Here is a 143580-nt window from a genome sequence, read left to right on the forward strand (position 1 = left end):
AGGACATTCATTGTCTTTCTAAGCATCTCTACCACTACGGTACCCAAGAAATTTAACTTTAATATAATCATATTACCTAATAGTCAATCCATATCCAAATCTTCCCAATTACATCCTTCTTGCTTGTTTTAAGGAGAGATTGTGATCAAGAACCCTGAATTGTGTTCAGTTGTCATGGTTTTTTCTTCGTCTTTAATCTTAAGTGGCTAGTCTGTTTACTGTCTTCCGTGACTGATATTTTCAAAGAGTCCAGGCCGGCTTTTTGGCTTTTTTCCAATATCCCCGAATTTGGCTCGGATTTGTCTCACTGCCTGCTCAAGGTAGATTTGAGGATAGACATTTTGGAAGGAATGTCACATGGATGATGTGTGGATTAGCACCTCCCATCAGGAGACACACATGACTGGGTCGCCTGGGTGGGTCAGTCAGTTAAGTGTCCAGCTCTTTGTGTCTTGGCTCAGGTCATGATTTCAGAGTCATGGGATCGAGCCCCATGTCAGGCCCTGTACTCAGTGGGGAGTCTGCTTGAGGTTCTCTCCCTCTGCCCCTCCCCCCACTCTCATTCTCTCCCTCTCTCAAATAAGTAAATAAATCTTAAAAAGAGTGAGTGAGAGAGAGAGACATGACAAACATGACTTTCATCCCATTACAGGGGACGGGAAGTTACAATTTTTAAATACACAGTATCCTTTAATCTGTGGAGCTACATTTTGAGTCCATGTGACTATGTTCCACAAAAGCCTTCCACTTAATGATTCTAAACATCAAGGGTGATCTCTGAATAGTTAAGTCTGTGATTTTTCTGATCTACTGTTTCTTCTCTATTTATGAATACATTCTTTCATAAAGAGGATCTGTCCCCTCACCACTTTTTAAACTATTATTTTAGATTTGCAAATACTTTTCTAAAAAATTCACTGTGTTTACAATCAAACTTATTTTAAAACCTCAAATCAGGGGCACCTGGGTGGCTCAGTGGGTTAAAGCCTCTGCCTTCGGCTCAGTCATGATCCTGGAGTCCTGGGATCGAGCCCCACACCAGGCTCTCTGCTCCGTGGTGAGCCTGCTTCCTCCTCTCTCTCTGCCTGCCTCTCTGCCTCCTTGTGATCTCTGTCTGTCAAATAAATGAATAAAATCTTAAAAAAAAAAAAACTCAAATCAACCCAAATTTGTACAGGGGGAGGCCTTTCAAGACAGCTGTTCTTGCATGCCCACATCAGCCTTTGGGGACCTCCCTTCTGACCCTGTAAGAAAGACTTTGTACTTTCCTTGCTGCAAGCCTAGAGTCAGTCAACTTTCCCTTTGGTGGAGAAAGGAGTTTAGAAACCAATTTCTGGGCACTGAGTGTGCTCATTGCAGCTGAGTGTCCTTGTTTCCATATCAGTGGAGAGAGATTCTATATATATATATATATATATATATATTTTCAGTTATGAGTTTGTGTGGGTGATGACTTTACCACCAACCCAACATCAGAGGGTTCTTGCTCACATCCTCACAACTCATATTAGCTTATCTCCTCCCACAGCAAGATTCCTTGTTTCCAACATTTGCACATTGATGCATTTGCCCAATCCCAGAATACACATGAAATAGTGTTTTGTAATTACATCAATATTGCTACTGAAAAAAAACCTGTTATATAAATTTTAAGATTTCTTTGCAGCTCTTTTGTCTTCAAAATATATCCCATGGTGTGTGTAGAGCCAGAGCAAACTTTCCAAAAGTTACTTGAATTGCATTTGTCTGTGTGGTTGTGATATTAATTTGATACATAGTTAGATTCATCTGTTTCTTATAGTCACTGAATTTGGTTCCAATAAGAAAATCCAGGGACAATAAAAGGTCACTTTATATAAAGAATGTATATACCACCATGACAATGAAAAATATTACTCAGGAAATTAAAATATAAACTTTAATTTTAATTAAACAGAAGATAATTCTCAAGAGAAGTGGTGATATGAGGTTGTCCAGACCACAAGAATGTTGGCACTTTGCTTTTCCACCCCGGTTCCTTTGAGCAGCCTTCAGAGAGCTCAGGAGACTTCCTAAATATTCACACATAAATAAGGGCAAAGGTGAATTTTGGAGTGGGAGGATCTGGGAGTGGGAGGATCTGAGAGATGATCAGGGACCAAGGGAAAGACGTTGCTTGTTGCAGAAATGCAAAAGCATCCAGCGATCTGAGCGGATACAAAACCAAAACCAAAAGTGCATTAAAATCCAATATCCATGAGGGAGTCAGACTTGCCATGGTTTTGACTGGTGAGTATGGTAGGAAGAATGGGCAAGACAGAGTCAGAGCCTGGGTGGTCTGGGAGGAAACATCAAAGGTTGTGGTCATTTTGCTCTGAGCCAATTAATTGGTCATTGCACCATCGTTTGATTTGCAGAGTTTTCTGCCCCAAATTTGGCAGCTGGGTTGTTAACTTTCGAACTTTATTTTCCCAAAGTTTAATATATGCTGTTAATTAAAATCTCCAGTCCCCATGGGATTCACAGATTTCATGATTTTTAAACTTTGTGTAATTTCTTACATCATGGTCTGAATGATGCTGACACCTCCAAGCAGTCACTTCATATAAGCCCGAGCTGTCAATAAAATTAAAATGTCAGATGTGAGTGAGATCTATAGTTTTCTGCCCTAATAAACAGCCGAGTCCTTGCATACTGTGGGTTCAGATACATTCCCTTGAGTCTCATCTTAAACTTACCTAGTGGAGGCTCTGAGTCCTCATCCTGGGTTTCCCTGGAAACCATTGATAAGATTTCAAAACACTTCAAAACAACATAACCGCTCTCGAGATGTTTCCTCGGTTGCTGTGGAAACCCATCTCTTATTTGGCTCGGGAGTGGAAGAAGGGGAGATTCCTATGCTGGGAGCAGAGCGGGATCTGAAAATTCCTGAAAGGAGGATCAGTCCTGAGTCCGAGGGCCTTCAGAGGTTTCTACCCCTCTGCCCACAGGATGTGGTCCCCCACCCGCCCATGGCCCCCTCCCCCACCCCCCCAACCCCCGTGCACACCCCAGGCTGGGAATGCTGTGAGACACCTCTGCTCTGAGGGGCCCAGCCCTACTTCCTCAAGTCTCCCTGCACAGCTGGAGAGGCAATCTGTGGGGAAATGTATGGGCTGTGTAGGGCGCAGTACAGTGGTGGGTCCCTCTGTGGGTTTCTTGCTCTGCTCCAGATCCGTCATAGAAACCAAGCATGCAAAACCAGGTCCCACCCTCTCCTGCTGCTCCAGGCCACCTTTTTGGGGGTGGGGAAGAGCCTGGGGTGGGAGGCAGGGAATAAATGGAAGCTGGCCTGGAGAGAGGAAAAATCAATTAGAGCCTTTCCTATCCCCTCTAGTCAGGGTTCATTCCTGTGCCCAGGTCCCTGGGGAGCAGAAGGGAGCACAGTGCTGGGGACAGACTCTGCCCCTGGTCTGGGCCTGTGGGGCAGGTGGGCGCTGGGGCTGGGAGGCACCTATCACCTATCACCGGGAGGGGTGGGCAAGGGGGAAGCATAGGGAATGGGGGGGATGCCCATCTGGATCCAGGCATGGGCATGATTGGGCCTTGGGCCAGGGCAGGGTGAGGCCTGAAGTAGGGGAGTCTAGCCCCATAGACAGGAGGCTCCTTGGAGGAGGAGGCAGGAGAGGGAGCTGAGGAGGGCGTTTCAAGGATAAGCCCTGGAAGAATGTTCCAGAAGGAGTTGGAGGTATCTGTTTCCAGCTTCGGGTTCAGAACTGCTTCACAAACAGAGAAGTCCATTTTTTAAAGAACAAAGATTTTCAGGAAAGTAAAACCATGGGTCACTCAGGTTCAGTTTTGACTGATGACTTTGTCTCAGGGGTAGGCCTGATTCCCAGCTCCCCCAGCCTCTCTCTGAAGGGGGAGCATCAGGACCCCTGCTTCTGGGGAGGGGTGAAGAAGGCCTTGGGAGTCTGGCTGCTGGCCAGGACACAGGGCCATGGGCAGCAGGGGAGAGGCCGGACAGGATGGGGCTGGGGTGGGGCAGGGGAGGCTGGGGATGCTTCCTGTAGGAGGCAGCTTTTGAACTAAGCCTAAAATGCTGTGGACTGTTTCTTATAAGTGAGAAGGAAGGAAGAGCCTTGGGAGCAGTGTGGAGGAGAAAGTGGAATGCCTAGCTGTCAGGAGCTCAGGATTTGTGAATGGGGAGGCAGCAGGTGGGTCTGAACAGGTACAGGGAGCGTGGGGGTGCTCTGTGCACCAATCGGGGAGCCCACAAACCAGGCAGTGGCTTAATGGCTGCTGAGTGTGCTCCCCTCAGGAATGCGACCCATCTTCCTTCTCCCAAGAGGATGATGTGGACAAAGGCAGGACTTGGAGGAAAAGCAGGCAGGTGGAGAGGGGTAGTTTGGATCTGTGGCTTTCAGATCCATGCAAATGAGAAAACACCTCCTGGGAGAACAGTCAGCTTGTAAGCTGAGCTGTGTGGGCACAAGGGAAAAGTCTCAGTTACTCCTTCGGCTGGCGCCAATGCCCTGCCTGGTGGGGAGGGGGATCCGACAGAACCATTCGGGAGAAGAATTTGTTCCCAAGAGAGATACCTACCTGATACCAAGTCACATTCCCTCTTGCCTCCTCAAGGACATTGGTCCTGAAACCTCCCTCTCTCCAGCATCATCGTTTTCCCAGTTGCTTGATTATTCCCGTTAGCCCACAGACTAAAAACAGACACACGCAGCACCACCTTGTGAACTTGTCCACTCCCCTGGCGACCATCCTTGTTTTATTCCCCCCTCCAGGGCTCAGCCTCTGGAACAAGTTGTCTCGACCTCCTCTCCAGCCTTTCCTCCTGCCGTATTCATGCTCCCTCTTTGCCCCGTTGGGCCTCATGCATGTAGGACTGGATAAAGCCCCATCTTTGCTCCCAGACACACACTCAGCCTTGGCCCGTGAGTGATTCCCCCCTCCCACCCCCATTTACTTGCCTATTTAGGTATTTGTAAGGACCTGAGAGTTCACCACCCTGTTGCCCCAACAACAGCTGGGGCACTAGCAGTGACCTACACCTAGCCTGTGGTTTTGCCGCCTTCACATCCTGCTGCCTTCGTCCACCAGAGGCTGATCACCCGAACCTTGCTTTTGCTTTCTGCATAGTTTTGCCACAATGCTATGGACGAATAGAGTTCACCTGTCTGCTCTTCCCCCAGCTGGCCTGGTGTTGTTTCCATGGCTTTGCTAAGGCTCCCAGGGCTGCAGTGAGTGTTCTAGTCCAGGTTTCCTGTGGTATGTGAGCACTGTGTCCCAGGTTTGTTTCTCTTCTTTTAAAATTGTTCTTGGAACTCTTTTCAACGCATACATGGCTGGTTTGCTCAGGAACTGCACGGTGCGACGTCGCACCATAGACTCTGCTGTCCCCACACCATCATTTTAAGCGGTTGCAAACTCCATCGCGTGGACGAAGCCATTTCCCTGACTCTAAGCAACTCTATCCATACTCAGGGAGGATGGTGATAAATCCACCAGGAGCGTCCTGGTGGCATAACTTCCCTCGTATTTAGATTCACTTCTCTTCTGTATCATCTCAGATCATCAAAAATGAGGGTTAGTGAAGCCAATGGCCACGCATGGACCTCCCGTCCCCCATCAACCACCCGTGCCCCTGTGGGCTCGCTCTTTGGCACATTTCTATGGATTTGTAAAAGATGTACTATTTATTGTTAAACAATTGAACGATGCTCCTTTGGCTTTTCTAGAAGGGACTGGAAGAGTTCAGGATTTCTGCAGGCACAATGGATGCTAGCTGGAAGAGAGAGAAGGCACGGGAAGAGAAGGTAAAAGGAAGGACTGTCCCCACATGTATGGAGACCAAGGAGCAGAGACGTCCAGCACGGTTCTCGTTACTGGGCTCCGTTGAACAAAACTCCCTAAACGTCGAGGTGGAAAACAACAGCCATTTCTCGTGTTCGTGGATTCTGGGAGTCATGAATGCGTGCAGGGAGGGCACAGGCAGGATGTTTTGTCTCTGTTCCACAATGCAAAAAGCTTGAGTGTCTGGAAACTTCTGGAGTGTTGTTTACTCACCTGTTTGGTGCCTGGGCTGGGGCGACCCAAAGGCTGGGCTGAGCAGGGACTGTTGACCAGAGCACTTCCGCATGGCCTCATTGTGATGTGGGCCTGCCCAGAACACGGGGGCTCAGAATAATAGGACTTTTTATGTAGCAGTCAGGACTTCAGGAGTGAATGTTCCAGAAACCATGTGCACTCTTGTTCTGGTTTCAGCCGTCACACAGCCTCCCTTTGCCATATTCTATTGACTGAAGCAGTCGCTGTCCTTCCAGCGCCAGTGCGCAGGTGCCAAGAGTACATGTCTGCATGGAAGCAATGGCAAAGGGGCACTTGGCAAACTGCAGAGAGCAAGGAAGGGGAGGAAGCCGAATCTGGGAGAAGAGATCTCAGCCATTCTGGAAGTTCCAGCAGAGAGCAGCAGTGGGATGGAGATGGGGTGTGGTAGCCTGACATGGGGAGCCTGAGGACTTGGCACCTGTGGTCACGTTTTCCTAGGTGACAAGAGGTGGGATGCTGCATAGCACCCCAGTCCAGTCACATACGGTGAAGGGCTGACTGTCCAGACACAAAGTTGCTCAGTGGTCCAAGACTCATACTCTTCGGGTGTCCTCGCCAACTGTCGTGTGGACTCGGCAGCTCTTCCCTGAATGAGACAAAATGAGCTGAAATTCAACTGCAATAAATTCATTCAAATGAAGACGAGGAGACTCTTTGCCAAGTACGGTAAAATAGCATTTGGGTTCCCCTGGCTTTTTAGCTGCAGAAAGGGAGCAGCCCGGGATGCTGGCCATGGGTAAATCAGACTGAGGAAGGAGGTGTCCGGTGGTCTTGATAAAGCTATGGGGCCAGGAACACAGTGGGAACTGATGGTCTCTTTGTTGCTAAGATGGAAAGGGATGTCTCTACTATTCCAAAGATAAAATAAAGTGTTACAAGAATGACTAGTAGGAGAGCCCCATGTTCTTCCCTAGATGGGTTTCCAAGGTGTGAATATTTCCCCCTTGGTGCGGGGTGGCTGGAATCAGGGCCTGGCATCCTATACCTTTCTGAGAGAAGTGTCTGTGACCCAAGGCTGGGCTGAGGACAAAATTCTGACTTAAGGATGGGCTGATCTCACCACTCGCCCCCTGGGGTGCTCTGTGAATGCTGAAATGTTGCTGCGACCATGGTCATGGCAGTGAGTGAACTTGGGTCCATCCCGGCACCCCCACCATTCCAACAGTGGCTCTGCATTAGAATCCCCCCAAGGCAGTGGATGACACAAACTGGTCAAAAATACACCAAACTTGAAGCATGTCTTTGATCAGGACCTGATGCTTGAAGGAGTTTCCCGTGGGGAGGGTGTCCTGCAGGGTCCCACAGGGTAGCACTCCTTGAGTCTTGCAGCCTTCCTACGGAGATTCATAGGAATTCCTTGGGGGGAGGGGTTTCAACATTTTTCACAAGGTTGCCTGGATTACTACCAAAAATATTTTTTACATTGTTTTCCTTAAAAAAAAAAACCCAAAAACAAAAACAAAAGCAAAGCAAAACAAATAAACAAAAACCTTTTAGAAAAGCATTCTTTTGGCAGCACACTGCATCTCTCTATGGTTAGTGACCTCATTGCTTCCTGTTATTTTGTCGGCAGAGGCAGGACTCCCACAAGCCAGCCAGCCTGACCTGTGCTCATCTTAGGATTGTGCTAGATCTTGGCATGTCTCTGTGGCCCATGTATATGGCCTCTGGAGTGAGCCCACCAAGTATACATTTGGAAATAATGCATCATAAGATGAAGGAGAGTAGAAGAGCACAAGGTGGCCCAAAGCCAAAGACCCAGCTGGGGAAGGGAGGCCCATTCTGATTCAGGAGAGTGTTTGTCCCACAAACTGGGTCTAAGACCCAACCTGTGCAGACTCATTCCTGTATCTAAGGAAGAGGATCTGAAAATTAAAAAGTGGCTAGGAATGAACAGACTTACTGCTTCATTAAACTTCTCCCACTCTGCAGTATTAACTGTGATGGGGAAAGGGTGTGCGGTTGGTGGCTTGGCAGCCTGCCCATGGACGTTTCATGGTGACCTCACTGGGTCTCTTAAAGCACCATTGGCTTCAAAGACATTACTGACTCCTACTTGCACAGCTGGAATCAGGGCTTGGTATCTCATACCTACCTGTGGCCTGGAACATGGAGACAATTCCTAGGAGCTGAGCATGGAATGATTTCAGCATCAAGCAGTCCAAAGGGCCTGATGAGATGGACAAAATGAAGAGTGGCCAGGAGAAGATGAAGACCCAGTGAGGAGGCCTGGCAAGGGGGTGGGGAGCTGAATCAAGGAGGAGTTCTCTGAGTAAAAAAACAATGAATCAACATTGGCCCATTAAAACAAGTCCAATACCTCAGCTTTCAAATTGTCAAAGATATTTTGAAATTATAATTCCAAGGGAGATCTAAAACCAGAGTCGATGGGGAACTTTATAATGAATTTGGATCAGGCCAGCAACAGCTGATTCCTCTCGGCTATCTTAATGTCACCAGAGGAAGGACAGCCAGACAACCTGTGCCTCCTGAAGCTGAGCAATGAGGAGTTTGCAGCATTACCTGTGAAGTATTATTATAATTGAACTTGAACCTAATCAAGCCTCTAGATCTATCCATTCACAGAAAAAATGAGGTTTAGAATAAATTTAAATGATGCCTCAGTGATTCAGCCAGCCAAATCAGAAAGTGAGACATTCTGTCAGGCAAATGACCTGGAAAATGATTAGCTTGTTTCCAACAAATAACTGGCATGGAAAAACCAGAGGAGGAGACAAAACCATTAAGATTACAAGAGAATTAAGAGACACATCAGCTTAAAGCAATAAATAGGGCAAATGAACCATAAAGGCCAATTCCAATTTCCTACAACAATCAGTAAAGTTGATGAGAGATTAGTTATTAAGTAACATGGACAAATTGCTGGTAATCTTTTCAGTGGGATAATGGTATTGTGTGTACATTTAAGCTTTGATCACTTGTTACACATAAATATTGGAGTATTTATGAGTGAAATGATATGATATCTAGTATTTATTTTGATTGTTCCAGAAAAAAAGAAGTTTTAGGAAGACAGATAAACACAAAGAACAGAGTGTGAGTGATTGTCAAAATAGGTGGTGGGTACCAAAGTTCACTGTATTCTATTTTTGTGTGTTTGAAATGTTTTCATAATAAAAGCCAAAAAAAAATTGTTCCCCTGGATTAGCAAAGGTGTAGAGAATTTTGTATTTCTGGCATTATATTATCCAGCTTAACAGTTTCCTATGGTTCTATGTTCTATTTCTCTCCTCATTATGTTCTTCCTTTCCTTAAAATGTTGGGGTATATTTATAATAACTCTTTTAAAGCCCTTCTCTGCTAAGTCCATCATCTCCCCATATCTGTAGCATTTCTGGGTCTATCTCTATGACTGATTTTATCCAGACCATGTATCACATTTTCTCACACCTTTGTGTGTCTAGGAACTTTTGATTGGGTATTGGACATTGTGGACATTTACATTATTGAGTGCCCAGATTTTGTTGTCTTCCTTTAAATAGTATTGCAGTGTTTTTTGTTTGTTTCTTTGTTTATTTTTTGGCAAGAAGTTAAATTATTTTTCCATTAAATTGATCTTCTAGAGTCTTGTTTTTAATTTTTCTGTGTGTGACAGGGTTAGAGTTATCTTTACTCTGTGGCTAGTTTTGTCTGTGACTAATGTATGGCTTTCTGCATTCTTTTCTGAACTCCCTGTATCTTCAACGAGGCCTCTTCACTGGACTGGTTGGAACTATGTGAGCTCTGGAAATTATTTGGCTTACAAGTCTCCAGAATTGCTCTTAAAAAAAAAAAAAAAAAGTTGTTTTTTTTTTTTTTTAAATGTAGTTCTACTGGAGACATAGCTGCTAGATATCACTTTGCTAGTGATCTTTCTAGAGAGAAGCAAATCGGAGACTGAGGGCAGAAATTAAGGATGGGGCCTGGGTGGGACTCTGTAGTTGTTCTTTCCCTGAAAGTCCAACTTTCAGCTTGGAGAGGGGAGGTCTTCATGTACAGTCATGTACATGTACCAAAGGAGACCTTCCAAAGAGCAATTTTTCTGTGTAGCTTATTCCAGTCCTCTGCTCCATAGATCCTGAACTCCCTGAACTCTAGTCCCTGCCCTTAACTCAGTGGGTTCTTTGTTATTCACTTGAATTTCTTCTCCTTGTGCTGTGCTCTGGAGAGTGCCTCCAGCAGAAATCTGGGTCAATGGTGGCATTCACCTTATTTGCTTTTCTTCCCTGAAAATCCTGCACTGACTTTGGTCCAATATCTGAACACTGTTGTCTTCTACATTTTGTCCAGTTTTATGTTGTTTAGTTTATGGTAGATGCACAGGTTCTGGGAAGCAAGAGTCCAACTGTGTCATTTCTTTAAAAAAAAAATGCTTAAGCAGTCTAGAAACTGCTTCTTCTAAATGAACCAAGGCAGAGATGTGATCTAGACAAAAATATATTTTTATAACATATTTTAGTGTTTATACATATGGTATAAAACATACAGTGTTTTATGGCCAGTATACACCTAAGGGAAGAAGTGACCATGACTCATTATATTGTCTTATTCTTAAATTCATATGTTATCTTTGCAGGAAGAAGAAAAAAAAAGGACAAATAGAAAAACAAAACAACCATAAACCAGAACAGAAGAGGGAACCAGTTCCTATGGGTCTCAAAGACTTTTAAAGGAAATACGATCATTAGAGTAAATAATGAACATGCTAACCTGCAAAACCCCAGAAGTCTCCCTCCTCCCCCATTGGACACATGCACTACCCACATATAATAGTGTTTGTATCCAGCACTATATAAACATGCACTGGTCTCAGTGGCATGCAGAAAGCTTTGAATGTCCAATAACAGTGGACAGATATGGGTACAAACCACTTTTATTATGAGTTTGAATTCATTTGAGTTTGAATTCAAAACAAATGAACCTATTCAAGAACAAGGATAGAGAGGAGGGGCAGTAGAATCCCTATACACTTTCTCTTCACAACTGCCCATCCTGCTCTCTCAGGCCCTTAGATCCAGCATGGTGCAGGCTTCTCTATGTGCTGGTGGAGTGGTTGGCCTGGTCGAGGTCACATCTGACCACTCTGGGTGGAAGGGTTGTCCTACAACGCAGGGCAGACAGGCAGAATGCCAGCCAGTAATAGCCACTCACGTTCACGGATGTAGCTGTATCTCCAGCATTCTGAGCTGGCCTCCTCACTGGTTTCCACTGGCAACACAGAGGATCCTATTTCCCTTGAAGTGTGGTTTTAGGTTGACTTTGCAGAGGTTAGACCTCATTGTGTCTTTCTTCATTTAACTCTGGATAATGTATGGATAACTCAGGAAGCAAAAACAGCAGTGGAATTTTTTTTTTTTCCAAAGCCAAGAGTGCTTAAGTGCAGCTAAAGCCCATAAGTTTTCCCAGACGACTAAAAGGAACTTCTGCTGAGTTCCTGTTTATGGATGGCAGCCCTTCATTTTGACAAAGTTGAGCTATAAAACCACAGGTAATGATATTAGAACTAGACGCCTATAGGCAGTTTTCAGGAGCCTACCATACATTCAGATCTCTGGTATGAAATGGTTTTATAAAATATGATGGCCGTTTTGTTCCTTTAAGCAATTCTAAGTACAATAGAGGATGCAGCTTAAAAGTGAATGAACAGCAAGGAGGGGGGCTGAGTTCTTCAGATGAAGGAGATTCTCACTGTTTGTGTGTGGATAGAATCAAAGGAACCAGCAAATCAAGTACTATGCTCAGCTTCAGTTTCAGGCTCTGTAGAGTTGTCAGACCATCCCTGTGAGAATTTGAGTGACTCAGCAGTGGGACCCTCTTGTCCCTTCCCCTTCCCTTCTTACCACAAGTGTCTACTGTGCTGCTCAACGCTGGCCACCAGGGGCACAACAGGCAACAGAACTAGACCAGGCACCTGCCCAGAGTCCTGTAGGAGAGGCTTACGTCAGGGAAGTAGTTACATTAAAGACATCTATTTTTTTTTTTAAGATTTTATTTATTTATTTGACAGAGATCACAAGTAGGCAGAGAGGCAGGCAGAGAAAGGAGGAAGCAGGCTCCCCGCTGAGCAGAGAGCCCTATGTGGGGCTCTATCCCAGTTCCCTGGGATCATGACCCGAGCAAAGGCAGAGGCTTTAACCCACTGAGCTACCCAGGTGCCCCACGTTAAGAGACATTTAAATGACAAAGTAGGGTAAGTTCTTGGGGGGAAAGGATCACGGATCTACCAGTAGTTCATGAAGAAACCTGGCCAAGCCTGGGGATTGTAGGGGAACCCTAGAGAGGTGCTAGAGAAGGAGCTTCCCAGGGAAGTGCCAGGGGGTGCAAGGGAGAAAGCCATCTCCAAAGAAGGGACCCTGGGTGTGTCTGGGAGGAGTCAGAGAACTGAGAGCAGGTCTCACACGCAACCCTCCTGTTCCTCCTGTTCCTGTCGTCCTCGGGAGGTCTCTGCTGAAGTTTACTGTTCTCTGGGTTGACCAGATGTCATTTTGGTCTTCCCACATCTATCCAGAGAGGAGAGTTCTGGCTGCCTCTTCTCAGAGCAAGCAGAGCACGTGAGGACAGGCTGTGCAGACCCCCCAGTAAACAATTGTGGGCAGCCCCAGCAAGAGCACTTACAGCTCCTACATTTTTTATTGCCTAGCTCTTTAATTTTTATGCAGCTCCCATAGGGACATTTTAAAGACTCACAAGCATCAGAGAATGTTTCAAAATACCCTAAAGAATCAGACCACATGAAATCTACCTCTTTAACATACCGTAACTGCAATAAGCAACTAATATTTATGTTAGAGAAACACAGATTTAAATTCATCTTCAGAAACTAAAACTAGGGGCGCCTGGGTGGCTCAGTGGGTTAAAGCCTCTGCCTTCGGCTCAGGTCATGATCCCAGGGTCCTGGGATCGAGTCCCACATCGGGCTCTCTGCTCAGCAGGGAGCCTGCTTCCTCCTCTCTCTCTGCCTGCCTCTCTGCCTACTTGTGATCTCTGTCTGTCAAATAAATAAATTTTTTAAAAAAGTAAAAAATGTTAAATTATAAAAAAAAGAAACTAAAACTAAATGAAAGAACTGATATTTCCCCAAATGTTAGTCTCCGTGTAGAAAACATAAATCAAAGATGCTTTGTATGAGTTTAAAAATAGTGTCATGGGTAACCATGAAAGAGGAGCTCTGTCAGAACTCATTCTCCAATCATTTCTCCAGAGGGCGGGGCAAGTACCATGCAATTGAGAGTGTATTTTTTCTTTTGGAAAATAAAATTTCACTCTTTTGCCTAAACTGTGGGTATTTCAGCAAGGATAGACCCAAACAATTTTTCCTCCTGTATTAAATCTGGATCCTGATAAACCCTTCATGTTCAGGACAAATATTACGTTGTCATGGACAGGAGGGAAAACCTGAAGGTGGCTTTCCAGTCGCATCACTTTAAAATACAAGATTTTCCAAATTAAAGCTTCAGAGTGATATTAAAGAAAATGGAAGATTTCCAAAGGGGAGGAGGGCTCTAGGTTTATATTCATACTTAGTTTCTGTTGAGACGTTACTGTTCCTCGGTGGGTTGCAGACATTTCTTAGCAAAACATCCCCAAAAGCCAGCTCAGCTGAGAAGTTCTCTGGCTGTTTGATGCTGCAGCTTGGACTGTAGGCAGCTGGGGTCGGGAGAGAGACAGGGGTGGGAGGTGTGATCCCAGGAGGCTGGCTGCCAGTCCACAAGGAGGACACTTCTGGTTAGAACTCAAGACTATGTCACAGTGATGATAAGTCAGTACCACTTCATTGGACTCCAATCCTGTGTCAGGGGGGATCTATTGCTTCTGTGGGTAGTCGCTGTCTCTAACTTTAAAGACCTGTTCGGCCATTTGGTTCAAGACTACATCACATCACTTCCGGCTCCCACTTTCTCTAGTCAAAACACCTCACTGTTCACAGGCTCATTCCCTGCTGAGGCCCCAACCCCAGGCCTCCTGCCCTCAGTTAGGAGGAGCTTTGGTATCTGGTCATATCTAGGAAAAGAGCTCAGACAAAAGGCATCCTTGCTTTTTTTACAGTGAGGAATGAGAGCAGAATCTGCAGGCGGGCCAGGCTCCTAGAGTGTTTGGCTGATAACAGGTGCACTCAGTTTATTCCGAATTGGAGCTCTGGTTGTGACTCCAAGCGAACCAAACCCTGTTGACTGTTTCACGGTATGCTGGTTTTATTAAAATGCATTTGGCTTTAAACTTAAAAACCTGACTCATTTAACTCATAAGCCTTACATGTGTATGGTGCTGTGTCAATTACATCTCCATTAGAACTTAAAAAAGGAAAAAGCGTTTCACTTTTATCAGGAATCCTTTATGGCATCCCTGCTGTGTGAGTCCCTGTTACAGAAATTACAGTGATGAGTTTAAAGTCATGTAATTGTATTCATCTTTGATGCCAATGGCACTGAGAAATGCAGGTCTGTAAGTTAGAACCCCTGGATGCACGTTCCCAATGAGGCTCTTAGGCCTGTTTTTAGGGCCAACTGACCAATTCATCCATGCTTGCCAGCTCACGGCAGGAAAATCGGGCCATCTATGCACGCTCTGCACACACGTGGGAACTCCATTTGGGATCTCCACTGGAGTCTGTGCCTCTTCCTTACAGGATTTCTTGTTGGTCTATGGTTATTGCAACCAACTAGCGGATCACTCCCAGCCTCTCTCCTCCAGAGCCAGCTGTGTGACAGTGTGCTGGCTAGCGAAACACGAGGGATTTTTATTGAGTGTTATTGCTGGGAAAGTTCTCGTTTCCCTTGTAAAAGGAGACATGCTTAGCTGGATGACCCCATGCTCTTTGCCCTCTCCCCTTATGACTGCCTGGAGAAAGGACCTGGCACCTCGAAATTCAAGAGCTCTCTTGAGCAGGGGACAAAGCCACGTGAAGGATGGCTGTGCGGGGATAGAAGGAGGCTGGCTCCCTTAGCAGGAGCATGAGCTGCTGAGCACTCACCCATCCTGGTTAACTTGTCAGTAAGAAAAATGAACCCCTCCCCTTGCCCATAGTCTCTCTTAGTTTCTGTGGCATGCAGCCAAGTGCAGTCCCAGCAGACGGACAGAATGACACACGTTGTATGTAGGGCATGCATGGGGTGTGGTTGTTGAGAGCCTGTAGGTGGGCTGTGCCCTGGGTGCCGGCTGGCAGGCTGCACGGGACCATGACCAGTGTGCTGGGCTCTCCTCCCTTTCCCCACTTAGCATCACGCTGCTGGGTCCTTCTGGGATACTCATTAAAACTCTGGATTAGTATATAGTCTTTTACACGGACATCATCTTTTTATGGCTTCTAGGCTAGTGGTTGTCACAGTTTTGTGAATTACCAACCTATTAAAAACTCCAGACATCCTCCAAAGGGGATGCACAGAGCAAAATGAACAAAAAATCAGCACACTATCTGAGGGTTTCCTAGACGCCCCCCGGAAACCCATCCAGGTACCCTGGCTGAAAACATCCAGTTCTGGGCATATAAATCAATTTTGATTTTCTGCCTATCTTTACCCACTTTACTGATGAGCAATATGCAAATTAGGCACTTGTGCGATTTTTTAATTTTGCAAATTGAGGGATTCATTCTCTCCCCAGAGCCAATTCTAAATTACTCTCATTTCATACGTTATTATCTGCAGCAAAAAATATTTGGAAGTATGAAAATATCAGCATTATAGTGTAAGAAATCAAAAGGCACAGAAAAGATATGCAACAGAAAGTTCTTCCCCCAAATGCAGATCTCCAGGCCCCAGCGACCTCCCTGCCCCACTAACCATAATTCTAATAGCGTCATAATGTCATTCTAAGAGTTCTTCGTGTATGGCCCTGTTTTTTACTTTTAACATAAATGAAAAAGTTTTGTTTTACTTACTGTATCTTGGAGACACTTTCGCACCAAGAATTACAGATCTGCCTGTTCCATTTGAATGGAATGGTTGAAACAGTATTGGTTGAACAGTAGTCCCCTATATAAATGTACCGCAATTCATCTAACTGTCCCATTACCGATGGACATTCGTATCGCAGCAGATTTTAAAGTCACTCTTCCCTTAGCCGTCCTCTGTGCTGACTTCTTGGCCGCCCCTGATGTATGTGGACAGAATGGGAACGAATTACATCTGCTTGACCAAAGGAAATTAAAAATGAAAGGCCTGTTGCAAACCCTCTCTACCTTTTATCATCTCCACGTAAAACATTCTGAAGTCAGAAATACAATTTTTGGCTATTTGCCACTTGCAATGATGCACGGGACAGTTTCGATCTCTTGCTAGGGATTTTGGCTCACAGGAAAACATCACCTGGGTGTGGCAGGGAAGGGGGACAACAAGGGCCTTGGAGCCAAGCTGCCTGGTCCTTGGATCTCAGCTCCACGCTTCAGAGCTGCGTGACATTGGGGAAGTTACTTAACCTCTCTGCGCCTTACTTTCTCATCTGTAAATCGTAGCTAATTGTACCTATCTTACAGGGATGTTGCAAGGATCAAATGAGTTAAAATCTTCAAAGTTCTGGGGCAGCTGGGTGGCTCAGTTGTTAAGCATCTGCCTTCAGCTCAGGTCATGGTGCCGGGGCCCTGGGATCGAGCCCTGCATTGGGCTCCCTGCTCAACAGGAAGCCTGCTTCTCCCTCTTCCACTCCCCCTGCTTGTGTTCCCTCTCTCGCTGTGTCTCTCTGTCAAATAAATAAAATCTTAAAAAGGACATCTCTAAAGTTCTTAAGACTACGACAGGCACAAAGCAGGGGCTAAGTGTCGGCTGTTATTAGTCTCGGTGGCCTTGGTGTAAAGGCCAGACGTCACGCCAGGTAAGCGATGCTGGGGTGCCTGCCTCAGAATCCTTCTGGATGTCTGTGCAGGTACAACACACAGGTGCACACATATAAGAATGCCCTACACCTCCCGGGTACATGGGAGTCATTGAGCCCGCACTGGCCAGCAGGAGGGGCTTCTCCAGAGTCCTTGCCTCAGCACCAATGTTAACCAAATAAGAGGACTGGCTTCTGCCCACACAGGGTCCCCCGAGGAGGTAGGAGGCAGCTGGAAATCCCCACCCCCGGCTGTGAATGTTAGCCCCTGAATTCAGAACACTGGGTGAGGCCCAAACCTCAGGCCGGGGCTGCGGAGCTTGGTCTCCAGCAGGGCCCAGCAGTCCCTGTCTGCCAAACAGGAAGCCCGAGGAGGAGCAGGGCAGGGAGGGAGGCCCAGGGCAGGGAGCCCGCACTCCCCTAAGCACCAGCTGGTGGCCCCTTTGTGCCCCCCGGGGCAGGGACAGCTCTACGGGTGCCTGTGACACGGTTCGTATCAGGGAAGCCTCCGTGAAAACAGTTGCCTGGATTTTAATTAAAGTTCAGCAGGAGGTGGAAGAAAGTGGGACAGCGTGTGGAGGCTCAGGAGTCTGGGGTTGTGGCCCCAGAAGTACGGGGACATCGCGACACAGAAGCCACGCCCGTCCACTCCTCTCCAGAAACAGAAATCACTTCCCTTTCTTTTCTGCCTAGGGTTTGGCGTACACTTAAAAACTGAGCCTGCCCTCACAGTTTAGCCCACCTCAGACTCAGATGGAAAGCCTGGGGAAATGCAGATTCCTGGGCCCTCACAAGCATCAGATTCTAAAAGTCCAGGAAGGCCTTGGAATCTGCATTTTTAATATGCTTCTTCCCGTGCGCCCCCAACCCATGAGTCTCCTTCAGGTGGTCCATGGACTTCACTTAGAAAAAAAAAATTAGGTGAATGGTCACGGCAATTACGGTCTAAAAAATGATCTTATACAGCTGAATTCTTTCTCAAGATAGCTAGGATGGTACTCTCTTCACTTCCTTCCAGAGTTTTGGGTGAAAGAAGACATCTAGGATTCCAAACTACTAATGATATTTTAACCAGACATCTGTTGTAATCTGACTGACTGCAAAAAACCTACATAAGAGTATCAAAACGTTCGAATAGCACAAAGTAAAGTATTACGTTTTGAAGACATTTTGAAAGTAACGATGCTAGTCGCCTGCCTTGTTGGAAGGGGAGTGTGAGTGTGGGGCAAAGCTCTTTCACTCAGAGAGAAATGCTGCCGGACGGCACCAGAGATCTCCAGTAACATTTTAAGCATCATTTTGGAATATATATTACATGTCACAAAGAGAAAATGGAGTTGCTTTTACTTGGGTATGAATTTCTGAATGCAAAGTGGATTTATTTTTGTTTGGATAGCTCTGGATATCCTGCATATGGCGTCGTGACACTGGCCATTGGTACCTGTCTATGTATTTCGCACAAACTTAATATTTGAAAAATGAGAGCTCTCTCCCAGGGTCTGGGAAAAAGACATAAATCTCCAAAGTCTGTATAAATTATTTCTAACTAGGTCAAGAGCCTACGTCCCTCACCTATATCTATTACTTTTTCTGTCTTTAATTTCTCGACTCATCTCTCACCCGGAAAATGTGATAATTAGGTATACATAAAGGTGTTTTTTTGCAAGATGACCTAGAGAACTGGAATCTGATTTTCCAAAGATATATATACTTTAACACATCAGTCTATCCTTATGAGTTTACCAGCTGCACAAAGAATATACCTGCGTCCAGCGTTTCTATCCACACATAGGATTGCATTTGTAAATTTCAGTGTGTCCAGGCATGAAGCTGACTCGTCAGCCTGGATTCTACTAAAGTCTTCATTCTGTAGACGTTGATTCTAACCAGGCTCTGAGTCAAAAATGAAAGTGAGTCACTTCTCCATATCCCTTCTCTTCTGGAGAAGGAGGGCCCCAGGAGTGGTGGGGTTGCCAGGCAACCGTGCCGCCTGCCCGCCGCCTGTCCCCTGCTTGCTCAGGTGTCGGGGGACCTGACTTGATCTCCCCCAGGGGCCGCAGATGCTCACCAAGTGTCTCCATGTCTGCTATCCTCAGCTAGGTGTGACCATCCACACCTTGGGTGTGAAATGACTTTGCGTTTGGAATGTAGAAAAAGGCACGGATGTGCGAACCATAACGCAAACACTTGTTATTCCAAGTGTGAGTTTCGGCTGAGCTGAACACACGTGATGTCACAGTGGGAAGACTGGTGAACTAAAACGAGTAGAGATAAAACTTCCAGAAAAATATCCAGAATAGACTTGCCTGTAAAACTTATATTTGTTTGATAAGAAGAGATCCTTACAATAACACACAAAGCTATTCAGGCCCTAGTGTGTAGCCTCCCTCCAGCTGGATGCTCCACCATGGTCCCTGGGGAGTTCTTCATTCAGCCAGCCACGCACCCGAGAATTTACTGGGTGTGAGTTGGGCACCATGGTATCTTCCTCGCTTTGTTTATGGTCTGTGGGACACAAGGTGCAAATGCACGGAAAGATTCGGATTATATTTGTGGTAAGGACAGAGGGCTGCAGGAAAACAGGTGGGGTTTTGCTTGGTGCATCCGAGAAGACTTCCCAGGGGACTCTGATGATCAGAGCAGAACCCCGAAGGAATAAAACTTGTCAGAAGCCCAGATGCATGTTTGCAAGCAACAGAAATCGGCCCTGGCTGATGCTTCCGGAAAGGGGATTATTCAAAGATAGTTAGGTCATTCACCAGAGGGCTGGGAGAGGAGCCACGCTCCCTGCTGACGTCCAGAACTGGCCTGATGAGGAAAGCACCACCTATGTCAGGGAGGGTCAAGGACCCGGGACCACGGCTGCCCCGAACGTCTCACCACCCCCTCGGCTCCCTCTGCAAGTTGCTGGTCTGAGTCAGAGATCCACTCGTCACATGCCTGCATTTAGCTGCAAGAGAAGCTGCAAGTTTGTGTTTTCTGGGTTCCAAATATAGGGAAAGCGTTCTCAAGACGCCAAGCACCTAGAGAACGTGAGAAAGCCATTGTTACCACAGTGAGGAGGGTGGTCTGGGAGAAACAGCCACAAGGGCAGAGGGCCACGGAAACAGACAGTCTCATGTTGTTTCTCCCTTATTTGTCCAAAAATTCAAGTCTTAAAAAAAATGCTTGGATGTTTGTCATCAGCCAACATTTTACTTTGCCAAGAACCACTACTACAATTTACTCTCCTTATCAGTTACTAAAATAAAGGACATTTTAACACCAAAAAGGAACGGAGGGCTTAATCTCAGGACCAGGAACAATGATTTGATTTGCATAAATTTGTCTGAATGGAAATCCTCAGTCCACTGTGCTTATTTCTCTCATTTTGAGTGGGCAGGTGGAGGCTTCGTCAGGGCCAACAGCGACCCATGCGTGCATGGGGGAGCCCCTGTTCATCTCCTTTAAACACGGGGGCCACTGAAGGTGGGTGTGAAACAGAGGGGGCATGGGTTTGTTTTAGAAGGACTGTCCTGGGGTCATGTGTAGAATGACTTGAAGGGGGTGCGAGTCTGGGGGAGACACGGCGGTGGCCAGGATCGAAGGAGAAACCCCGAGAGAAATGGAAGGGATCGAATCAGAAGCCTTCATTAATAATCGATATAATGGGAGTGGGTGTGTGTGGGGGAGGAGGGGAAGCACTGTGGCTTCTCGAATTTTCTCTTGGTCTGCTTCGATAGTAACGCAGCCGTCTCCCTTCAATTTCAAAGATCTGCATCTTCCTTCCTGGAATACAGATACTAGAGGGCCAGGAGCTGACTCCTCTCTCCCTTGATGCTCTGTGTGCCCAAGACTGGCTTCCAGGACAAGCACTGGGTGAGCAGCCCTCCCGCCAAGCTGCCCACATCTCACGAGGCTTATGCCGCATGCGTACTCCTGTTTTGGCTGTCCCTTGTTGAGCCCCGGAGTGAAGATTACAAAGAGAGTTGTGCTGCATACGTAGGACCTGACTAGACAGATATTCTTCTAAAATGCAAAGCAACTGAATTGGGAAATTAAGGAAAATGACTTCAGATATTTAAAAAGTCACGGACACGACCAGTTTATTCCTTCGATTCCCTTCTGCCTTGTTAGGTAGAGTAACAGATCAGAGGAGCAAAGCTTTAAAAATACTATTCTGGCTGAGCTGGGGCGGAAAACATCCTGCAAACCATTCGAAGCAACTGACAGAGCATATCTGATGTCAGTTTCCTTGCCATGAGCTCCCTGGTTTTTTAAATAAGGAAAAAAAAATACATCTTCATTTTCATAAACCTGTAACTGAACATTAGCAGCTCCTCTGGGCATGCGCGGAGGCAAGGGACCTCTAGCAGGAATCCCTGTGATTTTGTCAATGATTTCTCCAGCTCAGATACTTGCAATGCTCATTATTCTGTAAGTTTATGGTGGATGAGACCTGCTACTACGTTGTTATTTGGTGCCTAAAATAGCATATATATCCCCGTGACAATTAAAAAAACCTTTTGCTAACTGTGTGTAAATGCAATTGCTTTCATTTGTAAGCCCCAGGTTTGCTTATTTTATGCGTTTACCTACTTGCGAGGACTTCACAGCTTTATCCAACTGCCAAAGGGGTCCACGGGAGGGTTTAAAGTCCTGCACTGTACCCGCTCCAATCTGCTCCCTGATTTCCATAACCAAATGCTGGGCTTGTGGGCAACCGGGACTCTTCTTCACTTAAAAAAAAAAAAAAATTGCGGCAAAAAACACATAGCGAAAGTCTATCGTCGTCACCCTTTCAAGTGATTCAATACAGTTCTGTAGTGACGCCCATTTATAGTACTGTGCAACCCAACCTAGGACGAGCTCTTTGATGGAAATGCCTGGGTCTTCAAAGTGGAAGATGTTTGTTTCTATTTCAAGTACACTTCAATAAAGCTGAAATTTTTTAAAAAGCAAAAATTTGGGCTAAGTGCAAATATTTTAAATACTTGAGGTTTTAGGGAAATGGACATGAAATTGTAAGATTGTAAAATTGTTTAACTACTGCGCACACACGTTCCAGCAGAGGCCTGCGAGGGGTGGAGGGACAACCCTGCCGGTTGGTCCCCCAGCCCCCTGGAACCCAGCGGTCGGTGGCACTGCCCTCTCGCTCCCGGGCACCTGCTTCTCAGACAATGGCCTGTGTGCTGTTGGGTTTCTCTCTGCTGATGCGGCAGGAGGGCACAGCTGGGGGTGGACGGAGCTTGCACTGGCCACTGCACCAGCTGGGCCTGTTTGCCGCTCCCCCCACTTCCGGCTGCTTCCCTCCTCTTTGAAACCAAGGTCATCATGAAGATGAATTGGAGCAAACCTTTCATAGACCGCAGGTGTGATGCAAAGCCTGGGCACTTGGCGACACTCTCTTTTCCCCTGAATTCAGGTTACCGTTTCAGATGATGCCATTTCAATCTATTTTACATAAAATTGAATTTTATTATAGCATAAATCATGGACCAAACTGACAGCGTTTCCCTCATGGCCAGAAATGAGCTATTAGGGAAATTAATTGCTTTTGATGTACACTTGAGTTCCATCCCGGCCATGTTCTCCCCTTCGAACACTTCCCAAACTGCTGGGTCTGATGCCCTCATCGCTGGCCAAATAGGTCTTACACTGGTTGTAAACCCAGTCTGAAGCCTCTCCTAGGCCCCCTGATAGCCAAGCTATCCACGCTGAGGGACCATTTCTATCAGTCACAGTCAATTCCCTCCCACAATACATTCGCGGCACCAGGCTCTGGGGGTTCAGTAACTCGTTCAGATGCTCGATGACCTCAAGGAGCTCAGTGTGGCTGATGGAGAAGAAAGGAGAGGTGCTCTAGCATGGGGAACAGCTCAAAGGCAAGGAGGGAGGACTGTAGGACTGTGGGAGATGGTCCAGGGAGCAGCTCTGCTGCTGAACGCTTTCGGGGGGCACAGCCAAGCGTGAGAGTGAGCAGGAAGCAGGAGCGGAGTGGCCAGGTGGCGGGAAGGGTGTTGAGTAGTGAGTAGTAAGGAGAGCAAAGGGAGAGAAGGCAAAGACTGAGGTCCCGTTGTGGCAGGAGAAATGCACGGGAGACTACAGGGTGCTGGGATCTGGTGACCACTCGTGGGGAAGGCTGTCCCAGGACCAAGTCTGGGCTTGGCTGCCAGACCAGGTGACAAAGGGCATGGGGAGCTTGGTGATCACAAGCGATTTGGCTCCTGCCCCATGTGACATGACTCTATGACGGTTAAGTGAGGACCAAGCCAGGAATTTATTATGGACAAAATTGTTTTCTTCTCAGGAAAAAAAATTTTTTTTAACCAAATCCTTTTCCTGAATATTTGGTCTTCAAAAACACCTGCCAACACCATAATTTTACACGCAAATGTGACTATTACTTTGAATATCAGAATTAACATTAATAAAGAACTGGAGATTTTTTTTTCTTTTTAATTTTAAGTAGGGTCCATGCCCAGCAGGGAGCCCAACACCGGGCCTGAATTCATGACTGTGAGATAGATCTAGACCTGAGCTAAAGTCAAGAGTTGGATGCTTAACTGACTGAGTCGCCCAGGTGTCTGGAGAACTAGAGATTTTTTTTTTTTTAAAGATATTATTTATTTATTTGTCAGAGAGAGAGGGGGAGAGAGAGCGAGTGAGCGAGCGAGCACAGGCAAAGGCAGAGGGAGAAGCAGGCTCCCTGCCGAGCAAGGAGCCCGATGCGGGACCCGATCCCAGGACGCTACGATCATGACCTGAGCCGAAGGCAGCCGCTCAACCAACTGAGCCACCCAGGCATCCCAGAACTAGAGATTTTAACCAAGCTTCTTAGACCAGACTACAGAATATTCGGTAAAAATACAAAAGTCATCTGCTGAACCAACGGTCATACCGTCCTCGAGGGACGGTTCTTTGGGAAGGGAGCGGTTATGCACAGATGCTTTCACTAGGTTTTATTGTTTTATTTAAAGTTTGGTTGTGTACAGAAAAACACACACACACACTTAATAGGTTAAAATATCCAAATAAAATTTACTGCAACTTTTGTAGAATTTAATTTGTGCTACAAGACATGTTGCATAGGAAACTATTTAAAGCCCCTGAGGAAAAATATCCACGGTTTAAGGTGCGACTGGTTTTGCTTCTTCTTTGGGGAGAAGGCGAGAGATAACCTCTGAAAGAATGATGGTGGAAGAGAGAAGTGGAATTTACGGTGACTTCGTGGGATGATTGGGGAATTGCGTGTCCTGGTTCTTGCAGCATAAAAAAACATAGTGTTTTTCTGTGTGTTCCTAGCCAGCTGATCTTCAGGATCTGAATCAGCAGATACCTAAGAATGTTTCAGCCCAATAGGGATCACCCACTGATCATACTAGGTAATTAACATAACACATCTCAAGACAGCAGATTTAGAGAATGAGGTCCAGGAATCCCAAGTGGCCCACCATCACGCCACACAAGCAGGCTGTGTGTCCTAGCACATACCCAGAATCATCCCTCTCGATCTGCCAGGTAGTTCCTCAGTCCTGTCCCGTACCCCCCCCCCCCCCCCCCGCCAAGCTGCCACCACCACAGCGCGATGGCGGAGCCCAGCACCGTGTGCCCACGCACAGCCACACTGATCAGCAACTGTTAAGGGCATCAGTGCAACGCTCTGAGTCCCTGACTTTCGGTGGGAAACAGTTTCCTTTCTGGAAAACGTTCATCCTGCTTGGAGCCTATTAATCTTTCTCTTGGACAGAAAAAATGTTATTTCCTAGGCCACAGGGGTGTGCCAGGAAGGAACAGGGGCTGAATTTATAATGAATGAAGTGGAGCTGGCTAGTGGCAGCCGGCCCCTCTGTGCACACGCTGGTGCAGGGCTCCCCTCCCCCGCCCCCAGGGAGAAACAGGACAGCGGTGGCTGATGGCTGCGGGGCCCAACGGCTGCGGGAATCACCGCATGGCAAATGGCACCATTCTCAAGAATGACTGACTGCACGCAGGTGGGGGCCAGAACGAACGCCAGCTCCCAGCTGTCTTCTTATCTCATGGGCACCTGCTGGCTCGGGTCCCACTAAAGCTCGAAGAAGGTCTACTGATCATTTACTGTAACACGAGGCAAAGGGACAGAAGAGAATCAAGTCGAGAGGGGGCAGCAGGACCTAGGACACTCTCGGAAAGGATGGGCAAGCGCCGGACTCATCTACTGAAAATCACATTCCTATTTGATTTACCCTTTTTTACAAGTAGAGAGCAAAAGGTGTCCAACACTTGAACAAGCGTCTCTCCGCGTGCTAAGTGTTGAAACACAAAGTGTGGCTGGGAATCACAAATGCCCCCGGTAACCTTTAAATACATATATACATCTGTGACATAATTTAAAAAGGTCTTTATAGAACATAAAAACCTCAACAGCATCCTCTCCTATTAAGGTGTGTGTTTTTTTTTTTTTTTAAACCTTTATGGTCCATTAAAAAAATGAGATACCACCTTTCTCATCTGCCTCCCCCTAAACTTTAAAAAAAGGACTCTTCAATTTAAATTTACACCTAACAAGTAGAAAGCTATGTGATTGGCAATGACCTGCAGTAGAAATTCCCTTCAGGTCCCCCCATCTGGCCCCCACTAGCGATGGAGGAGGGCGGTGGAGCATTGCTGTGTGCTTGGTCCTTGGGTGTGGGCCCAGCCCTAGAGGGACCCCAGATATGTCTGAGCAGCTGGCCCTTCCTCCCTCCCCAGCTGCACGTGACGGCGTGGGCATCCAGGACAGACTGACGGTGCAGGGCCCAGAGCAGCGGTGGGTGTGAGGGAACCCACTCAAATCACGAAGTCATCGTGGTCCACGGGACTGAAGGCAGCTGCTCTCAGAATGTCCAGGGAGTTCACCAGGATCAGAGTCCCAGTGAGGTGTTTCCAGCGCTTGGTGATGGGGTTTTTCATCTTGTCCAGACCTATGTGGAGCTCCTGGATGACGTCCCGGTAGCTGTCCCCGATCTGGTGGCTCCAGGTTAATAAAAAGTCATAGGCGGGTTTCCACATGGCCTGGATGGTGGAGTCGTCCAAGATAAAAGAAGGGAGGAGGGGGAGAAGATGAGTGGACAGCAAGAGATTTGACCTATTCTTCGATCCTATTATTATTCGATCCTATTATGCAGTTCCTTTGCCCATTATTTATGCTTCCCCTGGAAAGAGAGACAAACCCAGAGAACTAGGAGGAACAGACCCTGTCCAGAGCCAGCACATTTCCGAGGAAAGGTGTTTTGTGCAAGAGCAGGTACGTAGCAAAGGGCATCTGAGCAAGCAGGAAGGACTCTCTCCTTAAATCCCTGCAGCACTTTCCAGGTGGGCCATTTCTTTAGAAATTCACTGCGTGAATAAAGGACACCCTTGTTCTGGGATTTCCTCCTTCCTACGTCTCCTGGCCTGAACCCACTTTCCAGAAGCTTAAAGCAACCTCCGCCACCGAGTGAGACTACAAAGAACCTCTGAGCAGGAACCCAAGTTTCACAACACACCAGGTGTTTAGCCAACACAAACCTGGCCAGAGACCGGGCAGAAGTGGCCACAAAGGGCTCTGTTCATGCGCTGCTCCGCCTGACGGAAGGTCCCTGAAGATCGGGACGCGCAGCCAAGTCCTGGGAAGGAGGACACTTACCCCGCTCAGGGAGAGCCTACCCCTTCTCATGTCCACTCACTCATCCCCATCCACATGCTGTCCAGCAGACAGAGCTATGAGTGCATCTCCTCGCCCAGGCTCACCTCGCTATCCACGACCCCGTTCCTGTCCCGGTGCGGAGACTCGTACGCGTCCATCTGCTGCTTGGACACCTTGGCGAGCTTCTCGGCCAACTCCCTCCAGCGCTGCGCCACCTCGACCGCCGTGGTCAGGAGCACGAAGTCCTGGATGAGTCTGACCACCAGGCCCTGGCAGTCCATTTTCAGTAAGGCCTGCGGAGGAAGGAACAGGGCACAGGGCAGGTCAGAGGGCAGGCTCCGGTTTCAAGCAGGGGCAATGGGCTCTTTCCCTCGAAGGTTCTAGGACCTAGAAAGTGCCCCCTGAACTCCGGCATGGCCGACACCCACAGGATGGAAGGAAAGCATTGAGTTTTGCAGGGTGGAGAGGGTTTGCCAGCACTCTCCCCACCAAGTCACGTCCACCTGGAAACTCAGACTGTGTTCGGAAACAGTCTTTGTAGATGCCACTCGTTAACACCAGTTTACAGTGGATTAGGGCAGCCCTCGTCCAATGATTGGTTGTCTTTATAAGGAGAGAGACAGAGACATGTAAGGCCAGAGGACTGTCGGAGCAATTGGGAACCAGAAGCGAGGCCTGGACCAGACGGTCCCTCGGGGCTCCAGGAGGAAGCAGGCCTGCCAACACCCCGAGCCCAGGGAGAGAATATGCCTCTGTTGTCCTGGGCCACCCTGTCTGTGACGTGTTGTCTCGGCAGCCCCAGGATGCTGACCTATGGGGTGAGGGCGGATGGGGGCTGCTGGCCCTGTTTCCGCTCCCTCAGAGCAGCTGGACACAGTGATGCTTCACTGAGATGGACCGGACACCTGGGGCTCAGGGGACCGGACCAGGAGCTAGGCTGGGGGAATGTGCTGCGGGCACCAGCTGGACACAGACATCTGGGCTGTCAGGTTTTAGGGCAAAGTAAAACCCCAGGTGGAAGGGTGGAAGGAGGGTGAGGAGAACGGAGAGGCCCGAGGCTGAACCCAAGGGACCACCATCAGAACACTTTCTGCAATCAACAGGATTGCTCCCTTTGTCAAAGTTGAAAGAACTTTCTAGTGTGTCTTCAGGACAGGAGTCACCAACTGTGGAGAGAATCGGGAGGGAAACAAATGCCCGCCACCCTGGGAAGGAAGGAGGCAAGGGGACGGAGCCTGGCCCAAATCCCCACCTGGCCCCAAGCTTCCTCCCAGGAAAGGGGCCAGATCATGCAAGCTTCCAATGCAGAGCTCAACAGTCCAATGTCTTCTGCGAGACCCCGGGTCGGGGTCTTAAATAACAAAACCAAATCAGCCAGCACAAGCCAGCAGGCCCCCAGGTCCGCCCACCGTGAGGTGCAAAAGGGCCTCAAAGGCCCCCTGGAGACAGTTTCCCGGGCCCTCGGACAGGTGAGCCTCAGCCTGGAGAGGCTAGAAGCAGAACAAGTCACCTGGTGTTCTTTCTGTCCTTCTGGGCTCTGTCTGGGTACCTGCTGCTGTCGCTCCAAGACTCCAAGAGCACATGCTGGAACAACCAGCCCAGCAGCCCCTTCCTGACTGAGCCGGACACGCAGCTCCTGTGAGAACTTTGTCCACTGTTCTGCGAAGATGGCGGGCGGCACTGACTGAACGCAGCTACCGTCTGCTGGGTCCCTGACGGAGACGGGGTGTCCCCATCTACGTTTCATGTTGACCCTGGGGGAGCTTAGCAAGATGGAGGAACGGTGACTTTTCTGGCAATGCATTCTGGCCGAACGCCTGAGCTGCACGCCCCAGCCCTGTAACCTCTGCAGTTTGCAGCAGGGGTGATGGGTCCCTCTGGTGGCGGCTAGCTGGAACTGCGGCGGGCCGGAAGGGGGCGTGAGGGTCCCGTGGTCCTGTTTGGGTTGGTTTTGTTGTGCTCTGGAATAAGCCAAGAGGACTGATCTCCTAGGGTGAGCCGGGCAGGGGCTCATCCACTCCTCAGAACCCCTGTGAGGCAGGCGCCAGGCTTACCCCAGTTTGCAGACAAAGCTGAGAGAGCGACGGAGAGGCCCGACACCTGCAGGTGGCCTGTCCAGGGTCCCTGAGGGGACAGAGGTGGAGGCAGGCCTTTGCCCAAATTCTGCGGGCACTCACTCACTCCTCGACGTCAGGGACGGAACCAAAGAAAACACGGGTCTGGACTATGTGACTTTTCAACTCTATATATTTCAGAAAAGGGTCCCTTTTTTTCTGAATTTTGAGGCATTCAAGTGATGTTGTTTAAAAAAAAAATCAGTAGATTTACTACTGATCTACTAAAAAATTAGTAGATCCGTGCTTCAGAGGATCTAAACACACGCATGTCCCTGTGTGTGGCAGGGGGACGTGTGATACCCTGGTCGGACTCTGGATTTAAATTGTTGCAGTGTGGTGAGGCTGGAGCCCCAAAGGTGCTGAGGCAAGCGGGTCCCCTCCCCGACAGAGCAGACGGTCAGTCCCTCCGCGTCTGCACTCAGCTTTTGCCCGTGGCATCCCAGCTCTGGAGGCGGCCTCCTTTTCTAGGAAACAATGCACCAGAGTCACGCTTCCTACTGGGGTCGTCCCTGGCGGGAGTGATGACAATGGCTCTGTCCCCTGGGCCACAGGCGAGGACCAGGGCTCCACTGTGAGGAGCAGGATGAACTCAAGGACGGAGGCACCTTCATTTACTAATTTCAGCTCTGCTCACACTTGGATGAGCCAGTGCGGGTTTCAATGGCCCCAGAGCAGCCACACCACCACCCATGGGGCATTTAGGCTTTTTTTTAAGGGCATACTGTGGGTGCTACCGGGTCCTAGCAGTGGAAAGCTTCCAGCAGGAGGCTCGGGCTCCTTTCCCCGTAGCTTCCTCTTTAATTTTCACACACACGCAAATGCCCGCAGGTAATCCCAGAAAATCCCATTTGAAACGAGGCTGACCCTGGCAGCAATCTGACAGAGCGAACGGGAATTTGAGCCAGGTGGCCAAACCTGTTAGACCCAGCGCTAGACAGGGCAGAGGTTTCAGCTCTGCGGGCCCTGCAGTCTCTGTCACAAGCCCCTGCATCGGCGGGTGTGGGGTTAAAGCAGCACAGACGGTGTGGGAAGCAGCAGGCATGGCTCAGTCCGGTGTGACCTCACTTACGAAAGCAGGTGGCCAGGAGCCAGTCTGCCAGGCCCCGTTTTAGGAATTACTCTTATGAAAAGAGTAATGAGGTATCCTTTCGGTTTTGCTGTATGGTCCTCCCACCCATGCTTCTGTTCCCAAGACATGCAAACATGAGAAGATCCCCAGGAACCCCCACAGGCGCAGTGGCTAGCTAACTGCCCTCTTTCTGGGGGGATCAGGGGCTTTTCGCCTGACTCTCGGAGAATCACCCCACACCGTCCTCTCTAGCCCCACCCCAGCCCCCGAATCTCCCAGTTCACCCCTCATTTCCATCAGCTTGGGCTTTATTCCGCTCCTGGAAACAGCTGCCCTTCCCTTGATGTGTGTCCTAGAGGAACCTTCTCTTTCTCAGAGAACCTTCTCCAAAGAGTCCGCCCCTGGACTCAGATGCCCAGCGGCTCCAGCCCAGCCCTGAGCGCCCAACACCGTCCCCTCCCCTCGGCAGGCCTGCCCACGCCCATGACTGCTCCCTCCTTGCCCTCGCTCCCTCCCCACCCTCGCCAACTGCCCATCCCTCCCCAGCCAGCCCTTTCCTTCAGTGCCGTCATAGTTCCCGGTACAAACACACACAAGCACGTGTTTGGCACCAGACGCAGCAGAAGACGCGGTGAAGAATTTCACCGTCCCAAGAGCAAGGAACAGGCTCTGCTTCCTCCCCTTCGTGAAGAAAACAAAGGTCCCAACGGGGAGCCCAAGGTTGGCAAATGGGAGGAGGGGTCTCGGGACAGTCCATCGCCACAGTAACAGCACCTGCCACCCACTTCCTGTCACTCCCAGCTGTGTACTCCCCAGCGACAAAACCATTTTCCATTGAAGACCAAACAAAACCTGGGATGAGCCAAGACAGCTGTGCAAACACAGGCCCCTGAAGCTCTTAAGGTCCACACCACTGGGCCCGCGGCAAGAAAACACCGCTTCTCACCCATGATGCCGTGAAAGAGTGGCCATGGGCCCCGCGGCCGACCAGCACGGGAGCGGGGAAAGCACACTGCAGCCAGAAACGGAAGGCCTGATTGCAAGAGGCGCCCCTCTGATGGCTTCGAAGCGTGAGAAGCGGACTGGAGGCTGAGCGGCCCAGGCAATCTCCGCACCAACCTGGAAGGGCGGCCCCGCCCGGCAGTCCTCGGATCTGGCTGCACCTCTCACCTCTGATAAAAAGGAGCTGCCCATTCGTCTCCCCTAATACACGTAGATCTAGAAACGAGTATCTAGAAAATGGGGTCCTCCGCCCGCAGGCGCTCTCCTGATGTTCTGCGGGAATGATACTTGGAGCGGGGTTCCCGGCGGGACGGGCAGCTGCTTTCGAGGGGCTCACGGGCTGTGGGGTGTGGCAAGGCGCAGGGATGCGCCTGGATCCAGCTTGGCTCCCCTTCTCTTCTCCTAAACACTGTACCCCTCTCTGTACCTACAGAGCAAAGCTCGAGTGTGATCCGGTGCGGGTGGCCCCACACCCCACGTACCAACCTTCCTGGATCACTGTGTGGTCTCTGTCTGCCCCCATCTCTGCTCTCCGGGACCCTGGTCCTGCTCACGCTGTGCCTTCAACCTGGCAGCCCCCCACCTCGGCGAGTGGGCTTCTGCACCAGTACAAGCCCCCACCCTCGGGCCTGCTCACCTTTCCCTGGTCTACACAGGGGGCTCCCGGCAAGCGTGTCCTGCACTCATGCACATCACTCCATGCCTCGCTCACATCAAGGACCCGTGCCCTTGGGAAGCCCAGGAGCCAGCGTCACCCCTGCACACACAGGCAGCTCGGAAACACTTGCACTGCTGTCTGTGGCGGCTCCTCTTTGCTCTGTGTTAAGAAGCTTCCATCCCGTACCTTCCACTCAGTGATCCTTGAGGACCCCTTCCTGACCTCTCCCCAACACGCCGCCACAAGTCCTACCGGCAGAGGTCTCCCGGGGCTCCGTCCACCCTGGCTATTTGCCTCACTCAGTGCCAATCTTGCCCACTCCCTGCAGTAGCCCCGCATTGCCCCTCCCCTCCCCGCCGCATTCAGTCCGGCCTGGGGGGCACAGTCGGCGGGGTGGCCGTCCTCTGGCACCAATGGTCGCGGCTTCCACCACAAGGCAAGGGGACGGGGCGGGGCGGGGGGGCGGCATTCCCTGGCGGTGGTTGCATAGTCTGGGTGGGAAAGGGTAGGCAGGGGCACACCAGGAAGTCCACGGGCTTGTGCAAGATGCCCCTCAAAGCCATGCAATGATGGCAGGAGGGAAGGCACCCGGAGAACAAGAGCAGAAGCACGGTCTGACCACAGGATGCGGCTCAGGTTCTTGGGGCCCGACGGGCGGGCGTTCATGCTTTCTTTAATTCCTCTAACGTCTGAGTCTTTCCCGTGCCTGTCTCTTGCGGCGTTTATATCTGATGAGGTCAAGAGCAAGAACACGAACTCGAGGCAGCAAGGCCATCTGGGTCTGGGGAAAGCACAGCGCAGACAGTGATCTGGGCCGATGAAGCAGGGCACGGAAAAGGTCTGAGGGCACGACCTGTGGGCTGGCACTGGGGGATGTGAAGAGCCTCTGTCTGGAGTCCGCGGGGCAGAGTTCCAGGCTGAGGGAGCAGCGTGGGCACAGGCCTGACCCCCCTCAGATGGCGGGAGGACAGAACGATGTTCTCCCTTCCCATCTCCCTGCAAACCTACAATCCCAAACCTTCACCCCTTCCCGTGGGTTCACTGTTTCCAGACCAGGGAGTCCCATCTGAACGGAAAACCGTGCCACCACGTGAAGGGCCGTGACGGCCGCAGGGTAGGCAGACCCCCCGAGGCTGCGGGAAGCCACCGCTCAGAGACTCAAGCATGGCGAGAAATGGAACCTGGCTTCCAGCGACCCCTGAAACACACGGGGACAAATCAGCCTGTGATTTCCAGACGTTCAGCCGACATTCTAATCTAGCCGCTCTCAGACTGGCAACGGATTTAGTCCAGGAGACGAATGAGGGAGAACACTGCAAACCTCTGAGCAGACCCGGCTAGGGCAGGGAGAGACCCCCATGCCTCAGGACGGGAGCCCAGGGACGGCCCCCAAAACATGTGCTGTCAGAGAAGGCCCCCACATGGAAGAGGAAGAGCCACCACTTAAGTCTGGAAAGACCTGAAAGGAGATGGCGGAATGTGGATAAGCAAAGGGCCTCCCTTGTCATCACTCCTCCCCAGCTGGGAAGGGCTGCTCCCACTGTTCCCTTCCCCACCTCCGGCCACTGGAGGTGAGGGCGTCTTAGGCTGTAATGAAGGAGCCATCAGTGTTGTTTACGTTCATGAAAGCACCCGATTTTATAACCTATAGCGAATCGTAGTTCGAGGGCCCAGAGAGGGATGTGCACTCCTGCCCACTGCGCCCGGTCCATCCAAGGGGACACCGGCCTTGCTGGGTTTGCCACAGCTCAGGGGCAAGGGGAGGGGCCTCCTGCAGGGAGCGGGTGGGGATGCAGCCCCGCCTCTCCCCAGCCAGCAGTGGACTGTATCCCTTCTGGCTCCTGGCTCCCAGGACAGCCGAGAGCTCCATGTGCCACGGATGGACCTCAGTGGCATGCCGACGTCAACACGGGCATGCTCAGACACACGCATACCCGGCTCATCCATTCCCACAGCTGCTCTCGCCGCATGGCGGTTGGGAGAGCACAGGTGGCAGAAATTTTGAGGCACTGAGACTCACCTCTTACAAAAGTCAGGAGGCAAAAAGAGTGTGTGGAGCCTGGGGGAGCAAGGAAGGAACGCTAATGACCAAATCACAAGAGTTTCCACAGGAAGAAGCCCAGGGACAGGTCCCCATTGGGAAGATGGGGAAGGAGACAGAGGATGCTTCTGCCACGGAGAGAACGTCCACCAGATGCAAGGCGGGATGCCAAGAGGGTACTGTCAAGCTTCTGCAGGTCAGTGCTCTATGACAGGCCACGAGAAGCACATAGTTGGGAGAGGGGGGCAGAGCCCAGGCTGTGAGAGGCTGTGGGGGAGTTGAGCGAATGCTTTCCCAGGTGGCTAGAGGCCTGGGCGTGTCACATGGTATGACACCAACCTCGCCCTCTCCTAGTCTCAGAATTGCAATTCCCAGCCGTGCCAGAGAAACAGAGGCCGTCCTCAATCCCTACTCACACACACACAAAAAGGAGGCAGAGAAAGAAATGTGGAAACCTCGAGGATAGGGAATCTACTATCAAAGTAAAGATAAAATTTGGGGCGGCAGTTCTGAAAGTCACAGTCCTAGATCCTGGTGGGAATCTGATGAAATGCGGATCTTCTCCCAAGACATCAAAACAGAGGCAAACTGGAGCGAGAGTCTCCCTGTGCCCCCCACTCCTACCGGGCCCTGAGGGGTCCATCAGAGACCTCAAGAAGCTCGAGAATCCAGCAGGAAGCCACCTGAACGGTGCTCTCCGTGGTGGCTCTTGAGTCGTCTGGGGCTTCCCAAAGCTCCCCTCAAACGCCCTCCAGGTGCACGTGCACACTTAATCCCTGCGTGTTCTGGAGAGCGAAGACGCGCCCGGACGTTGGCCCAGTGATTCATCAAACCCACACCCCAGTGTGCAGGGAGAGGCGCTGAGCGCGGACTGGGCCCCGGGCTCCCCGCTGAGCACTCACCATCATGAGCTCCTTCTGGAAGGATTTGCGGTCTTTGTTCTCCGTGTTGTTACAGTCCTCCTTCAGCTTCTCCAGAACCGAAGCCACACGCTCGGGCTCACTGTCCAGCTCCGCGCGGCAGAAGAAGGTGAGCGGCAGGTTCCCGTAGCCCAGGGCGTCGGCGAAGGAGCGCCAGCTGCTGATGTTCTCCATGAGCAGGGTCCTGACGGAGGCGTAGATGTAGGTGAGGAACTTACACGGCCGCAGGATCTGCTCCAGCAGCACCGACGTGCTCAGCTCGGGCCCCGAGAGGAGGCTCGGCCTGGCCCTGCCCACCACCAGCACGTTCTTGGCGTGCACCAGGCCGACTTTGCCCTGGTGATAGCCGATGTACCACTCCTTGGTCCACAGCTGCCCCTTCAGCCGGATCTTCTCCTCGCTGAGCAGGGCGATGGCGTCGCCCTTCTTGTACTCCAGCAGGTAGTGGTTCTTGCTCTGCCGCACCACCGTCTTGAGCAGTTTGCCGAACTTGAGGCTGGACACCGGGCGGTCCTGAAACGTTGGGTACTTGGTGGTGGCGGCGAACGGGGACAAGATGATTTTCCCGACCTCGTTCTTCTTGAGGAACCGCCTCTGCCCGGACGGCTTGATGGCACTTTTAGGGGGAGGCTGGGGGGTCTGGACGCAAAACTGGGTCAGGATGGCCTCCTGGTCGCCTTTCACCTGGACCCGCAGGGTGAAGTCGGACAGCTCGCTGGCATTCTGGCAGGTGACGGGGAAGATGAGGCGGCTCACCTTGCCCAGCTTCATCTGGAATCCCCTGACCACTCTGGCCTGCTCACTGCCCTTGACCTCGTAATTGGTCATGTTGGAAAACATGCAGACGTGCAGGTCCTGGGGCCTGGACAGGACAAACTGGTGTTTACCCCAGAGCTGCAGGGCCACGGGGGCAGGGCAGGGGGCCTGGCGGGTGACCTCACTGACCATCAGCGTCTTTGGGGCACAGTCATGCCCGAAAAGGGTCACCACGGTCTTGAAGGATGGGTGAATGTGTTTGGGGCCATAGAGCCCCACGGTGATCTTTTTATTGATGAAGTCCCACACCGTGGAAGGGTAGAGAATGTTTGGGCCATGGGCAACGATGGCCAGGTACATGCAGGGCTCCAGGTTGTCCAGCTGGACCTGGACCGTGTCCCCGTAGCTGTAGGTGAGAGGGATGGGGACATAGGGCCCTTCCTTCAAGTCACTCCGCAGGCACTGGAGGCCCACCGTGCTTTTGCTGAAAATGTCGTTTTTCACCTCGGCCGACACTTTCATCTCCAGGATGATGTGGGTTCTCACCTCCAGGGTGCTCAGCTTCACCTCCAGCACCGGGCTGACGCTGCTGCACCGGTCACTGTTGAGCTCCAGCGGGGGGTCCAGCAGCGCTTTCATGGCGATCTGTTGCGTCTCACCAGGGGCCACGTGGCCTTCAGGCACGTGGATGCTAATGTTGGTGTCAGGCAGCTGCACGGCACCCCCCGAGCTGTCCAGCTTGCACGCGATGCTCGTCTCCAGCGCCTGGGTCTGGCCCCAGCCTGGGCTCTGGCCCAGCAAGTCCAGATCGTGGCAGGAGCGGGCCAGCTTCCGGTGGCTCAGCCAGGCGGCTCGGAAGTCCTCCCGGCTCTGGAACTGCTCTGGGGCCGGGGACTTCAGGCCCGTGAAGAACCCTGCTGAGTCGGGGGCGTCTGACTTTGCCTGCAGGACCGACAGCTCTGACAGGCTGTAGGAGCGCTTGCTCCGGAAGAACGGGTTGTCCCGCTTGCCGGGCGCCTCTGCCTGGACGCGGTTCGCGGCCGGCAGCTCGTCGAAGATGTTCCCGGTGCTGTTGGTAGTGGCGGAGCTGGACTCCGTGAACGAGGACACGCCTGGATCAAAAAGCAGCAGATCCACGGTGCTTCTGGGGGTCAGCCCGTCCACACTGGGCGTCGCCGGCACATTCCCGTTCAGAAACGGGTTTGTCTGGACCCCGTTCCAGAAAGGGTTATTACTGTAGGTTTTGCTGGACCCCTTGTCATCCGTCCACCCCCCGAGCAGGTCTAGCTCCTTGGCCACCTCGTCTGGGCTGTCCGGAAGATTGTCGATCACCCCGCTGTCGCTCAGAGTGGAGTTCCGGTAGTTTAGGGGCTGCACGTAGGAGGAGGGGATGTAGCCCATCTCCGTGGTGTTGTGAGCATACCACCACTCCCCGCCGGATGTGTCCAGGACGTAGAGGTGGTCCCCCTTGGAGAACTTCAGCGTGGTGAAGTTGGTGGGGCAGTAGTCCTTGATTGCGATGACTTCCTTTGCGTTTCCAAAAGGTGTGGGATTGTCTACTAGCAAGGCACTGGGAGAAGGCACTGCGTAAAACACAAAGAGACAGGTGGTGAGGGCGAGGCCCACAGGCGTGCAGGGCACTGAGCAGAGTGACCCACTGCCTGTGGCTGGGGACGGGCAATGAAGAGCTTCCAAAGCAGCTCTCAGTGTTTGTGAGCGGGTGACACCCTCTGCCTTCAACACAGAACATGTGAGCGGGGTGGGGGAAGGTTCCTTGACGAGCTGAACCCATCTCCACCAAACTAAGCCTTTTGAGGCCAGCCTCCTTCAGCCTCCTTTAAATAATCACTCAGAATGACAACTTGGAAACCGCCTCTCCCGTATACCTGGAAAAACAATGGTTTTATGTCTCGTGGCAGTCACGTTATTTCTGAGCCAATGCTCAGAAAAACCCCGACGCTTTGAACAGTGACTCGAGCTAATTTCTGGTTCGCACCATTCAACTACACAGGTTATGGAGGTCAACAGCGGTCGGAGTGGCCAAAGTCAGTCATCTCAACCAGGCGTGTGTGTCTTTGAACAGTAAGGGATAATCAAATACCGAAGTATTTTCTCTCCCTCTCATACACAACAGACTATGTCCAGAGGCTGCAGAAAGTTCCTTCGGAGAGGACTAAGTTCCCACCCCAAGTGTGCCTTGTGTCACAGAGATTATTGATATTCTGGGGTCCTGTAACTAACAACTGGAAGACAGGCCCGTGTGTTTAGTGGAACTACCCCCACATCGTCTCTAATACATGATTAAGTCAACACACGCTCTGGTCTATCAAACAGGCCCTCCAGAACACCTGCCAGTTTCCTTTTCCTCTGAAAACAAATAATGAAAACTGAATTGAATTTCCTTAGGCAAGTCTTGGAAAATAAAGCAGGAAGTTCCTATTTCCATGAACCAGGTTAGAGGGATATCACCTGGGCGGTGAACGCTGTCCCTTGCCACCCTCCGTGTGGGGTGCTGGCGGGGAATCTGGCCCTGGGCTCACTGCGCCTCGGCTGTAATCCAGGTCCTGAGAAGCCGTGTGGCCTCAGAAGCTGAGCTTCTTCCCTCCGCGGGCTCTGCTGAAGATTAGGTTTTCTGATAGCGTCCTTAGCATAAAGATGCTTAGCCCCAGGTAAGGACCCACAAAGGGTTATTATGTTCAAGTGGACCTATCTACCACCTCCTAATTTTATTTTCTCCATGGCACTTCTCATTAACCGATACATCACATACATACATTTTTTCTGTGGGCAGAGCTATGTTGCCCCACTAACGTGGAAGCTCCCTTAGGGTCTGTTTTGCTCACAGTGGTAATCCTGGAAGACAGCCTGTCACATAGCAGGTGTTCAACAAATATTCTTGGGATGAATGTTCATCTCACAGGCACGTGACAGAGAGCCTTTATCCACGTTATGGGGCCAAGGTGTTCTCCCTGGGTGTGCCCCAAACAGAAATCGCTTACAGTGAAGGGAGGGGAGTGAATAAAACACCAAGAAAAAGAGAATGCCTTTGAGGGAGAGATGGTGGGACAGGGGATGGGTCAGGCTAGGGTCAGGGGACAAAAGGATCTTTCCCCGTTTGTTTTCCAGGCACCGTCTCCAGTAATATAAACCACTTTTTGTTTCTTTGACACGTCTAATGAAAATGTCACATAAAAATTAAAACCAAATGAAAATCAGAGAGCTTGCCAGCTATTAAAATCTTGTTAGAATCCCTCAGAAGTTATATCCCTATTATGTTCCCCGCAACAATTCCCTTAGAGTAATATTTTTAAAATTAAAACCCAAAAGCTATTAAGCAGGCTTTGTATATAAGCCTAAGAAAATGTATCAGTGCAAATTATCACTTTAGTTTCACCAGACTGAAGAATAAAAATGGGCTCACTTAAAATTCCAAGCACTCTCCTTAGCAAAGAAGCAGTAACACATTTCACTCAAGGATCGGGCTCACCCAGTGGGAAATGGTGCTCCTCCCTGCTGGGCCGCTCCGTGGAGGAGGACTCTGGTGTGAGCTCCTTCCAGATGGGTCCCTCCATCAGTCACCTGTCACAGGGCACCCGGGGACACCAGGTGGGCATCCACCCAATCAAATGCAGAAGAATCCTTATCAAATCCCATCTTAATGAATTCTGAGGAGCACTGCCCAGATTCACAGCTATCCTTGATTTTAATACAAAAAAAAAAAAAATCCGTGTGTCACAAAGCACTGAGTCCTACAGTTTTTACCCCGTTGCCTCAGTTTTGGTGCAGGTGAAATGCTAACGGGGGGTGGAAGTCTTCACAGCGGGCAGTTTGGTTGGAACAAATCCCCATCTTGAAGCCTGTTGTCCATCGGGCAGAGCTGCCTTGCGAAGTGGGTCCAGTGGCTCTGTGGGCATCACGCCCTCGGCTAACCAGCCAAGCTGGCGTCCCGAGCTGTTTCGTTTGTCTTTCCCCATAATCGTGGTGTTCTGTTAGGTCCCTAACACCTCTCAGGTCATCGTCATTATTTAAAAAATTCAGCTCTCTCATTTCAAGACCCCAGCCCAAATCCCACAAACGATGCTCCCCGTTTCCAGCTTTAAGCACGATTACCTGGGCTATCAAGTAAGAAGACGATGCCCTTTACCAGCCTGTGAAAAACGAAGGGTCCCATTATTTATGGCAATTCCTGATAACAGTGCCGCTCTTATTAGTAAAAATCTCCTGACCGCCTTTGCCAGTCCGTTCGTGTGAAGAACATTAAACGCAATGCCCAGGGCTCCAAGCATAAAGCACAAACCAGAAGAGGAAGGAGTTGAGAATACAGTGAAGGGAGAAGCGATTAGGAAGAGACAAATGGGGAACATATGGTTTTTAGGACAACAGGGAAGAGGGCCACAATGTTAGCAGGGAGACAGCAGTTTGGTTCAAGGACTATTCATTAAGCACTAGGGGCTAAAGCTATGAAGGCCAAGAGCAGCTCCCACTGCTCAGCTTGTACTCTGGATGGCCAACATGCTGCGGTGAATGCTTAGGGAAGCTGCTGGATGGAAGCACCTACTAAGGTCAGAGGGGACTTCTGGGAAGAAAACGACCCACGAGTACCCATCACCCGCCTCACCGACCCAGCTGTACGTGGCTGTTAGAGAAAACCGGAGGCTCAGGGTGATTCACCCCTGGGGCCACCTCTACAGCAAGGATTGGCAAACAACGGCCCCTTTGCTGTTTTTGTCAATAAAGTTTTATTGCAACACAGCCGTGTCCACTGCTTACTGTCTTCTCTGACGGCTCTCGAGCTGCAACAGCAGAGGAATAGCTGTGATGGCACCCTTGGGGCCTGCAAGGACTACAGTATGCCGTGGGTGACCCTCACAGGGGTAGCTTGCTGACCCCAGTCCCAGAGCACCTTTTCCTTTGTAGCGGTTCTGAATGTTTCCTTGGCTGGCCACACTCTGTCCTTCCCCCGAGTATCCTGAGCACCCAGCTCCCTACCTTAATGTCACCAAAACTCTCAACAAGAGAAAACACAAACACATTCTGTACAAAGAAGTTGCATTACCAAGGGCAACATTCAAAACTTCCCTACACACCAAAAAAAACCCAAGACAAGTGGTTATTGTTCTAGGGCTGGATTTATGGTCGGTGAAGTTTAGAGAGCTGAAGTTTAACTGGGAACTTGGCAGCCTTTAAGGCAGAGAAGTCCTTGGGTCTCTGAGCACCTGCAAATCCCAATCTGCTTCCCCCAGCCACAGTTTTGTCCCCACGAGATCACCTTTTTTTTTTTTTTTTGAAGATTTTTATTTATTTACTTGACAGACAGAGATCACAAGTAGGCAGAGGCAGGCAGAGAGAGAGAGGAGGAAGCAGGCTCCCCGCTTGAGCAGAGAGCCCAATGCGGGGCTCGATCCCAGGACCCTGAGATCATGACCTGAGCCGAAGGCAGAGGCTTTAACCCACTGAGCCCCCCAGGGTGCCCTGTGAGCTCACCTTTGACATCATTAAAGCTCGCTTCTGAAAACCCTTCGCTCAGGTCAATCAGGGTCCCCTCGGACTTGCACCGAGGGAGACCGCTGGAGTTGGCAGCTCGGATCCGCTGAGCTGCCATCTCGAACTGTCTTCCCGGGGGTGGGACGGCTAAGGTTTCATCGCTCTTCCTCCAGGTACCCCCAGCACCTGCCGAAGCTCTTCTCAGGCAACCATGCCTCGGGATGGGGTCAACTTGGCAATGAGCTTCTTCCTGAAGGCGGGGGAGGAAAACACAAGAACGTCCCTTGAGCAAGTGAAACACGGGTTGAACAGTAATTTTATAGGAAATGGGAATCCTCTTTCTTCCAGAGGCTGTTCTTATAAAGACACTCGTCCCGGCCCAGGAGAGCAGAGTAGGGCTCCCTCCCTGGATTCTCTGGGCACCTTACGTCCATCTCATCGGTCCTGTCGGCACACGGAGCCAGCCCGCGTTTCCTGGCCTGCTGTCTGCACCCTGGGGCACAACGGGGTTTGGGACATTTATTCTAGCCCCTGGCCAGACTGCTCATCACAGTGAAAGAGGAAGACAAACAGGATCTGCACAGTCCACACAGCCAGTTTCAGGGTTTGGGAAAGAAGAAATCAATCCATCTGTCCTGACAGCGGCTGGTCCCATTCTTGGCACGGTTCCTGCTGTGGCTCCCACACCCGGGAGAGGAGCTCCCGGCACGGTGCCTCTTGTGGCCCCACCATGGCGGGGTCGGGGGGGATTGCTCCCTGCTCACACTCCCCTGAAATCCTCCCTGGATCCCTAACAAACAACAATCCCAAATAAAACACACACACAGCCATCTCTGCCTCGAAGTCACCCCTGGGTACCGTGCGCAGGTGAAGCCATGGTACACAGACTCAGCCAGCTGCCGGAGAAGTGTCTGTGCATGGAGCACACGAATCATGGCTCTAAGGCCTGTTTCTTTCTGGAAGGGGCACAAAGGAGGATTCTGGAGATTGCGACGTGACTGGCCATGGGCACACCCTCACCAGCCCACGGGCAGGAGCCAATTTCAAAGCAGCAAATTCCCCACGCCCTCCAAGGGAAACGGGAAAAGAGCAACTTGAGGGCAGGCGAATTTCACGCAATGGTAACAGGGCTCTCGGAACCTGGCTGCTCCTTGCCTGCGCTATCCAGAGACGGCTGGGAAGGTGGCCTCTGGCCCAGGTGCATCGCCTTCACTCGTCGGAGGGACCTGGAGGGCCCGGGGATCATCCATGGCCGCCCTTCCCCCACGCTCCGCACACAGCAGGCCAGGCTGAGCGCCCACCGTGCAGGGGGCACACCCAGCCTTGCCGCCCCACACCCCCCTTCGTGGGGACAGCCTGTGTTTAATGTTTAACTCCACCAAGGCTGTTTTTGTACTTGTCGTGTGGGACGACGTCCTGACTGATTTGTGCAAAGAATAAATATGATCCCTGTAAGGTGCATGGAACGAGGAGCAGGGCTCAATGACAGTCCACGCCCTCGCCTCCAGGTCCTCGGCAGTCCCGGGCCTGGCTCAGAATGACCCGCAGGACCGTGGCTCTGGGTTCTTTCCTTTTCTCCCACAGAATAGTGCCTTCCTCTGCAGAATGCTCTTGGAGGGAAGGTGGCACCGAGCTGGACGCAGAGACCGGCCCCCAGGCCAGAGACAGCCGGCACTGTAAGGCAAGCAAAGCCTACCTTGGGGCAGCGCAGCTCCAGAGAGAATGTCGTGAACATAAATCACTGAGACGAGAGAATGTGAAAATCCTTCTGACCTGAAAGACGAGTCTCACTTGCTGGAAATGGAACTCATATGTGGGGAGCGGGGCTCGGGAAGGACAGGTAGAAACAGCAGACAGACAGACACAGCCAAAGAAACTGTGGGTGGGGTCGGGGGAAAGCCCGTTAGCTGGGCTCCCCACCTGGTGCAGAGTTGCTCCGAGGACTGGGTGAGCGGGAGGGCAAGTGCTCTGGACCATACTTGAGCCAAAGGATGCTCTCCCCCTGCACATCCTCCCCCCCGACCCCACCCACGCACCCCTCGTTATGGAGTTCCTGTTCAGGACACACGGGCCCCAGCACAGGTCTGTTTGAGGAAAGGGGGCCCAGGCATCTCCCAGAAGAGTCCATTCTGACCAAGCTTCCAGACAGACCCAGAATAAGAAGGAGGAAGCACACCTGCCATCCCATCTCTTTTTCAATGTATATTAGTTGATTTTCCACTTGCGGCCACAAGAAATTATTTCATGGAGGGTTTAAAAGAAAAGCCGAAACGGGCACCGTCGTGAGACATTACTGCAAAGCAGTGCCTTCACTCCCATGCTGGTGCGGCCCCGAGGACTCCGAGGCTAACTGGGGGAGTCCCGGAGAGGTGGGTGGGATGCAGGTGCCCGTGGTGATGGGCTGGGAGCCCCTGGATGAGCCCCACCTCCCTCGGAGTCCTATAGGGGACATCGGTGGGGTCTGATTTAATCCAGGGTGGGGACAGTGGGAGCCAGTAGCTCACCGGAGGCTCAGCGCGCTCACTCACGCGGCTGCTACCGTGGGCGGGGGCATTGGTCCCATGGGGCTCAGGGCCCTGTGTGAGGCCCAGAATTGCCATTTTTCCTTCAGGGGTGTGGGGCTCCATCCTCGGACAAGGCCCGACCCTCGCCCCTGCCCTCGCCCCTTTACTTCACAACAAAGCGGGCAGCCCCCCCCCCCCCCCCCGCCGTGGGCAAGCCTGGCAGACTCTCCTCCTGGAACCTTCTCTGACCAGACACCATCAGGGTGAGAGCTCGCAGAGCAGCTCGTCACCTCCACCCTCGCCAGGGCCCAGCGTGCAGAGATGCCTGGGGGAACCCACCCAGGAGGCGGTAGCCAGCAAACCGCTCCATGCTCTACCCACTTGCTAACAGCCACTTCTTTCCAAACCCAGAGCGCACCGGGCCTTCACTGCCAGCGGCCGTGGAACCCGATTTCACCCGCTGCCCCTTCCATCGGGGGCCCTTGGCTCCCAAAGCTGTCCTTCCAGGTCACGTCACTGTCCCGTTCAAAACTGTGCAGGACAGCTCCCTGCTTTTAAATCAGCAAAGTTAGACGTCCCTGCCCCTTCAGAGCCCTCCACCACTCGGTTCCCACCTGCCCTTCCAGGCTTGTCACTGAACTCCACACCCAGGTGAGTCTGTGGCCACGCGTGGCCTGCTGCCTCTCCAGGGTGCCCCGTGCTGTTCAGTGCCTGCTCCCGGAACACATGCCCCTCACCTCTGCCTCCGGGAAACCGGTCCTCTCCCTCCACCCTCCTGCCCACAGGCCCGCAGGCTTCTCCGCTGACTCATGCGCCGGGCGCCGACCTGCAGTCCGTGTCCCCGAGCTCCAAGTTCAAGTCGCTGGGGCTCGCGGAGCAGGCCTCCTGAGTCAGTCCCTGCTGTATCAGAAAAGTCATGTCGGGGGAAATGACACAAGGCCTGATCAGATCTGTTTAATAAGGAGTTTGTGAAGATGCGGGACTTTATTTTACGGCACAGAATACGACTGCTAGCGATTACTGTATTTACATTTTACTACCTACCCAATGTAGTACCCACTAGTCCCCATTTTATTATTTTTGAATTACTTACTACTTTATTTTTGTTATTTTTCTATTTACATACGTGTTTTAAAATGCCTGCAATCAAACCAAAAAGCCCTAGGAAAGCAGTATTAGGGAACATTCATCACCCGCCTTCCCAGACACGGGTCAGGAACGTGTGCACACATTCCCCTCTGACTGGGAAAAGCTCAAAGGAGCCACAGGGTCAAATGCCCAAGCAGCTGAGCCCCCTCACAGGCCACGGAGACACGGCCAGGTTCTTGCTCAGCAAACATGTGACCCCTGGATCCCAGACCCAGCTCACTGAGGGTCTCCTTAAGACTGAGGGGCGTCCGTCCTGAACCTCCCAGGTCCAAACCCAGCTCGGGGGCTGCCCCAAGCCCCCTGCAGTCTTCACCACCTCAGTCACGGCTGAATGGCATGTTTACCCAGCCAAAAAAGCCCGGTCTCCCTCCCCGGCAGCCCAGTGAGAACATGACCTCCATTTGACCTCAACACCTCCACAATTACAGTAATCGGCTCCTTTCCACCAAGTCCACTGAGCCTGCCCCTCAGTGAGCAGTCAGAATGTTTTTACAAGTCAGGACTCTGCTCACAACCCTCCGAAAGTTTCTGAGCCCTGAGTGTGCTTACGGTGCCCTCAAGGCCTCCTATTATGGGTCCTCGCTTCTCCTGAAGTGCTTCCTCAGGGCCTTTGCACCTGTTATTTCCTCACCTGGGAGGCCCATGCCTAGGTATTCACCAGACCTGATCCCTCACTTCATTCAGGCCCTGCTTAAATGTCACCTAATGAACAGGGACAGGCATCTGCTACAGCAGCAACACCCCTAATTCCACCCTCTTTCCCTATTTTCCTTATCAACACCACCAATCCTGTGCTTTCCTGTGACCAGGCCAATTTCTCCAAGAGAATGTAAGCAAGCTCCGGGAGGCCACAGGACTTGCTCTGCTTCTGTCCCCGCTTCTGCTGTGAGACCTGCACTGACCACCAGTGATGAATTCTATTTTAATGAAGACAAAGGGGGTGCCCAGGTAGCACAGTCAGTTAAGCATCGGACTCTTGATTTCGGCTTGGGTCGCGATGTCAGAGTCATGGGATTGAGCCCCGCATTGGGGTCTATGCTCAGCGTGGAGTCTGCCCAGGGTTCTCTCTCCCACTCCCCCTGCTCCTTCTCTCTCTCTAAATAAATAAATAAAATATTAAAAAAAATTTTAAGACAAATGCTTCAGAGATATTTTGACAAGTACCCCTGGGATAATCTCTCTTGTCTTTTAAAGAGTCAAAATCCCCAGTGAATGTCTAGTGTCCCCTGATGGCCTTGTGACTCGATTATACAATGCAGGGTGAAATTTAGGAATTCTAGTCTGTTTTGGAAATCTAAACTACGCACTCCTAATCACTCATGGGCTCCCTGGGTGGCACTTCAGACGTGCCCGGATGGCCTGGCCTCCAAGTCCTGCCAACCTCTCCCAGGGCAGGTCACTTCTCCAGGACACCCTGCAGTTGCATGCACCCGTGCTCAGGGTGGCTGGCCCAGGACCTCTGGAGCTCTCTGAAGGGTGGGGGGATCCACTCCACCCCCCCTCATGCCCCCATCCTCCCCATGCCACGCCTGCACCCGGGAAGCCACTCTCTACCCCCTTGATAGAAGTCAGGTCTGGGAAGACAGGAGCGGCATAAAGCTTACTTGTGTCTGACTCACAACTAATGAGTTTTTCTTTGCTTGAGTATAAAGGCTGATTCATGAGGGGAGAAAAGAGCCTGGTCCTGGCTCCTCCCCAGGAACGAGGAGGCTGGCCTGCGAAGACAACAGTGTCGTACTCGCACAGAATTATTTTCAGACTCGGGAACCTACAAACAAGCCTTCAGCTGCCCGTGCCGACCCGCCCTTGCCTCGGCTTCCAGAATCACAGAACGGTCGTGTGGAGGCTAATCCGCCAGCGAGCCGCCCGAGAACGCTGGCAAACACAAGGCCACCAGGAGTAACCCACGAGCCTGAGCATCTGCGGGGTCCCTTACTCAGGGCCCCGGGGCGCAGTGACCCCCCCCCCAGGGTCCCCTGACCCAAAGGTGCAGGAGCAACAGGACGTGCTGCCTGCTCTGGGGTCCTCCCTGGCGAATTCAGTTCGCGCCTCCCCAGCGATGACTCATCCCCACATTTGATTTTTATTTCTGGAGTAAGAGTAGCGTGTTGATTGCATCAGATTTCCTCCGGGTTAAAAAGAAAGCATGAGTTTCAACCCGCTCTGGGTGATTTCAGTCACCAGACCTTCGACAGAAACTCCATTCCGTCTGCTCACCCTGTTCACTCTCCAAACGACAGTGAGCTCTGGAGAGTCGCAGTAATTCAGAGACACCATCCCCGGCTGACCCTGTCTCCCTGTCGGCGGCTGCCTGGAGCCCCAACACACTGGGGCTCTGATCCCCTGGGGCTGGCTGCAGAGAAGCCCACAGGCATGCCCATGAGCCCGTGGGGCCTGAGCTCTCTCATAGTCACTCTGAGGACACCATGAGGCGGGGCTGGCAGTGACCCGGCAAGGCCAGGCAGAGCCTCTGTCCGTCTGTCCACAAACATCCCCACCACCTCTAGCCCTCCGAGGCCAACAGCCCTGGAAGCCGATTGCTCAGTCTGCAAACCGGCTCCCTGGTTTTCTGCATCTTGACCCCTGACCCAACCGGTCTGGGCAAGAACCCAAGTGGAAGGCCAGCACGTGACCAGTGTCCCCTTTCCAGGTCTCTCTAGTGGGTAGGGACAGCCGGGGCTCTGGTTACGAGAGCCCAGCCCAGCGAAACCCAACCTCCTGCACCACAGTGGTGGAGGCTTCCGACGTCGGGAGTGTCATTTCTAGAACCCAGCCTGTGGGTACCCTCAGCACAAGACAATAACCCTCAGAAGAAGGCTGCCCCCTGCTGGGGGTGCAAGGAGCAGGCTCCACTGGAGAGGGCCCCAGGGAATTAGCATCACTTACCAGCACCCGGAGTGGGCTTCACTTCAAGTTCAACAACCAAGTGCAGTTGAGGGCAGTGGCCTGCTGCCATTCGGCCGCAGGCCAGCTGTGAGGATCACGCACCCCAGTCCTGAGTCCACCCAAGAACATGGGCATCTCCTAGGCAGCGGCCCTGTGGTCTCTGTGAAGACCCACAAGAACAGGGCTGGGTGCTCGGCAGGTGTGGTTGGGGAAGCCGGGCCTGAGACGACACTGAGAGCCTGAAGCTTGGAGAGTGAAGGATCCGGGCGCCGGACAATGGGTTGGGGACATGGCACACTCAAGCTCTTATCGGATCTTCCAAAGCTCAGGAACCATCACCCAGGGCGCCATGGGCAGTGTATGTGTGTGTGTGTGGGGGGGGGGGTGGTGCCAGTGCACATCTGCACTTCTAACTTGCTGTTTCTATCATCCCAGGAGGGAGGGCCGGGAAAGCCAGCAACACGGCGTGGTGTTTCACCGGCCAGTGACAGAGGGGACACTCTGGGTCTGGAGAGTCACTGGGCAGGCCTCCTCCCGCCAATGACCTGCCGCCCAGCTGGGGGACAGCTCCTTCTGGGGTTCAGATCCATCCCACTCCTTCCTTGGGTAAAAACTAGTCTCAGGCTCCTCTCTCCAGTCTGGGTAAGACAACCCAAACCCCCGGCTCATCCTGCCAGCCCTGTACACACTCACCCACCTGCTGACCACAGCTGCATCACACCTCCTTTTATCTTTCTAGCACTCTTGCCAAACCCAGCCGCTGTGCCTTCATCTGGCTCCAAAACCCTTCCCAGCCAGCTCCTGGGCTCTGCCGGCTCCCCTCCTCTGCACCCCTATTCCTGAAGACCCTACAGGGCTCCTACTGTCTCTCCCCATTAAAACCTGCCCATTTGAGAGGGACCCCCGTCCAACAGCGCCTTTGCCCATGGAATCCCATCTCTGTTCCGAGCTCGGCTCAGTGCTTGGCTCACGCTGTGTCTGATGCCACCTGCTGAACGGACCAATGTCCCGGCCAACTCATTCCCGAGCACCAGTGTGCACTGGGGCCCACCAACGGCGCAGTAGATGGAGGGCCCGGTCCCTGCCCTCCTGATCACGCAGCTGTTGGGCACATACAGGACACCGACAGCACGAGGAGAACGAGGGGGGTTCCACCACGTCTTCCTGGCAAGCACGAGACCCGAAGCCCACGGACCTCTTGGTCTGCCCATCACACCAGGGACGCTCTGATGGCGGCCCTTCATCCATCCCGTGACCCTGCTGTTGTTGACGGTTCAAAGAGTAACCCACGTGTGGCCCGCTGACTGCTCACCCAGGATGGGGTTCAAGAGGTCTGGTGGTTTGCGGTCTGCCCCCCGGAGTCACATGGGAAGGCCAGCCCACCGTGTGATGCAGCTGGTGGCAGACAGGCTGCGAGGGGGGTCTTGTGACCAGCCCAGATGAGAAATACTTACCAACCCCAGTCGCCAGCTGGTGACCAGGAGGAACGAGCGGTAATTATCTCTGAACTGTTCTAATCGCGAGAAGAGAAGCCCACTCACTGGGCTGGGGCTGCTGGTCAGGGGACAGGACTCCTGTACAACACACTCATCAAAACACCAGCACTCGAAGGGGCTGTGGTTTGTAAATGTTAGTCACGGATTCATTGTCTTCTTAAAAAATAAAATAAAAACCAAATGGGTACTTCTCTTTAGAGCAACACACTTTTTATAACTGAAGTTTATTTAAGAAAGTTATTTTAAAGAAGGCAGCTTTCTATTGCTTTAAAAAGGAAGCCAGTCTATCCTTTAAAAAGATCTCCCTTAGAGACACTGATATCTTTTCTAGTACACGTTACCTTAAAAAGCTTTGTGAAAGTTCATGTTAGGGGTGCCTGGGTGGCTCAGTCTGTTAAGCCTCTGCCTTCAGCTCAGGTCATGATCTGGGGATCCTGGGACTGAGCCTTGCATTGGGCTCTCTGCACAGCAGGGAGTCTGCTTTTCCCTCTCCCTCTCCCCTCCTCTGCTCGTGCTCTCTCTCAAATAGATAAACCTTAAAAAAACAAAACAAAAAAAAAGTTCATCTCAGATACGCCTCTGGGATGCGAAAACCTAGTCAGTGCTGCTCATTTTACAGATGAGTAAACTGAGGCTTATTTGGTTTTAGTGAGAGGGCTGTCCCCCTGAGGCTTGTTTCTGAGACTTGGATTAAAATGCCAGCTTCAGGGGCACCTGGGTGGCTCAGTGGGTTAAAGCCTCTCCCTTCGGCTCAGGTCATGATCCCAGGGTCCTGGGATCGAGCCCCCACATCGGGCTCTCTGCTCAGCGGGGAGCCTGCTTCTCCCTCTCTCTCTGTCTGCCTCTCTGCCTACTTGTGATCTCTGTTAAATAAATAAATAAAATCTTTAAAAAAAAAATGCCAGCTTCAGCCAAGGAGAGACGGGACGCGGCTTCCAGTCGTGCAGGGCCGGTCCGACTGACCATGCTCGCTGATGACACACAGACGCCGTGTCTGAGGCTCGAGTTCAAGGCAGGACTTTCCTATCCTGAAGACATGGCAGCAGGCATGGGCGCCAAAAGGGTCCCGTGGGGATGAGTACGCTGTTTGCACGACTCCACGGTGGCAGAACGGGGCCAAGCCCACCAAAGAGCCCACCTGGAAAACAGCCCCCAGTGCACGCGGACGCCGGACAGACCGGTGCAGGACATTCCTGCCACTAACCGACAAACACGGGCTGCCTGATGGGAAGGGGCGTGAGAAGGGAACGTCAACACAGACGGTTTCATGAATGGGGCAACTCCGAACGGGCCAGCAGCCGGAGGACAGCCTGATCCCTGCTCCTCCCAGCAGGAGCCAGATTCTTGCGGCTGTGGGTGACCCGGTGGTAGGACCATCTTCATAACTCATCTTCCTCAGCGCTTCGGATTACGCTCTTAGCACGACTTTCCAGCAGAGGGTGAAGCACTGCCAAACGCTTTCCTGGGAAGTTGCAGCAATTCGGGCTCTGGGCAGCGGTGAGTGTTCATCAACCCCCCCGCCCCCCACCCTCGAGCAGTTCATGGAAAGCCTAGCTAAACAGGACAAGCGGCGAACAGAATACCGAAGTTCAAATTCATATTCCTGGGACCGTGACAGTCAGAAAAATCTTGAACCTACTACTTCTTACTTCCTGCTTTAGGACTACTATTTTGTATCCTTTGCTCAACGAGAGTCTAACATTTCATCCTCTCTGTTGCCACTGTCTTCCCCATTGTCGCTCGCACACACTCAGATCCACTTCCCAACTGGTGGCCAAGTCTCAATTCGGCAGCCATATCCACCTTCCCTTTGTGATTTTGCCTTGAAACACAGAGAGGTCTGCCTCCATGAAAAATCTGATAAACATTCCCATCTATTCTCCTTAACTTAAAAAAAGTGGTCTGTCTACTGACACTAATGGACAAAATTTATTTTGCTGCCCGGTGAGGAACTTTATGAAATTCATTACCAAACGGCTAAGCGATCGCTCCTGTCGCGTCCCGAATAATTCATTCCCTCCCGACTGATGTGATGTCATCATCTCTGTGCATTCTGAATGTGTGCAGACGCTGGGGTCTGAAGCTGGTCTATTCTGTGCCACTAGTCTGCATATTTTTAGAACCACATCAGCCTTTTGTACTATGGTAGTCTGATCACGCGTGGTTACCTGGAAGGACTCGCACTTTGATATTTCGAAGTCTCCCATCAGCTATTTTTACCTATTTTTTCCCTTTAAATGAACTTTAAAATAATTTAATAAGATGTCTTCCCACCTCGTCATTCCCCCACAAAGAGAACCCCACTGGGATTCTGTTGGCATGGCACTGGTAAGAAGTGACACCTTTATGTATTTTATTCTTTCCTTCCAGACACATGGTCGGGCTCATTTATTTAAAAATGAGTCCCAGGGCAGCGTAAATCAAAGAGAGGCAAACTCTTTCTGTAAAGGAACAGAGAATAAATTAAACTTTGGGGACCACACATTCTCTGTCACAAAGACTCAACTCTGCCCTCAAATCCAGGCAATTCTGCCACTAATGTGAGTTGATCTGACCCCTTCTCTCTATTATCTGCTTCTATCTGAGCACTTTCTCTCTGCCCTGACTCACTGCAGCAGTCTCCCACCTGGTCTCCCAAATCCCATTCCCTTCACCCCCGAGCCCTCAGCCCCAAACACACATAGCTAAGCGACCTTCCTTAGAACAGCTGGGGGCCTCTTCACAAATTAAGTCTCTCCAGCGGCATCTCCCTGCACTTAGAATAAATCTGTCCGACCTACTGGGACTCCATGAAATTTAGTCTCCTTACCAGGACTGGATGATCTGGCCCCGCCCAGCCCTCCATGACCTTGTTTCCTTCTTGGTACATTCATTTTCCAAGTGTACCTCCTTTCTGCCCCAGGACCCTTGCACTCAGTTCCCTCTGGCAGACAAGCTCTGTCCCTGCAAACTTCACTTTGCTGACTGCTTTTTCCACTCGGGTCTTGCTCACTGCTTCAGAAAGGCCCAGCTAACCACTCACCACTGCAGCTACACTCACCCTAACCTCTGTATGCCCGACTGTCCGCTCCCACAAGAGGAAGGGACAACAGTATTGAGGGTTCACACAACAGACGATGCCCACACACAGTGCAAAGGGCCTGGGGCACAGTCAATGGTCCACAGAGGTAAGAAGTGATGCTGTCGTCATGACCCAGTACCCACACAAGCCTTGTACTTTCCATCAGCAAGTGCTCTGAATTTGTGTGGAACACATCTTTTTTTTTTTTTTTTAATATGGCCTTGCTGCTTCCTAACTGCACCATCATGGTCCAGAACGCTGCGATTTTGCCGCGGCAAAGACTGCACCTAGCTGGGTTCACATGTGCTTTATCAAATGAGCCAGTGTAATTTCTCTGTAAGCCACTGATCGCTTCGGGAACTTTATCTCCATTGCATAACCGCAGGTTCCATGGAATGAAGGTTTGATGGTACTCGCTGCACCGTATTTCCACGGTTAGAGTGACTTCAGGCCCAACCGTGGGTCTGGGTTCTAGGATAACACAGCAAGTCATGCATAGGAACAAATGTCTTCTAGTGAAAACCTAAATGCCACCAGGCCAAGGAGGAGTGATGCTGTGGAGCCTTCTGTGTTCCCATTTTTCTAATACTCTCTGTAAGGAGCCTGAACCACGGAACCACCCCTGTGAGGCATGGCTCCCCTCTGTGCCTACAAATGTGACCTTATTTGGAAATAGGATCTTTGTGGATGATCAAGTTCAGATGAAGTGATTAGGGTGGGCCCCCTGTCCATTGCGACTGGGGTCCTTACAAAAAGGGGAAATTTGGGCACAGAGGGGAGACCATGTGAGGACACAGGGAGAAAGCAGCCGTCCACATACCAAGGAGAGAGGCCTTGAACCACAGCCTCAGAGGGAACCAGCCCTAAGGACACCAAGATCCCGGACATCTGGCCTCTAGAACCGTGAGAGTGAATTTCTGTTGTTTTCAGCCACCCAGTTTGTGGTACTTTGCTTTGGTGTCCCCAGGAAGATAAACACCTCCAGCCTCTCTCTCCTTGTGTCTCTCTATCTCTGTCACACCTAATACAACTGAACGCCAAGAAACAAACATAAGGCCCCAAACGAGAGAGTTACGGACCCTACTGAAAAATGTGACCTTGCCTCCACACTTCCAGAACATTCCAGGATCCCAAACTACCAGGCCATCGCTGATGACCGCTCACTGCACACTCCTGAAGAAGTCTGATGTCGGCAGGCAACGGGTAACTAAACTTCTACATCCTAAATATTATTGTAAAATTCCTGCCAAGTGACCCCAGGGCCCTTGCAAAGGCATTTCTTAGCAGCGACCAAGTTAACTGGGGCTTTGGAACAAGCTGCTCACATCGAGACACTGGAGGTGTCTGGGCATCACGGTTAACCAAGAACACGCTTGGACCACTGGAAAACAGGAGGCGAGGGAAGAAATAGCAGGGTGGAGTGGAATGATGGCCCCTCGGCCACGGGAAAGGTCAGGGGAGACTGCCCCCCTGCCCCGGATGCCACCCACAGAGCTGGCGGCCAGTGTCAAGTGCCTTCTGGGGGCCCGGCCAGTCTGGAGCAGTGCACGCGCCAACTGAGACAACATTCAGGAGAACAAGTCAACTCCCCAGGGAGTCACAGTGCTGAAACCAAACAGGAAGGCAAAAGCCCGGACAGAAATTTTCAGCAGCTGCTAGGAGCCCAGCAGAACAGCAGCTGAGGGCGAGAGATAAGGCAGCAGAAGCCACGGGCGCTCCCCCCAGAGATACGGAGCTGGACGAGGCAGGGGAGCCCAGCTGACCCTGGACGGTGGCAAAGATGCTCCGGGGCCTAGAGGTCCACGGTGCCTGGCGGGCCACGCGGCCCCAGCAGCTCGGCACTCAGGGTTTGCATGTCTTCTGGCCCAGACTTGATCTCACCATTACTGATGCATCCAAAGAAAGTAATTTGGAAAAAGACCAGGGAAAGGCTGTTCTGGTGAGCTAATCTGCCCTTGCCTTTTCCCTGGAGGCCTCCCTCACTGCAGCCTGGGAGATAAGCAGGTCCCTTCCTGCCCTCTCTCAGAGCAAGACTGCAGTGTGCACGCTGCCCCCCAGCCTCCACACGCAAGCCCTGCTGAGTCCTGGCTTGGTCTTCTGCCACGGGCCGTGGTCTCCTCACCTGGTGCTGGGGAAACTATGAAGTGATCACCCCGTCTTCCTCCTCCTTGGCCTCGGACCACAGTTGGGGACTGAACTGCAGAAACGGCCTAGCACAAAGGAAGAAACACAGGGCCCTAGGGTCGATCTGGGCATATACGCCAGGTCTAGCTGTGTGCTCTTGGCCAAGTTACCTAGCCTCTCTGAGTCTCTGTCACCTGCAGGAGCAAACCTACCCTGCGAGATGAGCACACAGCAGGTACTCAAAGACTATCGTTCCTCACGGTCTCCCCCGGAGAATGAAGACAAGTGGGCACAGCACTGGTGTCCCCAGACAGCTCTGAACCAGGGACTCCAATTCCTGGTCTCCTACAAACCACAAATTCTCTGCACTTGCACTTGGTGACGTCAGCATTTATTCAAAACCGAAGTCACCATATTCTCACCTTGGATGACCTCCCCTTTAATCCCTGGTGTCCCTGAGCCTGAAACTGCTCAGTCTGGGCAAGTCACTCAGCTTCCCGGTGCCTCCAGCTCCTCTCTATAAAAGGGGGACAATACTACCCACCGCCTCCGGGTGAGTGGATAAAACCTGCTCCTACGTGCCCAGTGCCAGCCCCCCCCCCCCACCGAGCTCGGGGTCCCAAGTCTAGGTACATTAACTCTCGGATGGGATCGCGCTCTGTCCCGCGCACGGTAGGACGCTCACCAGCACCCCTGGTATCTCCCCACCAGAAGCCAGGGTTGTCACGTGCGCCCACATGCCTGTGCCCCAAAGGGCTCCCGCAGCAGCATGTCCCAGTCCAGAGACGTGTCCACACTCTCATGTGACCCTGACGTGCAGACAGGACGGGTACTGCCACACGGCCTGCACCTGGGCACCCACCCACCCAAGAATCGCCAGCAGTCCCCCCACGTGGACCCCAGACCCCATTCCCCTAGCCTCAACTGCCAACAGTGGGTCCCCCGCCTGGCCTCCTCCAGGCCCAAGCAAACTCTACCTGTAAGAACCCGATCCTTCTCCAACACCCTCTGAACCCTCAGCTACATGCGTCATTACTGGGAAAAAATCTGCCCTATTTCAACCCCCGAGATACCACCTTCATCCCCACCATCCCCCACCCGGCCTCTCAACTGTGACAGTCCTCATGTCTGCCACTGTCTGCCTCGGTCTAACCTCTGACACTGTCTGCCTCGGTCTAACCTCTGACACTCAGCAGGTGTGCTGTTTCCCTTGCCTGAAAAGTTGTCTCCCTGCCTCTGCTAGCCAAACCCTTCAATCAATGGTCCGTAAACCGCTCTGCCGTCACTGACCCCCCTCCCCAGTCCTCGTCACGAAGGCCCCCGGAAGCAGCAGCACTTTCTGGGTGTTGCACACCAGCCTTGCACACCCACAACACTAAACTCTTAGAGGTGAAGTTCTTCCCAGCCTTGCACACCCACAACACTAAACTCTTAGAGGTGAAGTTCTTCCATAGCCATGCACAAGATACACACAGGACTCCTGAAATGACGGCTCCCCCACAGGATGCAGACCTGAATGCCCAGGCGAGGGGAGCTCTGCTAATCAGTGGGCAGCTCCATCTTAACACTTGGACCCTGAAAAGATCAACGTGTGTCCTAAGAGGTAAGTGACCCAGTGGGCCCCAGCAGGGCAGACTGTGCAGCCTCAGGAATCCAGGGACCCTGTCCTGCTGCGGTTATGGCCATGTGCAGACGCCTTGTCATCTGCGGGCAGGAGAGAACGAGGCAAGCGTCCCCGGGTATGAGTGTGAACTGAACCAGACTGTCTGAAAAGAGTCGACAGCTGGGAGAACTGTATCAGGATGACCCCGCAGCACACCTCGATTCATCGTTAGAAGCAGGACACACTCTTCAGGTCTCTGCGGAAACCCCAGGCAACAGTGAGGTCAACTCGAGGCAGGTCTGTAACCCAGGCAGAGGCTCACCTGGCCAGCACGGCTCGCACCGTGTGCACACTCCCAACCCCACCCGGCCCACTGCCCGGGCCCCACAGCCCACGCTGTCCCGTGCCTCCTGGTGGTGCCCTGGGCTCAGCGAGGCTGGAACACGGCGGGTGAGGCTAGAACAAATCACCACATTACAGAGGCCTTTAAAGATCCCAGTTCTAGAGGCTGGCGGTCTTTTGTAAGCAAGGTGTCAGGAGGCCACGTGCTCTCACACGCTCTGGAGAAGACTCTGTTCCAGGCCTCCCTCCTGGCACAAGGGGTCACGGGAAAGCCCTGCCTCTCCTCGGCTTACGGGTGCTTCAATCTCCGCTTCGGCAACCCGGCAGCCTTCTTCCCCATCTGCACATGGCTGACGTCTAAGGACACCACTCCTGGGATCGGCACCCAACTCCCGCACGACCTCCTCCGAACTGAACAGGTCACCTCTACAAGGACCGTTATTTCCAACAAGTTCACATTTCGAGGTTCCTGATGGACATGCCATTGGAGGGACACTTGTGGGCCCTGTACATCAAGGAACATGGTTAGAGATGGGCCCTTGGGCTGGCTCCTGTTCCAGCAGTGCATGGGCACCCGGGTCCAGCAGGCTGGGAAGGTGACAGAGGAAATCTGTGTGTAGCTTGGGATCAGGCCAGGCTTCATGCTCTCAGGTTCGCTGCGAGTGAGAGCAGGAGCCCATTTTCCTAGTGAAGGAAATTCACATGCCCCACTCAGATGTGAGGCATAAACCCATCTTGGAGCTTTCTTTATGTAAGATACACATGTTTGAGAACACAATAGAAGGTGACACTTGAGAGGTTAACTTTGGCTTCTGCCTCGGCTCCCATGAAAGGAACTTTACGGAGCCCACTCCCAACCGGCAAACACAGCCCATTCTGACGACCACCTGTCTGGCAAACTGGGTCATCCAGCCCGGTCCTTGGTCCCTGGGCTGTGCTGTGATCCAGGGGGTACCGCGGGACCCGTCTGCAGAGGCCAAGGAACATTCCCACTGTCCTTGTGTCTCCTGCAGCCAGCTATCCCTGGGGGTCCCATGTGAGACCATGCTAGGGCCCCCGGGAAGCTGCCAGGGGATGTCCAAGCTCCTTAAACCAGTAAGCGTCAGAGTCGATGCCACATCTGCAGTCACCAGCCCTGGCGCCCCGGGGCTCCCCTACAATAGGATCTAAACACTTGCCTGTGGCTATACTTAATTGTGTGCCTCTCCAGCCAGGCTGTCCTTCTGGGGCAGCAAGGACAGTGCCCTTCCGTGGCCACTGCAGTGCTCTGCACACAGTAACCATCACTCAGCGAATATCTGAACCAGTGAAGGGCATGTGGGCGGTCCCAGCCTCACCGTTCAGGAATGTGGCTGCTTCTCCAAAGCAAGACTTCTTACGTTCACAGCCTTCCCAACGTCTGTCTAATGCAGAATGCTGTTCTGAAAACAATAAAGTTATGAGGGGACGGGGAGGGGCATTATCTTCCTTAAGTCAACCAAGTAGGTACAGGGCATCTGCTCCATTTCAGGGTAGCTGCTCCAAGAACACAGCACAAAGAAGATGTTTCCTGCTCGGAGCTGGCTCCCAGAAATGCTGAGGACAAGGACGTGAGCCACAACAGAAGTCTTACTACAGGTAATACGTATAACCACGCCCACATGGCCAGCTAAACAGTCTGTCCTCCAAGAGACACATTAAATCCTGACTCCTGGCATCCTTGAATTTGACAATGGGAAACAGGGTCTTTGCAGATGTGATCAAGTTAAAGTTTATTCTGGATGACGGCGGGCCCTAGATCCAACCACAGGTGTCCCTATGAGAGAAAGGAAATCTGGACCTAAGAGACCCAGACACACACAGAGGCCAGGTGGCCACGTGAAGACAAAAGACAGATCAGAGACACAGCTGCCAGCCAAGGATCAGCAAGACTGTGGGGAAACTGCCAGACACGAGAACGGGCAAGGATGGGTTCTTCCCGAGGAAACGTGGCTCTGTGGCCTCCAGGCTAAATGAATGAATTTCTGTTGTTTTAAGCCCTGCAGTTTGTGGTCATGGCCCCAAGGCCCTGGGAAACCAGCACACACATCTGCTGGACACTATGTGTGCATCAGGCACGCTCTCGGTGCTCTCCATGTACTCGTTTCCTGAGACTGACAATTACTGCCTCCATCGTGCAGTCGAGAAACTGAGGTTCAGAGAAACCAAGCAACTGGGCCAAGGTCTCTAGCTCCGGGGAGGCAGGGCCCACAGAGCGAGCCTGTGCGGAGCCCGGCATGAGCCAAGCACAAGGACTGGAGGGGTCAGCTCACTTCTAGACAATTCCAAGAACATGAGCTGTCTTTCCACCTGCCCCACTGGGCAGACAGCAGCCCAGCGGCTGGAGACCAGAGCAGGATCCCCAACGTCCTGCTGTTGTGGTTCAGCAAATAGGATGGTCAGATGGTTGCTCCCATTTTTTCTTTATTTCTTTTTAAAAAATTTCTTTCCTTTTTCTTTTTAATCAAAGCATACATTAGCAAACCTCTCGTGAATTATTCTCTGTCTCTCCATGCAGCCTGTGCTACAAGTCTGCACCAGGCACAGATAAAATGAGACTTCAACTGACCTGACAGTTTCTTAGGGGAGAGAATTCACCAGAGGCTCTGGAAGCCAGGTCCACACCCCTCTAGTCATTCACGGCTTGTTTTCTCAGCTGTTCTGATGGAGACACAAGGAGAGGCGCTTGGCCAGGGAGCAGGTGACCTGGAGCCAAGGGGAGCTGGGAGAAGCTTTTCTTCTGCCTCCAACTAAACATAAAAGATACCAGAGGACGATTGTTGCATACAGAGGCTACAAAAGAGGATCGGGAGAAGAAAGAAACCACTCCAGAGTAGAAAGGGCACCGCCAAGAAGGTCTCTGTGCTAAGTCGGCTTTGTTTGTCATGGTTCATGCCCAGACGCCGGGCTGATGCTTGGCAGCCTCTTCTCCCCGGCCCCCCCGCTGTCTTCGGCTGGGAGGCTGTGCCGTCCACTATCCTAGAACACTGTGCGGCGCCGTCTCCTTCCTGCAGGATCGCGGGCCCTGGACAGGGCTCCACGCTGGCTGGTGCTGGCGGACAGAGCTGCAAACGGGCCTCGGTCCTTTCACTGGAAACCCTCATGCAGCCCCCACCTGCCCTGGAGTCCCCGCGGTGGCCCTCCGTGTACCACCCCTGGAAGTCCCTCCCTCCTACAAGCTCAGACACTGTTCCCACTGGGGTTGGCAGTGAAGCCACATGGAGACCCAGGTCCTAACGGTGCTTTCCTGTGTGTGTGTGTCTCATCGGGCAGCTTTTTAACTACTGACCGCTTGGTGGCCTCCCACATACGAGACTACCTTCTCCTTTCTCTCTGGGCTGGCCTTTGAGGGTGTCAGGGGTCTCCTGAGGCCCCCATGAAGGCCCACCTGCCTTCACAGATACTTCCTCCTCCGCCTGCCCAGAGTGCCAGTGTCCCCACTGCCCGTCTCTGTCCTTCTGCTCTTGTCTCTTGGGGCAGTCTGCTTAAGGAGGCCAGCCAGAGCTAGACCACTCCAAGCAATGGGGTGCCCAAACTCATGTCTCCCACACAGCTGCCTCCCACGGCCACTCAGGAAGGCAACACGCTGGCCTCCTCTCCCTGCACCCAGGTGGGCCTGCCCCGCACCCCTGCATCCCCATCCTGGCAAAGGGCACCGCCCAGAAATCACCCACGCTAGATTCCCCCTCCCCCGCAACCAGGCGGTTCTCTAGGTGGAACAGAAGACTGTCTCTGGAAAGCACTGATTCTCAACCTTGGGTTCCTGCCACCTGGGGCCCTGGGCAGGTTTTGCTGTGGGGATGTTCTATGCCTTGTGCAACGGCTGGCAGCCTCCCAGCCTCTACCCGCTAGACGCCAGCAGCAGCCCCAACCCCAGCTATGAACCCCGGTAATGTGTCCAGACACTGTCGCGTGTCCCCAATCCAGCATTGCTGTAAAGGGACAGACCTTCCGGCCTTTGTGGGCCTGTCTACAGCCACCTGTCAGCTCCGTCGCGCGCCCCCCCTCCCCCCGCCAACACAGCGCAGACACCGAACAGGTGGGCACATGTGGGTTCCAATAAAACCTTCCTTACAAAAACAGGGTGCACGCAGGGTTTGGTCTCCCCATTCCAGGGCCACACTTTGTTGGTTACTGCTCTAGACTTGACCGGCTCCCCGGCCAGCTCCCTCTCCTTCCCCTGCTGCTGGCCTGCCTTCAGTCACTCCCCACATCTCACCTGGAACTCCTCAACCCCAACTGCCTGCAGTCTGGCCCCCCACTTGATTTCTTGGGTATGGGTTCACTTTGGCCCCAGAAAAGCAGAGATCACGTCAATTCTCACCAGGAAGCTTGTATCACTAGGCAGGCCCCGTGAAAAAAGCCTTAATAACAAATTTAAATCTCTAAAGCAGGTTCGATGAGTAGAGATGATGGAACTGATTTGGAGAACCAACTCATCCCAGGACACACAGACTTTGCATGGTACCCCAAACCTTCACCTTCAGCCGTGATGGCACGCACGCCATTTGTTGCTGTCACTGCCCCTGCCCAGAGCCCTCCCCCACTGCCTCTCTGTCTCTGCCCTTCTCTGGCCCCCAGGGCACAGTCACAGGATGGAGGGGTGATCCTGGAAGCCTCAGGGAGCAGAAATCCAGATTTATGGCCCTCAGGGGCCAAGCAGAGTGAGGTGAGCCCGGAGGGCAGAGACTGCTGGTCCTGAGCCTCCTATAGGACTGGCTGCCTTCACCCCACACTTTCCTTTCTGGAATGTTTTAGTATCACACTTAAAACCCATCAAAAATAAAAGGGAATATGCATTATTTCCCATAAAAATGCTACTCTGCAGATTTCTGAATGACCTATTCTTTACCAAAACCTGAGGATGTTAGACAGGATATGGCCCAAAGCAGCAAGTAGCCCTTCTGAGGTTTCCTTGGACACAGCCATCTCCAAAGAAAAAAAGAAAAGGAAAGGAAAGGGGAGGAAAAAGGAAGAGGAGGACAAAAACGTTTGGGCATGAAGCGGGAAGAGACAAAGGAGGGGAAGTCCAAGGCCACAGGGCGCACCTGCTGTCCTGCTTCCTTCTGCACCTGCACCCTGGGTGGGAAGAGCTGGTGCCCAGTGCGCTCCCCGTACAGAGAGGACAGCAGCATCCTCTTGTCTCCTCCATCTGGCCAGGCCAGGACGGGCTTAGTGCCTGGTGCCAGGGGAGACCTGGACAGCTGCAGGGGCTCTGCCTGCTCCCTGCCCCCCAGGAGTCACACCTCCACTGCCAAGGACATGGCGATACAACCTTGGGAGGCCCGGTGTAGCCGCATAATGGAAGCTAAGTGCTTGGACACGTGGGGACCCTGTGGCGGTGCATCGTTCCGAAAGCCAACAGGTTCTGGCTCCCCCTACTCCCTTCCCGCCCTCACCACGTTTGGCCAGTAAGATGTGTGTTCAACCTGCAGAATCTGGTTGTCAGGAGGGCTCGGCAAACACCTGTGGCTTCTGAGGGGTCCTCCAAAAGGCGGAGATAGGTTAAATGTAACCCAAGGCGGCTGGCTACAGCAGGGACCCCCCATCAAGCAGGGTCTGTGAAACCAGGTTCCTGGGCCCTGCCCTCGTGTTTCACGGGTGGGGACAGAATGAGCTGTCACTCTAGAGTCCTGCCAGGAAGGGGACGGTGTGTTCAGATCAGAATCATTTGAGGGGACTGTCATCAAGAGGCAATTAGGTCAAGTCCTGGGTCTTGGAGGTTTAGTAAATACTCGGGACTGGCATGGGAGCTGGGTGCGGGGCTGGAATCCAAAGCCAAGGGTCTCTCCAAGAGCCGGGAGACCAGGGAAGACAGCTCTTAGTATTTTAGTTAGAACATCAAAACAGAATGAGTCTTAGCGCTACAGGCAATCACCAAAAGGCAACAATGGTCCAGTGCCCATGAACGGAGAAACAGACCAATAAAACATGTCTAGCCATACACACAATGGAGTCTTCCTCTCAATAAAAAGGAGGACACTCTGACCCATGCCACACCGTGGACGGCCCCCAAAAACATCATGGAAAATGCAAAAGATGGTCACAAAAAGTCACATTACCGTATGGTTCCAGAACAGACACATCAAAAGAGACTGACAGCAGGTTAGTGGCTGCCGGCAGCCGGAGGCAGGGACGATGTCGAGTGATGGCAAAGAGGTCTCTTATTGGGTCAAATGTTTTGGAACCAGACAGACGGGGTAGCTGCACAGCTTTGTGATTCTACTGAATACCGTGGAATCGGGACACTTTAAAACATGCCCATCAGAAAACCGCTTGGGGCTAAAATGTGTGCACAAAACACCTGGAAAACAAAACTTCAGCAAAACTCTGGTATACACAGAGACATACCTTAGTTATAATCTGCAACAACCCACTAAAGGACAAAAGGAACGAACATGCGGTTAGGAAAGGAAAGGAAGCATCAGAGGAAAAGCGGGCGAAGCAGCAGCCGCGGACAGGAGGCAGGCGCCAATGAAGAGCCTGGAGCACGTGTCCCGCCGTAGCAGTGACCCCGCACGGGGACCGGCTGGGACCACCTTGGGTGCTTTTTAGGACTCTAAAGACCCAGCTCCAACTCGCTAAGCAAAAACAGGAACAGACTCCCACAAGCAAGCTGAGCGAGGCCAGGGGTGTGCGTGCACTCAATGCCTCCCCGCTGGCAGCTGAGCCCCATCCCTGCGGGTCCAGCTCCACCCACAGACGCGCTTCTGCACAACGTGGGAGCCAGAGCCCGCAGCCAGAGCCAGGAAGGCATCACATGCCGGCAACTGCAGCTCCCGTTCCCATCTTACAGATAGGCAAACCGAGGCACAACAGAGGGTCGCTTAGGGCAGCTGCATCGCTGTTAGCCACACAAACAGACGTCTCCAGAGTCCAGGCCACACCCCTCCAGAGCCCCACTGGTCAAGTGGGAGCAAAAGGGTCCCCCTGAGAGGGCCCCATTCTGCACAGCCAGGGTGCGCTCACCAAGGCATTTGCTTTTTTCACGTGAGATCAATGAACCGGATGCCTGGCCTCTGAGGCTTGCGTCTGCAGAACCGAAGCCTATCTCCGAGTCTAGTGTTTGGGGGCCAGACCCTGGCCAGAAGAGACTGTCTGGATCACCCTGGCTCAGTCTCACTGGAGGACGGCAAAGTGGGGGTGCTGCCCATCCATAGGGCCCCTTGCTATGCACCCCCGCAGGCCCATCCAGGGTCACTCTGACGCCCACTCACACGTGGTACCCTGAAACACTTCCATGGCGACTTGGCATCCCCAGGTGGGCAACTAATTTCTTGTGGCTTATACCCAAACCTGCCACCCGACAAATATTTAGGACCTGGCAGACAGAGGCCTGATTCTGAAGTTACATGAAATCCCTCCAAAATCAAGTGATCCAAACCCGATGGGAATCCCGTAAGCAACGCTCCTGTCAAGCCCATCCAGGTGCCTCTGGCCTCTGCTACAGTTGGGCGACTTCTGCTGATGGACAATTCTAGAACCCGGCTTAGCTTTCCACCAGCTGACTGCAGATCTCCCGCTATGGGGCCCTGTGTGCCAAGTCAAAAGCTTCCGTCTGGCCACGATTCTAATCACTGTCCAGCTTCTCAGAGGCACGAAGCTCCCTTACCTGTATGATGAAATTAGTTAATTAATATCTGGCTTACCCTGCCGTCCCCTGAGCAGATCACGAACAAATCTGGAGAGAGCTTTGCAAACTGTAAAGTGCTGTGCAAAATTTACGTGAAACGAAGCTACAGAGGAGCTCTTCAAACACCGCACAGTTAACATTTCTCCCCCTGGTTTCCTCTTTGCCTGATCTGACTTGGGCCCCAGGACCTTGTGCACTACTCATTAAAAAACCAGCATCCTTTGAAAGCCAATTCATTAACTCCTCTTTAAGACCTCAACACCGGGGGCGCCTGGGTGGCTCAGTGGGTTAAAGCCTCTGCCTTCGGCTCAAGTCATGATCCCAGGGTCCTGGGATCGAGCCCCACATCGGGCTCTCTTCTCCATGGAGAGCCTGCTTTCTCCTCTCTCTGCCTGTCTCTCTGCCTACTTGTGAACTCTGTCTGTCAAATAAATAAATAAAATCTTTAAAAAAAAAAAAAAAAGACCTCAACACCGCATGGTCTCAATGACTTGGGAGGCTCCGTGAACGGCCTGGTCGTAATGTGGACGCTGCCCTTAACCTGGACGCTAGGTTCCCATTAACCACCAGCAGAGAGCCTTCGGTGATCAGGGGTTGTTCTGAGTAAGACTGAGTTCAACCACAATCCAAAGAATTTCCGTAAGCCAAGTCTTCCTCAATCTGTAAATCAACAAATTTAATATCTAGATCTAACAAAAAGCAAAAGAATTAACAAACAGATGAAGGAAAGAAGAGATTTAACTGGTTTCTGTCCAGTTCGACGTTGGTTTCATCTGACGACTCCAGCCCCGTGGAGACACTCGGCGCCCCTGTTGGACCCTAGCCCTGCTCCTCTTACCTCCCACTTATCCCCAAGCCTGTCTTCGGTCTTCTTCCAAGTCAGGAGCTGTTGCCTTTTTCAAGGGTGCAGATACTTTCAGAAATGCAGTAAGGTTGAAAGGTTTTCTCTGCAGAAAACCACCTGTGCCCCTGAAGTTCTGTGGCAGGCCCTCTAGAAGGACCATGCTAGGAGGCCACCGACCCCGGGTAAACACCCGCTTGTTTCTTTTTTTTTTTTTTTTTTTTTTAAGATTTTATTTATTTATTTGAAAGAGATCACAAGTAGGCAGAGAGGCAGGCAGGGGGGAGGGGGGAGGAGGCTCCCTGCTGAGCAGAGAGCCCCATGTGGGGCTCGATCCCAGGACCCTGAGATCATGACCTAAGCCAAAGGCAGAGGCTTAACCCACTGAGCCACCAGGCACCCTGACCTGCTTGTCATAAAAATGATGTTCAACAGAACAAGGCCCAAAACAGAGAGTGGGCGCGACTGGAGGACGCCGCAGGCCGACGAAGCACTCATCGGTGATCATTAATTTTGCCAACAGCTGAAGGCAGAGAGGGGGCTGCACACTCCAGCTCCCACAGGAACAGCGAGGATAAACAGGATTTAGGTGATGACAAGGAAGAAAGGAAAAAGGATCAAGTTGTGTTTACTGAGCAGAGTCCAGGGCAGCCCAGGGGTGGATGGGAGTGGGGACCGGGATCCCCATTCACATGCAAACCAGGGCGACCGCACACAGCTCAGGTGCTGAGCACAGCAGACCCTCACCAGAGGCGGAGGGCAGAGAGGGTGTACCCTGCCTGCTGGGACAGCGGAGGGCCAGGTTGTAAAGGGAAGACACTGTGATCTCAGGAAGACACTGAGCTAGGACAGACATGGGCTTTTTTTTTTTTTTTTTTTTTTTTAAATCTCTGCTTCCTCTTCTGCCAAATGCAAAGCTTTCCCCACTGTGGGCAGAGCGGAAAGGAGGTTCCAGGAGCATCACAAGTGGAACTCTCGACCTGCATCTATCTGCCTGATGGTGATGGGAGCCTACAAAACAGGACCAGAGCATGCCAGGAAGACCCAGATGGGCCCTCCGCTCGGCCCTCCCGAAGGCCTGCTGCTCACCTCTTAGAAGGAGGGGCCCCACATCATTCACTCTGGCCAATGGGTCATATTAATCTCTTTTCTGACCTCTGGGAGCACCACGATGGCGAGAGGTGAGAAAGGCAAGGTTCTGGACTTGCCCAAAGTGACAGGTGGTGCCAAATCCCAAAGGAAGGAGGTGGGGAGGAGAGGGCAGGAAGTAAGAAGGGAAGGAGGGAAAGGAAACTGCATATAAGCCCAGGTGAGAAGAGCACGGGTCATCTCCTCGCGGGCCCAGGAGGACGAGCAGTGGTCACTGCCAGGCCCAGGGACGCCCCCACGGCCCTGCACGCTCCCCCTGAGGAATCACCAATGGACGCCCCTACAGGGGAGCCAATCCACAGCCCGCCTGCTGACCCAACCACTGAGGACTGGCTCAAAGGCTGAGCTGGCTGAAGCCACTTCTGAGTGCTGGCAGCTGGGAAATGCAAAAGCGGCCCAGAGGCAGGTCTCGCCGTAGACAGCTGTGCACTGGCAGGCGGCCATCCCTGGGCCCGGTGCACGCTGGTGAGCAGCACGGGCCAGGTGAGGGGGCAGGCGCACAGGTGTGGAGAGAAATGAGGGGAGCGCACACGGGACATGCAATTCCTGAAAAGCAGCTTCATGCCTCAAATCCTGCTTCCCGGGTCCCCCGTGGCCCGCAGTGCTTGGTCTGGACCCTTCCAGTCACCCTCCTGTTCCGCTTGAGCAAGTCTGAGAGCGTATTTAATTCCTTTTCATCTTTAAGAACTTTCTAGACACTGGTTCCATTTTTACAAACAAGGAAACCAAAGAAATTAATTTATGCAAAATGCTCACGGACTCCTCACTGAAATCCTAACTGAAATCCATCTACACTTAGAAAAGAGGAACGTGCTCACAGAGACACTTTTATGACCCCAGAATAAAATGCATTCATTCTGCCCTTCCCAAAGCCCCCTGGGCTTTAAGTAATGAATAAAGGAGAAAACTCAAGCCAGAGAGATAGGGAAATGAGGGGTTTTCTGATTAGACTGGGGAGTTCTTTGTAATCTGAGTGAGTTTCAGCGAGAGATTGGGAGGCTCTTGAAATAAACAATGGTGGAGTCGTCACTCACACCTTTATCTCCAAACCAAGTATGTTAAACATTTCTCATCTGTCCTCAAGACTTCCCCGCGAAGGAGGCTGAAGAGGGCGGGCTAACACACAAGGCTTTTAAGAACGCAGCAGCTGCCGTTCTGAGTGTCACTCAGCGCCTGGAGGGAGGCTCGGCTTTCTCATCTGTCCACATTCCCCGGGTTCCACGGAGCCGGCTCATGACCTCACTTGGAATCAACCGCTCTCTTTACTGAGCGAGGCAGCACTGAGGGGAGACATCGGCAGGCAGAGGTTTTGAAAGAAGCAGAGCCGTATCTCAGGTTCAAGGCCTGGCTGGGGGGCAGCCCTCTGGGACAATGTGAGGTCAGACCTTGCCCCTGGGGGTGTCTTGCAGGCCTCAGCACGTGCAGGATCGCAGTACCCTGGGGGCATCTGGCCAGGGACAATCCCAGCAGGCCTGGGCGTCCATGCCAGACTGAGCTGAGCCGCTCCGTCTTGACAGCAGGATCTCCCACCACACGGACTGGAGCCTAGTTCCATCCTCAAAAGTCACAGCTTAGTAGCTGCCAGGGGATGGGGGCAGGGTGATGGGAATAATTACTTCACGGGTACAGGGGATTCTTCTGGGGCGTGGCTAAGCACCGCCGTGAGCGGAAGGCACACCATTCCAGGAAACAGCACACTTTAAAATGGTTCCCTGGATATTATGTGAACTTCACCTTGAAACGAAACAAAACCCCCAAAACCCCAGCCCATCAGAAACGTCTGGAGATCCCTGGACTGAAAAGTAGCCCCTGAGAAGAAGACCCCTTTGGTGCTTCTCCACATAGTCCAGGCCGAGGGTGCCTGGCCAGAGTGGGCCCTACCCAGAGAGAGAAGAGGGGTCCAGGTAGCTAAAGGGTAACTTACTTTAAGATTGACTCATTCTTAAATTGTATCCTTGACTTTCAGGCAAATGGACAGTTCTAGGAGAAAAAGTTGGTTTCACCTCTAAAAATTAGCAAGATGGCTCACATTCATGGCTTGTCATTTGTTTTTATTGGGCCAGCACGGGACTGGGGACCCCTACCTGCATGAGGCACGTGTCTTCCCAGGACCAGATAAGGCGGGGTGGGCCAGGAAGGGGTGGCTTAGGGAATGAGCCTCACCTCTTATCTGTAAAATGGGCAGGACAGGGGCCTCCTCCAGGGCTCGAGCAAACAAAACAGGGAAGGGCGGCTGGCTGAAGCCTTCCTAGGCACTGGCAGAAGCGTGGGAACGAGCTGCAGCCTCCCCTGGAGGAGGAACCGGGCTCTGTCCTTGGCTGGCACGCTCCCTGAGGAGCTGAGGCCAAGCTCTGGTATCTGCCGGTCACAGTCATTCACACAGGTCTTAAAGTGAAGAGAAAGGCAGGGCTCATCTCTGCTCCCTCACTTGGTCCACCATCTGGAGACGCAGCCTCGGAGCAGGTGTTTTAATGAACGATTTCTGATGGAAGTAACAAGGGAATCACTAACAGGCTGAGACTTGCTGGAAGGACACGGAAAATCGCACAATCAGGCAGCAGAACTCCGGACGTACACCCTGAAACCCCGGGAAGCCCCACCTCACAGTGAGCCTGAGGTAAATCGGATCTCAAGTATTACAGAGGCACAGAGAAAACTGCGTTTATGTTCGCGGGGGGGGGGGGGGGGACGCACAAAAATTGGCTGCATGTATCACGATGCCTTTTTTTGACCACGGCCAGTCGATGAGTTCTCTAAATGCTGTAGGACACAGGACACACGTCCACTCTCCTAAAATCTCAGCCCGATGGCACACCTGCCACCCCCCCCCAGAACAGACAAAAGTGAGCCTCCCAGGCTCCCAGGAGCCCTTTATGCCAAGATGGAGACAAGAGGCACCACTAAGGGGCACCTCCAGGTAGAGGGCCCCATCCAACCAACCTGCTTCGTCTTCCCAGACATCTTGCTGCCCCTAAGGACCCTGGTTCAGTGCCAGAGAAAGCAAGCCACATAAATACAGCTCAGGTTACTGCTGGAGCAGGTGAGGGGTCCTGGGCAGAGGCCCCAGGAACCTCCACCGGCCTTATCTGGGGCGGGGAGGGGGTGGGCCTGCACTCGCCAAGCTGCACCCTAAATCGAAACCCAGAGGGGAGACCACGTGGGGGGTCAGATAGCGAGTATGTTGTACAACCCACTGGTGTCGGTCAAGTTTATCTAGAGAAAAGAGCCGAGCCACGTATCTGCTGGCTGATTTCAGAAATCCTGGCATTCCGGCTGGTGCCAGGCCAAAAGAATGCGAGGAATCTGGATGCCTTACACTGGGTTTCCCCGCAACCCAAACAGACCACAGCCTCCAGGGCAAGGGGCTGTACTTATAAGGCAAGGGCAGAAGTATTTTAAGTCCTGAGACCTCAGTGTGGAGAAGCCTGACCCTGGGACCACAGAGCTCCCGAATTCCTCACATCACTACTGAAAAGGCCCCAGGCGTGTAACGTGCAGGCATCCCCAACATTCTTTCTGTCCAAAAGCAGATACTGGAAAACAATGAGACCTGATAGAAAAGGTGGGGAGAGAAGAGCTTTGGAACAAAATCCAGTCATCCATCCCAAGTCGAACAAAGGATGCGGAAGACGTAAGGAAAAACCTGGAATGATCCAGGTGGCTCCCCATTTTACTTGGAAGGATTTTTGTTATTCCAGCGTGATAGGGAAGGAGGCAGCCTCTGAGCGGCTCCCCGTGAACTGCCTCTTCCACCCAGTGTACACAGAGGATCCATTGAATTCTACCCGATCCTTTCGCCTGGTAAGGGCACAGAAGGCTCTTCATCCCCAGAAGGCTGTGTAGAGGCCCCCACTGCGGTGACTGTTCTATCACTGCCCAAGGGAGAAAGAATCCAGAGCCGCTAACATCCCACCTCTGGGTGAAATGAGACGGGGACCATAGTGATCCTGGGATCAGTGAGCCCTGGACAGACTTGTCCCATCACCACACTGTACACCTGAAACTAACATAATGTTGCATGTCAACTGCGCTTTAATAATAACAGTTAAGAAGAAGAAGAAGAAGAAAAGATCAGCCAAGAAAATACTCAAGGACGTTCTTTGAGGACACCACTCACTCTTTCCCGGCTGCAGCAGCATGCCCGGTCTGCCATTGTTTCCAGGCCCGACGCCCGCCCCAAGTCCCGGCGTAGGCGAGCCATAACCACGGCCACACGGAACTCTCTCAACTTGCACGTCGTCATTGGTGGCCACTGTTTGGGAGCTCATAACCTCTTCTGTTGTAAGACTAACTCCTCTGTGCAAACAGGAAAGGGACGGCCAACTCCGGATCTGCCCCATGGCTGTCAGGGCAGAGAACAAGCTGTCCGTCTGGCTTCTGGTAGAGCCAGATGTTCCCTGGGTGGCACCAGAAAGGGAAGTCCCTGGTGCCATCTGACCTTCCCAGGTTGGGGAAACTGAGAGCTGACAAGGATGTGAAGACAGAGTCGTGAGGGAGACGTCTGCAGAGCTGTAAAAGGCCAAGAAGCTTCTGGAAGTGACTCCTCCCTCAGGAACTGCCGTGCAGGCATACGGGGCCCATCTCCCCACAGGGGTCCCTGCACCCTGGCCACGACACAGTGGCCTCCACACAGCAGGTGGGGACAGCTGCTCCTCCAACACCCAGGCTGCACAGCTTACCTCCGACAGGCCACCCGCTTCCTGACGTCAGAGTGCAAGTCCCAGGACCTGGCCTCCCGTCCACAGGAGGCAGATGCTGCAAGACAGAAGAGGAATGTGGGATTCAGAGCCTCGGTCAGCGACACCTCGCGACGGCACTTCCCCTCTTCCACGTCTAGGGTGAACTATGCCCTCAGCCATGTTCACACGGTAAGGTGGGGACAGTGGTGGGTGCTGCAATGTGGCCCCGGGTGCACCTTCCATCCCTGCTGCAGGAGCAAGGCCAGCAGAAGGAGGGGCCAGGCCTGGAACGGGCCCCTGGAGACCCTCCCACCCTCTCCCTTCCTCCCCTCCCCTCCCTTCCCAGACAGTGCGCAGGGGTGAGAAGCTGCCCCCTCCGGGCTCCCTGCTGCTGAGAACAGGAGGCAGGGCCTCCTGTGGGGCCTCAGAGGCCGGCCCTGGCCTTTCAGGGATGCAGACCCCAAGCATGCGCCCCCAGAGAACCTCTCACACAGACCTGTATCGCAGCCTGCGACAAGGCTATTTTTATTTGCCATTTTTTAAATCTGTTACTTGCTATTTTTTAAAATTTTTTTATTTACTATTTTTATCGGCTCTTTTGCTATCTTCCCCCAGGGCTATGTCCCCCCTCACCTGCGGTCACTTCTGCTGCAGAACCTGGCCATTCGACAGAATCATCTCATGGCTGAACCCCAGAGACGCACCCCAGTCTTCCCGCCAGCAGCAGGGCTTCCTCCTCACACGACACACGGTCACTCAGGAGCAGCTTCCAGTCCCACTCAACCAATGGGACACCACACAGCCCATATCTGCGAAGGATCCCTTACACCAGGATGGCACGACGGAGGGGTGAGACTGACAGTCACCATGGGGGACTCCCCCTGAGCCACGGCCTCCTGGGCCCAGTCACATGGTGAAATGTGAGGCTGAAATTGCATCCTGGACGCCCTCCCCAAATCAGGGGCACTGCGCCTGCGACATTCCGGCCCCCTTCCCTGAGAACCGACGGCAGGTACAGACCCTCTTCCGAACGGGTATCTCCCGTGCGACGGCAAGAGCACTGGGGCAGCTGGCTGGTTTTCAGAACGCTGGTCCCCCGACCCCCCCCCCCGGGGCTTCAACAGTAAAATGGACTCCAGATGTAGAGCAAGGTGTGCACATAGGAAAAGAAATCAACCGAAGCCAAGAGAAAAATGCATCATGGACACAGTTAATCTCTAGACAGACAGAACTTGGCACAAGCGACATCCAAAATCGCAAAGGCAAAGGGAAGAGCTCCATCAAAGTCAACCAACGCTACGCAAAAGGCAACGATGTGAGAACGTTTATTCAAACACGACAAAAAATTTAGATCCCAAAGGAGACAGAAAAATGCGGGCTGAGGACGGGATGTTCAAGACGTGGGGAACAAGATACTGCCGTCCAGCCGGCGTGCTGACTGTGGACATGTCTGCCTCGCTACCCGCGGGTCCGAGGAAGACTCGTGGAACTCTCAAATGTTCGTCCGGACACTCGCGGCACTCGGAAGATGGATGCCACTTGAGAGCTCTCCTCGTGTTAAAAAGGGGGAAACGTGCTGAAAAGGGACAGGAGGCGGTGACAGTATTAGCAGACGTGGCTTCTCAGCAGGGGGTTGGGGGGGCTTCTGTGTCCTGTCTCTTCTCTTGCTGATCTGTTCCACAGTGAGTAGAACATGACGTAGAGCACTTCTTTTTTTCTGATTGTTAGAAGTCATCCCTCCCGTCACAACACCAGCCTATATAAAACTGGGGTGCCTCCTTTCCTATCCCCACCCCTCCCCCAAATCTTGGCTGGGGTCATGGGAATCTCTCGCCGCGTTCTGTCCGGGTGCCAGCTCTGCTGGGCCTTGCTCCCCTGCTCTGTTCTGTGTGTGGGGGCCCCCCACACCAGGCCAGGTGGTCGGGAAGCTGGAAAGCCCCAAGTTCCCTGGAGGAGCACCCCCACCCCCGTCCTGTGCTCCCTGCCTCAGCCTCCTGCACCCCAGGCTGCCCAAAGCCTCTCTTGCAGCCACAAAATACACGTTTGCTGAGAAACTGCAGACCGCTACGTCATCGGAACCACAAAAAGTTGCCAGATTTTTTCTTTACGAAGAGCTAACCACAACACTCGTATTCCCTGTTGCTTTAAGGGCTGAGTCACTTAGCATTTTGAGGGAAGGGCCTTGCAAGCTCTCTGGGGCTTGCCATTTGCTTCTTCCAAAGGATCAGTTAGGTAGAGAGTTTAATTTCATCCCGTGAGTCTCTGGCAGGTTCCCCAGGCTAGGGGTGACTGGGTCAACTCTTACCTCATACCTAATATTGGAGGACCCAATGTTGCCCAACAAGCTGACTCAGAGACGGTCATGCTGGACTTTGGGCAGGTACGGGAGTGCGGGGGCATGGGCACACAAGTGTACACACACACACACACACACGGAACCCTTTGGCAACTTGGTGCTGGGAGCTCAGGGAGGGAAGGGGATCTGGCTGTGAATGGTCCCACCAGTGAGGTCCGGGGGAATGGATTACGTGGACAGGACCCGCTGGTCCCTCTCCAACCTCCTAGCTCCGTGGTCGACCTCCGAACGCCCTACGTTTCTGCACAAAGACCAGCGCTCCTGAGAGGCAAGCGGGCAAGATCTCTGGACCAAGCACTGCTGTCCCCAGGGAGTGGCCATACACCTGTGTGGGCTCCCCAGTCCCCAAGGCCCCCAGAAGAAACCACAGGACTTCATGTGGTTTTATCAAGTTGGCATCAAGTCCCAAGTCTAGAAGATGCCCAACTCCCTGATTTTGTGTCATGAAACATCAGTGCTGTCATAGACAAAGTGGACAAGAACCACCAAACTGTCAAAAAGCAATGCGGAGAACACAAAACTCTGTTGTCTTTGGGAGTCTCTGAACACACCGTGTCTTCACCCACAGCCCAATGTCCTGTCTGTCTGCCAGTAGCTGTTTTACCAGCTTCCAGTTTCAGCTGAAGACACAGACATGGAGGGTTTACCCTACCTGAGGAGGTCTGGAAATCTGGGGGCATAAACAGTAAGAGGCTCATGACATTTTGACGGGAAACTATATTCATACAAAGACAGAGGTGACAGCTTTGTCCTATGTTATCACTGCAGGACAGTCACCAACAAGACACTCAACCAGGCTTTCCACATTCCCCGTTAATACATGGAACTATGCTCCCCCAAATTCCTATGTTGGAGTCCTGCCCTAACCCCCAGGACCTCAGAATGTGACCATATTTGGAAATAGGGTCTTTACTGAGGTAACGGAATTAAAATGAGGTCCTCAGGGTGGGTCCTGCTCCTACGGGATAGGTGTCTTTAAAAAGGGGGAAATTTGGAGGTGCACATGCGCGCACACACACACAGAGGTACACCACGTGAGAACAAAGAGATCGGAGTGAACATCACAAAAAGCCAGCAAATCACCAAAAGTAGGAGAGACTCACAGAGAAGATGCTCCCTCATAGCCTCAGAAAAGAACCAGCCTTGCCAACGCTCGATCTTAGACTTCAGCCTCCACACCACGAGACAACACATTCCTGGTGCTCACGCCGCCCAGCGCGTCCTTCGCTAAGGCAGCCCTAGGAAACCATTACGCTGTATCTGCAAAGTGGGAAAAGGAATTCTCACAATCCCGACCATCTCAGGGGCTGCTGTGGGGATGACAGGGTTTTTTTAAGGTTTCCAAGCCACCATGATGGACATGTATGGCTCCATCAGCCAAAGGATCGCTCGTACCCCATGTCAGCCAATCTCTGGCGTCTCTCCATGGCAGGAACGGGTTCTCCCTCATCCCTAAAACTTATGCCGCAAGGCACCAAAGTAGTAGACCAAGAGCAGAAGGCAGAACCAGACAAATTCTTGTCCTCCACCGGAGGCAAACTTCGGCCCCAGGGCCAAATCTAGGGCATCATCTGTCTTTGCACCGCCCAGGAACAAAGAATGTTTTTGTATTTTTAAAAATAGTGGGGGTGGAAGATGAAAATAAGAGTATTCTGGGACATGAATATTATATGAAATTCCAATTACAGTGTCCGTAAGTCAGGTTGCGGTGAAGAGAGCCATGCCCATCGCGTATACAGAGCTGGAAACATTCCGTCCCACCTTCTACCGGGAGAGTCTGCTGACCATTTCTGTATGAGCCTTACTTATACAATGGGGCAAAAAGGGCCAGGCCATGGTCGGCTCAGGGTGAAAGGAAGTGGACATGTACCCACAGGTGCCTGCTTAAATGCCAGCCACGCTGAGAGGAGGCAGGGAGGAGGGAAAGAAGAGAACGGGCATCGTGGCTCGAAACAGACAGATAATGGCCCCAAAGACAAATTCGGTCAGCTCACACGGCTATCTAGAGCTGCTATCCCTGACCTCAGCCAGGGAGGCAAGCCCCCGCCCCTAAAAGCAGCTGAGCACCATGAGCCTCAGAACAAAGTGGGTGACAAAAATTGGGCATTCATCCTTTCTGATGGTCACGTAATAGTCCACTGCACATATGGGCCATCTGAGGGGGAGATGAAGCATGAGAGAGAGACTGTGCACAAACAAACTGAGGGTTTTAGAGGGGAGGTGGTTGGGGGGGCTAAGTGAGCCCGATGGTGGGTATTAAGGAGGGCACGTATTGCATGGAGCACTGGGTGTGGTGCATGAACAATGAACCTTGGAACACTGAAAAAATACAATAAAATATAATTAAAAAAAAAAAAAAAAGGAAGAACAAAGTGGGATCTCCTGGCCTGACTTTGGCCCATGTTCTTCATTGTTATGAGAGGAAATCAGTCCCCTTTAAGAGCGCCAATTAATAAAACTAAAATACATAAATATGTAAGTAACACTCCGGTAGACTGGCAATGGCCTTTACGTCCCACGTGATCAAAATCCACACATACAACGCCGTGAACGGGAAGCCTGTTCAGGCAAGTGGGGGATGAATACCACCAAGGGAAAGTGTCTGAAATCTCACCTAACTTAGGTGGTGACATTTTCTTACCCAGAACGCAGAGCTGGTCCCCTGATGCGTCCCCTAAATGCACAGCACTTGGAATTTTACAGAATATGTGATTCACAGAATATGGGCTCTTTTCTCCACTCCTGCAGGAGAGTATTAAGCACAAAGGAAAAGGGGGGATTGAGACAAACAACCAGACACCGCACTGATTTATGTACATGTCTCTCCATTCACACTCCCGGCCTGTGGGCTCCTACGGGGCCACCGACGCAGGAGCGAGCCGGTGGTCATCAGGACTGAGTGTGGCCAGCTGGCCTTCCTCCCTGCGTGGAGGCTCTTGTGTCTGTGCGTGTGACAGAAGGACTCGGTGCTACCCGTCCCCTTTCTGTCTCAGACACATGGGCTCCCACACCTGTGGCCAGACGGGGCTTCTCCTCCTCCTCTGGGTCTCTACCCCATCTGGCCACAGCCGGTGAGCCCTGTTCTGGAAAACTCTATGTATTTAATCATCACAGAAACAAACGGCCACGCGTGACACAGGTGTGGCTTTCACAGCAACCCAGCAGACCACTTCGCAGACTCGACTGAGGCGAATCGCTTAAGAACGGGCTGCCAAAGGCTTTCCAAACCTTCAAGGAAAAATTAACAAGCTGGACACAGACGCCTTCACCAGGGTCTTTGTGTTGTTCGTCGACTTCAAGGAGGAAATCAGGGGGCTGCGCTGTCAGACTCACACTCAGAAGAGACCTCCACCCGACAGAAGATTCTCGGACATGGCTTTTGGCATTTAAAAAAAGCAAAGTTTTCGGGCGCCTGGGGGGCTCAGTGGGTTGGGCCTCTGACTCTTGACTTCCGCTCAGGTCCCGATCTCAAGGTTGTGGGATGGAGCCCCGGGTCGGGCTCAGCGGGGAGTCTGCTTGTCCCTCTCCCTCTGCTCCTCCCACCCCAAATGAATAAATAAATAAAATCTTAAAAAAAAAAAAAAAGGAACGTTATTCTTCTTCCAGGATTTGAGTAACTTTTCCAACTAGCTGGGCGGTCACTTAACGACGTTCGCAATCTGACCCAGATCTCGAGCCTGGGCTTCCCCAGCGAGATAGGAAGTTTAAGTCCAGTGTCCGGACAATGAAGGAGGGCTGTCCAAGGGCGGCATCCTGGCTTTTGATTCTTTTTGATTCTAACTTTGCCCATGGATAAATAGGTGATGGCTCCAGGCAGGGACCTGCGTCTGCGAGTGGGCCGTGCGGCAGGATGCAGCCAGGTGAACGGAGGAATTCTGTGCGTTTGCATTTCAGCTCTGCCCTTCATGAGCTCAGGGGCCTTGGTTAAAAGGCCTAACTTAAGTCTGGGCCTTGGTGTCCTCAATGTAAAACCAGGCTCTCCACACCATGCAACAGTCTATCCAATTAGACTTTTCTTTTTCTGCTTTGGAACGTGAAAGACCAAATACTTAATGCCAACTGCGTAGAAGCCCCACAAAATGCCTGGGGAAGAAACACAAGGTTGAGAACCTCCTAACTGCCAACACTGGCGACAGGTGGTGGTTATCCCCGCATGGGCCGGACTCATGGAGGCCTCAAAGTCACAGCTGGCTGGGATCCACGCCTCCCCGCCCCCGCACCGCCCCGAGGCCAGCCTGAGAGCCTGCTCTTGCTCCCGGGCGATGGCAATGCTCCTGGTCCCTGGGCCACACTTTTATGAGAACCACTGGTACAACGTATGATGGTTGATACTGTACTTTCCCACCTGGCCTCTTGGCTGTTTCCCACAGTGACACTGGGAGGTGGGCAAGCAGGTATCGCTGTGACCATTTCTGAGACGAGACAACAGAGACTGGACACTTTCGACCACGATCTGAGATCAGGAAGTGGACAGCCGGAGTCACCAGGCAGGGAGCTGGGCCAGCACCCGTAACTGATACACAGAGTAACACTCAAACGTGAAGTAAACAGAGAAGACAAAGCAGGTTGCCCTAAGACCGATGTCTCTGAGTGAGAACATAAGATATCAGACTGGGCCCCAATGTCACCCTTCCTTCCTTTACTCCTTCTTCCGAGACATAAATTATAAAACCTCCCAAGGCTTTTGAAGGAGGAGGAAATTAAACATCCTGCCTGCACCAGGCAAAGGGAGTTCAGGTGTGAGTCTTGGGAGACGGTGCAAAGTCAAGAGCTCTCCCCCACACCCCTGCCACCCCCGCCAACAAATGCTGAGAAGGCTGAAAATATTTCAGATGACTTGGTGGGTAGAAGACTCAGACCCTGTTAGGACGGGGACTGGAGTCCTGGCTCTATCTGAACGCTGTGCTGAATGCTCTACTCAGTGGCGGGCAGGGTGGGGAGTCACCCCGCCTGGGCACGAGTACTGGTTGCTTTCGTCCAGAGCCCCACGGCCACCTCCTCCCTCGGAGTGCCCTCCTTTCCCCCACTCTGTTGGCTCCACCTCAGCCAGGGCCACCAGCCATGTGACCTCTCAGATGCTCCTTCCTGGGGTCAAATTTTCACCCTGGCAACCTGTCACCTGGGCAACAGTTCAAGAGGCAAGAGAGGGAGACCCACAGCTGGAGCCTCCAGGGTCAGCTTTTCCAACTGATTCCAGTTCCCTTTCACGCCTGACTCATCCCCAACTAAGGCCTTGGGAAGCCCCCCGCTCCCCCACTGAGCTTTGTTAAAGGGCTGTTCGGTGGAGGGAAGGCCCCCCTCCACCCCGGCAGCCTCACTGCTGGACAGTGTGGTAATATTCCCTGTTTAGAAAACCCAGCCAGAGCGGCAGTGCAAAGGGCAGAATGCTTACTTTCTAAGAGCATGAAATGATTCATTATTCATTCATCTGGCTCTGTATCACAGACCACTCCCCTCCCCCCGCCTCAGAGAACAAGCCATACCTGCAAAGCATATACAGAAACTGGGTCAGAGACAGAGTCGCTGGGACACACACTTTCTGAAGCCCGAGACCTGAATAAAGTAATAAGGGGGCCATTCTGTATTTTTAAATATTTATCCAAAATGAATCTGCAGTTCCTAAATCTCTTTGGTGAGATAAGCACAATGTTATCCAGAAATGCAAAGCAGTCCCCAACCTCAGGGAATATCCTACTTTTTTAACCAAGACGTTTTAAAAATTGCAATCTTCAAAAAAAAAAGTTATGAAAACCTTGCAAACTCAAAACGCCACTGGAGTGGTGTGCACCTCGGGAAACATTTCCAAGGACAGCCGCAGGGCTGGGGGACGCCCCCTCCTCCTGGGTCCCCTCAGCTCCCAGCTACATGGACGCATGGAATCGGGTCCTGGGCAGAACGCAGCAGGCCAGGTGGTTATTATGGACCCTGAAAGGTGGGTTCTGTCTGCCATCTCTCACTACCCAACAAAGCCATCTGCCCCGAACCGTCTCTCCGAATGATGAATGACGGCTCTGGATGTTTACTTAGGCTTGCCTTCATCCTAAGCAACCAAAAATGAAGCACGGAAGGTGAATGACTAAATACACAGCCCGAGCTTCCGTGGCCACTGCCCATTCGAGTCGGGGGACAGGAGGTTAGAGTGTCCACGGGCCACTCTGTTGTCATCTCACAAACCCCCACTGGGCCTCTGCTGCTCATAAAGCACAGAGAGGACAGCAAGGGAAGTCAGAAACTCAGGTCCTGCCTTCTGGAACTGGAAGGGAGAGTAAAGCAGGGTGGGAACTCATGCCTGGAAACGGAAGACAATAAGGGACAGAACGCTAGTCTGAGCGCAGAATGGGGTGCAAGGGCTCTAGGTCAGGAAGGCACCGGCCAGCAGGTGCCCAGGGAGGACACCAGGTGCATGGGGGACGCCGAGTCCCCCATGGGTGGGCGGCCCGTTGTCTTCACGCACCTTCATGGCCACGCAGGTCTGAACTTTCTCCGACCATCCTCAGAACACCGTCTGCCACACCGATGGTGGGCAGTCATTACGTCAGACCTTGCTGGCCGTCTCAGCCCTTGCTGGATGGGGCTGAAATTGCGGCCTTTCTCATTCCCCAGGAACAGTCGCCACACACTCCCCAGGCCAGCCCTGGGGTCAGTGCCCCAGCCTCCTACCCTCCGGAGGGACAGATCTACAGCATATTCACACGGCTCCTCAGGACAGTCCCTGGCACAAGGGAGCCCCAGCGTGACGGTGATCCTGAGCTCAGAAACTCACCCTGCGCCTGCTTTCCCCACCCTTGGCTCCTGGCTCCCCACTCCTCCTTCCAGGGACCAGTTCCCTGCCCACACCAGAACCCAAGTCCTTACATCAGGCTCTGCATTCAGAGGGCAAAGCAGTACAAATGGATTCACAAATGTGAAACTGGCCGCTGAGCACTGGGCCTTTTGGCCAAGGCACAGACACAGCTGGGTGATAGGAATGAGCAGGTGCCGTCGGCTCCGGTCCAAGCCAGTGGGCTATTCTAAGTGTCAGAAATTCTTAGTTTAGAAAGCCAAATAAATATTTTGTTCCATTAATTAGATACATTGGCGCCTGAGTGGCATCTGACTCTTGATTTCGTCTCCAGTCATAATTCCGGGGTTGTGGGATAGAGTCCCGTGGCGGGCTCTGTGCTAAGCATGGAGCCTGCTTGAGAGTCTCCCTCCCTCTCTAGCTCCCTGCTTGCTCACAGGAGCTCTCTCTCCAAAATAATAATAATAATGAGATACATTCACACTCTCCTAAACTGGAGAAAAGCAAAGGGTATTCACACTCCAACTGACATTTTATATTCAAAATAAACACGTCTGCCGTGGCTCACGCCCAGGCTGAAGGCCAAGGCCATCCGAGCTCAGGATGCCCAAGGAGTTCCTGACCCTAGGCTGGGCCTGGACCCGGTTCAGGCCCCGGGGTCACAGGCCACTTGTCAGCAAGAAAGCCCGCCACAGCCTTCTGAAGGTGCCAGGAGCTATGGCCTTCGGTCCCCCTGCATTCGGGGTTCTGCTCAATGTCTCCTCAACCCCTCGCACGAACCTGGTGGCCCGAGACACCAGCTCATTCTCTTGCAGTCCAGAGGCCAGAAATCTGAAACCAACTTAAAAGTCAAGGCCCTGGCAGGTCTGGTTCCTTCTGGAGGCTCTAAGGAGAGAATCCCCTTCCCCACCTTTTTTAGCTTCTTGTGGCCACCTGTGCTCCTGGCTTGTGGGCCCTCCCTTATCCTCGAAGCCCACCACCCCGATCCCTGTCTCCCTCCTCACAAGGCCCTCCCTGAGGTCAGATCCCTTTGCCTCGCTCTTAAAGTGATACCTGTCATTACATCGTATTTAGGATAATCCAGGGTCATCTCTCCTGAAATGACTCATACCTGCAAAGTCCCTTTTCCATATAAAGTAACATTCACAGCCTAGGACTAAGATGGGAATATCTCGGGGGTGGGGGGGATTATTCAGCCTCCCATATCCCATCCAAACCAGCACACTTTCAGCCCCTAATCCTGCAGCCAACTTCACTTCTCACTCCTGACATTCTGTTGATGGTTTTATTTCCTTTCTCTTCTACTATAAGAAATTGCTCCATGAAGGCCGGGATTTCATCCCATGTAGCTGGGATGCCCGGACACAGGAGGCGCTCGCTCGGATGGCCCTACGGAAGCCCCCGGAGGGATCAGCGTCTGTGTCAAGAACAAACTAACCCGCTCCGTCTGTGGGGGCAGAAACCCGCCTGTCTCTCTCACCACTGTGTCCCAGCCCCAAGACTGCACCTAGCACTTGGTAAGACGTTCCGTTATTAGCACCTGTCACCTGAAGGTTCCTGCCACTTGCAGTCTGATTCTGGAGCAACTCATCAGCTCCCAGGGGATCCCAGCTGCCCTTTTCTTCCACCAAACCTACCCTCCCACCCGCTGCTTCACCTGCTCTTCCCCTGCTCACCCGCCCTGGGGCCTGGGGCCTGGCTTCCCTGAGCCATTTCAAGGCTCTCCCCCATTTGGCCCTAGTCCACCTCCAGCCCCCTAGTACCCACTGCCAACTCCCTTCACCGAGCAGGTCAGCCGCACGAGCCCAAAACTCCAAAACTCCCCAAAACACACATCCTGCCTCCTGCTGCAGGGAATGCCTCCTCAGCCCCCTCCCTGCCCAAGGCCCAGCTCCTACCCACCTCTCCCCCAAAGCCTGTGACTTCAGCTCCTGGCAACACACCCCCATTAGAGGAAGGCACTTCCAGGCCGGCCAGCGTGGGTGAGCTCCTTCCCTCGGTGCGGTGCCGACAGAAGCCAGCCCCGTGCTGGCACTGGGAACTGTCCGCGAACCACAGGGCACAAAACTGGGGAAGAAGCCACAGGTGTGTCCCCAAGTGCCACAAGCCAGCCCGCCCAGAGCAGGCGAGGCCCCTCCTCCCCTGAGAGAGGTCTGGGCACCACGCAAGACCCAGCACAAGGACCGCAAAGAACAGCTGGGGCCGAGGTGGGCATTGGGTCTCCAGAGAAAATACAGGACACCCAGTTAATTTGAATTTGAAACGCAGGACAAATAATTGTATTAGCGTAAGTATGTCTCAGACAGCCAAATATACCTAGGTGTCGTGCGTTTCTATTTGCTAAACCTAGCGGGGCTGTACAAGGGAGGCGCCTCACCTCTGGGGAGGGGTGGGGGGCGGCCTCCCAGGGAGGAGGAGGGGCAATCAGCCACCAAGCCTGCTGTGGTCCACTCCTCCTGGACTTCACTAACGAAGATGGTAACTTCCCACTAAAGGATTAAAAAAAAATGATGAAACATTCTTGTTGGCTAGAGGAAAGGGTTGTTTCAATAATATTTTTCCATTCCCGCATAATCTGCAAGAACTCACAACAAAGCAGCCACTCTCCAACAACAAAGATCGCCATGGAAACCGATCACCTCCATCCCGAAAATCATGACTTCACCTCACATTCCACCAGAAACCAACTACAGACGGTTACCAGAAAAATCCTTGTGCAAACAAACAGAAGCCGACCGCCACTGAATGGCAGGAAATGGAGACGCTTTTTCTAATTTTAACTTTCTCTAGGAATGCACTTGCTCTAAACATGCGGGCACAGTCTCCCCAGACCCGCATTCCGTCAGCAATCACCTCCAGAGCGCAGAGCCAAATGCAGACTGAGAGCGGCTGGCGGGCGCGTCCCCGAGCCCCAGGCCCAGTGCTGACTCACGGATTTCTCCGAACTGAGAGGTGGATGCCAGCTCCTCCAGCAGAAAGTACTCCCAGGCCAGGGGGCGGCCCACAGGAGACCCAGCGGCCAGACTCGCCCCAGGGAGGCAGCGTCCAATAATTACGGTAAACAGGAGCCTCATTTCACAGGGACAGCCAGCGCCACCCAAAGACTGGACCTCAACTGGCCAGAACTGGAACCCTCGAAAGTAATTCTGCAATGGGCCCCCAGCGACAGGATTCAGCATGTGACTTACGGGCACTGTGAAAGTCTGCATGGTCAAGCGGCCAGCGGGGAGACCTGCAGTACTCCAAGCAAGAAAGGCTCGTTTTCCAGAAAATTCAAAGAAATCCTCCAATTCAATAAGGAGAAGGAGTTAAAAACCAGGAAAGAACCTTCACCTTGGAAGCCCCGGGGAGAGCAGATAAACATTAGGTTAGAGCTATCCGTCCAGAAGAAAGCATAAATTAGAACAAATCAGACAGCCTCTCCCTTCCATCAGACCTCCCTCTTCCCAAAACGAAAAGTCCAACCACAGGGAGCAGGGGTGGGGGTGCAGAGCCACCCGTGACAGGCTCCCTGAGGCAGCCACCAACAGCAAGGGCTGTGAACAAGCTCCGGCCCTCGAGGGCGGAGGGAGGAAGTGAACGGAGGTGCGAGCGTACAGGGGAAACTACACTGTAGTAAAAGTCAATGAACTAGAGCGACACCCCGTCCACACAGGTGAACCTCAGGAACACAGTGTGCGGCCAGAAAGGAACTCTCGGAAGATCACGCACTGGGCACCCCGTGCTGCGGAACAAGTAACCACACGTGACATGCCTATTTCACGGTTTCTGTGGGTCGGGGATCCAGATGGGCTTGGCTGGGTCCTCTACTTCAGGCTACAGTCAAGGCCTGAGCCATCCGAAGGCTCGCGTACTTACTGGCAGCTTTCAGGCCCTTGCTGGCTATGGGACCACAGGCCTCAGGTCCTTGCCAAGTGGGACTCTGGGTATGGCATCATGCTTGATCAAAGCAAGCAAGAGACAGAGACTGTCGTCAAGAAGGAAGCTATAATCCTATGTAACCCAACCATGAAGGGACGTCCATCCGTGGGTGAACCCTATCAGAAGTGGGATACCAGGCAGGGGGAGGGATTACGCAAGGGTGTGAACATCAGGTGGGGACCCGTGGGGCCGTATCAGGGTGGGCCACCCACAGACCAGAAAGCCCCGGCTTCCATGTACATGCATGCCACAAGCATGAAAAACGATGGACAATGCTTAAGGACCCAAAATTTACTGGCTATGTGAGGAAACTGTAAAGAGCAGGGGGAAAAAAATCACCAAGTTCAAGTTAGGGGCTACTTAAATGCTTATGCTAGACTGGGTAAAATACACCGGGGGTACGGTAAGAGGACACGGGCACTGGGGGTGGGGGAGGCAGGAATTCAAAGCTGAAGTTCCACTTCTCGGTCTGGGTAGTGGCTATACAAATCTCCCAGGCGTTCGTTGCTTTTGTGATTTTTCTGTTCATTCGCAGAGTGTTCTTCGTAGCGACTCAAGATTTAGGGGACCCCATGGCTAGCCTGCCGGCGCCTCGGGGAAGCGTGAGGAAAGGCGCCCTGCATGCTGCAGCTGCTTCCCATTCACCCTGCCCCACAAACAAAACAGACCAGCTCCCATGGAGAAGCAGGGCCCACTTGGAAATCCTTCTCCCCACTCCTAGCAAACCAAGTTCCAAGGCCTCCAAGCTTTACCTGGAAGCCTTCTCCTCAGGGGCTGGATGATGACTCAGAATTCACCCCACTTCTTCCCCGACTCCCTTCCCTGCAGTTAAAGGTGGGGTCAGAGGGCATGCAGAGTTCAGGCCCCCCATCAGGCCGGGAGCTCTCCTCCAGGGCCCCGAAGTGCCCTGTGCCTGGTGGTAGCGGTGGTGGCAGTGGTGGGTGTTACCTCTTAAGACAACTGAAAACAAGAACCACCCCCGGCTGTGAGCCCCATGGGAGTCACCCAGCCCACATCCTGTTTGGCCACGGCATTGATTCAAGCATGCCAATATTGACGAACAAAGGAACTTTCTACGCAGGCTTGCAGAAGAGAGACATGACGTCTGCGGCAGGGAACCAGCCCAGCCAGAGCTCCCGCTCTGGTCAGCGGGCACAAACGGCCTGAGGGCACGCCAGCGAGGCCTCCGAGGTTTCGGCGGGGGGGGGGGGGCACAAGCAGAGAGCATCTGGTCCCTGAGCCTACGGGCTGAGGGGGAGGGGGGCCTGGTACCCTGCATTGTGCCCGACGCTGCACACCCTCGTCGTAGCAGGCTCCCAAATAGTGGCTGAGTGAACGAAACCCTCTCCAGACGGCCTGAGGAAACACACACTATGAAGGGATCCTCGGAGGGGGGCCAAACAGCCGGCAACAGAGCAACCCCCCCCCGACCCCGCCAAACCATGAGGCCCGTGGCGGTGGCAGCCACCCCGCTCTCCCTCCGGATCCCTGTCCCATGGCCAGGCAACATTCTGAAAGGGAGGAAGGCACACAAAGGAATAAGGACTCTGGAAGTCCAGCCCCCTAAAACCCAGGCCTTCCCTGGGAAACTCCTCCACAAACCGCAGAGCTGCTCCTCCTGGGAAGGGACCAGAAAATGCGTTCTCTCTAATGTATGGTAGGCATGTAGGAATCTGCGCCAGCTTCCTCCATGACCGTACCGGGAATGTTGTAGTTTTTAACTGAAATGTGCCATGAGTTTCAGTTGGGGACGGAGACACATGGACCCAGGTTTGAGAGGCAAAGGGAGGCCAGGGGAAGGACCTTCTGGAGAGCCTGGCCAGCCACAAGGGGGTCCCCGGTGTGGTCAGGATCCTATAAAAGGGGTCCCCCTGGCTCTGGGTCACCTCACGTGAGTCCTCGGGGCACAGGAGAAGGGTGGACCCCAGAGGCCCACAGGTGGCTGGCGCTCCCCTAGCACAGGGCCCATAAGCTCTGGTTCAATGCACGTGAATGTGAACCCACTGGCCGGGAACGCCACCTGCTCCCCCCAACCCCTCCGGGCTGAGGTGCAGACTTGGGACTGTCCAGGCTTCAGGACTGGGTTCCCACCCCCCCCACTGCCTGCAGGGCCCTGAGGAAGCAGGAAAACCTTCCTCTCTGAAAAGGGGCAAAAGCAGTGTTCCACCTGGCAGGGCTGCTGTGGGGAGTGACTCAAAGGTGTGAAGTGCTTAGAACAATGCCAGGTCCACGGTCAGAGCCACCTCAGTGCTCACAGGACAGAATCCCATGTGCGCACACGCGCGTGCACACACGGTCCACTTTGTCCACTCCCTGCTTTCCTGCTCCCACCTGTCACCTCCTCGTCTCTTTCTAGCACTTTCTAGCACAATCTTCTCCCTTTACTCAGGCTCAGGCTTAACTCCCAATTCATCCTTCTAACAAAATTTCTGACAAGTTGTGAACCAGGAGCCCTCTCTTCCCAGGGGGAACCACTACCACCAACCCAGACAGAAACCCTGCGGGATCACGGAGGCCCCTCTCCCGCCCCCCAGGCCTCTGGGGCCAAAATCTGCATTTCAGGAAGATCCTGGGCTGATTTCTGAGACGCTCCGGGCTGGGACATGGCAGGTGCAGCCCAAGACCAGTGTTGGTCTACATGCTCTCAAGTCGGGTCCTGTAAGAAAGGGTTCTTGCCTGAGATTCTGAGCCCGTGTGTGTGCATGTGTGTCGCTGGTGGCTTTCCCGGTGTTGGGCGTGTGACACTGTTCGATCCCTGTGCCACCACTCAGTGCATAAACTGGAAACATCAAGGGAACAGAGGCCTCCAAGCAGCCGAGTGCATTCTGTACATACTTTAATCGGCCGTCTCCAGAGGAGACAATCTCATCCTGTTGTCTATGCATCAGCCTCCTGTTGCTAAAAGGATTAGCGGGGCCGCCACCCCAACACCTGCCACCCTGCTCTGAAGCCTGACGCTCTGGACTCTGAATGTCAGAGCAGCTTATAAATGGGCCCATTGTCTCGGTGGCCCTGCCCCCTTTCTCAAGTTCACCTGGCAAAAAGACGATCTGTGTCTGTGTTTGGAAGCCTCCCTCATTGGCCAGGAGAGCGGCTCACCTCTAAATGTCTGGCCGGGGAGAGAACAAAGAATGTGCTGAAGGAAAGAGTCCAGCCACGGCCTGACCCAGAGTGGACCGGGCCCATTGCACTTGGCTTTGTAGAGAAGGGCTGTTTCTGGCCAGGGCGTCTCCTGGCAGGGGGCGCCTGGTAGCACTGGCCAGGGTTGGCAGGCCACCCGAACCCCAAAACCAGCTGTGGTGGGGCCTCATAATGCAGATGTGCCCGCAGAGGGCCAGCCCGGCAAAGAGGCATGCCGAGGAGCCTTCACTACCCACTTGCTTCCCTGACACTCTTCTGTCTCTTCTTAAATGTAAACTTTATTTTAGAATAGATGCAAATTTATAGAAAAGATGTAAAGATAACGCAGGGAGTTGCCATATACCTCCCGACACGCAGTTTCCCTATTACTAACCTCTCACACTGGGATGACACATTTGTCCAGAGGATGAACAGACACAGACACATTATCATTAACTGAAGTCCATTCTTTATCCAGATTTCTTTGGTTCCCCCCGCCTCAGTGTCCTTCTTCAGTTCCAGGATCCCATCCAAGACACCACGTGACATTTGGTCTGGTCTCCTGAGGCTCCTCGTGGCTGTGACAGTTCAATTTCTGCCCCACACACCCAGCCTTCACCTGTCCAGGCCCCAAACCCTGAAAAGCGCAAGGCAGCTGCTGGCTGGGCCCCGCTCGGCCTGCTCCCAGAGGCAAGGCCAAGATGTGTGCCAGACGCATGTCACACACGCCTGTAATCAGGGTAAGTTTTATGATTATCCCCATTACGAATTGCCACGCGTCCCAGCCGGGCAGGCCTGCTGTGGTATGAACCATATCCCCCTCTGGGGTGGGCGCAACCGACTGGCTCGGAGCCACCTAATTCCCTCCCTCCTCCCACTCTTCGGCCAAACAGCACCCCAACACCACCCAGTGAACACAGGGGGCGCCACGGGGAGGGAGGAAGCAGCAAGGAGTCCGAGAAACTGTGCCCAGAAATGAATCCCTTGTTAATTTCTGAGCTAGGAAAGCCTGTCCATGCCAGCAAGGGCGGAAGCAAGGGCGGGAGCCCCTGGTGTCCCTGAGCACCGAAAGGGCAAGTCCCTCAAAGTCAGGACTGCAGATCACTGTTAGCCCAGAGCCCCGTGTCCACAGGGTGAGGCACCCCACCCACTCTGCCCAGAGCAGTATCTCACCGGGAGAGCACGTGGGGTCAGGTTCCCCGTGCTCACGGATCTCTGAACCAGTTTCCCCATGGCTGGTGAGGAGCTGACCCACAATAAAGGAAAACATTCCTTCTCGGAGGTTCAGGCAAAGTTTCCCAGCCACACCTGTCAAGCTGGACCCAGAAAAGCACTTCGCCAAGGGGCTCCCATTCCATGTGGGTGGTACTACCCATAGGCCCCCCAAATCCAGGCTTTGGAAAGGGGAGCAGGGCGGAGGGAAGTGAGAGAAAGCATTCACTGTCCATTTCAGAGGGCCCGAAACGTGTATTTCTTCCCCCGAAGTGGGAATGGCCTCTAGGTTGGTGCTGCCCCATGAGAGGTGGTGGGTAACGCTTGGCTGGCTTGAATTCAGAACAGAGGGAGCACTGCACTGTTCCTGCCGAGCGAGGGTGTCGATGTCGTGGGGGACGCTTGCCGAAGTCTTGCCCGCAAGACTGGCTGGAGCAGGCAGGGGTGAGTGAGCTCGCAACGTGGGGGTGTGAAGAGGTTCTGCCAACGATGCCCCCGGGAAGACAGCATGCCACCTCACGCCTGGACTCTGATGTCGCCCAGTGCGTGCAGGGGACGTCAGTGGGGCCAGCCAGCCCATCCCCACCACTGCTGAGTGAAAAAGCAAGTCTGCAGGACTGAGTGTGAATGACCCCATTTCTGAAATAATGTCCAAGTGATATTTACCTAGCAGTGATGGAGCTATAGGCTGTCAGGTGACTTTTTTTTTTTTTTTTAATTTGATAGAAACAGCGAGAGAAGGAACACAAGCAGGAGGAGTGGGAGAGGGGGAAGCAGGTTCCCTGCTGAGCAGGGAACCCCAATGCGGGGCCTGATCCTAGAACCCTGGAATCATGACCTGAGCCAAAGGCAGATGCTTAATGACTGAGCCACCCAGATGCCCCTGCCCTTGTCAGGTGACTTTTAATTTCTTCTGCAGGCTGCATTTTCTGAGTCTACGGTAAGCACAGACCGCTCGTGCACAAACAGACCTGACAATGACCAGGCGGCTTTCACAGGCCCTGGGCAGCTTCGAGTCTCAGATTCCAGGTCCCCAGGGTGATGTGGGTGTTTCACATGTTCTTCCTCACAGTGGACTTCTGTTATATGGGTTCTGTAAACAATCCGCAAGGGGAGGGAGGTGGCTTTCTGGGAGTAACGCCGGGGGAAGGCATGTTCCCTCTTTTCAAGAAGAAACTCCTCCTTCTGACTGGGCTTTTCAGAAATAAGCTCCCCCAGGACTATGCAATGGGAAAGAAGCCTGGACATCTAGGACAAGTCACTAGTGTCTTCGTTTTTACCCCAAGCCGTGTTGGTACCTATAGAGTAAAGAAAAAGGGTTACTGAAAACCCTTTATGGGAAATCTAAGTAAGTAAATGCCATTTAGAAGGAGCAGATGAGCCAACAAGCGCGGAAAGACACTCACCGTCAATACTCACTGATGCAAATCAAAACCACAAGAAGGTATCACTGCACCTGCCTTCGGGGGGGCTCTTACCAAACCGACAGAACCCAGCAGTTGTTGGGGACCCCGCGGAGCTGGAACCCTCATGCCCTGTAGCTGGGAATGTAAAAAGGTGCAAGCTTTGTGCAGACGGCGTGGCAGTGCCTCGAGAAATTAACAATGGAACCCCCAACGTGACCCAGCGAGCCTACCTCTCGGTACGTACATCCAAAATCATCATCGAAGCAGGGTCTCAAAAGATATCTGCACACTCCCATTCACAGCAGTGCCATTCGCAAGAGCCAAGTAGCGCAACCCGCGTGTGCGTAGACAATGCATCAAGAACACGGGGTCTATCCTCACAATGGGATATTATCCTGCCATGAAAGGAAGGGGATCCTGTCACTTGCTCTTGCACGAATGCACCTTGAGGACATTATGCTGGGTGAAAGAAGCCAGTCCCAAGAGGACAAACACTGCACGATTCCTCCCACAGAAGGGAGCTAAAACAGTCACCTTCATCACAGAGTCGGAAAGCAGAAAGGTGATTACCAGGGGCTGAGGGGGAGGGAGGAATGAGGAGAGGTGGTTTGATGGGTAAGTTTCGGTTTTGCAAGACAAAAAAGTTGTGGGATGTTGCACAATAATGTGCATACACTTCACACTATGGAACGGCGCACTTAAAAATCATCGAGATGGCAAATTTCATATTATGTGTTTTTTTTACAATTAAAAATAAATAAGATTTTTTTTATTTTTTATTTTTTAAAGATTTTGTTTATTTATTTGACAGAGAGAGAGACAGTGAGAGAGGGAATACGAGCAGGGGAGTAGGAGAGGGAGAAGCAGGCTTCCTGCCGAGCAGGGAGCCCGATGTGGGGCTCCATCCCAGAGTCCTGGGATCATGACCTGAGCCGAAGGCAGATGCTCAACAACTGAGCCACCCACGCGCCCCAAAAATAAGTAAGATTTTTTTAAAAAGACGGAGGCCACAGGGCGCCTGGGTGGCTCCATCACTGAAGCGTCTGCCCTGGGCTCTGGTCACAATCTCGGGGTCCAGGGATCGAACCCCCGTGTTAGGCTCCCAGCTCAGTGGGGAGTCTGCTTGTCCTCCTCCCGCTGACCCTCCCCCATCTCATGCTCTCTCTCAAATAAATAAATAAAATCTTTAAAGGGAGAGAGTGAGCGAAAGAGCGGGGGGAGCTCATGTATACAGTAGCCTACTTTGTCTCAGGATGCTTCTGAGTAAATGTCTATCTGGAAACACCCTGCAGTAAAACAGACACAGTCTTTTTGATTCCCACCTGGTACCCGCAAGACAGGTCTGAAGCAGTCACAAAAACACCCCTCCGCTCCAATCGTTTGATGTGGCAAAAAGTGACCTTGCTCCCCCAAAGCTGATAAACAAAAAACACAACTCTACCTACACGCCACTTGGGAACACACAGACACAGAAACCCGAGCGGTATAGGTCAGCAGAATCCACCGCAGCCCAATGGAATCGGCCCTAGAAGTCAAGGTCAGTGAAGGTCACAAGCGAAGTCTAGACCCTGGGACTAAAGAGACTCATGTTTCACCTTCTACGTGTCTGTAACACTTGGAATTGTTACAAAAGCACTTGTTATTCTTATAATGTGGATTTAGGTATACCAAAAGCTTAGAAATATCATGTCCGGGATGATAACTGAGACGCATATTCCAGTGGGGGGGGGGTCACTCTAACCTGGTGCCTTGTCATCTCAGCTGGGCAGTCACTTTAAGATTCTTTTAAATTTAAAGAGGCAGAGGTCCCAGCTGCAGACCAAGTGACTCTCTAGAGGAGGGACCTTTGCGATAGTTTTAACCCTGACAGGTCATAGTCTAAACCTGCTGACGTTCAGAGATATGCCAAGACCTCCCTTATGGTCACAAAAAAAGTAAGGATGCTGCCTGTGCCGGGTCTCAGCACTGATGCCGGTGACCACGGAGTTCTGCCCGGAGCAGCCAGAACTGAGACACCAGGACGCCAAGGCTCACTGTGTGTGTGTGTGTGAGACAGATGCAGCAGGGAAGGGGGGGATATTTAGCCTTAAGGCCTTGTTGAAGAGAAGTCCACCAAGCAGGAGCCCACAAAAGCAAGGGATTGGAGGTCCAAATGCGCATCACTTCGGGGACCACGATGGAACCTTAGGGATCAACCTGGAGATGCAGGGAAGAGCAGGCTGGAACTAAAACTACTCAAAGGCCAAACAGCCAGTCCCCCAGGCAGGCCACGCCACACCGAAAAGTCTGGACTTACTCCACAAACGCCAGGAAGGCCTCAGAAGTCTGTAGGCCACATCGTATTTTCAGTTCTTGGGAAAGAGCAGAGGCCCCCCGCGGAACTGTGTCCACTGCGCATGAAGGAATCAGTGAATGAACAGCGGGGGTGAGGGGAGGCCAGGGTTACAGAGTCACACCACTCACAGCTGATGTCAGCATACACAAGGCGTGACACAGGACATGACACAGAAACCCACCGCGACCCATATCATGCAGTGTCCCCAATACAGAGAAGAGGGGGCTTTGAGTCCTGGGGCGGGGACTGGGGCCCAGACCCTCACCGTACTCCACAGTCATCCCCAGATGAAAGCATTAAACATACACAATGAAAACCATATGCACACAAGACTGCAAAACCCACTCATGGGATAACCCCACGCAACAAAATCTGGGTAACAACAGACGCAAAAACACACACGTCAAACGTCTCCGTGAAAACCGGGCCGTGGGGAAGAGGAGGGCTGAAGGGTGGGAGCCTGGCCAAGAGTCTCCTGTGGCCCCAGGAGCGGAGTCCATGAGAACCGGCCCCGCACACACTCCTGACACGCCCCAGGTGACTCCAGCAGGCGTGCCCTCCGTTACTGACCCCAAACCAAGGAGAAAGGGCTCCCTAAGAGGGCCGAGAAGCAAACGCTTCAGATCGGGTGGCAACAGAACCAGCAGCAGCACCATCACACCGAAGACCAACGGTCCAGAAACGGGGCTTTCAGCCAGTGGAAAGAATCGCTTACGCACAGCATGGAATCCACCCGAAACCAGACGACCCACAGAGAACGGCAGCTGAGTGTCAGAAACCAGGACCTGAAACGCTGAACACACGCTAAAGAGGATTTTTACGCTGACCAAACTGTGAAGTGACAAAAAGATCTGATTATCATGTTGAAGACACGGTCAGCGGTAATCCGGAGAGAAGGACGGTCCCCGCAGTCGTGTGGGGCAACGTGAGCCCAGCTCCCGAAATCCGAGTGTCCCACAGCCGGCACATATGGCACCCACCGCAAAGCGCAACATCATCAATGAGCTGAATTTAATCGACCCACAGCCAACTTCCTGTCCTGGAGAAAATACAACTGCCGTGAGAGTATCCAAGGAATACTGGAAAACACGGGAGGCATTCCTGCAGCCTGTACGGAGCCCCAGTGCTTCCATAAAGGGGACTAAAGAGGGAAAAACAGAAAAGGAAAAACATTAAGTACTTGAAAAAACTGACTCCTGGGTTGAAGAGGATATTAAAATAGGAGCTAAAGACTCCTCAGAAAAAGCAGGGTCCTGCTGGCTCTAGGCAGACATCACGTGACAATTCCTGGCCGGGGGTGGGGGTGGGGGTGGGGGTGGCAGACCATGAAAACACAATTGTAACCACGGGTCCCCACCAGGGTTCTATGGATGCTGCCCCTTCCGTTTATTCCCTCTGGGTTCAAATATTCTGGAACTTTCCATCCATCATCACTTTTACCACAAAGCTAACCCGAGTTCCAGACCTTCTGGGTGACTGAAGCCTGCCATTCATTCCATCTGCCATGGCCCGGTTATGAAGGACCGGGGGAACCCTCCACCAGGTCCCCCTCACCTGGTGGAGGGAAGGGCCTGTCGGGCTCCTCCAGGGGTGGCAGGAAAAGCAGAAGCACCTTCACCCCTTTGGCGGAAGGGCTAATCATACTGTACTAATTCTTAGTTCAATACATAGGGGCTAACCAGAAAGGCACCACAAAATGGGAGCTATCTGAAGGCAAACTTCTTATGAAGACTTATCTCTGAACATTTACCACTCAGGGTCATGAGGATCCGTGACTCCAGATGATCTTAAACAAGAGCGCGGTACGCTTTTGACAAACGACAACTTAGATGGAAATGAGGGGGACGTGGCCCCATGGACATTCATGACACAGGAACGCTCATGAGCTGCCCACCCTCTCGGCACTGGGGTCCCCTCCACCACAATCCCCATCCTCAAGCTTGACTCCTGCTGGGGGACTGGAATCATCCAGGCCACCCACGTGGCCATCACCTGCCCATTCCCATCTCACCTGAGACCTCACCCTGCCTGCTTGCTCACAGCAGCCCCCCACCACGCTCCCTGGTCTGGTTCTGGTTAGCACCTTGCTTGCCCCGGGATTTCCCTGCCCTGGGGGAGACCAGGCGCCCAGTGTGGGGCAGAGCAGGGTAGCGGTTGATAGTCTGGACCCAAACATGGCTTCTGCACACACAGCTCAGGCAAGTCCGCTACCCTCCTGGTGCCTCAGCTTCCCCCTGTTCCACAAGGATGGTAAGAGTCCCTCCCCACACCAGTTGTAAGGACAAGGCCATGGGATGGCACACAGCAAATATCAGTGACGACTTAACTCCCACTATTAGCTATGAGTACTATTACAAGCATCACTTCTCTACGTTACGCAAAAATGCCCAGGAACAACCCGAAGAAGAGAGGGACTATAGAAACACAATTTGTTAGTGAAGCGGCATTCCACAGCTTCACAGTTTTTTAATATTTCTATTATCAAGTATAATGTTCGCTTAATTAAAGAGGGTGTTTACACTTCCTCGGCTAGGCAGGAGATGTTCACACTAATTTGACACCAGGACTACTTGCTGTCTATGAAAAGGACTTCATTTCTGAAGTTTCTGAGGATCCTCACAGGTCAGAGCAATACACGGGGGTCAAGGACGCAAACGCCCCCCAGTGTGGGAAGCACGATGGAAAACGAGGTACCTGTCAAACCGAGTCAACCCCACAGTGGTGCTGACCCCAGCCGCGCTTGGCGGGACACGTCCTGGGCGGAGTCATTCTCGGTGATCTTAGTCCTTCCGCGCCACGGTCCACGCATCCACACCCACAGCGGCACGTGTAGGCCCCTGTGTCCGTGGTCACGTGTTTCAGTAAACAGCCCTGTCACTTAACACACAGGCTTCAGTGCCGCATAAAATTAAACTTTACTCCCCGCGATTCCAGATTCTCGCTGGGTCCGTGGGCCCATTCATGAGCCCCTTGGCTTTGGTGTCCATGGAGGGAGCTGGGGGTGGATAGGGGGTGACCACCCCAATCCTCGCCCACCAATTTTCATATCCAAACCACTATGATTTCTGTGCACTCCCTTTCAGGCCTGTCTGCGGGCTCCAGAGAACTGCCTACCTGCAAATCCCAGCAGTAAAACCTGAAGGCAGAGGACAGCTACAAACAACCTGACATATTCAAAGTCACACTCGCTCAAGTTCTTCCCGTAGTGCCTAATTTACAGTCCTCCGCGAAACCATAAATCGGCATTTTGTCCTGCACGCCTCATTCACCTGTTACTCCGGGCCTCCAACACCGCACTCCCCTCGGGGATCACTGCCATTCTCTCCACGTTCTTGCTCATCAAAATAACCCGGCTTCTTCCCAGAAAAATCATCAGGCTCCCAATTTAGCAAGCAGCCAATTTCTCGACAATTCCACTAATGACAAAAAGCAGTGTGTATGACCTCATGCTCCAGCTCTTAGATATGTTCTTTTCACCTTGAAAAAGTCATGGTTTTACTCCAAACACGTTGAGGACAGCTGGTGGTCCTCCCGGGGCAGAAGATGGCATGGAAGGTACTCCCCAAGTAGAACCGGGATTTGCCAGGTCAATGTGGGTTAAACACAGAAATCCGCTGGATGGCCAGCAAAGCCGCCAGCTCCCAGAGGCTCAGGCCCCTGCGGCCTGAGAAGGCGGCTATTGGGAGGGGAAGGATGGCCCAGCCTGGTGGGTTTCAGAACCTGACAAGGAGAGCCAGGGATCGCCTTGACTGCCACTCTGCGTGCCACGGCCTGGGGCACAGGTCAGAGACAGCTGACCCCGGAGAGGTGCTCTGATCTGCCTCTCAGGGTCCCTCCAGTGTTGCTTTCACTGGAAAATCTCCCCTTCTTTCTCAATACCTTTTCCTTTCTGGACTATGAAAATGCTGGGGCTCTCTTAATCAGACGGCTAGCTTAGTTTCTGGTGTCATTTTATTAACAAAGGTAACTCTTAACACAGTGCAGAGTGTCATTCAATCAGATGATTTCGTGAGACCTTCCTAGGAAGTCGGGAGGGAGAGGTAGCCATGTGGGTCACAGGGTGGGGTCCCGGGAGCCCCCAGATGAAGGGTGTGGAGAGATGTCCAGGATGAGGGGCGGGGTCTTGGGGCACCTCCCTGGTCCCTTTCAAGCCAGGCCTACCCTAATCAAGTTTTTCCAGTGCCTTAAGGTTCAAAACTGGACCAAGCCCAGAAGGACTGTTCCATCCAGCCACCTGCCCCTCTCATCCCCTGACAGGTGCTTCCAGAAAGCTGTCACCTACCTCGCTGGGTTTCTCGCACTAACTCAGCCACCCACTACCCCCCAAACCCTCCGCAGGTGCCTGCCCAATTCTTTCAACCCTCACTCAGTGGGGCTCCTGCAGGAAGCATGTCCTGACCCCCCAGTACACCTCGGAACCCCGACCTCTCCTCCTGGGTACTGGCAGCCACTTGCCTGGACAGAGGCCTTCCCCAGTGGTTTCCCCATCCACCGCCTGGAACAGAGCAGGCTCAGGGCGATCCACCAACAGATCATCAGAAGGGCAAGAGGGCCAGGGACAGCGTCCAGACAGTTACAAAAGGCTCAGCTCTCAGACCCAATCTAGGGGCTCCCGCCCCCCGAAACAAACCACCAGTGTGAATGAGCAGTCCTCCGGCCTTCCCGGCAGCGCCCAAAGTGCTGCCTCATGTCACCATAGGTGAGCGGTGACTCACGGACACGGTGGTGCCAAGACCGGAGGCGGCAGCCAGGGCCCTCTGCAAAGCCATGCTCAGGAGGCGGGCCAAAATACATTCCACCCATAATTTAGTTTTCCTCTCTTGCCAGACTGGAGAAGCCCTGTGACACCAGACTGCAGTTAGAAATCAAATGATGGTCTCCCTGTCCGGGGAAGGGATAAAAGCACCTTCTCCTCCTAATGAATCTGAAAGTTGTAAACCAAGTCTGGGGCGCTGCCCTGCATCAGATCCAACTGCAGCCCTCCTTGACAGAGCGAACCCAGACGCCTCCCCACGTAGCACCTGACACCCGGAAGGCCGTGACCCCGGGGGCATGGATAGTGACTATCTTTCCTGAAGCTGACCGCAGGGAAATCATCAGCCCTTCACTTCGAGGAGGGAGGGGGCCCTGAGGACCTTCGGACAGAAACACCTCCCATGTTCTGAGACATATACCTTCTAAGAACATACCATGTTCTAAGACACAACCTTCCCCCATAGGTTGATGTTTCTGAAACTGGTGAGTAGGTAGGGACACCTGGGTGGCTCAGTTGGCTAAGCATCTGCCTTCGGTGCAGGTCATGATTTCAGGGTCCCAGGATCGAGTCCTGCATTGGGCTCCCTGCTCAGTGGGGAGCCTGCTTCTCCCTCTCCCTCTTCCCTCTCCCTGCCTGTTCTATTTCTCCCTCTATGTGTCAAATAAATAATACCTTTAAAAAAAGAAAAGAAACTGGCGTGGAAGTGTACATCCTCAAATTGAGCTGTGCTTTCCCAACCTCACCCCAAAAGCTCACAATGCATAGCCCGAGCATTTGGACAGTCAGGAATCAATCCCCACAAATGGAGTACAGGCATTTCTAAACCTGGTCTTAAAGTTCACCCAGTTGAACACAACAGTCATGGAAACTTTTCCCAAGATCACTGCCTTTGGATACTTTTCTGAGTAGTGACTACACATTCATCCAACTATTAATATAATCAGAAATTCTTTGTAGAAGTGAGCACAATAGTGTTAAAAAAATGATTCCAAGGAAAAATTTCCACGTTTTGAAGGACATATGTATCAAGATGTTCACTGCAGTGCTCTTTTTAATTTCCAAGTGACTGGGCTGTCTATGAATAAGGATTTGTTAAACAGGGTGCCTTCTGGAACCATCCGACAGTCATTTGAGGATCTGAATCTGTGTTTATTGATGTGAAAATAGGTCAACCATAATTTTAGATAAAAAGCAGTTTTTAGGGCACCTGGGTGGCTCAGTGGGTTGGGCCGCTGCCTTTGGCTCAGGTCATGATCTCAGGGTCCTGGGATCGAGTCCCGCATCGGGCTCTCTGCTCGGCAGGGAGCCTGCTTCTCTCTCTCTCTCTCTCTCTCTCTCTCTCTCTGCTTACTTGTGATCTCTCTCTGTCAAATAAATAAAATATTAAAAAAAAAAAAAGCAGTTTTTAAAAAGTGTAGCATTCATTCGAAAGATCCGTATGAAAAGAATTGCTATGCACAGAACAAGTCCCCACTCTTTGATCCTGCTTTGTTTGGAAGCTTCTAGACTTCCATGTGACAACACTGGAAACTCAGACAAAAAATGTCCAGTTCACACCAGACTGGTTCTCATAGGTGGCAGAGTTCCAGCGATGTGAACTTTTTTCTCCTTTTGCATTTTCTAAGATTTTTAAGATGAACGCATAATTACCTGGGTAATTAGGGGAAAAACTCAAGTGGAAAGGTTTTCCTTTTTTTTTTTTTTAAAGAAAAGGAGGAAAACCACAAGAAAATATTCCCTAAACAGTCTGCTTACCCAGAAAGTACCTGTATCAAACACAACGTGCTTCTCATCCCCTGCTCATGGTCAGGCCTTGGAACACCCAGACTCAGGGGCCTCCATCGACCAGCTGCTGGTTGCCACACACTACCAGCCAGGGCACCACCTGCTGACTCTATCCCGTGCATTTCCTCCTGCTCCCAGAAACCTGAGCAACGGGGCAAGGACTGGGAGAGCAAATCCTTACTGAGATATTGACCGATACATCACGCAACTCGTCTGTGCCCGTACATATTTCAGACGAGATCAGGCGCGTTCAGGGTGGTATGGCCGTAGACTGTGCCCGTACATATTTCAAAGGTCGGACCAAACACCTAAAAATATCAAAGCCCTGCACCCCTATTTAACGCAGATGGTGAAACATTGCAGAAAATCTCTACTTACTCAGTATTTAAGAAAAAATCCGCGGTGTACACAGGACTCACAAAAGAACACCCCAGGATAGGTATGGGGCCCAAAGCCCAACAAGAGGGGACGAGGCAGTGAAATCCACATCTCCACGTTGACATTTCCCAGCCCCCGGAAGTTAAGTATCTACAGCCACCATGTTACCGAGGAGAAAGCCGGGTCTCAAGTACAAAAAGTCATCATGTGTCAAAACCCAAAGGAAACAGAAGAGCAAGACTGGAACACAGACAGGTGTGTGGGACTAAGAGAGAGAGAGAGAACAAGTAGCCAGAGCAGCAGGCAGAGAAGGAGAAGCTTACCACCCCACCTCCCCCGCACAACTAACTACAGGCTGAGCAGGGAGCCCCATGGCTGGGCTGGATCCCATGACCCTGAGATCATGACCTGAGCTGAAAGCAGATGCTTAACCCACTGAGCCACTCTGACGTCCCTAGCCACTTAATTCTTAATAAGGATTTTCCTTGAAGCACATATGACTTTTGGATGTGCGAATCCGACTATTTCCTCACGGATTAATTGAAAAGAAAGAGCCATCTACAGGAGACTCCGGCACAGGGCCTGACACCAAGGAAAAGCCCAATAAATGGGTAAAACCACAGAAAAATCCCTATGTGAAGAGGCGGATAGGAGTATTTCAAGTGTGTGTGCGCGCGCACGTCCTCAAATAGTAACTACGATTCTGAGAAATTAGCATCTAAATGTCAAATTACCTGAAACTGAATTTCTCAAACTCTTAAAATGTTTATAAACAGAAGACAAAGTGAAGGAACCCATGAAGCTCCTGCCCAGAGGAAAGGAACAACTTGGCCCCTCCCCCCTTCCCCCCCCCAGGACTGGCTGGGCCCCATCAGCCGCAGCGGGGGTTACGGAGCACAGAAGGTTCCCTGGGCATCTCTCTCTGAGACCAACACACGCTCTTCCCCATGTGAACAGCCCCGAAATCACAGGTGGTTCTAACAAAATACAAGCCAAGTACGTGTACTACGTAAACCCCAAGAACTCATTTCTGATGTGCGCCACCCGGAGTCCACACTCTCTGACAAGGGCCTGAAAGGTGAGTGAAATGGGAAATCTGGGTTTCCTGGTCCAGCACTACAAATGGCAGACATCCATCCAACAGCTGCCGACCAGCACAGAGCCAGGACCCTGAAGGACAGGGCTCTCCTCTTGTGAACGTCTTGAACACTGATTTCTGAGACCACAAAGGGAAAAAAAAAATCCCAACTTCTAAGAGGGGTAATGGGATAGGGGTCACGGGGAGGACCGGGGGACCAGACCAGGGCCGATGGATGACCCGGTTTACCACACCCACCGTCCTCACGACCATCGACTGAGCGATTCTGGTCTTCAGTCCTGGGCCCAGCACTTCTCGTGAATTATTTATATGGATTGCATCGGCTCCAGTAATTATTTCCAGTGAAATTCCAACCCAGTGCTTTTATTTCCCATTCACACAAAGGACACATGCAAATATTTGACTCCCCTTCTCAAAGGGACAATTCTCAGGGTAATAAAAAAAATACTGGAATGCATCTGCACTTTTTTTTTTAGGATATTCCACTTACTTCTTTGTATCTAAAACCTATTAAAAATTCAAATCCTTTCAAAGCGGGCAGCGGAGTAAAATGGGTAAACAGAGGCGGGGTGAGGCTCTCTGAATGAAACGTTAAATGTCAGAGTGAGGGGGTGCCACTTGACAGAATTTATGAGTAAGCTGATTACTATTCACAGGCCAGAATTCTTAAAAGCCAGAAATTACTTCTGTCACATATTGTGCACTTGGAACTGCTAAGACGTCTAAGAAGAGAATATTAATGGAGCTTCCGAATGGTTATACGGTAAGTCACCCCCTGCAGTGTTCACCTTGGTCAGCCCATCTCCACCTGTCAATTCCCACATACGTGGGACGTGCTGTCTGGCACTGCGGATGTGGCTGTCAGTAAAATGTCACTGGTGACCAGTGGTGCCCAGCCTAGCAGGACAGTGTTCGTGAGGGAAGCAGCAGTCACCTCCCGACCTCGGGAGTCAAGGAAAGGTTTCTTGAAGGAGCCTGAACTAGGTCTTAGGGGCCAAGGACTCCCCTGGCCATAACAGTCTGAAAAGGCATTTGGCGAAGTCTTTTAACCTGTTCTTCCTGAAGACAACCACCCACGTCCATCTCCTTCCCTCGCAGGGCGTGAGGCCACTCACTGCCCTGCACTGCTGTGGGCTGGCCCCCGGCATCCCAGGTCCTCTGTGCGACCCAACCCTGGGTCCCTCCTGTCTCAACACCATCAAATGACCGTCCTAATTCTTTTATGTGAACATTTTCCCATGTTCTCTATTTTTCCTAGTATCTTCCAACTACCGTAACTGCACAGTTCTAACAAGCCAAACCCAGTGGCCCCCTGTCTCCTCGTTGTTGCTTCTCTGATCAACCCCACAACTGTCCTGTTTGCGCTGGGCTCCCAACCCCCTTCCTCTACACCCCCACCATCTCCAGCCTGGCTGCAAGGACACACCCCCTGCCTGTTCTCCCTCCTCCAGCTGCTTCTCTGCTCCCTCTTCATGAGGTGAGCCGGAACTGCGCTCCCAGACCCCCCCAGCTCATGCTCAAGTCTCCAGAGAGCTCTTCCACACTCGTGGGCTCAACCCCAAGGAAATGAGGCCTGAGCTGGCCCTCTCAAAGGGTTCTCGGTCAGTGAGGGAGACCCTGCAGGTGAACAACCCCAGGGACCCCTCCTTCAATTCTACACCCCAGGGGCCTGGCTTCCCTCTTGCTAGTGTCAGACCTGCTAACAAGCCTGGCTCAGATGTTTAAGGACACTCCCCCCTTCCCACGTGGCTTGCTGCCTCCCAAGGAGCTATCACATTTTACAACAATTTTACTGCTAATTGTGACAGAAAAAATAATCCGAGTTATATATGCAACCAAGCGCAGACAGACAAAACCCTTAACCAGGGAGCTTCTCCTGTCTTCACTTGGGTGGTCCCAGGAAGCTCCTCTGCTTTAACATTAGAGATCTGCTCATCAAACCAACCAAGTAGAGGTCTCTCCAAGGATAGAGCTCCTGGGTTCATCCTGACCCCCTTTTTCCATGAAGACCCTTTCTGTTCTAGACCAGCTAGAGCGACCAAGGAGGAACAAGTATGTGGATCACGACCCATGGCAGGGAAAGTGTCCATGGAGTAACATCTCCAATCGGCAACTGGAAAGATCTGGGCCTCTGCCTGCCTCACCTGGCCCTGAAAACCTTCCCTGGCTCCACAAGGGGAAAGCGGTAACTCCCTCCTGACCTCCGACACAGAGTCTGCCCTGTGTCCCAAAACACACTTCCGGTTTCCTTTCAACAGCCAGCCTCCCTCAGCGTAGAGCAACCTGGATACATAGGAGAATGGGGATTCTGATGGGGAGGTTTTGGGAACTGTCCAGGTCTGGGCCCCGCCCTCAGAGATCTGCTTTCCCCTGGGGATCAGGGGGCAAAGGTGGACTTAAAAAAACAAACAAACAAAAACAAAGCAAAACCCACCTCCCAGGTGATTTCAACAGAGTCTGCTCTGAAGCTGGCCAAAGCACGCCACCCAATGACATCCGAATCTTCTCCCTGCCCAGCTACTGGGCAGACATGGTCCCTGCAGAAGCCAAGCAACCATGTGGCCGCCTTTGTTAAGGGGGGCCAGCTGGTGGGTTCAGGGCAGTGAAGGGCGAGCTTTAGTCGGCTCTCACTGGCTCACACGGGTGGTTCAACCCGGTAGCTGCCCAGGGGCCACAGCGGGGCTGTTTAGACCACTCCACTGAAACCAGCAGGTCCAACAGTCAAAGCTCTTTGTTACCCTCCTCTGAGCTGGTTTATCAGCAGACCACACGCACAAGGGCTCCGACACTGGGAAGCCAGGGAAGGTCACCTGTATTCCCTTCAGGCCCCAAGAGACTAGAGCAAGCTTCCTGGTTCCTAAAAATGGGGCAGGTTTCCCTGAGTCCCACAGCCTGGGGGAAGGGGAAGGAGGGAGAGAGGAGAAGATGAATCACAAGAGTCTGGAACCACAAAAATCCTTCCACAGGAAGTATTCTTTTCAATTTGTTCAGAAGCGTTGGGCTAACAGGAACCAGCAGAGAGTTTCTCCAGAGACTGAGCTTTTAATGAGCAGATAAGAATAATCTCCTGAGTGTGTCATTTATTTCATCGCGAAGTGGAAGGTGGAATCCTTATCTTACACCTACTAGAGAGACTGCCCGTAATCTTTATCTTACTCTCATGACCTCGGTCTGCCCGGAATACCCTCGCTTCAGGGCACAAGGACAGACTTCCCGGGGGCTCCTGTCCCAACGGCAACACCTCAGTCTTCCAAAGGAACCAACCTGGACCCTGCAGAAGACAGGGAGAGGGCGCAGATCCCCGGGAATAAAGGTACAACTGGCTGCCTTCCACTCAGGCTGCAAACATTTTGCAGGTTTTAAGGATTTCATCACCTTCAGAGTGCAAGTTCTGTAACTGTGTAAGGAGGCTTCACACACCTGTCTTCATGCCCGAGCGCTTTTGATGTCAGCACCTTGGGAGATGTGAATAAAAGTGCTGGGCTCGGGCAGATGCAGGTTCGATTCCCGGCTCCAGCACTCTGGGACCCTTGTGCTGGGGGACTACGTAAATCCTCACAGCTTCTCTGTATGAGGGAACCCTTCATGATTTTGGTGAGGGTCTTAACGTGCGCTTGCCAGGCCCGGTGCTTCGTAAGCCTTCAGCAAATGATACCTCTTTCTAGCCCTAAAATATCCCAAATCTCAACTTAAATTAGGCGAACTCCTTCCTGAGATCCTATTGGCTTGCTGATGGGCCGGTCTGAGCAAGCGCTAGTCCACCTTGGGTGGGGGTGGCTGATGCACTCTGTGGGATCAACCCTTCCCCCTAGAAACACACTGCTCACCCCTTGATTTCTAAAATACCTTCTGAGAGCCCTGGCCTTCAGAAGGCTGAGTATTGACATCCTTTCCCTTAAGACACTGGGCCAGATGGCATCAGGTGCTGTTATGTAACTCACGGATGCCCCCGGGGGCCCACTGAAAAGCAGGCTCAGGCTTCCTGAGAGATCCTCAGTAAGTAGCAGGATTGTTCCCTGGGTGTTTGGGGACTCGGTGAATTATTCTTCTGTCACTCCTCCAGAGGGTGATGGCGGAATGCGGGGCTTCTATTGTGCCAATCCCTAAGAAGGTGGGCAGCCCAGCTCGGGCCCCCACATGGGATGGCCCCAGGCTCCCCTCCTGTCCAGGAGCAAAGCCAGCCAGAGCACTCTGAGTGAAGTCTCCATAGCTGTTCGGTGACCCCGGTTCCGGCTTGTCAGGCAGCGACCTTGGGACAAAGAAGTCCGAATGCCCAGCTCCAGGGCCTTCGGAAATATCCCAGGGGCCTGGCTCGAATTCTCAGGAGAGAAATCACACCGCCGTCCAGTACAGGTGCGGGATTTGAAAATAACAAAGCTAAGGAAAACCCACGTGGCTGGCCCAGGGCCCACTTGCTAAAACAGCAGCTGCTAATCAGTCAAAACAAGGCTCATACCCGAAACAGTGAGCCAGAGAGGTCTGCCCGGAGTCAGGGAGGACAGCAAGCGTCGAACTCCGTGGCTCTTAACCTTGCTCGGGCCAAGGGTTCCACTAAGAAACGGAGGGAGGCCAAGTGGCCTCCTCCCACAAGTAACTGGCTGGGATCTGAAGATTTAAATGCGGGAGGAGCCTCCCAAGACCCAAGGGCGTAAACCCCATTCGCATTAGCATACCTTATCAACAGACCAGAAACCATTAGAATAAGAAAAAGTCTGTTCCTGCAGCCACAGGAAAGCACTTCCAGGCTGCTGGGTAACGAGAAATCAAGTTAGCAAACAACAGCAAAGGAGAAAATCCAGGAAGACTCCCTCTTCCTCCCTCCACCGAGAAAATTAAGAGCATAATACTAACTGGCAGACAGCCCAGTTAAGGACACTTAGCAGCAACTTGTCCAGCCCCATTTCTGGGTCCTTCTGGAAATCCCCCTGTGTCTGGACTGGGATCAGCCACCAGACCTCGGGCAGATCAAAGTGCCGGTGGGATCAAACAATAAAAAAATGAAAACTATCAAATGACAGACTGAAGCCCCGCAGACCAGCTACGGGAGGCTCTTCCAAGCAAGGCTCGGTTTCACCGCCGGGGGAACAAAAGGCAACCTGTGTGCGCCTCTCCCCACTGGGGCTTTGCATACCTGAAATTAACAAATGGTGTGAGTCCCTATCCACTGTTGGAAAGGGCCACGGAGTGTGGTGCCTGAGTCCTGGAACAACAGGAAAAAATTAAAGCTCACAGAAGCTTCTCAGGCACCACAGATCTGAGCTGCTCATTGTTCATTTGGTAAACAAGTGAGCCATAAGACAAATCCCTAGGAAGCCAGGTTTGTTCACTTTCCGAGTCCTCCCAGAACTAACTGTTCCCTCCCAGATCAGCATGGCCTTGGCATTCCACAGATGGACAAGCACCGGGCCTGGGCAACGGGGGACCTGTCCCTTACCCTCTCCAAGTCCACCCATATGCAGAAAGCAAGGAGGGAGGAGGCCGACTGGGGAGTGCGCTCTCCTTCTAAGCATCCCCCCCACCCTCCTTGGACAGAATGCATAGAGCCCAGAACCAGGAACGTTCTCCAGGCTTCACTGGACATTCCTGGAGTCTGTTTCCTGGTCAGGACGGCCAGGTGGAAGGCAGACTGTTTCGCTGGATGACGACAGCAACGTGGAACAGCAAAATGCTCCCTAGCCCCTTAAAGTACAGTCGCTGTCCATCCAAGGATGTCAAAACGCTTCACAAACCACCCATTAATTTTTATGGTGGCCTGAGAAGCAGATTGAGAATCATTACCTTCATTTTTACAAGGCAAGGAACCCAAACCACAGGGGAAGGCAGAGAACAACCAGGCCAATGCAGTCTCACCCAACGTTCTAGGCTGATGCTCCCTTCTCTCTCCACCGCCCGCCCACAGAAGGGGAGCCAGCTCAGAAGGGAGCCAGGCCACTAAAGATAAACTTAGGTGTTCAGAGACCACTACCCTTGGAAGGCTGTGGAGAGGAGAGCTGTGTAAAGGGATTATTTTGATTTAGGCAAGAGAAGCCCCAATTGCAACTTACTCATTAAATCGGCAAGCCTGTGACCCCAAGAATGTAAATATTAAAGGTGGGTAGGAACAGTGGGATCACGGATGTCTTCTGTCTTACTGTTCATATTTATTTTTGTTACCACGTTTTCTACCCAAAGCATACACTGCTTCTGTGATCAAAACAAAAGTTATACGAACTTATTACTGATAAAGGACACAGTACAAATCTGCTGCACTAACTCGCCGAGAATGAGCACGAATAAAATCCAGCCCGGCGTCCTCTCTCGAAATCTCACTGCTGGGGAGGATCCGCAAGCCGGTCAGCACGTAGAGGGCCCGCGGCTCCCGCGCCGCCCAGCACCCCGGGGAAGGGCCAGCGCCGGCCTGGTCCCCCGGCTGCAGGAGCGGCCGCTGGCCAGGAGCCGCCCGCACTCTCGGGCACCACCAATCCGCAGCGCGGAGCGGGCTTCCCGGGAAACATCACTTAGAGAACAACGTGCCTCTCCTCCAGCCGTCCCCACCCGCCGGCAGCCCGCGCTGTCAGCTCGCGGCTGCTCGCTCCCCGGACGGCCCAGCCACAACCCGGGATTTGTACTTCCATCCTAGAACCAGGCATCTCCGAAGTTGAAATATGCATTGTCACCAACAAGTTTAACCCGGGACCGCGTGCCCCCCTCTCCTCCCCAGAACCGCGCGAGGGGGCGCCCCGGGGACGCGTGCGGTCGCCGCGCCGGGCCACCCCGCAGGGCCTGCCCAGGAGGCGCCAGGGTCGGGGGAGGGGGCTCCGCGGGCGCACGCGGGGGCTCCGACAGCGGTTCGGCGCCGGGAACCCCGGCCCGCCCGTCTGCGACCGCGTAACCCAGGCGCCGGGGCGGCAGCAAGGGAAGAGAGGCTTCCCGAAGCCGCCCGGCGCCAGCCGTGCCGGGGCACCCGGACCCCGAACTCAGGCGGCGGGGGAAGGATCGGCGCCCACGAGGGGTCCGAGCCCGCCGAGCCCCGGCAGGCGCTGTGGGAGCGAGGCCGGGCACTGGGCGGGAGCGGCCCGCAGGGGACCGCCGGACCGCCGCCTGCCTACCTGGCTCGCATTGCGTCCCCGCCGGCTCCTGCGGCTCTCCTCACGGTCTGGGAGCTCGGCCCGGCCGGGGGCGCGCGCGGCTCCGCGGGAATCTCCGCGCGAATCTCCGCGCGGCGGCGGCGAGCGGCCGGGACCGCCGAGAGTGCCCCGAGCGCTCGGCCCGCGCCTCCGCGGGCGGAGGGTGGTCCCCGCGCCGGGGCGGGGCTGCGGGGGCGGGGGCGCGGCGCGCGAGGCGGGGCGGGAGAGAGGGGGGGCCGGGGGGGCCGGGGGGGCCGGGGGGGCCAGGGCGGGAGGGCAGGGGTGGTCTCCGCGGGGGGTGGAGCCTGGGGGCAGGGCGGAGCCTGGGCCGAGGCGCCTAGCGAGACAGGGGACGGGGAGAAAGGGAGACGAGGAGGGGGACACAAGCGCAGGCCTCCTGAGGCGGATTGGGCGGGGGCGGGGCAAACGCGGAGGGGGCGTGGCCGATCTGGGGCGGCCCAGAGGCAGGGGCGGGGTGTGGACAAGTTGGGGGGATCTGGGGGTGGGGGGGGGGGGGAAGGCCGAGGCCGAAGGGGCGGAGTTTAGCCAAGGAGGCGGCTAGGCTGGGGCGGGGTAGGAATAATTAGGGGCAGGGCTAAGGAGGGACTGGGCTTAGCTGAGGCCGCCGAAAGGCCGGGAGGGGGAAATGTGGATAATTAGGGGGCGGACCGAGCCCTTGTTGCCCGGAGGCCGGGGGCGGGGGAGAGCGCGAAGGGGGCGGAGTCGGGCCGGGGCCACCGGGAGGCCGGGGCGGGGTGTGCTTTGCCGGGGCTGGGCGAGCGCGCAGGGGCGAGGCGGAGCCGGGGCCGCGGGGAGGCCGGCCCGGGAGCGAGCTCGCTGGCAGGGGGTGGCGCCGCGTCTCCCGGAGCCCCAGCTGGGACCCCGCCTCGGTGCCTCCTAGTCTTCCTCCTCCGGGCGCCAGCCGGGGAATGGGGTCCACGGCTCGGTTCTCGGAGGGCCCCACGCGGGGACCCCTGGGTGAGGTACGGCTCCGCGGGCGTGGGCCGGGACTCGGAGGGTGGTCCCTAATGCTGAGAATCCTGCTTCTCACACACGGTGGGAGGAAGGCAGTGCAGGGCGGTGGGGGGCACGAGCGAAGTTGTAAAGTAAGTCGACAAGAAAGACAGTCACATGGAACCTTACAAAGAAAGAGAACTTCCGGCTGAGCAGAGTACGGGAGGAATACATAGTGTCATAACCATTTATACTTGGTCCAGCTAGTGTCCCCATGTCTGGCACCTGAGAAGCACTCAATAAATTGAACCACCACCTACTGTGTGGCAAGCACTTTCCATGGAATGACACAGCTAATCCCCCCAAAATCCCGTACTTGGCTACTCTTTTTAGTCCATCTCACGCGTGAGTGGACTGAAGCTCTGAGGGTTGATTTGACAGTGAGAAAGTAGTACAACCAGAATTTGACCTGAGGTCACTTCGGAGGTTAGGCGCTAACCACTTGGGGGACTGCCAGCTGCCTTCCTGCAGGACTGGAGTCCCCTGCAAGACTGGAGTCCCCCTACAATGCAGAAAGGAGGAAGCACAGGTCTTCCCCTGGACAAAAGCTCTCATACCCTGATCCAGGTCCAGACCTAGACATCTCAGGAGGCGTTTCTCACCATTACCTAGCAAGGCAGATATTCTTACTCTCATTTTATAGGTGACTTTAGACCTTTATGTTTATCATGATCTCATGGGGCACATGAACCTAAATTCAAACCCTGGAATTTCTGGATCCCAAGTCTTTGCTGCTCCCTCTGTCTTGAAGATCTCCCATTACCTAAGGAATCTGTTTTTCTTGATCTGCGGTCCATGTTGCATTTTCAGAAGGATTCACAGGAGGACAGAGACGTGGTTCAAGAAGGTTGGAGATCGGGGGCTCTGATTTGGGTGTGGGCAACTGAATTCCTGAAAATGGATACAGTTAGCCCTACAATGTATGCTGCAGGCTTTGAAAGGAGCCTCAGAGAGGAAGAGGATGTCCAGGGGGCATGGCAGGAGCCCAGGAAGTTCTCAAGGGTATGGGGACATGCAGGGAGCACTGACCCAGGACCCAGCCTACTCGGCTCCAATCTCTGGCAAGTTATTTACCTCTCTCAGTTTCCTAAATGAGTATGAAAATTCAATGCGACCTGTGGTGTTTAGCAGATTAGCACAGATTAGCATTCAATGACTGGCACTGGTCGGCATTCAATAAATTTCAGCTGCTATTCTGAATGACATCCTTGCTGTGTAAAAATGTCTGTGATGCATAAGAAAAGACAAACCAGTAGAAAATTAGGAAATAAACAAAAGGTATGAAAAGACAATGCCCAGAGGCCCCACAAATGGTCCAACAGCCACGCTGATAGAGGGAGGAAAAGCAACACATAAGGATAAATCAAATAAGAAAGCCAGAGTCCCATCTGGGAGAAGCTGAGCTCATTGAGCGGTAAGGAAGAGACAATAAAATCACAAAGAACAAAGTACTGTGGACATGCAGGATACCACGCGAAAAAATAAAACGCTCGCTCATTTTGCCTGGGGGCACGCAGAGAGCCTGCCTGATGGTGTCCGTAGTTGTACCAAGGGGACTTGGCTTTCACGATACCATCAGCATCTTTACATCCCGGGAGAGGTATTCCCAGAGGTCAGAATGTCTAAAGACAGTGGCGGAAAAAACGAGAGCATACTGTGTATACTTTTACCACCATAGCTTGAATTGCACTTGAGCCTGGTAGGAGCTGAGTGACAACGTTACACGATTAGGTGGAGGTTCGTGTGTGGACCATTTCGCCTTTCATGGCTCTGGAAGCCAAGGAGATCTCAAGATACTGCTTCCAGTTGAGTATATGCTTACTCATTCCACCAGCTTTTCTTACTTGCCCTTCCAAAGACAAAAGGAAAAAAAAAGGTAAGATATTCCTAATGTTCAGTTACTCGGTAAGCATTTCTAGTGGGAACACATACAGCAAAATCAATAACTTGGTGTTTTAGGTGTGGAACTAATGCACGTTTGTTTCAAAGGATACAAACGATCAGAGATGGGTGTGGTATAACAAGTGGGCATCGATCCCCAATTTCATACCCTCTCCCAAGAGTCCACGGTCGTGTGTGAATGAGTGTACACACCTCGTATCTGTAGACACATGCTCAAAGACATTGAGAATGGGGCAGTGCTTGCTAGCAAGGACTGAGTGAGATAATGTGTGCAGATAGACCATCTATGAACATATGCTACCGTCATTATTACTAACACACACACACTTGCAACTTGTGCTTTGAGTTACTTAAAACCCGAGAGAACGATACTAGTTTTGCATCAGCTGTACATAGAAATATCTTTTTTCAAGCCTCCTTGATAAGTAGTTACCAAGGGGGCAACCACGTTGCTCTGAGGCGGAAGGGTTGATGAGATGGTCCGAGAACGTGAACTTCAGGCTTCAGCCTTGCCAGGTTTCCCCCTGAATATGGGCTCCTTAAAAAGGGAGTGCAGGGAAAATGCCTAGGAGATCTCTTGTGGGTTAGAAAGTAAAATACACCTGTGGGTTACAGGAAAGGCATTGGGTGGGTTTGGAACATGCACGTCTTTTATTTCTTTTTTTTTTTTTTAAGATTTTTTATTTACTTATTTGACAGACAGATCACAAGTAGGCAGAGAGGCAGGCAGAGAGAGAGGAGGAAGCAGGCTCCCCACTGAGCAGAGAGCCCGATGGGCTCGATCCCAGGACACTGGGATCATGACCCGAGCCGAAAGCAGAGGCTTAAACCACTGAGCCACCCAGGCGCCCCCATCACATCTTTTATTTCGATGAGCAATAGGTTAAACTTAATCCACCCCAACTGCCACCACCAAAGATTCATGCTAGGGGCTTCGCAAAATAGATACCTACTCGTGCCAGGCCCTGAGAATCAGAGGCCGAGAGAGCCAGAATCAACTCCACTCTCTCGGTGCCGAGAGCCCAGTGGTGATTTGAGACTGGAGAGGGGCCAGCCTGCTGGTGGCACATGCTCTCAAGGCAAGCGCCGGGGGCTGAGAAAGGAGACACCTGCCTTAGGGATGACAGCCAGACAGGGCCCTCTCAGGAGAGATGACATCAGACCCAAAGTGAAAGAAGCCAGGGAGGGGCAGGCCAGGCAGAGGGAACAGCATATGCGAAGACTTCGAGGCCAGAAAAAGCTCTTCACGTTTAGGAAACTGAAATGCTGTGTGGCTGGGGTGAAAAAGTGAGCTGAAGAATGGGGACAGGTGAGGACGGACAGATGGCGGGGGCTGGACCCCCCAAAGCACATTGCCTGTGTATGGGTGTGGGGTGCTCAGATGCTGCTCTTTCCTCTGCCCCTCCTGGGACAGCTCAGAGAAAGTTGCTTTGCCAAGAATTTGAGCAGGCACTGGCTTTTTAAGAGAGTGTCTGTTGTCAAAAAATGTTGGGTGACCCGCTTGCCATTCTGGGAAGCCTCCACCCTTGCAGCCCCGAGAGGCTGTAACACTGAGCCCTCCATCTTGCCGTTGTCCTTAATTACTCCAAACACACAGGGGCATAACTAGGGCAGCGAGGGAGCAAGCGATTCTCTCGCACAGAATCCAGAAGGGATGCAGACAAAACAGTCTGCTGAGGGGAGTTCTGTGACTTTCTTCGGGAAACTTCTAGAAATACTTCTTAATGAATATTCATTTTCTCACTCATTTTATTCAGTTACTCATTTAACAGTTATGTCTAGAATGCTTACTGTACATCAGGTGGTGTGCTAGACTCTGGGGATAAGAAGATGAGTACGTTCTAGATCCTTCTATCTAAGAAGCGCACAGCTAGGGGAACAAGCAATTAGGCTATAGAGTGGTTCGAGGGCAAATGCGTGCCAGGATAGCCACCTGACCCAGCCTAGATGCAGGTGGGGGTGGGCATCCTCATGGCCGGGGTGGCAAAGGTTGAGTTTGTAATAGTTACAGGGGAGAAATGGGAGGGGGACAGTGTCCAGGCAGGGTCTGCCAGTGCCAAGCTTGGAGGCTGGAGGGGCTGTGGGCAGGGAGGGAGCCGCGTGTGGCATGGGGCAGGAAGTGTGTGTGGACACACAGGCTAGCTCCAAGGCCGGGGAGTCCTCCGGGGTCCAGGACCCCAACTGCACAAGGCCAGGCCTCCCCACGGGGAGTATTTCAATGTCAAACTGTGAGAACTTAATAAAAGTGCTCAGTCAGTTTGGGAATAGAAGAGAGACGTGACAGTTTTGCAACCCGTGGCCAATTTTGTGAGTAGAAAATAGCATGAATAGCAGAAAAGTCTGCCCGGAGGTCTGAGATTTACCCGGATTTCTTTGGTGGTGTGCACATGGCTTTTCCACATGGTCCTTTCCTCCTCTTTTTTTTTTTTATTTAAGAATTTATTTATTTATTTGTCAGAGAGAGAGAGCACAAGCAGGTAGAGTGGCAGAGGGAGAAGCAGGCTCCCCACGGAGCAGGGAGCCTGATGCAGGCCTCTATCCCAAGACCCCACGATCATGACCTGAGCCAAAGTCTGACGCTTAACTGACTGAGCCACCCTGGCATCCTGCTTCCTTCCTCTCTTACTGTTGTGTGTGATGATAAGCTTTCTTGGTCTTTTTGTCATCTTAGTCACATTTTTGTCTTCACTGCCCTTACCTGAGCCTTGAGATTACATTTCAATAGCATACTTCTCACTGGGCCAAGATAAAGTTCTGGTCAGCATGTGGTCTTTAACCCCCCCAAAAGTTAACAATAAGCATTTGAATTATCGGCTTCCAACATGTGTTTGGATTATCTCGTCCGCCGTCTGAACCCCCTCATTCCTTGACGTGATCCAGTTTTCCTCTGGGGAGTCATGACCCCATCCCCAACTTCAGGCCCTGCCAATCAGAACCTCCAAACCTTAGGGATGGGCACGTGACTCAAGTCAGGACTTAAACTTCAGGATTTTTCTGAAAGTGTCATGGGTGGGAAGCCACGTGGAGACATGGTGGCCTTTTGCTATTGCCAGGAGAGGGTCCAGCTGAGCCCATCGAAGGGAGGGAAGAATTTGGGCTAGAGAGGGACACGTTCTGGCAGCATCACTAGAAGCCCTGGAATATAGAAATTTCCGGGTGACAATGATGATAATCGTCACCATGATATATAGTCCCTGGCAGGGACCCTGCACCTCGTACCATCTCTGGGCAACTGTACTCAGGCCCCAAAGCCACTCACTGAGGTGGGCCTAACCCTCATCACCCCACTTCAGAGTTAGGGGAACTATTTCAAGAGTCCCCAGGACTTGTTTCCACCAGACATGGAAAGACGCACAGCCATGAAGTGACTGTCATGAAGGAAGAAGTGTCTCCCTAGAGACAGGAGGGCTGGTGTGCGGGGCTGCATGGGGCCACACCAGGGTGAGCTGGGAGGCAGAGGCAGTGGGGAGGTAAATCTCAGCAACGGGAAAGAAGGGGCGAGGCAGGGCAAGCCGGCTTGGGATTCACCATTTTTGAGTAATTGCAGCAGGCTCTCGGGTAGGCGGCTGTCACTAGTTGTCCGGTACCTGGCCTTGGGATCATTCTGGCCACCAGACAGTGGCTCAAAGTGGAAGGCCCAGTCAGGGATGGGGATGGGGATGAGCTCTGGGTTGATTGAAAAACATACTTGTAGGCCAGTGGTTCACTATCTGGAGGATGTAAATATCCAAGTATCAGAGTCCAGAAAATAAAAAACGTGGTTAATACAGAAACCAAGGCTCAGAGAATTTGAATGGCTCCGATGAGACCACAGCTACAGCACAGGTAGAAGCCAGCTATAGGTCGGCCTCATTCCAGGATCTGAACTGCTGGACACTGCTCAGTGCCTGGAGACCCGTGTCTCTTGTCCACTTGGCATCAAGGGAGGTGTGACTCTAAGACAGTCTTGGTCTTTACCTCGTGATTCATTCTTCCCTGGCTGCCAGCAAACCTCACTGCTTATCTGAAAGCAGACAGCTCCATCCCAGAGATGAATCCAGAAGCTGTCAGACTGACCTTCTGCTCTGGTCTGGAGCACACCAAGCATCGGCTGGAGCATGACAGAGGAGGAGGGGATGGTATTGGGAGGTGGCCTGCTCTGGGCTTGGCCTTGGGGTCATTCCTCTCCAGGGGCCTCCCTTTAAGCTGGTCATTCAGTGTATCAGCCAGAGGGTCTCCAGCTGCTCTCCTGGGACAAGGTCACAGTAGGGTTCAGGAAGGTCAGAGGATAGGGGACCATTGGCCCTCAGACTTATCCTTGCTCCCTCTACCTCCCTAAGGGTACACTTGGTACACTTGGCGAGAGGGTCCATGGGGCCACCTTATTTTCCTCTCTGAGCTTTGGAATCCGAACTCACGTTGACTAAGGAAAGGGGGGCCTTCTGTTTCTGGAGTCTAATATGTGAGGGTTTCTTTGAGACAGCCATGAAAGCACTTGTTCTCAAAGTATGAAGCATATTAAAAACATACAGCACTATACTGTGCTGTAAGCCACAGCCACCCAGCTCTCATATCTGATATCGAGTTCCCGTTCCTCCTCATGGAGGGGCCGTGTGCGGACGTCAGCGCCAGGATGCTTCCTGGTCCCTTGTAGTCCTGATCTATGTCATCTGCACGAGCACCCCCAACCAGGTCCTTGTCACTGCCTCTTTCAGACAGGGACTTGCAGGCCAGTGTGACTGGCGCTCTGTTGATGCTCTTGCTCAAAACGTAGACTTTGAGTGCTGAGACTTTATCAGCTGTTTCCTCGAGAAGCTCTTCCTGACGCTGACTCTGCGCCGTGCCTTGCAGGCGGGACCACCCAGGCCGAGTGTGGGGGCTCTCTGACCCCCTCACCTTTGCATCTAGCTTCTCGAGCAGCTGCAGAAAGAGTCCATCAAAGGCACAGACTGTCTCCATCACCTTAGGATCCAGAATGTGCTTCCAGGGCAGCACCTTCCCCAGGGAAACACTGAGTCAGACTTAACGAACAGTTCTTGAGGGCTTCTCAACTTAACCTAAGCCAGATGTGAGGCTAAATACTTTATCTCATATTATTTTCATTTTTACCGAAATCATTCTAAGCAATGAATTAGGTTTGCTCGAGATCACGTGTAGCTAGAAAGTGGCGTACCAGAGACTTGAACCCAGATCTCTTTAAGATCAAATGTCCTTCACAGCAAGTCTTGTGCCTGCTACTGCTTACTAACAAGGAAAGCTTATGTGATCCTACGGGGGCCCTCTGCCTGCGTGACCCTGAACAGCTCACTCTTCTTCTCTTAGCTTGAGTCAAATCAGCCGGTGGACCAGATCGTCTCTGAAGTCCCCACAAGCCCTAAAACTCCATTACGGACTGAACTGTACCCCCCCCCAAAGTAGTAAAGATTGTGGGGGCAGAAGCTACGGTTTGGCGGCCGAGTGAAGGGTCTCAGTTTCAGCCTGGCTGTCTTAGTGGACAGCACCTCCCTCCGAGGGATGGAGAGTCTCAGAGGTTCTGGAGGGAATGGAGGTCAGGTTTGGGCATGTCACGTCTCAGATGCCTTCACTGTGGGTCTGCTGCTTCATTGAGATGTACGGGCTGGAGTTGTGGATTTGGAGTCATTGGGATGAAGGGCTTAGCTGAACCCTGGCTGAAGAGGGCTGAGGCTCCTCTACGAAATATACAGAGAGAGAAGGCATGACAGCAGCCTGGAGAATGCTGGCGTTCTTTCCTTGGTGTGCTGGGGTCTTTGTCACTTACGCCCTGGCACCTTGACTTTCATGGTCCCTCCGGTCTAGTAGGTGCCTGCCTTGGCATCTTTGGACCTGCTGCCTTATCAAACCCGTGCCCCTGCCTCAGGTCCTCATATTGTTCTATCTCTGACCAACCGTGTCCTTCTTGGAGAGGTCTTCTCTGATCACCTTTCTCCCTTCAGAGACCTCCTCAAGCATTGCCCCTGACCAACTCTGCCTTGCTTTATTTTGCTGCCGAGCACACGTAGCCCATAGACATCAGATAACATATTTATCCCTTACTTCGTTATCACTCCTTCCTTACTCTTCCTCCCTCCTCCCCGCCCCATCCTGGATCTTAAGTTCCTCGAGAAGAGAGGCTATTGTCACAGCTTTATCCACCAGCCAATAACTGATGTTCCACTGCTATTGCTGAGTGAATAAATGAGCATCCCAAGAGGAGTTGGAAGCCAAGACTATTAAGGGACAGTAAAGAAACAGGAAGGAAGTCCGGGTGGATAGGATCCTTTCAAGGTGGGTCAAGAAAAGATTTCAAGCATAAGAGTGGGTCAGCAGGGTCAGGTGTCCCCAAGATGGCTCAAAAGATAAATGCAGGAGTACGTCCATTGGCTTGGCTGTAGAAAAATGGATCTCATGGGGATGTTGCAGCGGGGCAGAGGGCAGATTGCTGTGACTGGGTACAGCGTGGATGACCAGCGTTCAAGACTTTCTCAAGAAATTGGCTGTAAACATGTGAAGACAAAGATGACGATAGCAAGAGGGTGACCACTTTTTTTTTCCCCCCAACTTGTTGTATGATGGTTTGGGGTATGACATTCAGCTAAATGAGGGTACACAGTCTGAAAGGGAGTCTGGAGAGGACCATTCCAGATTAGGAGGCCTTCGTGATGGGGGCAAGAGCCAAGGTGTGGCCGTGAAGGTGGGGTGATGGGGCTACCACAGAGGCTCTGCCTCTCTTTTTCTCTTCAGTACTTAGCCATTCATCTGTCTGAGATCAAGTCTGGATGAGATTCCCTTCCCGCCTCTTCCCTTCCACTGCTCCTAGTTCCCATTAAGGGGTGTTCTGAGAAAATGCGCTTCAGTAAATACCTGTTTTCTACTGGGGAGAGTGCTCATAGAAGCAAATAGAAGGACCACAACCCGCTGTCTAATAGATGAGGACGTAAGTGTATGTTTCTGTCTTCCCAAAATTTGTACATTGAAATGCTAACCCTTCCCTATGGCATGATGGTGTTTGGAGGCAGGGTCTTTGGGAGGTATTAGGTCATGAGGGTGGGGCCCTCCTGCTGGGATTAGTGCCTGAGCCGGAGACCCCTGAGAGCTCCCTTGTCTCTTGGCTCCCCATCATGTGAGGACACGGCGCGGGGGGAGGGAGGCAGGTGCAGGCTGCAAACCTGGGCGAGGACTCCCACCAGAGTGGACCCAGGGGCAATCTGGGACTCCCAGTACCCTGGAACTGTAGGAGGTCGTTGTCTGTGGTGTGTGTAGTGGCCACTGAGCTGACCAGAAGGAAGAGAGAAAGAACATTGTCGGGGACAGCTCTAAGGATTATGAACAATAGCATTTCAGAGACAAGAGGACCAAAGCCCATAATGAGAAAAATAGGGGATTCAAATATATATCACCCTTGACTAGTCCTCAAAATTGAGGAAAGTCATGAGGCCACCCTCCCATGGCTGGAAAGAGCAGGCAGTGAGCAGAGTTAAACACACTGAGATAAAGTTTGGCCTTTCTAAATACAAACCCACTGTCTCCCTCTGAGGATATTACAACGTCTGCTTTCTTGTTGACTTCAAGGGCTGGTTTCCCTTAAAGTTAAGAATGTATTTTAAAATCCATGATATAACAATTGATGGACTTAAAAGGCTATTTGCCCTACAATCATGAAGAAGTCTTCTATAGGGCGACAGAAAAAAAGGGGGGAAACCCCCACCCAAACAAAATAGAACAGAAGGCAGCCAGTCAGAAAACACAAAAGAGCATAAAACAAGATGCAGAAATATCACTGAACAGAAATGATGATGATGAGTACAAATGGGTTCATTCTTTAAGTAAAAGGGAAAAATGTGATTAAAAAAAAACAACTTCCAGTGATTCACTCCTCACGAAGGGTGGGCCTAAAACATGGTGAGAAAGGGATGAGCAGAGGCAAGCAGGCAGCATTTGGAGAGAACGGGAAAGGGAGGCAGAGTGTGTTAACATCATCGTGGCAAGTGAAAAGCATCCCCCCGTGGGGGGTGGGAGGGGATACAGAGGTCAGTTCATGTGGATGCAAGAGGCATACACACTGTACCACCGGGAAGGGGGTGCTCACCTGTCATCTGTGTGCTGACCATTCCCAAATTACACCCCAGGTTGGGTCTATCCTTTCATGTCTGTAACTCATTCCTGCCTGACCTGAGTACCTGCCAGCTGATCAACCATCCCAGTTGACCCAGGACCTCATGGTTTCCCGGGACTTTTGGTACTAGGCTGGGACAGTCCAAGGCACATCAGGAAGGTTGGTCCGCAAGAGTCCCTCTGTCATGGAGAAGGGACACACCCGGTGGAACAAAAGAACACACGAATGATGACGTATTAGTCAAGAACCTTCCTGAATACACAAGGCAACTTCCCAAAATTTGCTCCTTTAAATACATTTTTAAAAGCAGTATAAAATGACAAAACACAACTGCGTGTGTGTGTGTGTGTGTGTGTGTGTGTGTTCCATTTGGCTATCTTCTACGGAGATCATTCCGGAACATCTCCACTCCTCCCAACCCTCCCACTGCCTTTCAATTTGTTGGTATCCCTTTGTTTTGCCTCCCAAAAGTTTAACTTTGCGTACATTTTAGTTTCCTAAGATTTTGGATTTCTTCAACTTTGTTAAGTAAGTTTGGAATCCCCAGATAAAGAATGAAAATAGACTCGCCATTTATTACTAACCCAAGACGTGTTTCCTTTTGCTGGAAGAACTTCTTGTCTTGGTATCACTTACAGAAACACTTCCATTTCCCTAAATACTTATTAGTGGAGTATTTTTATCACGAAACATGCCTTCTAAATATTTACTTTTCAGGAACCCTCTGGCAAAGTTTAGTTTACAAAACTGCCAGGAGAAAGTGAGGGCAACATCACTTCACAGGCCTGGAGTGGTTTTAACAACAGCAGTGAAGGCCTACTTGGCCATTGGCATCCCCACGATTTTACTGGAAGATTTGGTTCTGTCGTGTTTTGTGCAGTGGTTCTCACGTGGAGACATGCTTACCCAATGCATGGGACCGTCTGCAGGAGGGGCCTCCTCCGAGGCGCACAGAGAAGAGCAGCACCTGAAAATCACAGATGGAGATTCCTATTTTTGCATCACAGCTGCGGCGGACGGACACCACGCAATACGGCCGCGCTAGGCATCGGGATGCACACCTGGCATGCACACATGGGTGGGGAAGGCCCTCTGGTCCTTGCTGTCTCTCCAGAACTTCTTCCTATTGTCCACCTTTGTCCCCATACTGGTCAAACAGCCCGTCTTGTCTGACTTCATGTTATCTCTTAGACGTTAAAGGACCATTTGCAACTTTTAATATTTAGTCTATTTGCTGACTGCGTGTAGCAGGTGAATTCCGAATTTTTGGCGTGAAAGTTGTGACCTTCCATAACGGGTGCCGTCAGCACGCTACTTGGTGAGAGAGAATGGGGTTCTCTCTCTCTTTTTTTTTTTTTAATTTTATTTATTTATTTGACAGACAGAGATCACAAGTAGGCAGAGAGGCAGGCAGAGAGAGAGAGGAGGAAGCAGGCTTCCGGCTGAGCAGAGAGCCCGATGTGGGGCTCGATCCCAGGACCCTAGGATCATGACCTGAGCCGAAGGCAGAGGCTTAACCCACTGAGCCACCCAGGCGCCCCAGAATGGGGTTCTTTTAAGCCTGTCTACACCCAAGTCTCTGAGGCTTTGCCCTGAAGTTCTGTGGATGCAATTGCCTGTGAAATGAATTTCATTCTTGCTTTTTCTTTGGAGTGTTTACTTCAAATGGTGGGGGTTGTTTTATTCTATCCCCTTTGTTAGCTCTTTTCATTGAGGCGGGGGGGTGTTGCAACCCACGGGGGTCTCATACGCATTTGGTGTACTACCAATACATAAAGGACCAAAGTTGGCTAATGATTTACTTCCAAATAAATTAGAGCTGCTACCTCCAAGACGGCAGCCTCCCTCCCTGACATCCATTTTGCTTGGTTGGAAAAGAAGCATTGGAGCGACAGCCGGCAAGCAGTGGCTCGTTCTTTGTCCTGGCAAAGATGCGTGATGCTCACGCCTGTGAGCATCATCTGGTCAAGGGTAAGTTGGGGAGTTACAGCTGGAGAAGGCTTGCCTTCTGTCACCTGTTTGCCAGCAATGCTTCCAGCTCTTTCTTTTCTCTCTGAGGTGAGAGAGGCAGTTCTGGCAAAAGCACTTGATGTCTGAGCCGGATGTGGAAACCTTTCGGCAGAGCAAGGAGGTAGTTTATTATATAAGGTTCGTGCTTGTGTAATAGTTTTGATGTACTTTATAAAACTAAATTATTTGTGCTAATGGAGGAGGTAATGAGAAGATAATGCACGATGGGCACAAAACCTAATGGTCTTTACCTTCAGGGTTAGAGTGTGTCTCCAACCAATCGTCCTGCCTGGTTGTATTTTCTTAGGTGGGAATTAACGCTGAGTGCACATTCCTCTTGTGCTGAGCCAGCCCGGGCTAGTCACAGGAAGCAGTTCCAAGGTGGTTAGAGAAGAAAAACTGGAACCTAATATTTACACTAGAAATCTACAAATTGGATCATCTCCATTCCGTGAGTTGAGTGTTGGTTTAAAACCGATGAACAGAAACCAACACTGTGTCCAAGTACGGAAATGTCATAATTTATCAAAGTCCCAACAATGACGGGTAATCACCCAAATTGCGCGAAACTGACCCCTTAATGTCTTGGTCCTAATTACTCATTCTCTGAAAACTATGTTTCCTAGATGTCTGGGGGAGTTGTTCTAAAACTCGGTATTCTTCAAGTAACACTTTTGTCTTTTAAGTCATCTGGAGATTGTTCTTGAACTGTGTAGTATGCCGTCCGCCCAAATGCTACTTGGAGCTGTTACTCAGAAACTTAATTATTCAATTTTTTGCATGCTTGCTCTTCATCTTTTCAATTAAAAGGACTATGTCCTTTGCTAAGGGCACTCCTCTCGTGTGCCAAGAACGGTGTCTACCCAGAGCAGAGTTCCAGTAAATTTCAATTTGGTGTGCTTCTGTCCTCTTAGAGCAACAGAACAGATTTTAAGATCCTATATTCATAGAAGTCTTGGAGGTCATCCTCATGTTCCGAGGTACTCAGAACTCAATGCCTGCATTTTGAGGGGATGCAATTTAGCTCCTAACAAATGTAACTGTGAGTATGGTGTTGCCCCTGGCATGCTGAGAGCGTTCAGTCAACTGTGGCTACTCTACACAGACAGGACTCATGCCCCAGAGCTGGGGTGCAGAGGGCACGCCCTCATGCTCAGAGAACTGACCACAGGACTAGGCCAGGATGGTGGAGATGCATTGTTGCCCCTGTTGCTTGAAGCCTGGGCCACTGGGATGACGTTGCATTCATGGCTCGCAGGACAGTGGGGGGGAGGGGGGCTAGGCGCTCCACGCTGCCCTCCTTTACTCAGGGGCTGGGGCATGGCTCCTTGTTGGCTTATCCCTAGCAGTTCTGTTCTCTGTCTCCGTTGGTTCGTCTCTGAACAACAGTGAGCCATTGGGTCCCACTGTAAAATGCACCATTGGAATGACGGGACCTTCACTTGCCTGTGCACCTAGGACAGGATATGGACAGATCCGGCAGAAGGGGCAGAAATCCCCCACGGATGCTGATGCAAGAACTAGCTGCCCTCTTAAGTCAGTCCTTCTGCGGCTCTGCCCTTACCTGGGCTTCACGGGTGTTTCTGCAGAGAATGGCACGCCATGTGGTGCTAGGATGGCCTCCCAGATCTGGCATGACCCTCCTGCACCTGTTCCTCGGTGTGCCTGGCTCAGTCCTGGGGGGCAAGCTTGAGAAGTCACGAGGCCACCTTAGGATGCGGGGACCTATGCTTCATGCTTTTTCTTGTCTTCTTTTTTTAGAATTTTTATTTATTTATTTATTTATATTTTTTAAGAATTTATTTATTTGCCAGAGAGAGACAGAGAGAGAGAGTACACACAAGCAGGCAGAGAGGCAGGCAGAGACAGCGAGAGAAGCAGGCTCCCCGCCAAGCAAGGAACCCGACTTGGGACTCGATCCCAGGACCCTGGGATCATGACCTGAGCTGAAGGCAGCGGCCCAACCAACTGAGCCACCCAGGTGTCCCATAGAATTTTTATTTATTTTTTGAATTTCTTTCCAGTGTTCCGGAATTCATTGTTTATGCACCACACCCAGTGCTCCATGCAATCTGTGCCCTCCTTAATACCCACCACCAGGCTCACCCAGCCTCCCACACCCCTCTCCTACAAAACCCTCAGTTTGTTCCTCAGTCTTGTCTTCTTTCTTAATTCCTCAGGGACTAAAACCATACAGACGAATGCAATTTCTAGAGAGATGGATGAAAAGTAGGAAAATACAAAATGCTCATGATTCCTCATACTTTGTGTCCTAAAAAAAATAGGCTGAATACAACACGGTATATTGGAGTCTAGCTGTTCCAGTAACAGACTCTATGATTTGGGGTTCTGTTGCAAAGCAAGTTTTAATTATGGATCCCCTGGTGCTTCCAAGAATCTGCCTCTAAACTGGGCTAGAGATGGAGGCTGCTTGTACCCACCCCTGTTCTCCTGAGGACGTGTCTGGGCTCTGAAGAGTGCTAACAAATGCATCCATTTTCGGCGTATTTAACACCTTACACGTGTGTGTGTGATGAACAATCTCAATGCATAACCATTTGCAGTTCACCGTAAAATGCATTGTCAAAACGACATACTATTCACTCAGCTGTGTATTTGGGATTTGATACCAAATGTCTTAGTCTCATTATAAGGAATCTCAGGAAAAGGCAATTATGGCAGGGGATAGTACATCGCCGTAGAAACTGGGACTTCTTAAGGGAGTGAAATAACGAAGATTGCATTATTCTAGTATCCTGAAAATGCAGTATTCTTAAGGAATGTCTATATTTGTCCGTATCTACCCCCTACCCCCGCCCATCTACCTCGCTATTGTCTTTCATTTGTGTAGGAATGTGGTCAATTGTATGAGACTAAGGCCTAGATAGTCTTAGGCAGGGAGCTGTCCTTATTTAAGAGAATACTGTGATAAGCTGCTTGATGAAAATCTAAAACCCTGAGGGTGTTACAGGATAGGGTACAAGAAACAAAGATCTAGCAGCAAATCTGCTTCCTGTTGAAATATACAAGAGAGTGGGTAAGAGCAGTAGGAGGGGATGGGGGCTCAGAGCGGTGTTGCTGGAGGCTGTGAGTGGCGGAAGTAGATGAAGGACTTCTAAGAACTGGAGCGTTGGCCATTAGACTTTTAAAAAACTGCCTAAAATTGGGTTCCTGTGTGGCTCAGTTGGTTGAGCATCTGCCTCTGAGTCAGGTCATGATTCTAGGGTCCTGGGATCGAGTTCTTCATCGGGCTCCCCACTCAGTGGAGAGTCTGCTTCTCCCTCTGCCTCTCCCCCAACTCATGAACAAGCTCTCTCTCTCACAAAAATAAATAAATAAAATGTTTTAAAAAATTAAAAAATAGTCTAAAATTATGAAATGTAACATACATATAGAAAAGAGCATAAAATGTGAATATATTACTTAACAAATGATTATGAAACCAAAAATCCTGTCTAAGGTGGGGAATGAGAGTGCTCCAGGACTCCAAGATCCCCAGATGTGTCTCTTGCCCAGCACAGCTCTCTACCTCCCCTCTACCACACGGGCTACCCTCATTCTGTAATGAAATCTTTTCTTTGTTTTGACTTTCACATCCCTAAAAATATACCTTAGTACCACCGGGAAAATTTACGTACAATGTAGTGCTCAGATCCTAAGTGTTGGGTTTGATGAGTTTGACAGTTGCAAAACCAACATTCTAGTCAAAATATACAACATTTCAATCACTCTGGAAGCTTCCCTCTTGTCACCTGTTGCTCAATGCTCCACCCAATCCAAGGACCTCAGCTGATTCCTAGACATGGTGGATTATTCCCCCGTTCTCCAGCTTTATGCAAACAAACCATACAATACGTGCTTGTGAGACTGGTGCACGTTTCGTGAGTCAGTAGTCAATCAGGACTTTATCTCCAAGTAGGAGTCAGTGTATGAATACACCACGGTGTTCTCTTTTTCGGTTCTCCTGTTAATGGATACTTGAGTTCTGTGGTTTGGTTTTGGCAACTGAAAAAAGGGACTATGAACATTCTTGCACACATCTTGTAAAAGGATGCTTTCATTGATCTTGGATGGATCCCAGGCATGGAATTGCGGGGCGCAGTGGGGTCTATGGCTCACTTCACAAGAAACGTCTGGCTGGTTTTCCAAAGAAGGTGCACAGTGGGCCGTATGCCAGCGCCCACCGTCTCTCCAGCACATGCCATTGTCGATCTTTTTAATTTTAGGTATTTCAGTGAGTGTGACTGGTACCTCATGATGGTTTTAATTTTCATTATCCCACGGGATAATAATAATTTAATTTTCATTATCCCACGGGACCATGGATAATGGACCAAGTTTCACAATTATTTTGTCCATACACATACCTTCCTTTGTGAAGAGCCTGTTCAATTACTTTGTCCATTAAAAAACAAACAAACAAGCAAAAAGGTATGATTTTAATCCTTCTGTATTTATTAAGACTTGCTTTATGGATAACACACAGTTTATCTCCATGAACGGTTGGTAGGCATTTGTAAAAAATGCAAGCTTGGCGGTTGGAGGAGTCAACTGTGTCAATTACATTATGTTGCCTCATGCTGTTCTTTGTGTCTCCTGTGTTTGCTTTCTGCCTATTTGTTCTTTCAGTATTACTTTCTAAATTGCTGGCATTGTCACAGTACAGTGATCTCCATCTTCCTTGACACAAAGGACTTTTCTGAATGTTTCGTGGATTAAACCAATTGAAAAGACTGAATCTCCATGCGATTGAAAGAGAGACAGCCCAGCTTGCATGGAAGCAAGCTACTCAGATTGAACAATGTTAGCGATCTCAGACTCTAGGAACCAGAGCTATCCATGAAATATCTGGAACTCCCTAGAGAACGTGGAGAAGGCTTGCAGGGGAAGTCATTGGACCGTTACATAATACATGGAGAGTGATGTACTAAACCTTATCTGAATCCCAAGAAACCAAGTGACACTTACTTATTTACCTTAAACTGGTGTTTTTAAACTGAGAATCTGCTGTGTTGGGCGCACTGTTCTAGGCACTGGGGCACAATAGTGATGAACGTTTTTAGTTCCTTTCTTAATAAAGATTGTACTTTAGTGGAGAAGACAGATGATAGGGAAATAGAGATACAATATGAAATAATTAGAGATAATATGAAAGCTGTGAAGAGGGTATGAGTGGGGAGATGTGGTTTCAGATGTGTTGATTATGGAAGATCTCTCTAAGGATGGGACATTGTGCAGAGATCTGAATGAAGTACAGAAGTGAACTATGCAAAGGTTTGAAGGGGGAGCATCTATTTCAAACAGAAAGAAGAACTAGTGTAAAGGGCCTGAGGTAGAAACACACTTGGCAAAGTGGAGGAATCAGGAGATACGTCTGGCACTTACAGTGTCTTATGATGCTTGGTCAGGCATCTTTCTTTCCCACTGACCTTTATTTTGGAACGGGCATTGGAAGCATAGGCCATTTGGGCCATGCCCTATGTGTCTTCAGACCAAGAGGAGTTCTAGTATCACAGTACCTTGCAACACCTCCAGGACAGGGAAATTTCTGTGTCCTCTTAGAAGCTGCAGGAGGGGATAAGGGTAGGATTCTCATGGTGTTAGGGACATGCATATTTATGGTGGATGAGGGATGAGGTTGGTCCTGGAAAGAGAGAACTTTTTCTTGGAATACTCTAATGCTTTCAGGGCAAATAGGTTGGAAAGGTATGCTCCACTCTCACCAGCCTGTGGTCTCTAAAGCAAGGAAAAAGAACACATAAAATACAGGTAGGATGACCAATTGTCTCATTTTCCTGGGACTAAATCGGTTCTCTGGGCATATCCCTGGCAAATCAAGACAAATTGGTCGATCTAGGTGCAGACCCAAGCTGTGGGCTGAAACTTCTTGTTCTCTGAAAGCTCAGTCTTCCCCCAGGGATCCTCAGGCCTGTTGGCCACCTGGCTATGGCTCAGGACACTCCAGACTTGAGGTTCTTTATGGCTAGGTGAGATCAAGCTCTGGGATAAGGAAACCAAATTTCTGTATGGGCCATGGTTCCGGCAAGGGGATGTAAGTGGCTTCTGTGACGTCTCTTGATAGAATCACCTGTTTAGCCAAACCTTGTTCAAGAGTTAGGGGACCCAAGAGAGCCAATGCCAGGAGAGCTGCTGAGAAGCCATTGCAAAGGTTGCTCATCTTTCCACGTCTCCTTGCAGAAAAGAATCCTTGAGCAAGAAAAGACAAACTCGCAGAGATTGCGAAGTTCCACACGGGAGAGGGAAACATGCATCAGAGCTTAGTTCACCCATAACACCGGATACTCAGCTGCAGGTCAGCAGAGAAATGAGATTCTGCATGTGGTCTACGTGCATCTTCCCTGGTAGATACCCGGCCACGACTGGGGTAAGGTGAGTGGAAGGAAAGGCTGGGAGCTCACATAGCAGATGGTGGCCAAAACAAACAAAATCACTGGCAATGATTTATTGTGACTGAATTTACCTCCAGGGTGGTGTTACCTGGGCCACTGACTTTGTGTAGCTCTTTAAAATTGACCAGGTAGGGGCGCCTGGGTGGCTCAGTGCGTTGAGCCTCTGCCTTTGGCTCAGGTCATGATCTCGGGGTCCTGGGATCGAGCCCCACATCGGGCTCTCTGCTCAGCGGGGAGCCTGCTTCCCCCTCTCTTTCTCTGCCTGCCTCTCTGCCTACTTGTGATCTCTCTCTGTCAAATAAATAAATAAAATCTTTTAAAAAAATTAAAAAAAAATAAATAAAATCTTAAAAAAAAAATTGGCCAAGTACTTCTCATTTGTCATGTTGAGTCACTTGCCATGCTACAACAAACATGTGCCAGGAAGCTCATGTTGGCTCCTGGACACATTTTTGCATCAATGAGGAGTACTGTGAGCATGACACCTAAAATCACAGGCCACCGACAACATCCAAAGAAGGAGAGAAATGTTGCCGAAGGAATAAGTCGGAAATCAGGCCAAGCCTCTGTTGCACACAGCTGTAGACTTGTGTCGAATGGGACCTGGGAGGGGTGAGTGAGAGCCACCGCCATGCGTCCAAGTAGAAGCGTGCACTGTGCCAGACGCCAGAGAACGAGGCCCATCTGCTGGTTAGCATTCCTCTGTTTTAATGACTCCTTTACGGAAGATTTAGGGCCCCAGTAACAGGAAGTGAGTCATAAAATATATACAGGTTCTAGGAACAGGATCTGACTGGCTCTAGGGACAATTTAAACTTATGACAGTGAACTTTCCTGTATAAGAGGTGATTTTTTCCTAGGTTGTGAACGTGCTGAAAATGCAACGTTCCTTACAGAGTTGTTTTAAAATACATTTCATGTTGATTCATGAAGCCGAGTGAGAGGAATAAAAAACCAAGGCTTCTCCTCTGAGGCATGAATATGGGAGTGATCAGATATTTTTCTCCTGGAAAAAGGAAGAGAGCAAACAAAGCCAACTAGAATTATGTACACAGACCACGGGAATGTCACCATGAGCTTGGACCGTGGCTGCACCTCCCCACGTCTGTGTGTGCCTCAGTTTTCAACGAGAGTGGCCTCGGCAGTGTCAAGGAGCAAGGCCACGGGCACCGTAGGACCTGACAAGGCGGCTGCCCCATCCTTCTTGTGGCCTGAAGGTAGGACCAGACGGTGCCCCGCCTCACACTCATGTCACGTGACTCTTGTCCCGGCCCCATCCCCCCGACCCCTGCATCCCGATTGTCACCCCAGCTTGACCGCATAGGACCCGCCAGGTGCCTGCAGATCCAACACACAAGTTCAGGGCCACATGCTCTGGTGAGTAGCTTTGACTAATAAGGGTGGAAGTTGGGAGCTCCATTCTCCTCTCCTCCCCATGGGCGGACACTTCGGATCTGTAGTCACTTTGAAAGCATCTCTAAAGCTGTCCTGTGAGACGGGCAGCGGGTCCCAAAGCAACGGCCAGCTGGTAAGTCCTCTTTACGCCCACTCCCCTCCTTCCTGCCCAGTTAAATCTGGGCCTATAAATACGCAATGAAGATTTGTAAATGAATGACTTTTAAAAATTTCATGGGTACTTGGAACATTTCACTGTTAGCAGTTCTAAATATTTATACACACACATACACACACACATGAAGGTAGATAAATATCTATAAATATATATATATATAAAAATAAATATAAATATCTATCTGTATCTTATATACTTATATATAAGTATATAATATATATTTTATATATATATATATATATATATATATTCCAAGCTAATGGACTTCAGTTGGTCAACTCAGTCATACCCTCTCCTTTATTTCAAACTAAAATTAAAATTTGCCGGCGCTGGGACACCTGGGAGGCTCAGTCGGTTAGCCATCCTGCTCTTGGTTTTGGCTCAGGTCATGGTTTCAGGGTTGTGAGGTGGAGCCCTGTGTTGGGCTCTGTGCTGAAGATTTTCTCCCTCTCCTTGCCCTCTCCCTCTGCCCCTCCCCCATCCCCTGGCTCACGTGCCGTGAGCATGTGTGCGTACCTGCTTGTGTGCTCTCTCTCTCTCTGAAAAAAAAAATTGCCAGGGCTGTCATGTCTGTTGATAACTTAATTGACTGATGATAATTTGTGGGTTGAGTGTAGGATAATTGCGTTAAAACCACGCTTCTGGACATGGTAACCTCCAGCCACTGAATCCTGGGGCCGTGACACTGCCTGCATGGCCCCCCTTCCCATGTGCCCCCTTTGAGTGACCGGAGTCCTTGGAGCATCTCTCGGCTGCTGAGGGGCTCATACTCAGGAGCCCGCACTGGGGAGCTGGGTGCTGGCAAGCACTCTGCTGTCAGCACTCCCACTCGGTGATGGGAAACAGAGATGGTTGCTTTATATCTAGAAAACTGTATTTCAACTCAATATTTGATGATTTGGATTCTTGCATTAGGAAACGAAAGGATTTTATGTATGTGTTTGACTATGAGCCACATGTTCAAAAACAAATTGAATTTGAAGGCGTGGGATCACAGAAATTGGAGCGAGTGTAGTTCAACGTTATTACCCCAGTGGGGGAAACTGAGTCCCAGAGGAAGGCGTGGACTTGCCTAGATTCTCACCATCGATGCCAGCCCTGGGATGGAAGCCAGGTCTCCAAGGGACCGGTTCATATACCTTCTGTCACAAATGCTGTATCTTTTGACTTTATTTATTTCTGTCCAGTACACATAAATACAAGCTTACCTCTTTCCAACTGACTGAGTAGTCTCACCCGTTTTGTAGCATTTAAAGAGAATCTTTAAAAAGAAGCTTCACGATGACTTGCATACTGCTATAGAATGAATATATGCCCCAAATTTTATTCAACTCATTAGTGAATGGGGAAACCAGTAAGATGTTACAACCTGTTGGAAGGAGAATTCAGACCACCATACAGATAAAGGTGGGCAAGATACAGAGCTGATTTTACAAAGAGATGCAAACAGGTTGGCAATCAATTGCATTTCATGAGATGCAACTAATTTGCATTTTTATGGGCAATAAATATTTGCATTGGTGTTGGTTTCTACAACTTACAGAGTTGTAAAATACCTCCAAGACAGTGAGCAGGGACCTTGGAGAGGTGTGCTAGACAGCACACACAACAATCTTCTTTTTCGTCCACTTCAAAGTCTTTCAAAATTCTTCCTAACAGTGATAGGAAGTGATAGGTGTGATTTAAGAATTGAGAGTCTATATAACATATTTTTAAACAGAAGTCTTGTAATTGTCTCCTCTTGGTGTATATATATGCACTACCTGAGAAGTTTTATTTATTTATTTATTTATTTATTTATTTATTTATTTATTTTTAAGATTTTATTTATTTATTTGTCAGAGAAAGAGAGAGAGAGTGAGCACGGGCAGACAGAGTGGCAGGCAGAGGCAGAGGGAGAAGCAGGCTCCCTGCGGAGCAAGGAGCCCGATGTGGGACTCCATCCCAGGACACTGGGATCATGACCTGAGCCGAAGGCAGCTGCTTAACCAACTGAGCCACCCAGGCGTCCCGAGAAGTTTTATTTTAAAGCAATTATGTTTGGGACAAATCCTAATTATCGCTTCCTGCCCTTTCTCCCTGTTTTTATAATCATGTTGGGTCAAAGTAAATGATGTGATAGCCTTGGAGGAATGACTTCAGTGTAATGGTAAATTCCCATGTCTGTTCTCACTTCTGTAGCCCAGTCTCAAAGATCCTCTTCTTCCTTTAACTGGTGTCCCAAGGATATTCCCCCCACCCCTGGTGCCCTGCATTTTACTTCTTGGACAGATTTTTAATGGCCAGACCAGACCTGAGAGTCTTAGACAGGTTTTCCTTCAAAACTAGTCTGACCGACTAGATGGGTTGTTACAACTGACCCCTCTTTTCTTTCTGAGTCCCAAGACTCTGTGCCCACTGCAGGTTCGAGTCATTCCACCTAGACCTCAGCTTTGGGCCTTATTGTCATTTCTGTACTGGATCTAGTGTCTGTCCCACTTCCATTTATAGCCCTGACCTCCTGGGGCTGGGCGTGTTCACCCGAGGGACCGAAACCTAACACATCCCTGTGCCCTGCTCCGTCTACCCAGACCGATGTTACCTTCCTGCCCAGTGTCTGGTCTTTTCCCATCACACATCAACAAGTCTCCCTCTGTGGTCTTGCAGATTTCCTGAGCCATGTCTGGAGAGCTTTTCGTCCCTTCGACATAGTAGTTTCCCACTGGAGCAAGCATCTCTGCTGCTTCCCCAGGCATCTGCCCCACCCCAGTGCAGAGTCTGGTGCCAAGGCTACAGGCTTCTCCCCTGCAGAACCAGTCCTAGGTCAGCGGGTCCAGATCTCACACATGTATTGTGCTGCCTCTCAGAAACAGTCAACCCAGCAGAGAGGTCTAGTGAACACACGTTTCATTAACAGACACTTCACAAGCACCTGCTAAGTGCCGGCACCCTGGGGCTTATTATCTTTAACCCTTAGGAAACAGAAGTGTTGGATGTGATGTGAATTTAGACCAGTTGCTGAAGGGCAGTCATATACGAGCACCTAAAGGGTGACCCAGGGTGAAACAGCATCTCAGGACTTTTTTTTTTTTTGTAATTTCAGTGAAATATATGTATTTATTTATTTTAAAATTTTCCTTCGATGTATTTAAATGGAAAACAAAACAACAAAACAGCTCATCGATTTCTACTATCCCCATCTCCTGCCTCTTGCAACCATTACTTTCTGTTATCTATGAAGTTGGGTCTTTTTCTTTTCTTTTCTTTCCTTTCCTTTTTTTGATTCCACATATAAGAGAGATCACAAGGTATTTGTCTTTCATTCTGACCTGTTTCACGTAGCACAATGCTCTTTGGTTCCATCCGTGTTGTCTCAAATGAGAGGCTGTGTTTCTCATGTCTGAATAATATTCCATTGTGTGTGTGTGTGTGTGTGTGTGTGTGTGTGTGTGTACACCACGATTTCTTTACCCATTGATCCATCAATAGACACTCATGTTGTGTCCATATCTTGGCTGTTGTAAATAATGCTGCAATGATCACGGGGATGCAGCTACCTTTTTAAGTTAGTGCTTTCATTTTCTTTGGTTAAATATCTAGACGTGGAATTGCTGGATCCTACGGTATTTCCATTTTTAATTCTTGAAGAAACCCCCCACTGTTCTCCACAATGGCTGCCCCACTTTGCATTCCTGCCAACAGTTGCACGCAGGTTCCCTTTGCTCCACATCCTCACCAACACTTGCTATTTCTTATCTTTTTGATACTAGTGATTCTAGCAGGTGGGAGGCGATAGCTCATTGTGGTTTCTTTCTTTCTTTTTTTTTTTTCATTAATAATCATGGACATGTGTATTAAAACTGCTGACTGTGGTTTAGAAATTTTCTTTTCTTTCTTTCTTCCTTTTTTGATGTATTGTTCCATGATTCCATTATTATTTATTACTTATTAATATTATTATTCCATTATTTGCATGTAACACCCAGGGCTCATTGTGGTTTCAATTATCGACCATCTGGATGTCTTCTTTGGAAAAATGTCTATTCAGGTCTTCTGGCCACTTTTTAAATTAAATTGTTTGGGGTTCTTTTTGCTATTGTGGTGTATGATATATATCTATATATATATCTATATATATATATATCAGCCCCTTATCAGATGTATGATTTGCAATTCTCTTCTCCCATTCAGCAGATTGCCTTCTTGTCTTGTTGACTCTTTCCTTTGTTGTGCAGAGGCTTTTTAGTTCAATGTAGTCCCACTTGTTTCTTCTTTTGTTGCTTTTGCTTTTCACGTCAGATTCAAAAGACCATCACCATGACCCATGTCAAGGAGCTCATGTTTACTTCTATGAGTTTGATGGTTTGGGGGCTTATGTTCAAGACTTTAATCCATCTTGAGTTAACTTTTGTATGTGATCTAAGATCATAGTCTAGTTTCATCCTTTTGCATGTGACTGTCCAATTTCCCCAAAACTACTTACTGAATAGACTGTCCTCCCCCAATTTTATATTCTTGGCTCCTTTACTGTAAATTAATTGATCATCTATGGGTGGGTTTATTTCTGGGCTCTCTATTCTGCGTCCATGGATCTATGTGTCTGTTTTTATGGCAATACCGTACTGTTCACTAATTTTTTTTTAAACTATATTTGCAATATAGTTTAAGGTCAGGGAGTTTGATGGCTCCAGTTTTGGTCTTCTTCCTCAAGAATGCTTTGGCAATTGGGGGTCTTTTGTGGTTCCATACAAATTTTATGTTTGTTCTATTTCTGTGAAAAATACCACTGGAATTTTGGTAGGGATTGCACTGAATCTGTATACTGCTTTCGGTAGTATGGACATCTTAATAATATTAATTCTTTCAATCCATGAACATGGAATACCTTTCCATTTATTTGTCTTTTCCAATGGCTTTCATAGTGTCTTGTAGTATTTAATACATAGGTCTTTCACATCTGAAAGTGGCAAATGATAAACACTTTTGTTTGCAATTTGTCTGTTATTTGCAAGATCAAATGTTATTTCCACAGAGAGTTTCTCTATGAGGTAGAGATGGTAATCTGTGGGTGGTAGGTCTGGGAGAAAAGTAGCAGAGTGCAATAATCTGCTGGATCAATGGAGAATAGTTTTTTGTGTTTTTTTTTTAAACTAAAATCTAGGATTGTAATTATCATAGCTTAGTAAAATGTAGGATAAAATTAATGTCACTTCCTTTAGCACAATATTCCAGTGAGACTGTGGCTAGGCAAAGGATGACTTAGAGAAAAGTGTGTTACAATTTTATCTGGGCTGCTATTATTTAATATATAAATCTATGCTATAGTGACAAATGGGCTGGTTTCCAAGAGCTGGCTTTTGTAATATTTCCTTTTAATAATGACTTCTAAAGTCCTTTGTTAAACAAAAAGGTGATTAGCATAGTTAATGTCAAATAAAAATAAGTTATTTTTAGGTTCACCTAGCTATTTGTCCTGAAATTCTTGTTAAATGTTTATTGCTAGTTTAAATTAATAGCGGTAGCATCAAATTTTTAGCTATGTGTTTGATTAAAAAAAAAAGGGTGATGTTTTAGATGTAGAGTCCAATAACTATAAGGAAAAGCTGGTGATTTTAATTTTCGTGTTAGTGGAAGACGTGGCTAATTTGAATAGCATCAGGTCCCTGACTTGTGAATGTGCATTTGGCAAAGCCATCAGTTTACTGACCCACTCTTTCAGAGATCCTTGGTGACCTCCCAAGAACCACAAAATGTATTTTGTGTCTGGGCAAATGAGTAAAGGCTGTCAAGTTTTGAACAAGTCCCCCTTGAGATGGTATGGACCATCAGAACAACGGTGGTGTTGGTTAGTCATCTGCTACTCCAGCAGATACCCTGCGGGACGGTGCAGCCCCTATGTTCCTTCATCTCTGGCTTCCAATGGTGAAGTAGGCAGGGCCCTACCCTGCGGGATCTCTCTGTGGTCTGTGACCCCCACTACCCTGCCCCCTGAGATTGAATCCCTGATGCCTTCAGAATTCTCCCCTAAGCTCCCTGTCCTTATGGGCTCCCATTCCCTCTTCCCTCAGACTTGCAAATAACAGGTATTTGGGCCACTAAGGATCTCCATCAACACACTTTCACCTGGGAGGTCAGACCTATTAATAAGTTTGAATGACACACAAACACACACACATTTGCCATTTCTAGCTCTCCTTTTGTGAGTTGTTTGATGTCATTATCTTCAAAGATTCTACAATTTATTTTAGAGAAAGAGAGAGAGAGAGAGAGCAAGAGAGAGAGTTAGTGGGGAGAAGGGCAGAGGGAGAGAGAGAATCCTGAAACACACTCCCACTGAGCGTGGAGTTCTCTGCAGGGCTTGATCCCAGGATTCCAAGATCATGACAAGAGCTGAAACCAAGAGTCAGAAGCTTAACCGACTGAGCCACCCAGGTGCTCCTTGATGTTGTTATCTTTGTTCACTTTTCTTTGGAGGATAGGTGTACAATCATTTGTAAGATTTTTTTTTTTAAACATAGTAATGATATTGATCCTTGGTTAGTTGTGTATGTTGTGCATGTATATTCTAGTTTGCTTTTTAATTTTATTCATGGATGTTTTGTATTGTTTGTTTTATAAGAAGGTGTTTTTAAAAAATTGTTGTCAAAGCCAATGACTCTTATGAAGTGGGAATGCCTGCCATTGGTACGGTGGGGTCCATATGCTAAATGACAGCTGTTGTGACCAACATTGTTCATGTTCCTAGAAAAAATTTCTCGTCTCTTGCCTACGTTCTTGAAGCCAAAGGTGAACATGTCCTGACTATGTGTGTTGGACAATTGCTAAAGTTGGGAAGAGCCTCTGCTCCTGAACAGGGAGCACTAGTGGACATAAGTGCTTTGGGGGAAAAGAGACAGATTGGTCAAAACGTGCATCTTGCAGGCATGAATTAAATACATTCTTGCATATTAAAGTATAATTTCTTCCTTGGACTATGTCCATTTCCTTGCTTCTTTGCATGTGCAAATTCTTGAATCTGGAAGTCTTTCCAGATTTGCATGACATTTGTGATTGCACATGGTGGCCAAGGGACGTGTGGCAATACTAAATAATTCAGTCTCCTCGTCTCTATATACATGTGCACACACACATTCTTCTCTTTGTGAAGATTAGTATCTCACACACATAAACATACCAAGGGTGAAGCATGACTCCTTTTTTTTTTATGTTGGCCACAAAGACCGTGAATGCTGAACTTGCAAATAGCATTATTTTTATTAAAATATTTAGTAGGATTTAATGAAAATAAATTTTAAAATGTGGCTCTACATAGACAATTATGATTTAAAATGCTGATAGGCATTAATTAAAACTTGGTCCTTTAATTTTAATAGGTAATCTTGGATTTTTTTGAAGAAACATATTTTTTGAAAACTTAGGAAAATAATTCAAATTTTGTACATTTGGTATACAATTGATTTTTACTTTTTAATCTCTAAGATCATTAGTGTCAATGGACTCTAAATTACGTAGAAAATTCTGAAAATAATAGTGATTTTTGTTGAAGTGAAGGCAAAGAAATCATTTTTATAGAAAAAATACATTTTATTACTTATGTATATATTTGTTGTAGGACTCGTTCAGACATTGCTGATTCAGCAACAGAACACCAGACACAACACAATAACTATTAAACTCGATCTTTGATATTTTGCCAACTTCTAATCATGTGAAAACCATAGCTTTATGCAAATTTTTGTTTTTGTTGTTTGTTATGACAGTGTATTTGTCATGTTAGGATAAAACAGATTTCATTTAACAATGTGTTAGCTTGATTTATAACTTTTGGATATTTATGCATGTGATATGCAGGCCATCATTTGTAATCTGTGTTTCTGGCCTGGCAAACATCTGGCGGTCCTGGTCAGAACATTCCCGTTGCCTTGTCTATCTGTGGTGTCGAACTTTTAAGTCCCCTTTCCACCTTGATGTAATATAAACCTTTTGCTCCTTTTTAAAAAACTATTTTTAAGGCTTTGTTTTCTATCAGTCCTTAATCTGTCTGGAGTTCATTTTGGTTTAAGATGAAAAGTAAAAACTTAATTCTGTCTCCCAAATTCTTAGTCAATTTCACACATAATGGTTTTGCTGAAAAATCTTTCACTTCATCACTAATTTGTAACTTAACCTTTTTAAACTGTTACATTTATGTATAACATGTGTTTTTATCCAGTTTCTGGGCCATCACTGTACTGTTTTAATTCTTCTTCTCCTTTTTTTTTTATCATCATTGTTTTGCTTTATCATAACCTTTAGGCTATGTCTCCTTTCATTATCCTTATTTTTCAAAAATGTATTAGATGTTCTTAAAAATTTGTCAGATGAGCTTTATAATATTTGGTAAGTGAAGAACAGTTTTCTTCTTTGTTAAAACAAATACAAAATATTTATGAAATTTTTGGGTTAAAAGAGAAAGAAAATGTATACAACAGCTCTTACAACATTTAAAAAAATAATCTTTTCTTTCAGGCTTGGGAGACTATGAAAACACATTTTTGCATATTGATGAGTTTGGTTCTGCTTTGTTTTATAAGAGGAAACTAGGGCACACTGGGAATCTGTGTCAGGGGTCAAGGTCTGTGCAGGGGCTGAGGGTCCCTCACTTGGTTGTGGAGTCCGGCTTTGTTCAGTGGTGAGAAAACCAGGGGAGCCCACTTTGAAAGCCCCCGCAGAGCAAGGAGACATTCCTTGAGAACTCCACTAATGAGAAAGTGGGTGTTTTTGTGTTTCCAGAGGTCTGCCTGGCTCTGGCAGGGGTGCATGGGGCAGGGCTCTGGAAAGAATGAGGGTGGAGGGAGGGTCTAAGAGCATGTCTAGATGGGCCTTGATTCTTGGCAACTTAGGGTGTGGGAGGCGAGTCAAGATGGGCTCAGACTGCTGGTAGTGCTGGGACTGTGTCTGTGGGCAGAAGTGGGGGAAGAAGATTGCAATGTGGGATACAGGGGACATGGCGCTGCTGTGGGGCCTGGAGTCCTGAAGCTTGTCAAACCTACAGACCTGATGATCCTTCTGAATCCCCAGTAAGAGCTGTCAGCCTGCTGTGGAATTATTGTTTGTTTGGGGTGCTGGGCTGGCTCAGCTGGTGAAGCACATGACTCTTGATCTTAGGGTTGTGGGTTCAAGCCCCACACTGGGTGTAGAGATTGCTTAAAAACAAAGTCTTGAAAAAATTCTTTTTTTGTTCAATCTTCTCTTTTAGGCTTTGAAGACTGTAAAAACATATTTTTGCATATCAGTAAGCTCCAGTCCTCCTGGAAACATCCCACTTTCAAGGCAGGCTGCCTAGAAATACTTTGAAAAGACTGACCCTCGAGCCTAGTCTGGGCTACCTTCCATGAAAATCAATTGGGAAATTCAAGACATCCTGCCTACACCTCACACAGATGTTCCTTCCTTGCTGGACCTGCTATCCTATAACACAAAGTGTGTGCAAATTTCTCAGCACCTGGTGGTTAAAGATACAAAGGTATGGGTTTTAGAGGATGCTCCCCTCCACACAGGACTAGCTGTGTGATTCCCAGGGCCCAGTGCAGAAACTTAGAAGTTCAAAACGCAAGCACAAAGCATTAAACTTCCCATAGGCCATCTGAACATGCCCCCCCCAACCCCGTGTGATCATGGAGTGGCTGTCTCTCCAAAATGGCCTTGATGGTAAATGACATACAAAAACACAAAAACAACACATTCCAGTAATACAATGTTTAACATGTGCAAAGAGAATCATGATTGTCCTAAGGAAAACATTTTGGTTTGAGAGTCTCAAGATAAACAAGTTGAAAGTATGGAGAAGATCAACATTGAGGGAGAAAGAAGATCTGTTAAGAAAAACTGGAGAGAGAGGAAAGGAAAAAGCACCAGTTACCCTGGGGGACTTGTGGGGTGCACAGGTCTGTCACACCATTGTCCCAATGACGGTAAGAAGAAATCATGTTGATGACAGAGACAAAAGTCAGCAAAACCCACCCAATAAATTACTGAGAGAACCAGAGGCACGTGATGATATGTCACCCAAAGAATAAAAAAAGAGCAAAATAGCAGAGATACAAAGTTTGAATAACAAAAGATTGAAATGTCTGCTAGAGAAAATCAAACTGAAGAAATAAATGTGACATAAGAATGACACCTCAGGGGCACCTGGGTGGCTCAGTGGGTTAAAGCCGCTGCCTTCGGCTCAGGTCATGATCCCATCATCCTGGGATCGAGCCCCGCATCGAGCCCCGCATCGGGCTCTCTGCTCATCGGGGAGCCTGCTTCCTCCCTTCTCTTCTCTGCCTGCCTCTATGCCTACTTGTGATCTGTCTGTCAAATAAATAAATAAAATCTTAAAAAAAAAAAAAAAAAAAAAAAAAAGAATGACACCTCAATGTAAGAGTAGAGGGTGAACAGGAAAACAATATGAAATTATCAGTATTAGTTTGTATCAGTTTGCTAGTGTTGTGTAACAAAGTGTCGAACTGGGTGTCTCAGCTCTGGATCTTAGCTCTGGACATCAGGATCTGGAGTCCAAGACCAAGGTGTTGGCAGGGCTGGTTTCCTCTGATGTGGTGAGGGAGAATCTGTTCCAAGCTTTTCCCAGAGTTTCTAGTGGTTTGTTGGCCAGCCTGGGTGTTCCTTGACTTGGAGAAACACAACCCAGTCCCAGCCTTTGTGTTTACCTGGCATTCTCCTTGTGTGTGGTTCTGTGTCACAATTTCTCCTTTTTATGAAGACACAGTCATGTTGGATTAGGACCCAACCTACTCTAGTATGAGCTCATCTTAACTAATTATATTTGCAATGATCTTCTTTCCAAATTAGGTGACATTTAGACATAATGGAGTCAGGATTTTATTTTATTTTATTTATTTATTTGACAGAGAGAGATCTCATGTAGGCAGAGAGGCAGGCAGAGAGAGGAGGAAGCAGGCTCCCTGCTGAGCAGAGAGCCTAACACGGGGCTTGATCCCAGGACCCTGGGATCATGACCTGAGTCGAAGGCAGTGGCTGTAACCCACTGAGCCACCCAGGAGCCCCAAGGAGTCAGGACTTAAGTGAAATTTGGTGGGGGATAGGGGACTTGATTCAACCTGTGGCAATGATAAGATAAAGAGCAGGACAATAAAGAGATAACTTAAAAGAAAAAGATGGAGAGTTACATTTCTTAAGCGTAGGCTATATTATTAAACAGAAATCTTCTTTGTGAGCAAAGCAAACAAAGAATCCAACCTTTCTGGAAAACAAAATCAGAAACAAATAAAACAATAGGCATATTTAACAGCCTAAAACAGCTTCTTCAGGCTGAGACCCCCTTGGAGGTGATCCTCAGGACAGAGAACCGAAATGGGGCAGGGGACCTGGGACCAAATAATGTCACCCCGTTATCATGTCACTCTCTGATGCCCACCATTCTGTGTGGGAAAATTCTTGCCGAACCTACTGTTCCCTTCTTTCCAGCTTGACTACTGTGCACATGTACGTATGTGTGCACGAGCAGTTGTGCCTCTGTGTGTGTGTGTGTGTGTGTGTGTGTTCACAGCCTGGACCAGAGAGAAAGTAGTGAAGAGAAATCATGTCCAGCAGGAAGAGAATCAACACGTTCCTGGAGAGCAGCGGGGAGGAGGAAGGGTTGGGAGTCAGGCGGGCAGGGTTTCAGGGGCAACTCTGAAGAGGAAAAAGCCATTGCAAGAAGCAGTTGTCAGTTGTGGAGTGATGTGAAGAATGACAGAAGAGAAGGATATTCAAGAAAATTTGCTTCTCAGTGTTTGTCTATTTTCCCTTTGGCCTTTTGGCGACACGAAGTGATCTGAATTCCTTTTGTGTTTTTGTTTTCTTGGAGGTGACCTCATGCAGCCCGGACCAGGTGGGCTGCTTTTTCATGCTGACTACAATCCGCAAGTGTAGGGGAGGGGCCGAGCAGGGAATGTGCTGGACACCACCTGCCCTCTGGTCTGTATTTCCGCATTACCTACTTGCTTCCAGCAAGTTCCCCAAACTTCTCATCCTTGTTTGCCTCATTTGTCACGTGGGGCCAATTAATAATAGGAGTAAGCAGTTAATCAGTGCTAGCTCTCCAACCGACTTCTGGTGAGCCTGGTGCAGATGGTCCTGCTGAAACATTAGGTGTTAGGTCCAGAGCAGCTAGAAAGAGGTGTGAAAGGCACAGATTGTTTATAGCCCCTCTACTGGGGATTCCTACACCCCCAGTCCCTCGGAGCTGACCTGTGTGAATGTCAGCTGTGCTCTTCACGGGGCGGGGTGGGGGGGACCACCTCCTGGGACCTCTGGTATGGGTTCCACCTGAACTGTTTCAGCTAGGGAAACGCCAAGCAGTTAGCCTTGGTTAATCATTATTCATCTCGTGGTTTCAGATTTGCAAACATTAGTGATGGGATGCCAAAGGTGGTATAAGGACAACCATGGTGTAAGACCTAGAGGGTGTGGTTTCTGGGTTACCAGGGTCTCTGTCGGTGGTGGGAGACCCAGAGGTCGTGAGGAAATGTCACTTAGAACGAAGATGTTGGTATGAGCATGCCTTCTATCTCAACGGCTGCCTCTGACTCCAGCCTCCTATGAATACAGGCTTTCATTGCATCTTTTTCTTTTTCCTTTTTTTTTTTTTTTAAAGTGAGGGGGGGAGAGAGAGAGAAGTCAGGGGGCAGGGGCAGAAGGAGAGGGAGAGAATCTTAAGCAGGCTCCATGCCTATCACGGAGCCCAACACAGGGCTTGATCTCATAACCCTGAGATCATGACCTGAGCCAAAATCAAGAGTGGAACGCTTAACTGAGCCACCCCGGAGCCCTCATCGGGTCTTTTCGGGAGGAGAAATAAGAAACACTCCAAGAAGCAGAATGAGCCAGCACAGAGTATGAAACATATTATCAAACAAAAGGGCTAGAATGCATTTGAGTGAATCATGAGGAAAGTATATCCATTTTTGCCTTATTGGAATATTTGAAATTCAGGAAAACTGATGTTTATACAGATTTATGATGTCTATTATGTCTTAGTCACTCAGTCCATTTGGAAAGAGATGTGGTAGCTAGCTAGAGAGGAGTTCCAAGTGATTTGTAATGGCCTTGGGGGGCACTGTCCCCCTCCCCGCCAGAGGCTGCACCTGATTGTCCTCCCAGCCCCACTCACTTGTCCACTCAAATCCGTACTTGTGCTTGACCACAGCTGGGCAGGGCTCCAGGGAAAGTCCTCAGGGGATTCTAACATCACCACAGACAACCCACGAAGCTGAGAAAAGACACAATGTCAGTTGGCAGTGCGTATATGTTAAGCAATAGCAAAATTCTTTCCAATTCCTACTATTTTTCCCTTCAGGACAAATTTATTTCTGATGTCATGGGGCCAGAGTTTTTTGTTTTTCTTTTTTAATGGATTCTGATGGCAGCCACTGAAAGCAAATTTCTTTTATTTGCATATATTTGTCCTGGTTGCACGATATATGAAAAGGAGGGTAAATTTTCCCCCTAGTAAATTTTTCAATTTTCTGCAATATCCAAATGCTTCCAATTCAGAGATGATTTCCAAAGATACCTGGTGATTTCCATCTTTCTGTGCACTGGAGACAGGAAGAGGATATTCAGAAAATAATTATATTTAGCATAACATTTTCTCAGCAAATAACTGTACAGGCTGTGTGCACATCCTTCTCTGTGGCTCACAGACTCGCAGTCCAAGAACACCATTCTGGTCGGCTTGAACCCCCATACGGATCGTTAGTGTTACAAGTCCCTGTATTGGCAGCACCGAGTTTTATATAATGTTTATTGTTTCTTGAAAAACAACTTCCCCAGGTAATTACTTTGATACCTACTGGTTGTATGCCTGTCTACCTTAGCAGGATGTATATAGAGAGGGTTCTTCCAGAATGACTCTGATGGTTCTTATATGCAGTCAGCAAACCACCTGTCTTCCCCCAAGGGGTGAAATTCTGTTGTTGAGAGTGACTGACAGCCAGATGGTGGTGGACACAGATGTGGATGTTTGAATCCCACCCTCCAGGCTCTGACTCTTGACACTCGTGCTGTGATGCACAGGGTGACTTCTGTACACCCTGTATGCTCGCATCCCTAGGCACAGACCCGTTTAGCAAGCCCAGGACCACATCCCTGCCTCAGCCCAGCTTGTCCTCTGGCACCCATCCTGGGTGTTGCCAGGAGGTGGGAACCCACCACCCATCACCAGCCTTTGCTGTCCCAGCTGTGCTCCCCCCTCACCCTGCTCCCTCTCCTTCCCTCTTCTGTCTACCTCCGAGGTGGGGCTGCCTTGCATGCATTCTGGCTGCAAGGACACCCAGCCAATGCCCCAGCTGGGCCACCCCAAACGGTCACAGCCCTAACACGATCAGGGCTTTCAGAGTCCCAGGGATAAGAAACGATTTGCAAACTTTGATAGAAGATCCTTTCTTTGATCTAAAATCGCCTTAAGAACTTTGCGTTCTAAAAGAATCAGGAACGTTTCTCAGCAAAGAAGTGGGTGATAGAACTTGGAGAGAAACCGTATGGTGTGGGTGTTGAAGGCACAGACTCTGGAGTCAGAGGGGCCAAGGTCAAGGCCTGGCAGCATGGTTTCTCCTTGCCATGAGTTTTAATAGGTCATGCCACCATACCACACCTGTTTCTTAGAGACATCCTGGAACAGGGCTAGTGATGGTGAACTCATCCCATATTGGCTAACGTGAGGCAGAAGTAAGGATGCACCGGGTACACAGGAAGCACTTGACAACAGTGAGATGCGACTGTCCTTGTTTTGACTTTAAGGAAATAAAAACGTGTTCTTAATTCTCCTGCTGAGACACAAGTCACCCGTCCCATCCATCTGCAGCCTGGTGGACAGTGGGAAGGCAAACAATATACGCCTTGAAGGAACCCCCGTAAATGAGAACGTCCCCAGGTCCTGATCAGATGAGACCCATGGGCCTGGTCCCTCCAGAACTGAGGGGGCAAAGCCACCTCCTGCTTGATTTGTTCCCCGCCTCTAAGCTGAATTATGTGTCCCCTAAGTACAACCCCCAGTACCTCAGAATGTATTTAAATTACGGCCTTCGACAAGGTGATGGAATTAAAATGAGGCTGTTAGGATGGACCCTAATCTGATCTGACTGTTGCCCTCATGAAAAGATATTAGGACACACAAAGAGACACCAGGGGATGGACCATGTGGGGGCATAGCGAGAAGGCACTGCCAGCAAGGAGTGGGGTGTCACCAGAAGCCAGCCCTGCCCATACCTTGACCTTGGACTCCCGGCCTTTGGGACTGATTGCCCAGTCCCACAGACTGTTGCCCAGTCTGTGGTCCTGTCATGGCAGCCTGAGCTCGATCAGACAGATGCCATCTTGCTGCGACAGAGCTCCTTGTGCTGACAGAGGTTCCCCTAAACTGAAAGACCTCCTCCACATACCTCCTGTTCCTGCTTATTTGTTTCAGTTCTGACCCCACCCCCAGCCGTCCTGGCCCAGAGCCTCAGTGGTTCTCAGCTCTGGCTGTTTGGTGGAATCGTCCAAGGAGCTTCTGCCAGAAGTGCCAGTGTCCTTGCACCACTACCTAACTGGCATGCCAAAAAGGCCCCCAAGTGATTGTCGTGGGCACCAGGGCTGGATCCCGTTTAAATGTCTTGACCTTCCTTCTCCCTCTTCCCACTGGGAGGCCAGCTTCCTCACCTGGGCTCCCCCTCCTCTCCCAGCTCTAGTCCTCTGTCCTCCCGCAGGCCCACTGGGGTGGCTTCCACATGCATCTGCTTATGTCTGGTCTGTCTTCCAGAGGGTCCTTCTATACTCACCTGGTCATGACAGCCATGATTTGGCTCTGCCGTTCATTTCCACCTTCACTGCTGGTGCCTTTCTCAACTACGGCAACTTTCAGACCTCTCCCCTTCAGGTCTCAGTGCTGCTTGCCGGGGCCAGACCGCCTCCTGCTAGCCAGCAAGGTGTCCCACTGGGGAAGCCTTCCTCAGCCTGCCTGCCATGCCTCTGTGTCTCCATAGCTCTCTTCATATAGTCACATGCACTTACACATAGTTACAAAGTGTGTGTGTGTGTGTGTGTGTGTATATATATATATACACTTATATATATATACATGCATATATGCTTATATATATATGTATATATATATGCATGCATACATGTATGTGTACATATAGAAGCCTACCCATGTGTGTATATATATATCATGTATGGTTTAGAGTTATACATGTAGACACTGAGTGCCACACAGGCAGAAAGTTTATTTTGCTCACCTTTAGTCTTCGTAAGATTTATCTACATGGAATATA

At 51.0% G+C, this 143580-nt stretch overlaps 1 protein-coding gene across 1 annotated transcript; it reads right to left on the reverse strand.

Moving 5' to 3' along the window:
• Positions 1-23884: 23884 nt before the first annotated feature.
• SH3BP4 (SH3 domain binding protein 4) lies at positions 23885-106420 on the reverse strand. The gene is made up of 6 exons (XM_080797855.1): positions 106282-106420; positions 70045-70120; positions 40560-40809; positions 34302-36658; positions 26617-26805; positions 23885-25899 (listed from the first exon to the last, which is right to left on the reverse strand). The coding sequence occupies exons 3-6, from the start codon at positions 40675-40677 to the stop codon at positions 25675-25677; spliced, it is 2889 nt and encodes a 962-aa protein (XP_080653981.1). The 5' UTR covers positions 40678-40809; positions 70045-70120; positions 106282-106420; the 3' UTR covers positions 23885-25674.
• Positions 106421-143580: the final 37160 nt, after the last annotated feature.

Source organism: Martes martes, assembly GCF_963455335.1.
Source record: "Martes martes genome assembly, chromosome: 3".
NCBI lineage: Eukaryota > Metazoa > Chordata > Mammalia > Carnivora > Mustelidae > Martes > Martes martes.

What these genes read in the sequence shown, in the direction of transcription:
- SH3BP4 (XM_080797855.1), bottom strand. Translation starts at nt 40,677, where the DNA reads ATGGCAGCTCAGCGGATCCGAGCTGCCAACTCCAGCGGTCTCCCTCGG. An exon ending in TCCAGAAGGAGCTCATGATG is followed by an intron (nt 26,806 to 34,301) that starts GTGAGTGCTCAG and finishes CTTCCTCCGCAG; the next exon opens with GCCTTACTGAAAATGGACTG. An exon ending in ACGGGGTCGTGGATAGCGAG is followed by an intron (nt 25,900 to 26,616) that starts GTGAGCCTGGGC and finishes TCCACCATCCAG; the next exon opens with GCCATGTGGAAACCCGCCTA.